At 33.7% G+C, this 144,179-nt stretch overlaps 3 pseudogenes; 2 read left to right on the top strand and 1 right to left on the bottom strand.

Annotated features, from left to right (window-relative positions):
- Positions 1 to 23,691: 23,691 nt before the first annotated feature.
- Positions 23,692 to 97,900, bottom strand: LOC149551178 (10-deacetyl baccatin III-10-O-acetyl transferase-like; annotated as a pseudogene).
- An 18,610-nt stretch (positions 97,901 to 116,510) lies between these two features.
- Positions 116,511 to 117,983, top strand: LOC149551177 (3'-N-debenzoyl-2'-deoxytaxol N-benzoyltransferase pseudogene; annotated as a pseudogene).
- A 22,866-nt stretch (positions 117,984 to 140,849) lies between these two features.
- LOC149551176 (3'-N-debenzoyl-2'-deoxytaxol N-benzoyltransferase pseudogene) lies at positions 140,850 to 142,418 on the top strand (annotated as a pseudogene).
- The last annotated feature ends 1,761 nt before the right edge of the window (positions 142,419 to 144,179 follow it).

The following is a 144,179-nucleotide window of genomic DNA, read 5'->3' as shown; positions in this document are numbered from 1 at the left end:
AATAATGTTTAAATAAGATTTAAACATTTTTGGGAGGGATTCCTTAATTAAATATTTTTAATTAAGATAAAGGGATTTAATGGCATAAAAATTAATTAATTAATTAATTAATTATGATGTCATCAGGAATTTTTCAGAAAATAAAAATAAAAATACTTTATTTTCTAAAGGTTTTTAGGTGTCTACATTTTTCCCCTCTTTGATGTGATGCCGCAAGTGGCATGGCATCAAAGATAAGAAAATAAGATGCCCAAGGCTAGAGCAGAAGAGGAGAGAATGGAATGTGAGATGCCCCCTCAAGAAGGTGGCAGGGAGAGAAAGCGAGGCTCGACGACTTCTTGAAAAGTACAAGAATCCGAGATGAGCAAGAAGACTCAGATTGGCAAAGAGAAGGGGCTGAATTAGCTCAAACTCTCACTATGGGAGAATGATAAAGGGGAATCAGATGCACAAGAGGAAGCAAGCTTAAGACTTTAGGAAAGGTGGAGGATGAAGGAGAAGAGCACTATAAAAAGGAATCCAAGATAGGGAGATGGATGAGGGGATTATAAAGCTGATGCAACGAGATTTCAAAGAGTCAAATTGGTGGAAGATGGGTTTTGGAGATCCCTAGGACTAGGATTGTGGATCTCGGAAGATGAGGCTTGGTGGATTGATTTGGATTGGTGGATTCCTAAGACTAGGATTGTGGATCCCTAAAGCTAAAGGTGAGGAGTGATTCAAAGAGATACTGATGCATAAGCTCTGGTAGGAGAGACGAATGCTGGATATGGATGGGGGATAATGGAGATGAAGGAAAACCATTGAAGCTTTTTGAGTGGGGGGATACTTCAAAGAGAAGTACCACCATGTAGTTGAGCACTAGATTTTCTATATGACTATTGGTTAATTGCCAAGGTTACCAAGAACATCAAGGCCATGTCACCAACCATCCAGAGGACTGACAGACTGACTCAAAACAAACACGCAAGGAGTGCCCCAACATCACACATGAATCTTGAAAGAATCATAGTGGAATCGACACTGGGTAACCCACAAGCAGAAAATAAAAACAAACAAAAGACTTGATCAAGACCTTATGCCCAAATTGCCCCATTCATAGTATACCATGATATGGAAGATCGTGGCAACTTTGAGGAGGGAACAAAAAGATTGTTTGGAAAAGATACTTCAAGACCCAAAAGGGAAGATTCCAAATCAAAAGAAAATGAAAATCCAAAAGAGAAACATTTGCCAACGAGATGGGTAGGACGAGGTACTAACAAACCAAGATCAGACATGAGGAAAGCTATATCCTACGAGGATTTATCGAAGAGCACCTAACCTGGTGGATTTCGATGACTGATGCGTCTGGCAAGCAGAACTAAGAAAGATAACACTTTGGTGACAGGAAATCTAGCTAAAGGATGCATTGGAATAGCTAACCAAGATGTGCGATGGGTGCAAGATGCTAATCAAGGATGAACTGACACGAACATTGGATAGATACAATGGTACTAAGCTAAAGAGGATGTACAAGCTGATGGACCAAGATATTTACAAGCTGAAGCTGACCAAGATAGTTACAAGTAGGCAAAAGCTCAAGATGATAGGATAGCGGGATGGCTCAATTTGGTGCAAGAGGCAGAAGCTAAGGAAGGTGATAATGAAAAATATGGATTTGATAAGATGCATCCAATGATGATGATGGGGACAATGCTAAGGTTGGTGGTAGCTAAACGGATAGATGGCACTAGAGTGAATGGCTAATGAGAGGATGACATTGGATTTGCATGAGGATAGCCTAGAGTGGGATACTAATGACAAGGGAGGATGGACAAGAAAAGATCCCCAAGGAATACAGTGCCCCCAATCAGAAGATAACATGCGGAAGGAGGTCTTATGATGGATGTGATAGGATTGAAGCTAGGATGGAAAGAGCTGAAGGGGCTAGGGAGATGGATGATAGCTGGGATGGTTGGCTGAAGTTGCAGGAGATAAGTGGATGGTGTGAGATGAAAGATGGAGGGTGGAGGATAGGTGGATAGATTGGAAGATGGATTTGGATGGCAAGATGTGACCAAAAGCATGAGGATGATAGGCTAAGCTGGGGATGGCTGGATTACGCATGACGCTTGTTTTCCAAGTTTTCATCATGGTACTTGTCCAAGGCGCTTGAATTGCCAAGTTTTCACCAGTGGACGCTTTATTTTTCTTTTCTTTTTTTGACTTTTTTACTTTGGACTTAGCTGGAATGATTTCGGCTTTCTTCAGCTATTTTTGGCTCATAGATGTTGGTAGGATGGATGAAAAAGGATTGGATTGAACAAGTGGAATGGTGGGTGGGAGTTTGACAGATAATGGATGCAAAGACATAAGGCTTGTGGGTAAATGGATGAGGAAAATGGAAAGATCATCATTGGCACACACCTTGAGAGGTGATAAAGTAGTGGGAAAGATGGTTTTGAGCGAGGTTGAGGAGAAAATGGAGGAAGAGAAAGATAAGGACTAAAAGTAGAGTTGGAAGATGGAGGATGGGAAATTTAGGATAAGAAGCATATGGACTAAAAGTGGATTGGGGGGATAAAGGATGCTTATATGGGGATTTGGATGAAGGATGGATGGATGAGGCTTTTTGAGTAGCATGAATGGATGCCAATTGAGATTTTTCTTTGAGATGCATTTCTTTTATGAGCATCTTGGGTATCCACATGTTTTTTGACTTTTTTAGCTTGGGCTTTTGTGGCCTCTTGACTTTTTCTTTGATTGGGATTAAATGTTTCTTGTTTTGAACATGTATTTTAGAAGGGACATGTTGAGACTTGGATTTTTGATTTTTGGATTTATGCTTTTGTATTTTGGCATCCAATATGCTTCTATTAGCCATGGGATGGGAACAAGAGCATGGAGGAGATGGAGGGATAATTGATGGAGTGATAGGGTTTAAAGGTTGGAAGGGATTCAAGGGTGAGTGCCTTTGATGATCTAGCTGGTGGATTTGAGGGGATGGAAGGATAGATTGGAACATAGGATATGGATGGATATAATTGCCCAAAATGGATGGAGGGAAGGAAGGATATGGGCCCAAAATAGATGGAAACAACGAAGGTGTAGGTCCCAAAATAGATGGAGGGGATAAAGGATTCATATTAGGCATGTAAGGACCCAAAATGGATGGAAAGGGTGTGTGATTTAGATAAGGAATATATGGACCCAAAATGGAGGGTTGGAGATAAGGAGTAGGATGAGGGCCCAAAATAGATGCGGAATAAGATGGATGGGAACTTTGGGGTGGAGATGGAAGGACTTGGGACCATGTAGGAATAGCGGGGATACCAACATCTAGAAATACATTTTCATTTCTTTTTTCAATATGATGTTCATTATTTGGAACACAAGATGTGAGCCCATTACTAGCTGAAGGAGTTGGAGCTTCGGATATGATAATTAGTTCTTTTTCGATGGATCTATCATCATGGATTATGGGAGATGTATGATCATGAAGCAGAGGAGATGGGAGGATAGGATCTTGAGTTGGGTGGGCTGAGGGAAAGGGATCTTGAGATGGAGTAAGTAAGATGGTAGGATTTAGGTATGGAGGGGATGGTAAAAGTGGATCATGTAGGGGAATAAGTAGGATGGCGGGATCTGTTGTTCTATCAGAGGATATTTCAACATGCTTTTGGACAAGATCTTGACAAGAATGGATGGGAGTGGATGCATGAGGTTCATTATATGGGATTTGGATAATGCTTGGAGGAGGAGATGTTGATGGGATTTGGAGCGATTCGATGGGTGGTATGGGGATGATAGCTATGGGAGATGGAGGTGATATTATAGATGGGGAAGCTTCATTACTGACTACTTCACATGGTTGGATTAGATAACATGGCTTATTGACTGTTGGAGGTGACTTTTCTTGTATTTCCTCTAGGAGATTCCTTGGAGACTCGTGTGTCAGAGGTGGAGGTGGATTGACACGAATAGCTGGTGTGATGGGGGTGGAAGATTGGAAGCTTGGTTGATTGGGTGATGGAGGAGAAGCTAGGATATCAGATGGCATGACTAGATAGTTTGGAATAACTCTTGGATTTTGGGGGATGGTTGGTGGAAGGCCTCTAAGGCTCTCAAGATACCCATCATAGTCAACAAGATTTTCATCATCATTGGAATAGGATGTAGCGGGAGAAAGGACAATACGACCAAACACATCATGATAGGTTTGGGATTTCATGTTTTGATGATGAGTTGGAAGGGGATGGGGTCTTGCATATGGATGAACACGGAAGCTCATGGTTGGATTTGGATTAAGCGTAGATTTTGGATTGGCTGATGAAGGATTTCCTAGGGAGAGTCAAAGCTATATGATAGACCTAAGGAGGATTGGCTAGAGATTTTTGGCTTTCCTATGGATGGAAGACTTCAAGGGCATGTTGTTAAAAAGTGAGATTTTTGCTTTCCTATGCACTGGATTGGTGGAGATTGTGTCAAATTAAGGATAGACTAATGATCCTATGGGCATGACACGAGATTGACCACTTGTGGATCCCAACCTTTAGCTCAAGGTGATGAGGGATAACAAGTGACAAAGCTAGATTACCCTAGACAAAGCTCTGTCAAAGGGATAACCTTGGTGAGGCTGGTGGATTGATCAGATTGATTGGATAGCAAATTCTAGCAAAATGACAACAACTCTCTAAAGGCTTGGGTGTGATTTTGGATTGGGTCGCTAGCTGGCTGGGGGGGATGATTTGGAGAGACTTTGGATTTGGGATTGTTCTAAAGAAAGGAACTAGATAGATTCGGTTGCAGCGGGGGAGCTTGGATGATTTTTTGATGAGGTAGTGACTACGCTAAGTATGCCTTGAGCTGGGAGATTTCTGCTTTTTTGGGATTTTGACCAAAGTTGGCAAACATTCATTCAAAAGCTATGAACAAAAAAGCAGACAAAATTTTGGAGCAAGCACGTCAAACACACCAACATCCTAGGAAGCTTTCTACAAGGATGAAAGTTTGTTATAGCTAGGGAGTCCTCGATATACACAAGGTACATGAGGCCCAAATTCGTAGATGAAACCAAAAAGATGTCACATAGCTGAGAGGAGTGGTAACCCACTTCTCCTCTTTCACTTCTCAAGGGTATAAAGTTCCTTGAGGCTTAGCCCGAGTGACAAAATCTTGATCCCAAGAGAGGTGTCTTTCGATTCACCTCCCAATTCTTATACTCTGTCGGAATGCTAGAGTTGAGGTCGTCCCAAGGGGTGATGAAATCCCCAAGAAGGCCTCCTAAAAAGTGTGAAACAAGACCACATACATGATCTTGGGCTTTAAAAAACACGCGTTTATTCCAATTGATGATTTAGATTTTGTAAGCTATGATTGAAGACACTTGTGATTATGGCATATAATGTTCATTCCAATTTGACAACATCGTCAACATAATGAAAGTCGAGAGATCGTCAACATAAGAAATGCGAGCGTTATTGAAAATGCGTCCAAACCATGCAATGTTCATTGATTGTTAGGTATTCAAGATTGAGTGTGAGTTTGTTTTAAGCCCAAAACAAAGATGTGTGAAACTCGATTGCCAAGCGCGCGCCCGGAGGCCCTCCACGTGAAGAGTTGTTCAATTTTAATGTCCAAATGAAGTGTTAGCGAGCCTAATGTGCATTTAAGAAATTTTCTAAGTTAGAAAAACTAATAAAAACACAAGTAAGTGACATTTGATCTTTGTGGAGCACTTAACACCCTCTTAGGTGGACCCATCCCCATAGATGGTGCTGAGATTGCAACCAATGTTTAAATTGATGGGTGATTAAAGAGGGTGAGTCCAACTACAAACTCACTTAAAGCATCTTTATTTGGTTTTTATAATTTAGGAAGTTCCTAGAATGTAGATTCTTTTTGTGCCCCAAAAGATGAAGTGTGAGATATTGTAATGATTAATTGACCTTTTGCATTCAAGATTGGATTTGTTGTTTTAATCATGCATTCATAAAAAACAAACAAACTTGATTTTAATCCATGGCACTCCAGAGTGATTTTAGCAACATGCATTCAAAGACAAGTGATTAAACATTCAAGTTTTTTTTCTTTTTTTCTTTGAGCATTCAAGATTGAGATTTTTTGTGTTGTTTTAAGAACTTTGAAGTGATTTGTTTTAACCTTAGATCATTCAAGATTGTTTTTGGACTCAAAAGTGAAAATGACTCTTTGGACTTTGCTTTTCATTCAAGATTTTGTGTTCTAGTTTGCATGTTTTAAGCCCAAAAATGATATTCCTAGATTGTTTTGATGCATGAAAAACCTAAGCAACATTCAAGATTTTGCAACAAGACATTTGTTTGGAACAAATAACAAAGCTCTTAAGACAATTTTGGCAACCATTTAGGACTCTTAGTTTTCATGAGATTTTTAAAAGAACTTTAAAATATTTTCAAATGAGGTTCATTTTATCCTTGATTGATGCTTTGAGTTTGATTTAGATTTTAGTGTGCACTTAGTGTTGATTTTGAACCTTTTGAAATGGAAACTTGAAGTTCTTTTTAAATTCCCAAAAATGAAGTGTTCCTAACTTTGCATGAATGCATCTAAAACCTTGATGTTGCAAGGATGCAAATGATTGGATTGGTTTAGTTTCACTTGTTAAAAGATTTTTTCTTGTTTGCAAATTTTTAAATTTTTAATGGATTTAAGTATGATTTGGGGGTTCATTTTAAGCACTAAAAAGAAGTGTGTATGATTTTGATTCCTTAAAAAAAAATGGCCAAGATCTCCCACAAGAAGAAGAAGAAGAAGTACATGGAATAAGAAGAATATAGACAAGAAGAGGAAGAAGAATTCCAAGTGCTTTGTCCACCTATAAGCTTGAAAAATCTGCAAATACTATGAGATAGACTATGAGTTCCTTTGTCTTCTTCATGCTCATGTGGACCTACAAAACCAATTTATACAATCCTACCAATCACGAAAACAAGCAAAATTAGCCAAAATTACCAAATGACATACAAAACTTGACTAAAAAAGCTAATGAAGATGACCCATGCAGGGTCCCACCGGGCGTGCCAAAATGTATATGAGCAATGTTAGTATGCTAATAGAAACCAAATTTAAATAAAGCTTCTACAAACTAAACAAAATTCATAAACTTCAAGATAGACTAAGATGAGCTCTTAATTGAGAATATGAGCCATTAATGGACTCTCTCAATAAGAAGCTCTCTTGTTGAGTAGCTTTGTCTAAATAGGTAGGATGTATGCTCAAGCTTTATGCTTCAAAAATGGCTTCAAATGGAGTTGGAATTTGGGTGTGAGTGTATGGTTTTGATGTAAAATAGCTTCTTAAAATGACATTATAACTTTACTTCATGGATTGTGTTGTTTTGTAAAGGGGAAGGATCCAATTTATAGGCAAGAGGCTTGAGGGATTGAGGGCTAAGATGCAAGGATGGGAAAAAGGTAATGGAGGGCTCAAATTGCATGAGAGGAGAGCACATGGATTGTGCTTCCTTACAGCCAATCAGGGAGTGACACATGTCACAGGGTGAGAGGATGGAGGAAAGGGGAAGGACGAGTCAACAAAGGAGGCTCAAGGGATAAAATCTTCATAAAGACCTTCATAATGACTTGTACGAGCAATAAAAGGGCTTGGAAGAGTCATTTATGGCCTAGTGGGCTTCATAAAATTTTATGGTTGAGATATTTTGAGGGAGATGAGAGAAATTTCGACTTGGGCTTGATTAGGAGGGTTTTAAGCTTGCTTATGATTGTGCAAATGATTAGAGGATGGATTAGGATTAGCTTAGGGATAGGCAAGTGGATGGTATTTAATGAAGGTAGGTGAAGGAGGAGATATTTGTTAACTTTGGCTTGGGTTAGTAAGTGTTAACACATGTTTTAGAGAATGTGACAAGGTTAGGAAGGGATTAGGATTAGGTTTAAAGACATCTTCTAGAAGAGTCTAGACTTTGGATGAGGATAAAGACTTTCTAAAATAGTCTAGAATTTCCTAGGATGAGGATGAAGACTTTCTAGAAGAGTCTAGAACTTCTTAGGATGAGGATAAATTAGATTTTTAAGAAATAAATAAAGTTTTATTTATTTCAAGGGTTTGGGTTGAGGAGATATTTATTAAAACTTTTTTAATAAACATGAGGATTAATATTTAATCTTAATTAATATTTTGAGTTGGGATTAGGGGTAGGAAATGATGGGATTAGCCTTTAATTAAAATTAAAGAAGGATTAGAAGATTTTGGAAGAGGTTAGTGGTCTTAAGGAAATTGGCCAAGTTTTGGGCAAAAAATAATTTTTTTATTTATTTTGGGTTTTTTGGTCAATTTATTAATTAAATAATTAATAAATAAGGAAATAATGTTTAAATAAGATTTAAACATTTTTGGGAGGGATTCCTTAATTAAATATTTTTAATTAAGATAAAGGGATTTAATGGCATAAAAATTAATTAATTAATTAATTAATTAATTAATTAATAAATGATGATGTCATTAAGAATTTTTCAGAAAATAAAAATAAAAATACTTTATTTTCTAAAGGGTTTTAGGTGTCTACAAATGGCACTGGTATTATCACAATAAAGTATCACATGTTCTATTATCTCTTCCTTCATACCTTTAAGTAGATGCTTAATCCATACAATAGTTGTACAGTTTATAGCAGTTGCAACATATTTAGCTTCAGCTGTGCATTGTGAGGTACAATTTTGCATTTTACTAGTCCAAGTAACTAGTCTCTTGCCTAAAAAAAGTGCTCCTCCATTAGTGCTTTTCCTATCATCTATATTTTCTCCCCAATTAGCATCAATGTAGGCTCTTAATTCAAACTTTTCATTCTTCTTATAGTATAGGCCAAAGTCTTTTGTTCTTTTTACGTACCTCATTATTTTGTTGACTACCATTAGATAATTTTTTCTTGGGTTTGCAAAAAATCTTGCAACTATTCCAAGAGACAATGTAATATCAAGCTTGTTGTGTACAACATATTGTAACTAACCAATCATTGACCTATATAGTGTCTGATTCACTTTAGTTCACTCATCATTCTTTGATAACTTATATCCTATTATCATGGGTGTACTCACTGGTTTTGAATCTTCAAGTCCAAATGTTTTTAGTATTTCCTTGATGTACTTTGACTAGGTAACAAATATTCCATACTTTAGTTGATAAACGTGTAGGCCAACAAAGATTTTGATTTCACCAAACATTGACATCTCAAACTCATGCTTCATATGATTAGCAAAATATTTGCATAGAGCATCTTTTCCTCCAAATATTATATCATCAACATAGATTTCAGATAATAGTATGTCTTTACCTTTTTCTGTCTTGATGTATAGATTGCTATTATCATCAATTCTTTCAAATCCAATCTTCACAAGATACTTGTGAAGCCTTTCATACCATGCTCTTGGAACTTTTTTTAAGCCATAAAGTTCTTTATGTAGTTTACATACCATATCCTTGTTGTTGTCATCCACAAATCCCTTTGGCTATTCTATGTAGACTTCTTCTTCTAATATACCATTCAGAAATGCATACTTAACATCCATCTGGTAGAATTTGAATCCTTTGTAGGCAACATATGCAAGTAATGTTCTTACTCCTTCCATTCTTGCAATAAGGGAAAATTTTTCCCCATAGTCTATTCCTTCTTCTTGGGCATATCCTTTACAAACTAGTCTGGCTTATTTTCTTGTGAACTCACCATTTTCATCCAGCTTATCCCTAAACATCCACTTGGTAACAATCACATTCTTATCATTTGGTCTTGGAACTAAGCTCTAATTTTTTTTGTTCTCTATCTGCTCAATTTCTTCTTCCATAGCTTTGTACCAATCATCATCTTCTAGTACATCTCTCACTATCTTGTGTTCTTTTTGGCTCAACAAGCATGATTCATTCCTCTTTTTTTTTTGTCATTGGTTTAGCATCCTTATTTCCAATGATTTTTTTAGGAAGGTGATGTCTTCTGACATACTTTAATAGTCTTGGTTCAGTCCTTGTTTCTAGATTTGATCTTTCAGCTTCAGAATCACTATGAATGTTTCTTTTAGGTAACTCAACATCTCTATCATGTGTACTAACTTTAGAATCAAAATGCGTATTTTCTTCATTCTGCAACTCGGCATCTGAATGCAACTCGGTACTTGAAGTTCTTTTAGCATTCACTAGTTGTGACTCGGCAGTTACTGAAACTTGTTGCTAAATCTCCACTTGATTGGCCACTTCTTCTTCAATAGGTATTCCTTCGTAGAAGTATAAAAATGATTTGTATTCTTTTGGTCTTTTGATGGGTTCAACATCATGAACTTCTATGTATTCATCAAAATTTACATTTGCACTTTCAACAATTTTGTTAGTGTTAGTATTTAAACACTTGTATGCTTTGCTTCTTGTGGAGTAGCCAAGGAATATACCTTCATCACTTTTTGCATCAAACTTACCATTTCAAGTATCCTTAATGATGACAAGGCCATAACACCAAGCATAGAATGGACACAACAGGAAAGGGAAAATTTTATTAACTATGAAAATATGCTAGTACACTTAATGTAGAGAAAAAGACTCCAAAACATGCCCTATGGGCTTACAATAGCATAAATTTGGAGATAATTTCTTCTCCCAGTACCTCCTCTCAAACTCCACTTCGAACTGCCTTTTACAATGCCAACAATGTCCTTAAATAGACCCCAAAGGGTTAAGGATTAGGAATACATTCTAGAAAGTGCTAGTTGGCATCCACCGACCAAATAGAAGGCTCCAAAAGCCGTGTTAGAAGTCGGTGCAAAACTAGAAGAATCCAAAAATGGTAACCAAACTTTTGGGAGGCATAACTTTTGAACCGTAGCTCTGATTGACAAACTGTTTACATTTTCAAAAAGCTCTCAAAGTTCTCTATAGCCCCATGGAAAAGCTTTGCTCATCCCTCATTTTTTAGCCCTATTCGAGATCATTTAATGCCCCTAACCTGACTTTGAAGCATGCTTAGGAGGTCTCCAAAAACTATAATAACTTTCAAACTGTGGGGCCTTTTGACCTTATTCTTTAACAATTACATTCGTCTGGTCAATTTACACCATTTAATTCACCAAAATTATGGATCAATTACATACTCCTATTTTTTTGACATTTACATGTATCCCAATGTGCTTAAAAACTCTAAAAAACTCTAACTTAGAACAGTAAAAGTGGAACTGTGAGAGTTGAAACCTTTATTTGACCCAAATGGGTATTCCAAAATGAAAACACTTGAAACAGAAACTAAGTCTAAGTACATTTTTTTGGGTGACACAAGATTTCCTTTATACCTCTGGATGCTCTTGCATCACTTAAGAATATAGCATTTGCTACCAAATAATTTGAAATGTCTCACATTGGGTGAGTGACCATACCATAGTTCAAAAGGTGTTGCATTTGTACCTTTCTTGATTTGTACTTGGTTCAGGGTATAAACAACTGTGCTTACAATTTCTCTCTAGTACTTTAGAGCAAAATTTTTCTCCATCATAAGTGTTCTAGCATAGTCCATTATTGGTCTATTTATTCTCTCAACAATTCCATTTTGTGGAGGGGTTCTTAGTGTAGAAGTCTGTCTTTTGATTCCTTTGTCATTACAAAAATATCAAATTCTCTTGATGTGAACTCTCCTCCTCTGTCTGATCTTAAAAATTTTAGACTCTCACCTATTTCTTTTTCATCCCTTGCCAAAAACCACTTAAACATTTAAAAGGCATTAGAATTTTTCTTTAAAAACATGACTTCCATCATGCTAGAGTAATAATCTACAAACAACATTATATATTTGTCTCCTTTGTAACTTTGTACTTCTATAGGTCTACACAAGTCAGTATGAACAATTTCTAATAATTCCTTAGAAGTAAAGGTTTTTCTTTTGAAATTTGACTTAGTCATTTTTCCTAGCTGACATTGTTTGCACATTACATTGTCTGGCTTTTTCAGCTTGGGTAAACCTCTTACTTTCTTCATGCTGCTGATACTGATTAAGTTATCAAAGTTGACATGATGTATCCTTTTATGCCATAACCACACATCATCAAATTTTACAATAAGACAAGTAGCATCCTCTAAGCCTAGGTAAAATGGATTGTTTCTAGTTTGATCTCCTTTTACTATTGGATTTCCATTTGTGTCATATATCTTGGCAGTTTTATTTTCAAACTCTACTTTGCAACCTACGTTGCTTAGCTATGAAACACTCAACAAATTGTAATTCAATCCTTCAACATAATATGCATTATCACATGAGATCTTTTTGTAAGCTTAATGGAACCTTTGCCTTTTATTAGACATGGAGCATCATTACCAAATCTAACACTATTTCCATCATACTAGGTTAAGGTGACAAAATTAATTTTGTCTCCTATCATGTGATGTGAGGATCCACTGTCAATGATCCATTTGTCATTCTTGTTCACATAGGTTACAAGTGCAGTTGCCTCATCTTCATTAGACTTTTCCTTCATTGCAACATACACCACCTCATCATCATTTTCATTTGAGTCATCTTCTTCTGCAATGTAGCACTTTTTTCCTTTGTATTTGTACTCTTTGTTGTCTTCATTTCTTCTACCCTTGTATTTGTCATTTCGTTTGTAATTTCTCTTTTCTAGATGCCTAGAAGCAATATGTCCAACTTCATTGCAATTAAAACAAATGATGGGAAGCTTACCTTTAAATTTTCCTTTTCCTCTATGGAATCATCTTGCCAACAATGCTTCTAGTTGATTGACATCTTCTTCATCAGTGTCACTGTCATTGGACAGATGCTTTATCCTTCTCTTCTTCCTCTACCTCTTCTCATCCGAATCTTTTAGCAACAACTTAGCCTTGAAAGCAAATTCAAGACTTTCTAGCTTGTAGTTTTCAAAGTTGGATAACTCAAAAGTAGTGAGTCTTCTTACCAGACCTTCAAGGGTTAGATTGTTCCCTAGAATGCATCTCCTGTATATCAGATACTCTAATAGGATAAATAGGTAGTAAAGTTCTTAAGACTTTTCTTAGAATAGTGTCATCATTAGTATGATGAGTTGCACCTTTTATAGCACTCACAAGTTCTTTTATTCTAGCAACATATTGAGCAATTTTCTCATCTTCCTCCATTCTCATGTAGTCAAACTTACTTCTGAGGCTCTTTGACTTGGCTCTTTGTACATTTTTATCTCTTGCATAGATGGTTTGTAGGCCTTTCCACATCTTTTATGCAGTGTTGCATCCCTTGATGCCATCAAATTTTGCATAGCTAAGGGCAAAGGCAATCTCCAACATTGCCTAATTATGCTCCCTTTTCTTCTTTATATCTTCAATAGTAGGCACACCAACTAGATCAACATGTTCCATTATAATTAAGGATTATACATGGTCTCTTGTTCCTCCAAGATGCAGTTTCATTAGACTTTGCCATGCAGGGAAGTTGTCTCTATTGAGCTTGGGCACTTATCTCTTGGACATCTTGATCTTTATACTTCTAGTACCTTCAAACTTGTTCAATCAAAAGATGGATTTGATACCAATTGTTAGAAATTCTTTAGAATAATTGGGGGGTGAATCAATTATTCAAGTTCCAGATGTAACAATAAATTTTTTTCACTCATCTTAGTGAACCTATTAAACATTCATGCAACCAAATTAATCGCTCAAACTTGCAAGTTATTGATAAATCAACATGCAACAATATAACATGAAAGATCAACACACATAACACAATAATTTAACATGGAAACCCAATTTGGGAAAAACCACAAGTAACATGTTACTTCTTTCTCACTCTTCTGAAGTGATGCCCTTTGAAAGACCAACCCTGTTAAAGTTTACAACACACACTGTTAAGTGTGACCCAGTTAAGGGATTTCAATCATCTTGTTATAAGTGAGCTTGGTTAAAGGACTTTAGGCCATTCACTTGGAATGCCACCCTATTAAAGGATTTTCTAATGACTATTAAGTAAACCTTAGTCCAAAGGATTTTAGACTAACTAATACAATTGCTAGAGAGTAACAATAGGGCTTTTGATATGATACAACTTACAACTTATCTTGAAAATTTCAAATCTCAATTCTGTTCTCAATTTTTCTTGGCATTCAATCTCTACAGCTCTAAAAACTTGTTCACTCTTCAATATTTTGCCTCCTTAATCCTTCTTGCTTGTTGTGTCAATGCAGTCACTCCTGTGGTCACTTGATGAAGCAGAGTTTTTGTACTTTGTTCTTCCTTGGTCTTTTCTGACCTTCTCAATGTCTTCTCCTTGACACCACACACTCCAACTCTTTTGCTTCATGACCAGACATTCCTTAAGTAGGAAATTATAATACTTTTCTCGCTCTATTTTCCATCATCCAAATTAGGGTTTCGATGCATCAGGTAGGATACAATGTACTTGTCCCTTATCTTGTTTCTTCTAGAAGCTTCTCCTAGAATCCATTTGAAATCACCAAAAATGGTTAACCTCAAGTTTTGTACCACCAGCTCATCATCCTTATCTTCCACCTGGTTCACAAAATTCAAGATAACAAACTTATTGGCTCTGATTTCATGAATCATTGACTTTTCAAATAATGTAGCAACTTGACATTATTAACCTTTTAATGCTTGACACATACTGTGTTTCTCGACATCTATTGTGTTTTCACTCGGCATCAACTACAATTCATTGATGCTCAACACCTATTACATTTTTCTCAGTACTAACTATGTTACTTGACACACACTAGAATTTTCTTTTACTTGACATGAATTGATATTTTTCTTGGCATGAACTAACTTTGCTCAACACCCACTATTAATTTTGGTCAAGCTTTGTAGACATTCTGATTATCACCTATTCTTCTAATGTTTCTAAGTGTAGATAACCTTTGTATCTTCAAGTATATTATCAATACATTATTTCACCATTGTCTTAACTGATCTTTGTACTTCATTACATAATCATAACTCAACCTTTCATCTAGGTGCTATTGTTGCATCTTATTGATTAAATTCTCATCATTAATCAACTAAGTGATAGTACTTGGATCTTATAAGATTTTTTTTTTCCAGAAAATAGAAGGTTTGACATCAGTGACAAAACAATGATTGAAACACTCTGCTTCAACAATCTCCCTTTCTCAACAATGATCTTTTCAATTAGATTTCAACAAAGATGATCTACTAATATAAATAATCCTTGTTAGAGGATGGATCTTGATAGGAGTCAATAACAACATTCATTACATATCAGTCCCTAATAGGAGACTTTGAATCTCTGTTAGAAGATTCCAACCCTTTAGGAGTAATTGTAAGCTAAAAGTGCTATTGTAATTTGTCATTCTTATCCAGACAAGTCACGAGTATAGTAGTCTCCTCATCTGATTCATCCTTTATTGCAACATATGCCCCTTCATCATCATTTTCATCAGCAATGTAGCATGACTTCTTGCCTTTATCTTTGTAGTCTCTTCCATCATCTTCTCTTCTATTTTTGTGCTTGTTTCCTTCTTTGAAGTTCTTCTTCTACGTACATCTTGATGCAATATGACCAACTTAATTGCAATTAAAACAAATGATAGGTAGCTTACCTTTGAATTTACCTTTTCCTTTGTGAAATATTTTGGCTAGCAATGCTTCCAATTGTTCAATGTCTTCCTCATTTGTACTGCTATTACTGGATGCATACTTTATCTTTCTTTTCTTCTTCTTTGGCTTTACCTCCTCAGAATCCTTTAGTAACAATTTGTCTTTGAAATTTGATTCAATACTCCATGTTCTATAGTTGTCAAAATTAGATAACTCAAATGTAGTGAGTCTCCCCATTATACCTTCAAGGGTTAGATCATTTCCTAGTATACATATTAACTCTTGGATTGCAGACACTCTAATGGCATACATAGGCACCAATGTTCTCAAGACTTTACTTATCATAGTATCATCATCTATTTTACCAGTTGCACCTTTTATTGCACTAATAACTTCTTTTATTCTAGCAACATATTAAGCAATGTTTTCACCTTCTTCCATTCTCATGTCATCAAACTTACGTCATATACTTTCTGACTTGGCTCTTTGAATAATTTTATCTCCTCCATAGACAGTGGTTAGGGCATCCCACATTTGCTTTGCATTTTTAAGTTTCTTGATGTCATCAAACTTAGCATAGCTTAGGGCAGAGGCAATCTCCAACATTGCTTGATTGTGTTCTTTCTAAAGCACTGTCAACTTACAATATTCCAATTACATTGTCCTCAATGACTCTTCTCATCATAGATACTCCCTTATATAGGAAGCATTGATCCATTCAGTCCAGTCAAACAATAGTTCTCTATACCATTAGATTGATGTAATCTCTACATCATCTACTATGAAGTAGGCAGGGGCATGACCCCAAGCATACCTCTTAAGTACTCAAATGTGTCTTTAGGTAAAGGCTTCGTAAATATATCTACAATTTAATATTTAGTACTCACATATTCCAATTAATCTCTTTGTCTTTAGGTAAAGGCTTCATAAATATATCTACAATTTGATATGTAGTACTGCATTTTTAAGTTCCTTGATGTCATCAAACTCAATATAGCTTAGGGAAGAGGCAATCTCCAACAACTCCAACATCTCCAAGATATATGTTGCTAGAATAATATTAAGTTGTTAGTGCAATAAAAGGTGCAACTAGTAAAATAGATGATGATACTATGATAAGTAAAGTCTTGAGAACATTGTTGCCTGTGTATGCCATTAGAGTGTCTGCAATCCAAGAGTTAAGATGTATACTAGGAAATGATCTAACCCTTGAAGGTATAGTGGGGAGACTCACTGCATTTGAGTTATCTAATTTTTACAACTACAGACCAGATAGTATTGAATCAACTTTCAAAGCCAAATTATTACGAAAGGATTTTGAGGAGGTAAAGCCAAAGAAGAAGAAAAGAATGATAAAATATGCATCCAATGACAACAGTAAAGATGAGGAAGACATTGAACAATTGAAAACATTGTTGGCCAAAAGATTTCACAAAGGAAAAGGTAAATTCAAAGGTAAGCTACCTATCAATTGTTTTAATTGCAATGGAGTTGGTCATATTGCAGCAAGATGTATGCATAAGAAGAACTTCAAAGAAGGGAACAAGCACAAAAATAGAAGAGAAGATGATGGAAGAGACTAAAAAGATAAAGGTAAAAAGTCATGCTACATTGCTGATGAAAATAGCTCTAGTGAAAATGATGATGAAGTGTTATATGTTGCAATCAAGGATGGATAAGATGAGGAGGAGACTACTACACTCATGACTTGTGTGAACAAGAATGACAAATTACAATAGCATTGTCAACTTACAATTCCAATTACATCTCACAAACAAGGAAACCATCTTTATTAAGGAGAAAAGTCACAATTACAATAGCACTATCAGATTACAATATATATAAAACTTCACACGCATGATATTAGGTCTTGTACACTCACTGACATCACCATTAGCCTATCCTCTATCACTGGTTGATCGTGCATCACTAGATTATATCTCTTGTAGAACATATAATAGGATCATTAGAAACTATTTTCCATGCGCTCTAGCTCTGCATTGCTCTCTAAAAATCAATTATAGATTTCATATATCTTCGACTTAGACTTTGTGCATTCAACATCATAATCAAGACATAAGGTACATTATGTCCTTAAATGCACTTCATTTGTACATCAAAACTCTATCCGTATAGGTATGATCTCTATCTTCTACTCTACTAGTCTTTACAAACTTACTGCTATGTTGACATCAATGACAAACATAGTCATGAATTCAACATGTCAATACTTTCCAATGCTTAGGATACTCCCCCAAAGGAATGCCATCAACATTCTTGCTAACAATATCCCCCTTTGGCATTGATGACAACATAGATGAAAAATATCTAGGTTCCAAGAATACTAAATAATACTCTATTGCTACTGCTCTTGAACCCATCTTTTCAAATCCTCTTCATCAATCAAATCTAAAAATCCTCTGGAAAACTTCTTGATCTATGTCTTCATGTTTTATATCTCCCCCATATAGATATTCCTTCTCTTTACATGAATCTTTCTAAATCTTTGTAAAAACTATCTCTCCCCCATACTTAGGAGATGTTTTTCATGCATTCTCTACCCCATTGATATCAATGACAAAGGCTTTATTATGTCAATTTACTACTTTAAGTCTTTAACCAGCTCAAGTTTCTGAAAACACTATTCAATACTGAATACCAAGAGTCCTCAATGACTCTTCTCATCACAGATACTCCCCCATACAGGAAGCATCAACATTCAGTCTAGTTAAATATTAGTGCTTTGTACCATTAGACTAGTGTGATCTCTACATCATCTACTATGAAGTAGGTAGGGGCATGACCCCAAGCATACCCCTCAAGTAGTCAAATGTGTCTTTAGGTAAAGGCTTCGTAAATATATCTACAATTTGATATTTTGTACTCACATATTCCAATTAATCTTGTTTTCTGCTACCTTCTCTCTTAAAACATGATACTTAATAGGTATATTCTTAGTCTTAGAAAGAAATACATGATTCTTAGACATACTCACTGTACTTGTGTTATCATGATATATGATAAAAGGATCTAAAAATTCTATCCTAATGTCTTTTAGCATCTACTTCATCCACATCACTTGGTTATAATTATTTGGTGCTGCCACATACTATGCCTCAGCTATACTTCACAACATACAATCTTGTTGCTTGCTTAGCCAACAAATAAATCTTCCTCCAAGAAAGAATGCTCCACCACTAGTGCTCTTATTATCATCCATACTACCTACCCAATCCATGTTAGTATATGCACATAGAGTGAAATCAATCAATCTTTCATACCATATTCTATAATCATATGTCCCCTTCAAATACCTAAATATACTCTTTACTACTGCATAATGATAATCCTTAGGATGAGCTTGAAATCTAGCTACAATCCCAACAACATTTTCTATATCCAATCTTGTGTGAGTTAGATATTTCAAACCTCCAATCATAGATTTATACTTCTTCTTCTCAACTATAGGTGTTTCATCTTTGCTTGATAACTTGTGACCAGCTATCATTGGTATACCAATAGGCTTACAAATTTCCAAGTGGAATCTCTTCAACAAGTCTTTCAAATACTTAGCTTGTGAGATAAAAATGCCATCACTGTTTTGCACAATCTACAAACCTAGAAAAAATTTCATTTCTCCTATCATGCTCATCTCAAACTCATTCTTCATTTCTTCAGCAAACTTATCACTTGATTCATCATTACCTCCAAATATTATTTCATCAAAAAATATTAATATTAACAACAAACCATTCTCTATTTCTTTCAAATACAAGTTACTATTTGTGATACCTTTAGAAAATCCAATTTTTTCCAAATAGATGTCCAACCTTGCATACCAGGTTCTAGGTGCTTTCTTTAGACCATATAGAGCTTTCTTTAGTCTACATACCATATCTTTTTCTTTTGTTAGAGGGAAACCTTTAGGCTTCTCAATGTATACCTCATCTTCAAGTTCTCCATTCAGGAAGGCTCATTTTACATCCATTTGATACACTTTGAAATACCAAGAAAATTCTTACTACTGCTATTTTAGCTATAGGAGCATAAGTCTCCTCATAGTCTATTTTTTCTTGCTATGAATATCCTTTGCACACAAGTCTAGCCTTGTTCCTTACAAATTTTCCTTGCTCATTCATCTTGTTTCTGAATACCCATTTGGTTCCAATAAAATTCATGTCTTTAGGTCTTGGAACTAATTCCCATGTTTCCTTCTTCATAATCTAATATAATTATTCCTTCATTACTTGATTCCAATGATCATCTTCACAGTCGTCATCTATACTCTTAGGTTCAACTTGAGAAATCAAACATATCTCTTCATTAACTTTATTTCTTGTCATCGCTCCTTTGTCTTTGCTTCCAATTATCTACTCTCAAGGGTGTTTCTTTGTTAGATTCCTATTAGAGGTGGGATTTTCTAGCTCAACTCTTATCTCTTCTCTTGGTTTAGATTTTTCTCCTCTTTGCTCAACAATTTTCACATCACTCTACAGATCATTGTTAGTCTCAAAGAAAACTTTTACATTTTGTCTAACAATTCTAGTATTATCTTCTTCCTCATCAGAGTTGTAATCCATCATCTTTTCCTTGTTTCCAAACTTTTCATCAACTTTAATCTATGTGTGTTAAAATATGGTCTTAGTTCTATGGTTAAAAAGTCCATAAGCTTTACTTTTCAATGAATAACCAATAAACATACCTTCATCACTTCTTGGATCAAACCTAGCAATATCATCATCTCTCTTTGTATAACATTTGCTTCCAAAGATTCTAAAATACTTTACTAAGGGTGAATGACCAAACTATAATTAATAAGGAATCTTATCCATACCTTTTTTGATATGTACTCTATTCATATTATACATTGCTGTATTGACCACTACTTTCCAAAATGTCTTGGATACATCATTCTCAAACATCATTTTTCTTGTTGTCTTTGGTATTGAAATATTTCTTCTTTCAACAATCCCATTCTACTTAGGTGTCTTGGGTGAAGATAAGTGTCTCTTGATTCCATTCTCTTTACAAAACATGTTAAACTCTCTAGAGGTAAACTCTCCTCCTCTATTAGATCTCAAACATTTTATCTTAACAATAGATTCATTCTCAATTCTATTCTTGAATATCTTAAATTTCTCAAATGCTTCAGACTTTTCTTTAAGAAATGTTACCCACATAATTCTAGTGAAATCATCAACAAAAATCATGAAATTCCTTTCTCCATAGAATCCTCTTGTCCTTGAGGGACCACTCAAATCAATGTGAACAATCTCTAGCTTCTTTGTAGTAGTGAACTTGCTGGAAAAATTCACCTTCTTCTACTTAGCCAAGATACATTCTTTGCAAATAATATTAGTAGGCTTTATTATCTTAGGCAAATCTCTAACTACAAATTTGCTAATAACCTTGACAATGTTATCCAAATTTATATGACAACACCTCCTATTCCATAGCTAATTGTTATCCACTTTAGCAACCAAACATGTTCTTTAAGTAGGATTCAATTGCAATACTTTCCCTCTAGACCTTATTCTAGTTCCAACCAGCTTGCCATCTATGTCTTTGATAATGCAAGTCTTCTTTGTGAATTGAAACATATAACCTTTATCTACCAACTATCCAACACTCAACAAGTTAGGCTTTAATCCATCAAAAAGGTAGACATCATTAGTATTATTCTTTCCATCTAGAGGAATAGATCCTATCCCTATGATGTGACAGGCTACATTATTACCAACTCTAACAATACCTCCATCATGATTCTTAAATTTAACAAACTTATTCATTTCACCAGTCATGTGATAGTGAACATCCATCATCTATTATCCTATTAGACTTCTTTTCAACTTGGGAAACTTGAGCTTTTTATTCTCTAATTTTTATGTTAAGATCATCTTTCTTAATGGCTATGAATCCTAGCTCATCATCACTTTCACTCTAAAATTTTACATCAGATTCCTCATCTTCATTTGCATATGGAAAATTTCTAGGTCTTCTAGGCTTAAACTTTCTCTTATAATTTTTCTCTCTTTTAGGACATTTAGATGCATAATGACCAAATTCATTACAAGTCCAACATTTAAAAATATGCATACCATCTGGTTATCTTCTTACAAGAAGGGGTATACCTTCTTCAATCTTCTTATGCTCATTAGATCTAGTTCTATTATTGCTAGAAAAATCTCCATGTGTGCTCATACTTCTAGTTAGATTAGGTCGAACACTTAAATCACTAAACATTGTTTCAACTCTTGTCAATTCTCCATATTTTCTCAGACTTTCTTCTATTGATTCCAATCTTCCAAGAAAAGTTTCTTTGGAAAACTTCTTAGTAAAGGGTATCATAAGTTCAATCATCTGGGCTGCTTGCTTGAATGGCAGTGTCAAGGTTTTCAAGATCTTCCATACTACCTCATATTCTTATTTGGATCCACCATATTATTTAATTCCTGCAACAATCTTAGATATTATACCAACATAGCTTCTTATAGATTCATCTTCCAATATTTTAGTATCTTGAAATGCATAAATCCAATTCTATAATCTTATTCTCTTTGTATGCATATCACCTTCAAAAGTAGATTCTAATGCTTTACAAATCTCATGAGATGTTAATAGAGATTATACCCGACTGTGTTCATTTTCTAGAAGGGCTGATCATAAGGCTTCTCTAGCTTGCATATTACACATAAACATATCTCTTTTTTCTTCACTACATTCTTCAAGATTTTCTTGTTTTACAATTGTCTTGTTGCTTTTTGTCAAAACCCAATAATCTGGACCCATACACAATAGATGAGTCTTCATCTTATCCTTCCAACTGTCATAGTTGACCCCATCAAATTTAGGACTATCCTTTCTGAAATGATTCACTATAGATCTCCCAAAGTTGTTAAGCTTTCTCTTCAAGGACCTGATGCTCTAATACCAATTGCTAGAATATATAGTCCACCAATTCAACTGGGGGGAGTGGTGAATTAGTTATCCACCTATTATCATAATTATTAACCTTAATCAAAGTTAACCATGTAAGAAATATAATAAGAAAGTAAAACAAGATACTCATGCACAATAACATTAGATATGTTAACTAGGGAAAGCCTTGATTAGAGAGAAAACCCTAGTGGGGATGATACCCAAAAGATGATGTACTAATATAAATATTCCTTGTTAGAGGATGGACCTTGTTAGAAGTCTATAACAACATTCATTACATATCAATTCCTCTTAAGAGACTTTGAATCTCTATTAGGAGATTCCAACCCTATTAGGAGTTGTGGAAGGAAGATGGACCCACTATCCAAACAGCTTCAAGGGCAAGACCAATGAGCCCACTATCCAAATTATCTATGTATTATTCCTTGCAGAATAGTAGAATTGTACTACTTTCCTCTTCCTCTGTCCTTTCAACCAGACCTCAACTCCTTCTAATCTTGTAACTAGATCACAAATCCTGCATCCAATAATCCCTTGGACCGCTTACTTGTATTGAAAAAACACTCTTCTCCTTTTCACACTTCAAATCAAACATATATTCTAATTAAATTTTACAAACAAGGAAAACATCTTTCCTTTATACCATGTCTTAAAAATAATTCCTTGAGTTGGCGTTGAGGCTTTCCCAATTAATTATAATAAGATAAATAATTAATATGTAAATATAATAGCACTATCAACTCACAATATATACAAAATTTCACATGTGTGATACTAGGGCTTGCATACTTGTTGACATCACCATCAGGCTATCCTCTGTCACTGGCTAGCTGTGCATCACCAGATTATATGTTTGCTAGAAGATATAATAGGATCATAAAAAATTGCTTTCCATGCACTCTATCTCTGCACTACTCTCTGCAAATCACTTAGAGCTTTCGTAGATCTTTGACTTAGAATTTATGCATTTAACCTTATCATCAAGACACAAGGTACACCATATCCTTAAAAAAACTTCAATTATACATCAAAACTCTACCCATATGGGTATGATTTCTATCTTCTACTCTGCCAGTCTTCACATACTTACTGCTATGTTGACATCAATGACAACCACAGTCATGAATGCAACATGCCAATACTCTCCAATACTTAGGATAGTCTCCCAAAGGAATACCATCAACATCATTTTTTTTGGTTAAGAAGCTCTCTTTCCCATTTTGGCTTAATAGAAGATATGCCATGACCCCTAGCCATCTCTCTAAGACCCTTGAGAAATTGTTCTACCCCTTGTGAAAGCTCATTGCTACAAAAAGGCCTCCACATGTTAAATGATATACCTATAGTTTTAAAAAATGAAATGTATTAATAAATGTGAGTAAAATAAATATTATGTAAATCATTTGGGAGCAATGCAGTGCCTGAAGAACCATGAGATGAATATCCTCAATATTTATATTGGAATGATTCCTAAAAAGGAGCTTCTTAAATGATGACTTGGGCTGGTCCAAATATCCAAGGCTTGAGAGGTTATTATCTTCTATAGCTTATACAAAGAGAAAACCATCCCTCATGCATTCAAATTGAAGCTTTCTAGCTTCTTTCTTTCTCAATCTTCTAGATAGAGAATAGAAATACACCAACACCTTTGCAAGATCTTGTCAGATTATTTTTGTAGGTGGCAAAGCATGTTCACAACCCTTTTATACAAGTAGGGAAGCACATGGTATTCTCATTACTGGCTACTTGTCAAGGTTTGAGAGATAGAGGGTTTCTCTGGGAAAGGGAAAACATATTGACACTAGACATCTCACCACAATCTTTACATTAAACTCAAACTTTTTCCATCTCAATTGTAATGATGGTTCCTATTATAGACAATGGTGCTCGAGACATAGTTTTTTTGTCCTTGTCATAGTTATCCATTAGTTTACATTCACCACTATTTATATGATGTGGATCTTCATGCACCATTAGGTTGCACATTTAGTTCCATGCATGATTTATGGATTTGTTTAGTCCTAGTTATTAGTTACTTGAGATTTAGTTTATGCTAGTTCTTGCCTTTTTTTTTTTGGAGTCATGATTAGAGGTTAGAACCTCTATAAAAGACTACATAACGTAATGATCATACAAGGCTTGCAATAATTTAATTGATCTAAATTTACAATGAAATTAAATTGTGTGTTTGTTTCATTTTTTTAGTGTTCTATTTATGTTTTGCTTTGTTTTGTTCTTCCCCTATTGTTTTAGTTTCTTCAATTGGTGTTAGAGCCATGGTAGAAAATATTGGAGAACTAGAATGAATGGTTGAATGGGCCATTATGTTTGTGAAGATGTATCAAAAATTCTTTCAAGGAGAAGAATTTGCAAAGAAGAAAAATGTGCAAAAGCACAAAAGGTTTTGCCAAAAAGAATAGTGGACCATTTTCCATGGAAAATTCTTCTTGAGGAGATTGCACTTGTTGTACAAGAAATAAATTTCTGCAAAGGAGACTATATTTTTTAAGTCACAAGAAGATAATTATTTTACCTACTATTCAAAAATGGAAAATTTGAATGGCCACAAAATTTTCATTAAAGGTTAAATGTACATAGGTCAGAGCCTTGGTTATTTTCTATTAGAGAGTTTGAAATGAATGATCATTGTCAAATGGCGACAAAGATTTGTGAGTTTAAGGGGAAGTCTAAAAGTAAAATCATAATTATTAAGCGTTGTTGGTTAGAGATTGTTGAAAAGTTATTTCATAAGAAAAGTGAATATAAATAGAGTCTGAAGAAGTTGATTAAAGGAGGATCAATACAACAAAGAAGAAGATATTGAAGGTCAAATGAAGTGTTCTAAGGAAGGTTAAGGTAAGTCAAATTATTTGTTCAATCATCAGTAGAAACCACTTGAAAAGGTTTGTGATCATGAATGTAGAAGTTTATGGTAAACTAAAAACCAATTGAGAATTGATTGATGAGGAGTTGTGCATGCAAAAATATTTGAGGTAGAAATTAAGGGGAGTGTTGGAAACCCATAATTTCTCCCTCATGTTCATTTCAAACAATTTTTTTTTTAAATATTCATGCAAATAGATTCCTCCATCATGTAATCAGTCAACTAAATCTAAACTAAACATCCATCAATTAGGAGTTACGTTTATTTCCATTAGTCTTTAGGTTTATCTGTCACAAAGATATTGAAAAGGTTATACAAACCTGAATGTTTGAATGTCAAAAGTGACAATAGTGGATTAAGGGTTTAGATGTTTGAGTGGAGTAGTGGGTGACTATTTGTTCTACTAGGCACATGGATGTATCATGAGTGTTCTCTATGTTAGAGAAATGAGGGGAAGACTAAGACTTGTGATATCTCATGAAAGAGAGAAATTAATGGAGAGTTTGTTGACTTCTATTAGAGGTACCATGCAAGTTGATAAGACTTTACCAATAAGAAGTTGCATTGTGAGTTGCATGAGTCAAGTTTGAGCTCCTTGAGATTAAAATGTGAGTTTTACCATCAAGAGGGAGTACGTGGAGAACTAATGCTTGAGACACAATTTTTTCATCCTTGTTATAGCTAACCATTAGTTTACGTTCACCACTATTTAGATTACATGGATCTTCATGCACTGTTAGGCTACACATTTAGTGCCATGTATGATTTATGGATTTGTTTAGTCCTAGTTATTAGTTACTTGACATTTTTGTTAATGTTGGTTTGTGCCTTATTTTTTGGAGTTATGATTGGATGTTACAACCTTTATAAAAGACTCCACAAGGGCTACAACAATGCAATTGATCTATAATTGCAATGAAATAAAATTGTATTTGTGTAATTTTTTCAATGTTCTATTTGTGTTCTGCTTTGTTCTCTTCTTCCCCTATTGTTTTAGTTTCTTCACTAACAAGGATTACTATGTAGTATGTATGTAAGGCCAGATATAAAGTTATAATGATTTGGGTTTTCATTTTTTGCAACCTTATTTCCAATGTTCAAACATCAATTCCATCATTATTTAAATGATTGATTTAATCTGATGGCTATTATAATTATCTTCAATTTGTTACATAACATTAGCTTTAGACAATTTGACCATACTATCATGTTTTATGTTATGAAAATCTTTCTCGTGTTAGCTTTCTCAAACTAGATTACATTGTTTTTACAAGTTTCTCAAAGTAGTTCACTTTCTCATTTTCAAATTGTGTAATTTGTAGTTTTAGTTGACTATTATAATCATCTCTCATTTTCTTCTTCTATAATTACCCTCTATGTTTCATAACATAAGATAATTTGATCAGTTAGCTTTCTCACATTTTGATTTATTCAATGAGAGATGTATGCAACGTTAGTTGCTACTTGTGGTAGGCTTGGTGTGAGGAAGTGATGAAGGAGAGTGTGCAGGATGTTTTGTGTGGTTCATTTAGTTGCATGCATAGAAAGCTTCTTTCTGACCTAAAGGTAGCGAACCTTGAACTGTCAAGTATTTTGTTGGCCAATTTAAGATGGAAACTTATGAAAACTCTAGTTAGGAAAATCCTAGAATCCACGAGCGTCTTGGTTGGTGTACTATAGTAAAAAAATTTTTAAAAAATTCTCAATTATTATTAGTACAAGTTAAAAATGCTAGTTGGAAATTAAACAACCTACATTGCTAGAAGGAAAGCATCTGTATTGGGTACTTGTTTATAATAAGAGTTAGTCAATGATTTAAATTTCCTATTAGATAATCAACTTTTATATCCAAGAAACCACTTTAAAATCAAATGCATGGAACCAAATCAGAAGAGAAGATATACTTTCTATTTTTGGGTGATATAAAATTGAATACTTCCCAAGAGATTGTAATAATCAACCATGTAAGTTTAGTAGGGCAGTTCAATCTATGAACAAAAGAATTTTAGTTTGTAATCAAATGCATGGAACCAAATAAAAAGTGGAGGGAAAATAGATGAAAAATTGAGAGAGTAATCATGCATATGTCACTAGTGAGACAAAGAAATGAAGTTTCAAGAGAGAAGTTAGTATTTGATGAGGATATTGTTTAATATCATTGGTTTTGAATTTTTATAGAAGCTTTCAAATATAGTATATTTACATATTACTAGGGTTACAGTGCATTAGTACTGAGTTAATTTTATTCTATATTTGAAATAGAGTGCAATTATGTACAATAGATAATCATTCTTACGTTGGAATTTTTTTTGGATCGAAGTGCGTTTATATACTATATAGCAAAACAAAAATAAGTCAGCATACGAAAGGCAAGAACACAATTCTATTGAAGTGGATTCTATTTGTAGACAACTAGTTCCTCTTTTCAAAGTATCTCCAACTATGAACATAATATAAAATAAATCAGTATATTGAAAAGTGAATATCGCAGTTGTTGTGGTATAGAGTAGTAGAGGGTTGGGGAGCTTACACTTTTTAGAGCCTTTTCAACCAAAATTATGTTACCATCCAATGCAAATAAAAATGTACAATGTATGTTGAAATGTCTCATGAGATAGAAAACTATTCACATATTTTTCTTGTAGTGGTCAAATGTTATCTTTGCTAATTCAAGAATATGTTCTTGTAGTAGCTTACCATGCATAGTGCAGTCAATACGTTCATCTATAGTGTCCATTATACACTACAAAAATGTTTTTGTGTAAATGTTTTTATTGTTGCACATTGCTAGTAGTGGGAAGAGGTGGCAATAGGAAGTTGTGAGAGTGCTAGTGGTTGGTGGCAAATAGTGTGGCATAGTTGATAGGGTTGGAGGTTAGCATTTTTTAGTTTTAGTGTGTTGGAAACTTGCAAAATCAAACATTTGAAGAGAGTTATAGATGCAAACTATAGACACCCAAAATTTGGCAAAGACTTAAATCATGCAATCTGGATGAATTAGGATTGAATTAAAGAGAAAATCAGAAGAAGCACAATAGACTTTTAAATCAAAAATTGTATCAGGTCATTAATCACCCTTTAAATCATCAATACCTAAATCAACTTTAAAAGAGGAAGAAAACAATTCAAATTCATAAATAAAATGCAAAAAGGGAGAAAGAAAAAGACAAAGTGTTGAAAATAAATCATTTAGTAAATCAATAAAATCACTTTATCCTCACAAGATGAAAATCTCCCTTTTACCATTTAAAAGAATTTGAAAAAAATGCTCATATTATCCCCGAAACCAAGTCTATTAGACTCTTCCTCTTGGCCTTTTATGAGATATTTTGAGTTTCACTTTCACCCCCAGTCAAAAGTGAAAATCTTGGTTCTTACCCCAACCCCTTCCAAAATTTTATAAATAGGAGGGAAATCTAAGAGACAAGGGACCCAAGTTTTTATGCATCTACACTATAGGCATATTTAGACTCATTATTTTAGCATTGTCATTATAACGATTTCATAGCATTGTTACTACCATTTTATGTCATTTAGCATCATTTTGTATCATTTAACTTCATTGAATGCATATTTAGCTCATGGCATGTTCATTGCAAGAGCATTTCTCGGAGTTGCATCACACACATAATCCGCATTATAGTCATAGATCTTGCATTCTTCATCATAGATCTACATTTTTAGAAATATCCCATTCTAGAACTGTCACTAAAAGGCTGGTTTGAGAGCTATTTTAGTGATTGTAGTTAGGGAGACATGAGACATTTGTAGACATTACTTGTTGTTGGTGATATCTTGGGTCTAGCATAGTTTTTCATCAGTCCATTTACTTTCTACGTTAAAGTCTCATGAATATGCGTTCTTTTATTGTGTACAAAATGGTGCCCACCATGGGGCATTAAATTTTTTTGAAACATCAAAACAATCTACCCCAGCCAAAAATTTGCAAACATCAAAACCAAGGTATCCAAACAAAACCATTGCAATCAAATCATCGAATCAACATTGCAATCCAACCATCAAATCAATGAAAATCAAAACATCATCAATGATCAAACATCAAATCATCAACGATCAGACATCAAACCTTCAAGAGATAGAGACCACGAAAATGAAAAAATGATAGAATATCATTGAATAGGCATCCAGTCATTAGAATCTAACCTAAAATCAGAAAATCAAGATAGTCTTTGAATTAATATGCTTTGCATATTAGCTCAAAGAGGGGCATTTGTAGACACCCAAAATTTAGCAAAGACTTAAATCATGTAATCCTAATCAATCATGATCAAATTGAAGAGAAAATCAGAAGAAGCACAACAGACTTTTAAATCAAAAATTGCATAAGGTCATTAATCACCTTTTAAATCAACAAGATCTAAATCAACTTTAAAAGAGGAAGAAAACAATTCAAATTCATAAATAAAATGCAATAAGGGTGGAAGAAAAAGACAAAGTGTTGAAAATAAATCATTTAGTAAATCAATAGAATCACTTTATCTTCACAAGATGAAAATCTCCCTTTTACCATTTAAAAGAATTTGAAAAAATCCTTATATTATCCTCAAAACCAAGTCTATTGGACTCTTCCTCTTGGCCTTTTATGAGTTATTTTTAGTTTCACTTTCACCCCCAGTCAAAAGTGAAAATGTTGGTTCTTACCCCAACCCCTTTTGAAATCCTATAAATAGGAGTGAAATCTAAGAGACAAGGGACCCAAGTTTTTATGCATCTACACTATAGGCATATTTAGACTCATTATTTTAGCATTGTCATTATAGCGATTTAATAGCATTTTTAGTATCATTTTATGTCATTTAGCGTCATTTTGTATCATTTAACTTCATTTATTACATATTTAGCTCATGGCATGTTCGTTACAAGAGTATTTCTAGGAGTTGCATCACACACATTATCCACATTATAGTCATAGATCTTGCATTCTTCATCATAGATCTACATTTTTAGCAATATCCCATTCTAGAATTGTCACTAAAAGGCCGGTCTGAGAGCTATTTTAGTGGTTGTAGTTAGGGAGACATGAGATGTTTGTAGAGATTACTTGTTGTTGGTGATATCTTGTAGTGCCTCTCCCATTTGACTTCTATAAGTCATCCTGATGGAACCTTGCTGATCTTTTGTTGTGATGGGATCATGATTGTGACCCTGAGTGGTCTACATCATCGAGGTGTTTGGATTTATGTTTTTGTATTAGTTACTTTGATTATGCTTTGACTGATCTATGAGATTATGTTATGATTTATGGTTCACTGAGGTTTGTGCCTGTGGTTACCAGGATCGATGTGGTATCATGAGGTTGTTCCATGATTACCTTGAGATGTGTACAGAGATTGCACTATGTACTATTACCATGCTACACTGGACTAGGTTCCTATAGCAGTGATTAGTCATGTTTATGTCTATGGTTGTTTATGTGTTTTAAATGCTTAAGTAATTAGAATGGATTGTTCATGTTGGATTCTTTGGTTATGTGTTATTGGCATTTACCTTGTTACGATCACATTTGAGATGACCCGAGGGTCAAGTGTTATACTTTGATTTCAGTATCATAGATATTAGACTACTATGCTATTTAGTTAATCATATTGCATGATAATGCCATTTGAGATGACAGTGTGTTTTATGATGATATCCGGTTATCTAGTATTTGGACATATCTCTGATCATGTTAGGTGATGGATTTAATGCTATGGTTATTTACTTCATTCCTACATTATTATGCTTTATGTGAACGTGAGTGATATAAATAGATTATTTTAATATAATTAAATAAATGGTTAAATTTGGTGATTTAATGCATTTATTGCTTCGGCTATGTTATTATATGCAATTGCACTTGATCGTGTTGTTTAGTGTGCAGGATTTATATCCCTAGCAGTGGCACATGGAGTTAGTGATTCAACCATTCATATTTTACCAATGTCATCCTTATATGGTCGACATATCCTTAATTAAATGTTTAAATTAAACCTTTCAGTGATTATTAAATCTGAACTCATTTGCATTATGTGATTAGACCAGTGAGCATGTCTATGCATTTAAAGGTTCGCATTGTCATGAAAGTCATTAAGCAGATTTATGTGTTTTTGGGTTTTCGGGCTTTTAATTGATTTATTTTAGTTTCTGGCAACTTTACCATACATGAATTCCTATTTATAGGAATAGCCTTTTTTTTTTTTGGGTTGATTCGAGATTTAACTAGGTTTGCTGGTTATTTGCCCTAATCGATTATTCACTTGAAAAGTGAATAAATATCCAAAGAGGAATTTAATTCCTCACTTCTCACTTTTGAATTAGAAATTTGGAGAGTAAAATCCAAAATCCTCTTTATGTGGATTTATTGTTTTGTTCGTTGTGAGAGCTATGGGCATGGGATCATCATGAGGTTGGGCTCGTTGGATCCAGCTCGGGGAAACCTTGGGTTGCCGCAATTTTTAGCTACTTCTGTAGGATATTTATTTTATGGTTCAGATTCCTATTTTGCCCTTTTGGCTGTGAGGTAGGGCTTTCCTATTTTATTGTTTCTACTCCATTTCTGCTTTTGTTTTTGGTAGCGGTTTGTTTGGAGGTTGAGAACTAGTGTTCCCCTCCGTCTCTGTATGTTAGTTCTACCCAATTGTGCAGGTATGAACATTTCCCTATTTTGCGAGATGAGAGTTTGGGATTTTGCACTATTATGCTAGTTTTTTTTGCATATGGTGTTCGATTCCATTTATTTTTGGATTTTTGGGGTTTTTGTGCCCAAAGGCCAAATGGGTTTTAATTTTGAAGTTTTCCAAATTTTGGAGTTTTTACCTCATTTTGTGTGCCACCCTATTTTCTTGGGTTATATTTGGCACAATGTGAGTCATGGACTTGGATGATCCATTTGGATATCAGTTAGACCACTTTTGCACTTTAATGTTGCATTTGGATGCGTGTTGCATCCATACTCTCGACGTTGTGTTCGGTTGAGTGATTTTATACCTGTGTTATTATTTCTTTTAGGCCTTTGCTTTTGTTTCATGAACGCTAGGATTCATGTAGAATCCATACTCTTGGATTGAGGCCGGTGGATTAAGTTCATGACTTTTGGTCTTGTTGCATCATTGGGATTCATTTAGAATCCATACTCTTGGATTGAGGCCGGTTGAGTGGTTTTATGATGGATGGTTTTATTGGCTTTGGGATTCATGTAGAATCTATCCTCTTGAGTTGCTTTTGGTTGGGTGTTTTGTTTTGCATTATGTTCTCATCCTATCCTTGTGTTATGATCTTCATGATGGTGGTGTGCCACACACGAGTAAATTCACGTACGTTTATTAGAGGACATGCAGGTCTCGACCTTCCATGTCTTTTCTAGAAGTTTTGATCATTGGGGTTGGGATGGGACTATGCATGCCCATGGGCACTTGTTGTAGGATGAGCATGGGTAGGGTAGGGTAGCATATGGAGTGGGCTTCTATCTCATAGCTCGGCATTTATGGCGCCGGAGGTTGACGGAGGATATGAAGTTTTAAGTAAGTGATAACTAAATTTAAATGTGTGAGTGTTAATAAAATTTAAGATAATGAAAAGATCCTCATTTGTGTGATGGTTCCAAGGGAGTCCCTTGAGAGTGTTGCCACATGTGATCTGAGCTTGGGCTTTTGGATGCCAAGTGACTCTCCATGATGTCAGCCCCTACTCAGTAGCCTTTTGAGTGTTTGACCAGGATCTGTACTCCTTTCATTGTCTTAGGTTCTTGGTTTAGCTAGCATACTATTTGGTGTGAGTGTTAGTCATGGATGTTGTATTTTTTTTGTGTATTTGTGGTTGGATCATTATCTCCATCAGCACGACGGGTGTGGACCTATGGGTTCCATGTGGTTGGGAGGTGTAGCTACCTTCACCACTGCTAGGGACCAATGTACAGAGATGATTTTGTCCTAGTGCGACCGTTGCTTGATGTTTTCACTTGGTACTTTAGGTTTCGAAGTATGATTTCTTGTGATTTATGCTTTCATTGGAATGCTTGGATATCATGTTTAGATGATGTTAGTTTATTTGATGCATTCCCATATTATGATGTTTAGCATATGATTAGGTGATGTGAATTGATGTAGTGGCATATATATTGTTTATTGATGTTTAGCATGCGATAGGTGATGTTATCTACTGTAGGATTATCTTATGCTTTTCTACTAGCATGTTAGATTTTTTTATGCTTATATTGTAGCATGTTTAGTAGTGACATCCCTATTACGACAATACCAATGATCAGATTCAGTGACTTGGGATGTTACACACGGGGGATGGCTAGGACCCATGATGGTCTTATGATGCTATTGACGGTTGGGAGGAACTGCGTACTTAGTTTGTTTTTCTTTTCATTGTGATGTTGCTTTTGTTCACTGTGATGTTTAATTTAGTATGCTCTTTGTTGCTATAGTTTAGATGGATAGATGTTCTTCATTCTGTGTTGTTCTTGCACTCGAGTGTTCATTCTTTGAGCCTTTGTGGATTTGGTACTCCTTGGTATGGAGGTTCTTTGCACTATTTTGGTCTTTTTTATTTCTTGAAGTGTTTTCGTGTTCTTTGGGCGACATTTGTTCAGCATGGTGCGACATTTAAAAAGTATCGCACGCCCATGCAAATTGTGTCGTACCACACTGTAAAGTATTGCACGCCTTCTTGAGAAATGTTGTATGACACTGGAAGAGTGTCGTATGTTTTTAAGAAATGTCATACGATACTATAGAGTATCATACGCTTTCTTGACAAATGTCGTACGACACTGGAAGAGTGTCGCCCACCTTAAGGAGAAGTGTTGCCCTCCCTTAATACGAAGTGTCGCATGATTTTTTGTAAAAACCTGTGCGGGCAGACATCAAGCACTTTTTTTCGTGATCTGAACTTTTTGAGGGTTGATTTGGCTACCCTTTTGGGTGTTCTTTGACCCCATGCTGTTGCATTTTGAATTTTGGTAGTTTCCCTTCAATCCAGTTTTTGTGTTTCTATTTTAGTCTCTTGGGGCTTAAAATATATCATTTAAGTATAAGTTGACGTATATTTAATTTCTTATGTATACATAAGAAATTAAATATATGTGAACTTATACTTAAGATATATTTTAATATATGCGACAAATCTTTTGAGATAGGTTTCAGACCTCTTGGAGATAATTTCTAGATTCTAAGAAATTTTAGGGCTTCAAAAATCCAAACATAGCCAATTTTTAGGGCTTCAAGATTTCAGGCTTAGCCAAATTTTAGGATTCTACATTTTACCCTAGGTTGGTGTTTTGTTGATGAGTGGTTTTTTCTTGAGCCCTCATCATGTGCATTTTCGTTGTTGGCTTTGGTTGGGTGTGTCTGTTTGGTAGTGGTGTCTGGAGATTCATTGGTTGCCAGGATTGTGATGAAGTCTTTTGTTATGATCTTTGTGATCCCGGTATGATGTTTTCATGTGCATTCATACTTGTAAAAAAAAATTTATTGGCTTTTATTTCATCCTTGTTTCCAAGGATCTCTGAGCGGGGCATTACATCTGGTATCAGAGCCCATGTTCAAACATTGGGCTCTCTGTGTTTATGTTGCCCATGTAGTTATTGTTGCGTTGGTTGAGTGCGAGTGTCTTGGTGAGAAGTCATGATCTTTGTTGCTTTGGTATCTACTCATGATTGGCTTGCTTGTCCAGTAGATGCAACTAGATCAGCGTGTGGAGAAGGAAGTGAGTCTTCATGGTTTTGTTAGCGGTATCGATGTGCCTTGTTTGGTTGGTTGCTGGTGTGACCCATTTTGGATGGAACCACTGATTGGTTTCCATGTGTTGGCCTTGTGTGCCTCTTCTCATTTCTCCTTATGGAGTTAGGTGAATTTTTCCTTGTTTTCTCCTTGTTGTAAGTAGATAGATGAATCTTATTTGTGATTCTTTATTTTGTTGATTATAATAATGAAATGGTTCCGTTCATTGAGAAATGAGCGTTATTGTGAATCATTGCAAAGTAGTAGTTTTGCATTATATCCTTAGGTTAATGACTTAAGTCCCCAATCTGATTGTTCTTAAGCTTATGTAAAACTATATTAATTTGATGAATATTTAAATATTGCATTGCATGGAAATTATTGTTTTTTGCATATGCATGAGATTACATATGGTAGATTGTTTGATGTGTGTGAGTGTGTTCTCTAACATTGCTAGGATGATGTATTCCTTAGCATTGTGTGGTGTTCAGTCATCACCTGTAATATGATTTGTTTGATGCCTTATTTTATTTGGCTAGAGGTATTTTCCTCATGTTGTTGGGCTAGCATTAGTTTTTAGTATTTTTTTTTCCTCTCTTGGAGTAGTCATCAAATTTTATCTATTGCTCTCTTTGTGACAGTTGTTACATTTGACTTATTTTTGAAATGAGCTCTTTTTTGATATTTACTGTTGGAATCAACAATTTCCCCCATTTGGGCTCTTTGATTATGTTTCATGATGACTATTCTGGATGTGTTTTATTACTGCCCAGTTGTGTGTTATGACTCTATCATGTTCATCTTGAACCTCTGGTAGTACTTTCAAGGGATAATATCATGGAGAACATGCTAGTGTGTCTTTGTTAGATTTAAAGTTTTTATTGTAATTGAATAGTTTAAAAGATGAGTAAATGGAATGTTATTTTTGAAAGAAATTGAAAGATATGTACTTGTTTTATGGTGACTCTTGGACCCTTGCTTGAAAATCTTTCAATCTCATTATGTATTAGTGCTTATGTTATGTTTAATTAATGAAATTATGAAAGAGGAGTAATGATGGTTTCAATGTGTGAATTACAGTTCATTCCATGTCTTATGTTGTTTGGGCATGTGTGCTCTTGTGTGGATTTGGATGTTTTGTCTGTCGCTTGTCTTGGTGGCCAAGACTGTTGTTTTTACCTTTGTGGTTTTGTTTTGAGTGGTGACTCAGATCTTGGGTCTTAGGACTCTTGAAGCTCCATCTTGTTGTAGTCCTCATCAATATCTTTTTGACACTTTTTTGGTGGAGCCAATCCGAGTACGGATGTGAAGCTATGGCTTCTGGAGTTGCCGATCGATGTTCTGAGTACCTTTTCGAGTGGAGCCCAATTCAATCATGACATATCATATTTATGGTCATTAGAGAAGTTTAACTCCTCATGTTATTAATAATGGAAGAGTTATCTTGTCTTCATAATCTTCTAGGTACTTGTTGGGGTTCGTGCTTGGGTTTTTGTGTTTCCTATTGCATTGAACCGCCCTTGTGAGGTGGAGTGTGCTTTGTGAGCATTCCATTATTAGTTGCTTTTACTTGTATGTGGTCTTTCAAAAATAGGGTAGGTGAATGTGTGTAAAACTAGCTAGCCATTGAGTAGAATGCTACAAAAAATTTATTTGCATTCATTCATGTCTCCTTATTGAAATAATGAGATCCTCAATAGAATATTTTGTAACAAACTGGAAGAATGGAAGCAAGAACAGGCTTGTTAATTGGCATCAATATTTTTACATGTTCAAAGTTTCAATTTTTTTGAGCTATGGAAAAGCTAATTCTAGAAAAACCTAGGTCTTTTATCAATTGAAATTCCTATGTTTAGAGATGTGGAAAAGATCATTCAGGAAAACCCCAGTCATGTCCTTCAACATAAAGGGCAAAGGTCAAATGCATTATTAGTTTTTTTTCCTTGTATGTGGCCTTTCACAATTAGGGTAGGTGAATGTGTGCAAAAATAGCGAGCCATTGAGTATAACGCTACTAAAATTTTATTTTCACTCATTCATGTCTCCTTATTGAAAGGTTGAGATCCTCCATTGATGATTGTGTAATAAAATGGAGGAATGAAAGCCAAAATAGGCCTGTTAATTGGCATCGGTATTTTTTCATGTTCAAAGTTTTAATTGTTTTAACTGTCGAAAAGCTAATTGTGGAAAAGCTAATTCTAGAAAACACTGAGTCATTTATATATTGAAATTCCTAAGTTTAGAGCCATGGAAAATCTCATTCAAGAAAACACTAGTTAGGTCCTGAGGCATGAATGGAAAAGGTCAAATGCATTATTAGTTTCTTTTACTTGTATGTGGCCTTTCACAATTAGGGTAGGTGAATGTGTGTGAAAATAGCTAGCCATTTAGTAGAATGCTACTGAAATTTTATTTGCATTCATTCATGTATCCTTATTTAAAGGTCAAGATCCTCCATAGAAGACTATGTAACAAAGTAGAGGAATGGAAGCCACAACAGGCCTGCCAATTGTGAGTAGCAGATATTAGGGTGAAGTTGTATGTGAGACCCAAGACCTAGATCAAGAATGTGAAATGGAAATTATCTCTTGTTCTAAACATGGTTATAGATACTTGGATATGTGTAGAAGAAATAGCATATGAATACATGTCACATCACATGGAGTAATGTAAGTGAAGATTTATTAAATAGTTTACCTTGAAAGTGATGAAGGGGAGGTCACCAAGTGCCAGTTGACTGCACTCATCATTCAACTCATCAATGAAGGTTGCAGAGGTGGATTTTAAATTGTACGAGTCCTTAGTATTGCTCCAAGTGGGGAGGATTAATGGTGTTCTTGTATTTGCAAGGAGTTTCTCTAGTCTAGAATATGCTTCTTTATGGAAATTTTAAACATACACCTACAAAGAAAAACCACATTTTAGTGATTGTACATTGGAAGAGGAATTTTTTTATAAATGAGAGTTGAAATAATATGGAGAGGAGTTAGCATACAATTTCCATATCTAAAATTTTCTCTCCATCTCAAACATGTAGGTGGTACTCATTTTTTAAATGACTGCATCTTGTTACAATAACACCTAATGAACTGGCAAGGTAGTTGCTTTGTGAATTCAATAGCTTTATTATTGTTGTACTAGAAATGAGTTCCTGCTACTTACAAACTCTATGGATAGTTTCAGTAACTATGTTAGATCAGAGCAGAAGATAGTATGTGACATCTCCTCTTTCAAACTAGGACATTTTCTTAAGGGAAAAAATTGTTAACTGTACACTCGTGACTAATTTTAGCTTAGGCATGAATTTTTGAATTAGATTATGTAATGTTCACAGTAATTGTCATCTGACCTTCACTATCAATCATGTCTATGTGTTCTATTTGTGATTATAGTGAACTTTGTTTTGTCCTTAGCCAATGTCGGTCCATAGGCAACTAGTATATCACCTTCAAATGAATTTCTAGATTGGGTTCTATGAATGTCCAACACACTTGATATTTGTTCTAGTTGAGCTCTTGATTTGTACATAGGATAGCAAGATCAATTTTTTTGCATTGATAAAATACTAGTTTCTACAACTATATCATGAGGCATAGAGACTACCTTTTTGGGTCCTACATATCATCAATGTCAGGATGAGGTGCAAGACAACTTTCATCTTGTGGGCTGCAAAAGATGAAGCATAATATGATAATATATGATGGTAAGAAATAACAATATGCATAAGTTGGTGTGATTAATACAAAATTTGCATTACCTAGTCTCAAGATGGCATCATTTTCTTGTTGCATCATCATGTTCCATCTTATCTATGATTTTGTTACTACTATGAAGAAATATATCAATATGTTGAGCATATATGCATGCTTTGTGTGACTCAATACATAGCCTACTATAATTAAAAAAAAGAAAGGATTATGCATATCCACTTAGTACTTGTCCAATTCTTTTTATCTTTCATTGTACACTTCTATTATGTGGTCACCTATCTTCTTTAAGTAGTTTTTTGTTAAAGGAATATGCATAAGTTAGCAAGAGATGAAATATTGATGAAAGAATTATGAAAGGAAGAAGTTAATGTGTTAGATGCATGCTGCTGATTCACATGGGTTGTAGGTGAAATTTTAAGGATACAACATTATGGTATATCCAATATGCATCCACTATAGTGAATATCACATGGGACATGTCAATATTGTGAACCCAAATGTGATCTAAAAACCTTACAACATCTGTTGTTGGCTTTTTAGTGGTCAGAGAGAATCTATGGGAATATATGAACTCTAGCAAAACTGCATGTGAGTTGGTGGGTTTTAGCATGTCAATGTTGAAGTCTTCGGTAACGATGACTTTTATATTATCTAGCAATGTGGAAATGGAATTTTAAATTAGGTTAAAAAGATATTCAATAGATGTTCTTGGTATCATGTAGAGATTTGTGATGTGTAGTGGATTTCCAAGATGCAAGAGATCAATGCTTGTTGATTCCAAATGTTTTGATGCAAACTTTTTTGTTTCTATTCATTTGGTTGTTTTTGCATGACATGTCAATAGCCCATGAATGTACATTCCAAAATAGCAGTTGAAATGTATGCTAAGAAATTTGAGGTGGTACTATGTCATATAACTAGTTTATTGAAGGAATAGTATAATTGTATTCATTAGATCATGGTCATAGGCTATTTCTTCAACATGAATTGTGAAGTTTCGTGTATTAAAGGAGCATATAGTAAAGTGTTATTGTGATATAAAGGATAGGCTATATTGAGGGTTCCATATGACTGAGATTTGGAGTCAGTCCATTTTTTTCTCTACTTTTGGGTGTACCTTGAAGTTTTTGTGTTCTAGCTCATGCATAAGGTATTGTGAGCCAATATTTTGGATGCGAGATAGACTTCAGTGTAGGCAAGGTCATGCTAGAAGAATTTATATGAATTAAATGCAAGAGAATTTATTTTTATTCCTTGTGCTCTATGAATACTTTGTGCACTTGCTAACTAGAAAGAGGAGTGTGTCTGTGTAACAATGTTTGTACTTATCCTTACTTTCTTAGTTATTTTTTATATTGTTGTCCAATACGATGGAATAGAATTTGTATATAGGGATTGCATCTTCTAGAATTTTAATTCTCCAATGGTGGAATTATTGAACTATATCCATGTGATATTTGGGTTATTAGGTATATGTAGTTGGAAGATGTCATTAGCTTCATTGACTAGTCCATCATGCACATCTAAATTTCCTGCTATTAGTTCAATTGAAATGCCTAGTTTGATATATGTTGTGCTAGGTAGTGACAATCTGTCTGCTTGAAAATGGTTAGGGTCAATTGGCATGTCTTTTCTATCAATTACTTCAAATATTTAAAGATGAGTGGGAAAATAGTCTAGCATTTTCTTATTGTGTTCATCAACAACTAATTTTCTTTGAAATGAATAAGGAAATCTCAAATCATTTGGAGGGACATTGTGACATGTTCTATTCATGTGGGTGAGGTCTTCATCTTTTTGTTGAGAAGTTCTAGCATGGTTTAATATGGAGATGAATCGCTCATTTTTTTGCCTGATAATAGTGTTTAGTTCAAGGTTGAGCTCATTATTGAGCCAGAATGTGTATGGTAGAGTTTTCATTTTTTATTGTTGGTTGTTCAAATATCCAAGAATAAAAAATAGGTTGTGCTTGAAACAAGTCACCGCAAAATGTAATATTCATATTTCCAAAGGACTTTGTTGGTGTCTGCTTATTTAGCAAAGCCTTCTATTAATGTTGCATGTTCTAGTATCCATATATCCATATATGGGCCCATCCTTTATCCATAACATGAAATGGACATGTTCATTTTCTCAATTTTGAAATTTGGTTACGAAGAAGTAATCCAAAACTTTGCCAAATATTTTGTTATTCTTTAGCATCATTTTATGGAATGCCTTGATTCTTTAGTTGAAATAGCAACTATAGAGGATTGAGTTTCCTGTAATTGTGAACTCTAGGTCCTTGTCTTCTAAGTTTCCATTGTCCCCAATAGTAGTGAGCATATCACAATGCATTACATAGTGGGACCCAAAAATTCTCTACACTTGTTAATGTAATGAAGAAAGTCAAGGGGCCTAGTTGTCTTATCATTGCAAACATGTTCTTTCTAGTATGTTATAAATAGTCAAGAGAAGCATGAATCCTCCTTAGAGAGTGAAACCCCAATGGTGATCTTATGATTATTTATAGGTTTGTGGAGTTACATACATATTTTACAGTTAAATTTTTCCCTTGTAGCTCACCTTTTGTATATAGACCTATGCTAGTGATGATATTTGGTGGATAATGATTTTGATTGGCTTCAAAAATATATTTGTTATATTTGTGGAAAAATTATTATCCTTATGCATGATTTCTCATTTTTCTATTTCATGGTATGAGAACATGTCTATGATTCAGTTATGGGTTCCTCCTCATATTCAACTAACCTTTCATCTGGCTCTGTGTCTTCTTCCATGCCATCTTTTGTCAGCTCTTTATTGTTGTTAAAAAGGCTTTCCCATTATTTTTAGATTGTAATATTCTCTTTCACATATAGTGATTTTTTTGATAGCTCTACTAAGTAATTTATGACACATGCAGGTCAAATGTTGCTTTGTGCATAAGCACTTTTGTATTCTAACTTGCACTTCAGTTGGATTGCTATTGTTCTAGCTTTGTCCATTTGTCTAGGAAATGCTTTTTGTACTTTATCAAAATCCACTAGCACATTGATGATTGTACTATTCAATCCATATTGTGCCATTTTGTATCCTAGTTGCTAAATTTGGAGTGATACTAGACTTTCTATTAAGGTAGTCAAACCATGAACGAAATTAATTTGTGTATTGTATTGCATGTTATATTGTGAAGCAAAGGAAGGGAATTACCAAGTGTCACAAAATCTATTCATCGCTTACAAATAGCTTGGCCTATTGAAATCATCTTCATGTTACTTGGAATAGATATCAATGAAAATTCATGTGCTAATGCCTTGTTGACCTTGTATAGGTCCTTGTGGAAGCATAAAATTTCACAGAGGATGTATGATTGGGTAGGCACATCATTAAGATTCCTTAGGTATAGCCAAATGGATTTTTCAACTACATTATTTGTGGTACTTCCATCTGTAGCTCCAACAAGGTAGTGAAGTCACCTCAGCATATGGAAGGCAATTTTCTTTTTCCCTTGTGTAGGGTAGTGTGTTTGATTTGCAATTTTTTTGGGTACAATAGCTTGGTCTTTTGGTACTTGTGTTTTCTTTGTATCCTTGTTGTAGATTGCTTTTTTTTAATAGACATAATGAGCAATGGGTTTTATAATTTATTGAACACACTTTTGGAATTCATCTCTGGTCATGCTTAGTGAAACATTGTTGTTAATACCTTGTGATGGAGAAGCATTGGTAACTACTTGGTTCAATGACTTGTAATGACAATGACAGGGCTATTGGGGAAACAAATTAAGTTAATATATCTCTTTGGTTGTTGGAAATTGTAGTATATGTGAGGTTGTTGTAGGATTTGAGAAAATGTGCAAATCAAATCCATGAAGCCCAATAATACCTACATGTACAAAACCTGTAACGAAGAAGAAAAAGACAAGAAGAGGTAAGGGTTTGATTTGAAAAACATGCAAATTGTATTCAAATGAAGAAAAGATTATTCAAAAGATTAATAATTACAAAGAGATCAATCCTTATAAAAGGAGATTGAAACCCAAAAATGGTAACCTAAAGCCTGAAAAAGCTAGGTTGCACATTATAATAAACATAAAATATTAATTATATGCACCTAAGAGATAGCTTAAGAAAACTAGAGTAATAGGCAACTTATTTGATTAAATCAAAATGATTTAATTAATAAGTGTAAAAAAATAATTACTCTAACAATTGTGACTGTTGAGATGCTGACCATACATATATGGTTAGTTGGAATATGTAAGATAACCACAGTAAATAGTATTCAGAACCTTCAAGGCCAATTGCAGAATATGGAATCCTAATCTTAGATACCAGTACTCATATTTGTTCAAGAGGACCATTCTTGTCAGAGGGTTTTTCAATGATTTGAAACATGAAAAACCAATGATATATTGCATTTTATAACATTATCCAATGATTGAGATATGAATAACCATAAAGCTATTGCATCAAACCGATTGTTAGCTAGGAAGGCTATAGCAGAAAACATGCTCTCACCACATGGAGTACTAAATGGGCTAAGCTAAGAGAGGCTAATATTGGTAAAATATTCACCAAATATTCTCCAAGTATCCTCTATAGTAAAATTTACAATGGTCACATCTACTTGTGGGTTTTGTTGGGCACTATGTGCACTTTTCCTTGAATAAACAAGCTCATAATGCCATGCTATTGGATTAATATCATGGAAAAGTATTGATAGTTGAGGATGAGATACATCTATGTTAAAATTCACATATGGTTTCCCATGCATTAATGGCCAGAGGCATATAGGGAGATTCAACCATCTTTCTATCAAAAGAACCCAGAATGTGTCACCCCAAAGTCTTGTTTCACCATCTAGATTTGATCTTGTTGTTGAAATTCATATCCTACATAAGTAGGTGGTTGGATCATGTGAAACATGCAAATTTTATCATATTGATAGGTGTAGTTTATGTGGCAAGCATCTTGAAGGAATAACACAACCAATTTATAGGGAGTCTAAGAAATAGTTTATGAGTCCATTGCAAAGCTCATCGGGTGTGTGTTAGCCATGAAGCAACACAATTGTGTCAAATAAGTAGTCATTTATAGTGTAGTTGAATGAATCAGTGTGAATGAATGGTGATTTTCTAGAGCCTGATCAATTGATAGTATGCATGCTTGGAAATCCAATTCAAATGATTAATATGTGTCTACTATGATAGGATTTTGTGGGTTTGTTTAGTTTAGCATGATCTCTTTGGTGTCATATTGTTTCTTAATACTAAGGATGTCTTAGAAAGATTAGGTTTAAGAGAATAGAAGGCTGCTATAGATTTCATAATTACGGAGGTGTTATAATGCTTATATTTCCAATTCTATTTACAAATAAATTTAACAACGACCATTATGGATGTACAAATAAGACTATAGGAGAATTGTCTAGAAGAATTCATAGATACATTATTTTGGAGAAATTGAAAGGTTATGTAAATGGATGACTTACTTAGAATGGTGTGTTGCACAAAAGTTGTGAGGATGAACAACCTACAAAAGGAAACCATGCATGGTTAAACATCTATGAAATAAATTCATGTTCATGTTATCTTAGCAACATCATAGGTATGATAGGGAAAGGAATTCATGTTCATTTTTTTGATTTTGTGAGGACTAATATGATTTAGATATTATATTGTCTACATTTTAGTTTTGGTATGTTATGCCTACCTATTACACAAGCTCTCCAAGAGTAGATGTAAGAATATTTTCCTTTGCAATACTTTGATAACCATTTAACATTATGAAACAAATGATGAACAATACATGTAAAAGGTAAAACCTATCCCAAGAGAAGAGAATACCCGTTGTAGTCAAAATCAGGAAAACACTAAAAGATCAGCTTAAATAATGACCTAAACTACAAATGAGAAAATTGGAGATAGGAATTTTTCTTAGCTGTGGAAAAACATAGTAGGTATAACACAAGCTGACATTTGTGGAAATCAAATAGGAGCTTATAAATATTTCTTTACCAAATAAAACTACAAGAAAATTAAAAAGAACTATGTTCAATAACAAAGGATGCTATGTTCTTTTACAAGGGAAAGTGAAATTGGCTTTATTGTAAAATCTATAATTGAAGACTAAGCCTAAATAAACTTAGTCGACACCAATGTAAGCTAGATATAACTTATGCATTCTTAGCATGCTTTATTAGAAACAACATACCCATTTTAGTCAATAAAAGTAATTAAAAAATATAAAGGAGTGTACAACTAGAAGTTTATGCAAACACTAGGAACAAAAACAGAAATACTCACTCATGCTTTGTTCAGGATCAAAAATTTTGTCATGTTTCCTTTGCCTATGATCACGAATTCCCATAAATTTCCCTTGTGTGCCACAATTTTCCATTAATTAATCTTATAAATCTAAGAAAAGAAAACTTAATGAAGAACAACTTGAGGATTACAAAACTAAGAACCAACTCAAATATGCTACTTGCTGAAATTATTTGATAGATGTTCCCAAAAGCACAATGAGAAAATGAGCTTGTAACTTGTGTAACCTAGAAGAAATATAAAGTGAAGACATTTTCCTTCTAATATACCCATTATATAATGATATTGCATGTGATCTAAAAGATGTTTACAAATTCAATCATGATTGGGTTCATGAAATCCTAAACCATTACAACAAACAAAGTTTGAAAAGTTTAATTTGAACTAAAAATCAAATGAAGGAGCTACTTAAATAAGTAATTATTAATTTTATCAATTTGTGTATGGAGCTTACCAACAAGAATTAATTTTAAAAATCATTCTCTTTCAGCTCTTGCATCATTTTCAATTTTTGGGAATAAATGTTTATTACTTAATAATTTGTTTATCTATAATTATTTACTATCTTATTACTTTATGTCATTTTTTTTGAGATGAGTCAACAACTACTACATGACCTAATGTTGGATTGAGGATTACTTGAATTGAATTGATATATGCATTTTAAAAGACAAAATTGTCTAGGGGAGATTAGGAATAGTTATGTGAGTTTCATGTTTTAAGTTTAAATTGAGGATATTTGTTAGTTTATTCTTCAAGAATAAGGTGCCATGTAATTGCTACTCAAATATTGTAATGTGCCAAAAATGGGATATTTATTTCAAATTATTAACTTTTAAAAACTAATCCTAAATAAAGTTTCTCTCATTCAAGACAAGCAACAAGAATGTCATAAACTAAAATATTCAAATATATATATAAGTTAATATTTAAACATGTATCTCCTAATGTGTTGTATCCTTCTTTGATGTACTATTTTTCTATCTCATATTTTTTCTATTTCCATACATTTCTATTACTAATATCTAAAATGTGTACTTATACTAGCATTTTTATTTTGAAAAGTCTCCATTTTGGAATGTGATTATATTGCCCATCGATAGCTTATATTATAATTGAAACTGTGACTGCATTAATGAAAATACAGGGAATGAGATCTTCTTCCTATAGCCTAAATTTTTCAAATAAAAAGAAAATATTTGAATGCAATCAAATGCCAATACTGAGCTTCTTCACAAGCTAGGAAGCAATGAAATCTTGAGATCTTGTTATGCACACCATCTCCATCCTTTTCAATTTCAATTTCAATTTCTTTATGTCTTAGGTTTCCTTCCAACATTCATGTGTGAACTTTATGCTTATTTATAAGGAGTACTAGATATGTCTTGCAATAGTTTAGCAAGATACACAAACTGAACTATGAATGGTGTACCAAGTAAGAATTGTCACTCCTAAAATAAATAATGTATGACTATTACAAGGACTGTCACTCTCAGTAGTTAAAGTAGGTTGATGTTGACGTTGAATTTTTTAAAGGAAGATGTAATATATATTATCATAGATATATTTATTTCCATTAATCTTCATTTAATTCTATCATAGTCGGTAAAGCATATGTTACACAACTATCCTCCCTACAAACTATATAGTTGACCAATTTTCAAAAACTTGAAAACATCATGGATTTTCTAAAAATTTCAGCATTTGATATTCATGATTGGATAGTTTGTAGTAAAAAACAACAAAAAATTGGAAAAAAACCACTTCATTTTCATGAATCTGGACAAAAAAAAAATGTTTGACTTTGTTTTGTCTTTAGTGCATTTTTCCTGGAGATTAACATGGCCTTATGTGAATCAATTTAATCATCTTCACCTAATTTTGTGTATGGTTTCTTTTTTTGAACATCATCATAGGTTTGGTACTTTCCATCATGTATAGATGACACAAAGCATGGGGGTTTCCTTTAGATGCATCTTTCCAATCTCTTCCCATTATGTTTTGATGGTTGTACATAAATTGTTCCAACACTTCGATATTGACACAAATAGGAAGGATGTTGGCACTGGGAGGATGCTTGACAAGGTTGTGGAATTTGGTTCTATTCCTTCCAATTACATATAAATGAAAGTATCTAAATCCTACGATGGTGCATATCCTAAAATCATTGCAGGTCATGAGAAAACCATCTCTTCAAAGCATTATGTCAAACACTTCACATACCTTGTCTAGGCTTCCACAATTTACTTACATGTCTACCAAAGTGCTTGTACAAAGTGTGGGCCTGGAAAAAGAGTTTTGAAACCCTCAATCAAGGAGATGGAACCGTGGCTATGGAAACATTCCAAGAACACAAAGTCACAAATAGAGGCACAACCAAAAAGATACATTTGAAGAAGGGGAGAAAAACACATATCCATCACATTTGGTCAAAGCCCACTTTGAATATGAAAATACAGAACATGATAATAGGCTATGAAGGTGTTTATACAACTAATTTTTAGAGAATCCAAAAAAATCAATGTTGAATATTTTTAAGCTATACCATGAGTGGGTTTGTCCATTAAATTATTTAAATATGGGAAATAGGGCATTTTGCAAAAGCTAGAGGACTATAAAATTGAACGCAGTTCATAAATGATAAAATGTTATGAGGAACCCTAAATGTATAATAATAATGAATGAGGATCAAGTAGCATACCTCTGAATTGGAGACATAGATGAGATATAGACCACAATGCAATGTACCCAAAATAGTGTTAAGTCAGATAAGTCAATGTGGATGGAGGTGAAGGAATTTTTTGTTGTGGTAAAGCTATAATAAAGTAACATCATAGAACCTCAACATAAAACATACTTTGAGAGAACATTTAAAAGACATGGGAAAAGGAGGCACCAAAATGTCAGGGTCACATGCATGAGACATGTGCTATACACTGCTATAGTAATAGCTAGAATGCATGCCATTTACAATGTAATTTGTGTGACAACATAATAAAATTAATATCGGGAAAATCATTGGGAATGAATAGAAATGAATGGAAAATCAAACAAAAAATGATGATAAATGAAATGTTGTATCAAGATGGATTTTAATGCCCCTTTCTTTGTTTCTCTTTATATTCTAAACAATGCTTAATACCTCTTCACTAATAATAGGTTCATTATGAAACCATTTAGATATGACTTCATCTCTTATAGAAGATGTTATTACACTTCTCAATAGGGAAAATTTACATGTGCGTCCATTTCTTCAAGTGTCTTTTCTTGCACCAATTGGTCATACAAATCAGTTGACAACTAGATACAAGTTAGAGCTTTCTAATGGGATCCACTTACAAAAAGCTACCTTTCCAAGCAAGTATACTATCCTTGTCACAATAGGACAAATTTAAAAGGGAACTATTACCCAACTTACTACATTTACTATTCCTACCATTTTTTCCTCACAATAAACCACCTATTGTATACTCTTTCTTATAATAAACCATTTTTGTTGTTCCATCCAAGTACAATATATACTTAATATACATATCTTCTCTTTTCTATAGGTAGATTGTAGTTTCCAAACTATTGGTCTCCTTCATGACACATGCAATAATCGGTGAACCCACCTTCTTCTTCAAAGAACTTGAGAAACTTGTAGAAAAGAAATGACCTTCTTCAGATACATTCACAAATGCAAAAGAACTTTTGACATCCATTCCATGAACTCCTCCAAAATTGATGCTTGGATTGCATGCATCCCTAATGAAAAAACCTCCCCCCACTACTATTTCTCCTATTTGAAGCTTGAATCCATTCCAACCATAGTGGATGATACAATTTTGTATTACTACAAAGAAAGATATCCACCATTTCAACAACAATAAAGGAAATGGGCACATGCTTAGTTTTGATATGATTGATAGTAAAAGAATTGAAGTTTGTGTCAGTTGATTCAATGAACTAGAAGACCTCCATTTCCAACATATTCAACCTAGATTTTCTTAAACATTATTTCATGGTACTATAAAGTCTACGAACAAAATTCATAATAAGCTAAATAGTGATATAGAAATCACACTAATTGATTATTCTAGGGTTAACTATTATGAAGATGCTCTCTTAGTTCCAACACTACATTTCTCATTTACACACATCCTAGATATCTTGTCTTAGAATATTAATACTTCTCTAGATGTCACTAGAATCTTTATATGTGTTGATCCTTCTTGTATAATAAAATGCAAAAGTGATGTAACTAGGGTCCTTAGGCAGAGTCTCAAACTTATAGATATGTCTTCATCCACTATAACTATAACTTTTTGGGGTAAAACTACCCAAAATGAAGGTAGTGAACTACAAGAAATTTACCATATACAAAAGGTTACTATTCTTCCTATAAAAAATGGCCACATCACTGAATACAATGGTAAGGTGATGAATACATTGGAAACATAATAACATATAATCAATCCTAATATTGATGAGGCAAAGAAACTATTATATTGGTTTGCATCAAATGCGCCAAAATTCCTCTGGTCCTAAAAAGACCTTTTAGGGCCATCCACCATCTTAAATAAAAACACCATCTCATCTATCACTAAAGAACCTTCACACACATTGCAACCAACACATTGCATTGTTATAGTGCTACCCAAGTTTTAGTTCATATCTTTTACTCTATGGTTTTGAGTCAAGTGTCAATGTTTTGAGTTTGAGTCTAGATTGCCAGAAGGATGATCTTTCTTCTCATAATTCATTTGATTCAACCTAATGTGGGAATCATATGAGAAAAGAATCAATCTAAAGATAGGTGATTAAGGTTTGGAGGGTTTTTTATGCATTATCCCGACGAGAAGAAGGTCTAGAATATTCTGCTAGTTCATATTTCCTTGTTCCTAATCATGTTGAAGACAAAGGTTCATGTTGAGAAGTAGTTATTCATGAAAGATTTTTTAAATCTCTAAGAGTTTCTAACTTTATGATCAAAGGTTTATATTTAAAATAAGGACACATTTAAAGAGATCACAGACATATATAGAAAAAATGTAATAGAGAACATCAAAGATTGAGGCTTACAAACAATATGCAGGTCATGAGAATGAGCTACAAATGAGATTAGTTGAATTCGATGTAGAGTGAGTACTAAAAAATGTAGAAATGGAAAAGAACATGATCAAAGGTGGTGAAGATCAAAGTTGAAATCAAATCGAGGAATCAAGATACATCTGATTGTCCACACCATCAAGTTGAATAGTCAAGTCACCTTGGAAATAAGTCACGACTATCAGATGAAGACTAGATGGGTGGATAGTATTTTAAGATGGAAATATAGGCTATCTAATGATTCATCTTGTTGATTGTCATATCAAAGAAGATCTATAAAGGTCATTATGTCATAATAAAAAAGATGCCTATTTGATAATCTATGTGACAAAAGAAACATGAAGACACTTGTCCTATGGGCCATCACATTTCATGAAGCAAAACTAGGTCAGATATCATATCTTCCAAGCAATGAAATAATGCCATGTCTGCCATGATGTGCCTAGTTGGAAAATGGGATCTGCGCCATGAAACAAAGAGAACTTAACATAATTTTATTACCATCATCAAATCATAGAAATATCTAAATTTTTTACTATCTCGCCATGTAAAGTTGCAAGGAAAGTAATCACAACAACATCACGATGGAGAGAGACATGTACTCGGAGGGACCTACAGAGGAAGTTACAAAGGAAGGTCATAACATTTTAATCATGATCATTAATTTAAGATCGACGACCTGAATTCTAAAATGCAGTGACTATTAGAATATGAAATACATGAGTTTGAAGTGAAATAATAGAAGATGAGGAATAAATGGATTTTCTATAGTATTTTCTGAGATTGCATGAAGATGAAAAGTTATGGAGTATTTTCAAGAATACTAAGGATTCAAAATTGTCAGTAGAAGAGATACCAAGTGCTCATATCATGATACAGATTGGATAATCCTATATTTTATTCTCATTTTATTTTCTATTATATGATTTTTTCTTTGCTAGAATTAAGATAGGATAACAAAAACTATGAATTTAACCTCATTTGATAATACAAGGGCTAGAAAAATTGATGGTGAATTGGTCTGTAATTCCATTTACCCTATTTTCTTGTCATGTTTTGTTGCCCATTCTTAGATTAGTTTTGCATTAAGATTTGAAGGATAATTATATGCTTTCTTGTGATAATCAAGTGGATTCCATTTTATTTTAATATTTGTAGTAGAGGTGATTCTATTTACTTTCTTCATATATGATTATGCTTTCTCTTTTGTTCATTTCATATCGTGTTAGATAGTTTCATTGGGAATTGAAGGATAGATGTTTATCAATCTATTATTAACTTGATAAATTCCATTTCATTTAAGTCTGGTAGTCAAAGAAATTCCATTATCCTTTATGTGCATCTCTTTTTGCATCCCTCTTTGCATTTAGATGGTTAATACTACATTTAGAATAGAAGTTATAGTCAAGAATCTCATGATAGTCTATTACAATAATTCCATTGGGTGTGATAGGTCACCCAAATCTATTTTTCTTGAAATGTTTGTGCCTATAAACAATTTGGTTATCCTTTATCACTCTTAGTATCACTCTTAGGTTAAGAGCTTATAATGTCAAGACTTATGATCTCATAAAAAAAATATTCATTGCATATTCATTAAATATCATTGCAAATCATAGGGAGTTGTACGTAATCATTTCAGAGGGTAGTAATAGAGTATATACACTGACCCATTTGTTGGTAAACATCTTTTTATCTCTCCAAGCATTGAGTATCAAAGAGTCAAGATTATAAAATCTAATAGGAGAACAAACTATTAACCAACATAGAGAAACCTTGGTTTTTATTGAAACCAAAACTACTTGCTCTCCAACTTGTCCCAATGAAATTGAGGGGGAAACAATGAAAAAAAAGAGTAGAACAAAATGTTGATGGACATTGGTCTTGTAACTATCTAGTTACTTTTCTAGAATGTAAATATAGATATGCTCTTCAAGTAAATATTGAAGACCCTATAGGTGGTCTTTGGGCAATAGCTTTTGATGTGGTTGTAACTAAACTTGATGGGATGCTTGAAAAGGAACTTTATATGCTACAATTTAACCATGAAAATGAACACTTTATTGAATTTGTTATTAAAAATCATAGTACCATTAATTCCATTCCTCCCTTTCAAACCATGTGGAAACATACAACAATGAAACATGTTTGAAATCAACTATTGTTGATGTGACAAAATTTGGTTTTACTGATGAAATCAACTTTTTATTACATGGTATTTCTTTATTTTGTCTTAAGAGTGCTGCCTAACACCTCTAGCCTAGAAACCTTTATATGTACCTCTTTACTTATTTCTTCTTTCATACTCTCTTTACTTTTTTTTGACTTCTTTTTCTTCTATCTATGTACAGGGTTTTAGGGCCCCTTCAAAACTTGTTACATACACTACATGTAGAGACAACACTTTATTTATAGTTTTATTAAAGCATTAAATGTAGCTACTACTTTTCTTGTATACAATTATGTGAGTACTTTTTTTCTAATATTTACACTTTTATGTCCACACACTTTGGCATTTTTAATATTCATATTGTTTATGTTTAACTTTAGGATTTTTCTTTTTTAGTGGCTTACAATGATATAATGTTGTATACAAACCAATTCAGTCTACATCCACAAAGATTACTACTATAACCTTTATCATACAATTCTTAGTAGAAATTTTTGTCATTTTAATCATTAATTACACAAGATCAATTGTAACACATTATACCTCACTATGAAAAAATAACTACTTTTGTTGCTACCGTACGTGCTCCTACAGTTATATATTGTATCAATGACCAGAGTTACTGATCACTTCTTTTGTCTCTTTTATGGACTACAAAAAATGGACTCAAATCTACATGATTCTAATGGATGACCAAATTTAACTAGCCCCATTGATCTTTGATCACATGAAATAAGCCAGTTGTATTACTAGCCATAGAGCTGAAATTAGTGCACGATGTAGGATCCATCACACATCTTCCTCCCACACCTCTCTTGTTCATACACTCCAATCTTGCTCCCAACCTTCTACTACTTCCCCACATAAATTAGTGATTCCAACCATTTCAATACTTCTTCCTACACAAACCCCTCCACCTCCACTTTCAAATGTACAAACTTCTACTAGCATTTCACTCTTCAATAGCCCCATTCAACTACATACATGTAAGAGAAGCCACTTGTATTATGCTCATTATAGAGAGAAAATAAGTGCTCATCGAAAACTACAGTACACACAATCGCTCCACCAAATGTCAAATTAGCCAAATAGTCTTTCTACATAAGGCTTTCCAACCAAACATGCTACCTCTTCATGTACCCCCTTTCAAAACACCTTCCAAAACATAAGGCTCCCCATCCTTTCCCACTTAACCACATGGATTTGAATGTGTCCTCTTCCTTGTACGATGCAACTAAGCCATTAGAACTAGGCTAGATGCATTGTTAAAATTACACACATATCATATATGTAATGAGCGGTACATGGGTATGCTTGTGCACTCCTCAAACAAAGGCCTAGCTTGAAGAATATGCATTGTTAAGAAAGGTCTTCAACACTTCTCACTTGAAAATAATACAAACCCACTTGAACAACCAAATGTTCTTAAAATTCTCACACATGTAGAAGAGATGCTCATTGCATGTGTTAATCCAATCTTACAAGTAACATATGCCCATGGAAGACAATACAAATATAGTGGTCATACAATAAGGTTCCCCTAAGATATAAAACTTATTGCAAAAAAAATTCTACATAGGCTTAAAGAATTGGATGCTTTAACAATACGTAGGTTGAATTCACATGGGAAGGCTTATTATTGTTATGTCAATAAAAGTCATGTTCACAATGCACTCTAAAAGAAAATCAAATATGACCCATACTACAATGACTTGATAATCTATGAGACCACATTATCACTACTTCCATCTATAGTACTACTAACCACTCTAAAATACTTCACTCCTTTCATAGAAAACATGAAGAGCCACATTCAACCAAAAATGACCTTGAAAAAGAACCAATTGATCACAAACAATTCACACAATATTCTACCTCATTTATGGTTAGTCTACCAAAAAACAATGAGTTGTAAATCATTAAGGAATCTTTGTACCTTGACCATGAACCAAACATCAAACTCAATTGGCCACACATCAGTTTGACACCTATTAATGAGTACACCATTGAGGGATTGTTTGATATGGAATTTCCAACTCTATTCCCAAATGGAACAACACAACCCATGTTGCCATGAGAAAGAGATGTATAACTTCATGAATTTGCTCTACACCTTATGCGCTTTCATAATGATAGGTTTGGTCAACGTCCAAACTTTACACCGAAACTTTACATACTTTCTCCTTAACCTTATTATGCACCATCGTAGCCAAGCTCTAGCATCGGTGTTTATTGAACACAAAATTAATGATAATTTACCTTCCACTATAGAAAACATCTGCTCCCACTTAGCAAACCTTCCTGATTATCAATTAGTTGAAGAACTAATGCATTTTGGATCCACCTTGCAAGGTACACACTCATATTGGAATAAACATCGTACAAATCTAACATTTTGATTGCCCAAGTAGGTTCTCCCACATTGTTCTTCAGTTTAAGCATCGCTAACAAAAAAAGGCCCAACCTACATGTTTTCCTATCTCCAAACATAGCATTTACCAACCTAAATAAAAAACAACACATACATAATGTCATTAGGAACCTCCATTCAACAACGTTATACCTACATCAAAATTTCACAATATTTCATGAAGATCTCATTAAGAAACAAGTGGGGACAACCAATTATTGGTACCATTATGAGTGGAAAAATCAAGGGTGTGCTCACATTCATGGATTCATTTGGATAAAAAATACACCTAATATGGATACATTAGATTGGGGTAACCTTTTTGTAATAAAAAGGCCAAAGAAATTTTTGACAAAATATGTCACCAGTTGGAATGCTTAAGCAAAATGTGATATTGAAAATGTTATTCATAGGGCCCCAACTAATGATATGTGCTTGCTCAAAACACATGCAATATATGTTACTAATACAAATGTTGATGATAAAGAATTGTTTAAAAATGTTCAACAACACACCAAATGCACTGAGTGGACTTGTCCACGAAAAAAAGGCCACCAAATAGAATACAAGTATAAAGCACCTTGGAAATAATATTATGAATCATAATTGCTATGTGACTATTCAAGTCGCAAGTCATATGGTCCCACACACAATGATGATAGGGTTAACATACATAATCCCCATATTCTCTCTATATGGAGGGAAAACATTGATTGTCAACCTATCACCTCATGACTTCTTGTTCTCAAATATATTGCCAAATGCACATCTAAAGAAGAGAATAAATTTGAGAGTTGTGTTAATATGCAATCAAGGATATGTTTAGATGCTAACAAACAAGATAATGTCATCAAAGAATATAAAAAATTGATTGCTGAAATTGTTTCTAAGCGTGATATCAGTGCACAAGAAACATGCCACATGCTACAAAAACTTCCTCTTGTCATGTGCAACTGAAATTTCATATCACTCAATATTAGAAAAAAATATTTCATCACATTAAGCCAACTGCAGATGGACATGAGATAAAATCTACCTACATACAAGCCTACATAAAGTGCCCAACACACTTAGAGAAAATTGCACTCATTGATTTTGCTAGATCTTATACATATTTAGCCAATCATAAAGGGTGAAAATGATGACCTAGAGATAACAAAGCAATTGTCCAAGTCTTCCCAAAATTTTATATGGTTCCACTTGAAGACTCTGACAATTTTGAACTATTATGTTAGATTGAGATCCTCTTGTATAAACATTTATGATCTGTCCCAATAGATATTGGTCTTTCCAAAGAAGAAATCATTTCTCTCTGGAAGGCCATGTCATTGCATAAATACAATGTCTAGCATATTGATTGCAAAGAACAAACTAAAAATGACTTGGGAGAAGATGATGAAAGTGAGGATGGGCTATCTCTACAAGACCCACCACAATTGCATGAGTGGTAACTTATTTCTCATATGTTGCATTCCAATAATTTTAACTTCAATGAACTTGACTTGTTGGAAAAATATGATTTAACAACAATCACAATTGGGAAGGTCATGATGTTCCTTCACAATTTCATGAAGATGCAAACCAATTTGTTCATAGAAATAAGATGTTTCAACATGCTATTCACCCCCGAACACATGCACTCAATCAAAACTATGAGTTGTCACCTAAACAACAATTGGACCTTCAACTAATTTTAGACCATTCTATTTCCAATAGTTATATTGAACCTTTGTACATACTCTTGCAAGGAATAGTAGGAATGAGCAAGTCATATTTAATTGATTACATATGAAAATCTCTTCAAAATAATTCCCCATATGGCTTAACTCCTATCCTTGTTCTTGCACCAATTAGAGAAATGAAACCACTACAAGGATAGATGCTAACTACTTTCTAAGAAGAAATGAAAAACATCAAATATATTTTGATTGATGAGATGAGTTTCATAGGCCCAAAATTGTTACTTAAAATTGATTCTAGGTTACATGAGGCATTTCCCCAATGAAAACACATTTCTTTTGGGGGTCTATCTATAATTTTAATTGGTGATTTTGCACAACTTCCTCTTGTTATGGAAAAACCTATCTATATAGCACACACAATAGCTCAAAATATTTGGCTCAACTTTAATATCATTGTAATTTACAAATAATTTTTAGATAGGACAATAGCAACCCAACACAAATCTAATCATGCATTAGAAAACATGCACAATGCAGAACCATCCGAGGATGAGTGGAATTTACTAATGATGCACACAAAAAAACACTTGCCACCAATTGTGGAAGTGGACTTTGTTTTCCATAATTAAACTAGTTGCTTTACATAATAAACAAAAACTCAAACAACTAAATGCAGCTATTGCACTTTGTGTAGTTGTAAATACTCAACACAATTATGCTAAAACATATACAAATGACCAACTCTCACAAGAAGTTCTCATATGTAAATTCCAACATGTCATGCTTACCAAAAACCTATGGATACAAGGTGGTCTTGTCAATGGATCCCTTAGTCAAGTAAAGGACATTGTATATGACCCACCCTCTAACCCTCCTGAGTTGTCAACATATGTTACTGTCACATTTGATACCTACAGTGGGCCACTATGGGATGTCAACAACCAAAAACTGTACCAATCCATCCAATTACCCGAGGCAATTGTACCCAACTACCACTAACCACTGCATGGGCTATCACTACACACAAATCACAAGGCCTCACCCTAGAGTGGACCACAACTAATATACATAAAATTGAAAGACAAGGCCTCACCTTTACATCCATCTCTAGGTTCAAATACCTATAATACCTTTGAATTGAACATGCCTTCTCTTTTGAATACTTTTGCAAAATGAAAAATAACCCCTACAATATTATTAGAAAGAAAGAAGAAGCTCAATTGTTCTTGCTCTCACTTTGATATGCTAAATTTTTATATTCACTCCCTCCCTTTTATACACTTCTTGCTCTCACTTTGATATGCTAAATTTTTATATTCACTCCCTCCCTTTTTTTTTCAATTAACTAAACTAAAAATGTCATTTGTTTGTTGAAAATTTTATTTATTTCTCTTTTACAAGTTCACTAGTTGCAACAAAGAGACAACAAAAGTCATTTTGACTTTTCATATAGATGATTTACTAATGAACTCCAAATATTTGAACTACTAAAATTTTATGGGATATCCTAAAATTTTTACCCATACAAAAACATTGTACCATTAAATTTGGCACATTTACTTACATACAATGCTTCTATCATATTTTATGCATGCTTCATAGCAATTTACAATTATATTGTTAGCTACTATTTAGCTTCACAAATACCTTATTTTTTAAGCACTTTTATCAAACATTATGCATGCTTCTAATGAAAATTTACAATTATATTGTAAACTACTATTCTGCTTCTAAAATACCATTGTTGTTAAGCACTTTTGGACCAGTGTAAACATTATACTTCGTTGATGAATAATGCTATATATCATAATAAAATTATGTTTAACCCTTTACTGATCTATGAAATTTCATACAATGATAATTTTCTTAAATTACTCTATCAGCTTATCCCTTGAACCTCTCATAGGCACAAGTGCTGGTAAAAGTAACATCATTGAACCTTAACCGAAAACATATTTTGAGAGAACATGGAAAAGACATGGGAAAAGGAGGTACGAAATTGTTAGGGTCACATGCATGAGACGTGCTACATGCTAGTGCAATAACAACTGGAATGCATGTCATTTACAATACAATTTGTTTGACAACATAATAAAAAGACTACTAGGAAAATCATTGGGAACCAATAAAAATGAATAGAAAATAAGACAAAACATGATGAGAATGAAAATATAGTATCAAGATGAATTTTAATGCCCCTTTCTTTAACTTTTTCTCGAAACTTGAGGCAACAACTAATTGAGAAATTAGGTGAAAACATTAGGTCCCACCTATGGGTGACAAGGACTAATAAATCTCTACACATTTTGTTTTCAATAATTCAAATACATACATGGTTACTAATAGTTGATCTCCCATGAGGATTGTTGTGATGTGGAGCCTAATCAGACTGAAAGGTTTATTTGGCACAATTTCCCTCCAGATTATTTCTGGAAGGGTTTGGGGGTAGTGCCCCTGCAAGGTCTCGAGGCAGTGCCCCAAGTGCACTCCCTGTTGTAGTACAGGGTGGGGTTGAGGGGCAATGCCCCCATGGGGGTTTTGAGGGGTAGTGCCCTAAAGCCCAAAATGACCTTATATTGTAAAAAGAATCGGTTACTATTTTTCTATTATTCTATCCCTAATTTTGTAAGAATCAAAAAGCTTGTATAAAAAGGCTTAGAGTTATGAATTTTCATAATGTGTGATGTGAAAATTAGTTCTTGCAACAATATTGAGCTATAGGGGATTAAAATTTGTAATCATGTTGTAATCACTAGATCATAATAATATTGGACTTATTGTTGGTTGATGTAGCCCAAGGATTGGGTGAACCATGTTAAATCTTGGTGTCTTGTGTTCTCTTGTGTGTGATCTACTATTTTCTAATATTGGTTATATTTGCATTTAACTATTATTTCTGTCTGAGGTTAATACTAACAAGGATAATGTTCAAACATCTATTACTTATATTACCTCACCAAAAAGCCATTAAATGTTTGGAAACATGTTTAATCATGAAGATGGTACACATTACTAACCTCACCTCATTTCATACTTTGTAAAGGCTAATTGACAGTTTAAAAGGGATTTAATGTGTTGGTTGTGGCAAATAATGTGTTTCCATTTAAGATTTGATAGATTTGTAAAGATGATAAAGACTAATGTAGTTAGAAAATTTATTCTATTAGTAAAATTAGACAATGTTATATGTAAGGAATGTCAATTAGGCAAGTTAACTAGTACTACTTTTTTTAGCAAGTCTTTATCATCTGAGAATTTACCAAAGAATTTAGCAAGTCTATAAGAACAAAGTTCTTAATAATTTACCAGAGAAAGAAACTAGCAATAACCTATAATATTTAAGATTTGACAAGGGTGGAGAAAATACATCTTGGGAGATTTTTGAATATTGTGATAGGAAAGGGATAAAGAGGTAGATGTTTGTTTTGAGGAATCCATAATAGAATGAAATTTCTTATGAGGAATATAACAACTATAGATGTTGCTAGAACCATGTTGATTCAAGGTGATGTGGCTAAGATATTTTAGAGAGAAATAATTAGTATTAAAATCTACACTATGAACTAGGTCGAAGTGAATAAGGAATCTAGTAAGACTCATTATGAATTATGGTATGATCATACTCCTAATGTAAATTATTTCAATGTTTCTGGAAGTATATATTATATCAAAAGGGATTATTTTAATAGAAAATTTGATCCTAAGAGAGATAGATAAATTTAATTACCTGATATTATAGCAAAAGAAAAAGATATAAATGTTTTAATGAGATAGATAACAAAATTATTGAGAGTGCCATTGTGAAGGTATATAAATTTCTAGATAGGTCTAATGTGCATGATGATTCTAGCAAGCATGAATCTGAATTTGGTTAGGAGACTATTTATATGGAACTAGAGGAGCAAGTAAATGTTGAGAAAAATAATGAATAAGAGAAAATGATACAAGTTCAGTGGAAGAATATGAAGATCCAAGGAATAAATCAATAATACCAAGGTATGGTAATATGAATCACTCAAAAAATAAGATAATGAGAGATATGAGTGGAGTATATAATATGAGAAATGTTAAGGATAACACTTGTTTGACATCATAGTGTAACCAAGGACTAATAATGAAGCATTGAAAATGATAATTGGAATAAAGTCATGGGAAAGGAACTTGATCAAATTCAGTTCCAAGACCTACAAACAAAAATGTAATAGGGACATTTTGTGGGTATTTAGGAACAAGCTAAATGAAGATGATGTAGTTATTAGTAACAAGACAAGATTAGTTTGCAAATGATATGAAAAGGAGGAAGAATTAGATTTCGGAGAAATCTTTACACCGGTGACTAGAATTGAAGATATAAGTTTGCTACTAGCCTATGCATCCTATATGATTTTCAAAGTATTTTAGATGGATGCAAAATTTGGTTTCTTGAATGGTGCATTAGATGAAGAAATCTACATTGAAAAAATTGATGGATTCACATTATCAAATTATTAGGATATGGTTTTCAAGTTTTAGAAAACATTATATGGGTTGAAAAAAACACCAAGGGCATGGTATGAAAGGTGATATTCAAACTTAACCAATATTGGTTTCAAGAGAACCAATGAAGATAATAATGTTTACTATAAGATAGAAGGAGACAAATGGTTGATTTCTGAATTATTTTTTGATGACATTATCTTTGGTGGTAATGATGATATGAGCTTGGATTTTGCAAAAGAAATAAATAAGTAATTTGAAATATCCATGATAGGTGAAATAAAAAAAATTATCATCTTATAAGTGATACAACTCAAAGATGGTATTTTTAAATTAATGTCCAATGCAATAATCCATGACTAAGAACATTGTAATCAAGTATCACTTTATGAGGAAAAGGGTGTAGGAGAAAGAGGTGAAGATGAATCATCTTAGGGGGAGAAACATGGTGATCCATGATTGTTAGTGTTGCAAAATTAGTATTTTGGTGTTTTCATCAATGACAAAGGGGGTCACTATTGGAATAATTGATGTAGATTCTGTTGAAGATACGTTTGAGTATATTTATGATATTCAATTGATTAGTTATTGTATTATCATTGATGACAACATGAAAGTTGGTTGTTAACTATTTACTAGGTACATTGTTCTAATATGCGTAGAGTGGAAATTAACTTGAAAGTAGTTGTATAGTAAGAATTAAGGTGCTTAGTATCTGTGGATGACTTAGAGATGTCTCATTATGTATTTTCTATTATTATACAAGATGAAACAAGTTGGTCAAAGTTATGATAGATTTAAGTGTAATAGACGATGAATGATTTGATTGGCCTATCAAATATATGATGATTGAGATTCTATAATTTAGGATTTATGGTCTATACACAATAGTGTGGCCAGTATTACAATCATGCATGATTGTGTTTACAGGAAGGCATGTTTTGGATCTATTAAAATATGTTTAGGATAAAGTGCTAGATCACTTAGAATAATTTATGTTTAATCTCCATCTAGTAACATTTTGGGCCAACTCTAGTAGATCTTTCATGATATAAAGTAGGGTGATAATGTGGTAATGATGTAGCATAAATGGGTTATTATGAATTGGTCATACATTGGTCACAATGATCAAATTTGTTGAATTTATGCATGTTCATTGTAAAATGTTCAAATGGAAAGATATTGTTTGTTGAATTGATGTGCAGCTCAAATTAGTGATCACATAGATCTGGTAAATAATGGATTATGGTTTGGTAATACATTTTATTGGGTTTGAGGTGAAATTCAAGTGACTTTTTTCTAGTTAAGGTAGTTCCCACCCTAAATATTGAAATGTTTACATACATGATGAATTTTTCAGTAATAAGTGTGTAGATCATTAATGATGTGTGCAATCAAGCCAATAGTTGAATTCTTGCAAACTAAAGAAAATGCTAAGTTGGATTACATCTTTAAAAGAAATTAATAATTTCTATGCCTAGATCACTCTTTCCTTATTGAATCCTAATTGGTTGTACAAGTCTAAATCCATTAATGAGGTTAGTCTTATTAGGGTGAGAAGGATCCTAATAGATTTGAAGATTAATTCCCTTAACTAGTTGGTTGATTATCTTGAGCTATAAATCCTTGAACAAGGTTACTCTTAATAGGGTAAACCTCCCAACTAGTCCATAAGAAAATCCATTAATAGGGTGACTCCTAATAGGGTATGCTCCTAAAGTGGATAGGCCTTTAACTAGACATATTTTATAAGAATATACTATTCTTTCCTATGGTTTTTTCCTTTGACCAAGAGTTTCCATGGGAAAAATATTATTGTCTTTGTGTTACTTGTGTGGATGTTTTTCCAAGTTGTATTACTTATAGTTTTATAGTTTATTGTGGATTCATGTAGTGAATGATTAAATAGTTAAGATATATTTTGGCTGATATTTATTTACAAGTTTGTTAAAATTTTAAATCTAATAGATTACCAATTCATGACCCCCTCCCCCAAGTAATCCCAAATCTTAAGTCTATTAAGGACACATTTTTCTTTCTTTAAGATGATAAGGGAGTAGAAATAGAAGCATGTAAGAGGTCCTTCCTTTTCTTATCATACATATGATAAACCTTAATCCCTTCAAAATCAACATCCTCATGATAATAACCAAATTCATCATAACCCTCATATTTTTCCTAAACTCAATCCTTGATTGTGAAGGACAAACTTTAAAAAAAAAAATTGGAGGGATTTAGTTTACTCCATTATAACTAAAATAAGTCCCTTATGTAAAATAAGGGAAGATGAATTCTTCTTATGAAAAATAAAAATATATTTAAGGGAAGAATCAAGATTAAATGAAATTGAAATGAATTTATCATGAAAAAATTACTCAAAATGATAAAATGATAGCTAAAAACACTTCTTACATTTATGTCAAGCATCACATGCCACATTATACCCTCTATAATTTCTAGCCATGGATTCAAAAGGGAAAGTCATTCACAACCCCTATTTGTAGTTTTATGCATTTTCTCTCTCTTGTTAGAAAGGAAGAAAATGTCGACCATTGTAGAAGTTGATTTATTCTCCTTATAAAATTTGGATGCATTGCTCAACATACTAGACACATGTGAGAATATCTCCTCACTTATCATCAGATATACCCCATAAGCCCAAATAAAAACACCCTTCTATTCCTCACTAATAAGATATTCCTCACTTATTAATAGAAAAGGACACTATTCCTCAAAAAGAAAACACCCTTCTATTCCTCACTAATCATCTCTATGATTAAGGAACTGACTCCATGTATTTTCTCATGTAGGGCATTAGAGCACCCATAGACTATGCACTCCAAATTGTGTCAAAATTTTTCTACCTATCATACACAATTGAATCTATCCTATTTTGGCCACCTCCCATGGTAGGCACAACAAATATTGACAAAAGTAAGAAATAAAGAAGAATCTAACAACAAAAGGAATTCATCCACCAAGTAAAGTGATTAATAATTATTTCTATTAAGACAAGAGCCAACTTTTTAGATTGGAAACTTATTCAAACCTTAAATCTTATTTACTACTAATAATATTAATAATAGTAATTTCACTACCATATATTTATAGTACATTTATGCCTACCAAATTTTCTAGTTTATGATTTCCAAATCCTATTAAATTCCTTATTCGTGCACATAGTGGAGGATTTGGGACATCTATTATGGATATGATGAGCCTTTAGATCATTTTTTACCCTTATTATCTACTCTAAGAAACTACTTGGGGGCATTGAGAGTCACTTTAAATATCTCTAATGGATAATTAATAGGTTTTCATAATGGATAGATTATGTATAATAGTGATTAAGACACTGAATCTCTATTGTATCTTGAGGTATTAACAATATTTGGAATCTCCTATATTTAGTGTGAAGGAAGATTATCTTCCCCGACTAGCCTATGTCATTGGTGGTATGACTTCATGCATGAATATTACATTTGTTATCCATTCCCTACCTTAAAGATACGATGTTGTATTTTTTTATTTATTTTTGTTGATATTCTTGCATTTTAGAAGTTTGTGTTAGGTTGTGTTGTGTTTGCACATGGTCTAGTTTTGTAGATTGACTCTTTAAAAAATGGGGAATATTTCTCTAAAGAAAAGGACTAACTTCTGCTTCTAATAGAGTTTGACCTCGTCTTGAATATATTCAAGCAATAATGACCTATTTCATAAGGAAAGAAAAATTATATTGACAATTGTTCATATTAGAATTTAATTAGATAGCTTCTCATTCTTTTAGATTTAAAATGTATTCTTACTAAAGCTAGTTTAAAATTTCCTCCCTTTAATTGTTCTTGATTTATGATGTGACTCCTATTATGAGTTAATTGGATATTTTATATGACATTTTATTATGATGTATCAAGTAACTAGTATATTTTCTGACTACTTATGCTTATATGCTTGCATATAGGAATTCTTTATACACAAGTGTAAAATTTGTCAAAGAGTCATACTTTGGACTATGAATGTATTCCCATTCATTTTAAGAAATAAAATTCTATTAAAAGTATGGGATCAAATTTCCCACATCTTGAGGTATCAAAATATTCCTCTTGTTGCAAGATTGTTCGTCAAGAACACCTTATAATAAGCATGGTCAAGATTGAAATTTCTTTACAAAAAGTTTTTCTTCTTCTCTCAGTTAGTTAGGAGGTGGCCTGTTTTTGTATTACCTATTTCTCATCCTCCTCCAAATCCTAAACACTTTTATAGGTGTTTTTGAAATACCTATAATTTTTCTAGTTACTTATTTATTATCAACTTACCAAATTAGGATATCAAAGAAAATATATTTGCTATTGTTTTCGAGTTTAATTGATATAGATAGTTGATGTGAAAAACTAGTCTTTCTCTTTCCCTAGCTTCCTCTAGGGTCTCCTTAGGCCTTTTTCTTTACCTAATGGGATGGCTAGTCAGCCTACCTCCCTTAAGATCCTAACACTAAGGTCCTATTCCATTCAACTAGTGCACATGAACAACGCAAAACAAAGATACCATTACCTAAAATTCATGATCAACACCCAAAATGGAAGTATGAATATCTTAGATGACATCAAGACATTTCCCAAACCTTATTACTACATTTGGGAATGAAACCCTAAACAAGTTCCAATAATAAGATATTTTGGTTAATTACAATAGTTGTCTACTCTTATTTAAAGCCATTATCAATTTTTTTAACTTGGTTGCCTTAGAAGTGAAAATAGGAAGTTATTATTTTCTTGATGGGAGATTTCTTTGCAAATTATTGTTAAGCTATTAACAATCCCACTAGAAAAGATCAAGGAAAAGTTATCTTACTAGTCTTTTCGGCTTTTTGAGTCAAAAGTAGGTTTATAGTTTGGTTTTGTTGCTAGTATCGGTCTTTGTTTTATGGTAGGTTGTTGGATGTCTAGGAGTGTTGGTTTTCTTTTGTTGTATAGTTTAAAATTGGTTAATTATTTTTTATATTTTGTAATGACTATTGAGGTTTTAGTCCCTTATATAATAATCCCACTGAATAATATAATTGTTTGAGAAGAACTACTAAACATTTGAATAAAATATTATCATATGGGCCTAATACATCTTCAACAAAAAGATTAAATATTTTAATATTTATGGGACACTCCTCTTTCTTGGTGTGAGCATTAGTATTTTCTCCTAGTGCCTTCGAGCTTGTGAATATAAATGTAAAAAATTAGAATATTTCTAATTTCCACCCTCCATCCATGTACCAGAAAGATGCACATTTGTAAGACAAAGGAAAGGATTCCAAAAAACCTTGGGAAATTATGAGCAAAAGACAATATTAAATAGAATTAGGAAATATTATAATATTTCCCTTAATGTTAGGGTTCATTAAAGAATCTTGGGTGACGATGTATGGGAAAAGACATTTAAATAATTACTCATAATCTGAACAAGATGAATGCCATTAGAAAATATCGAAGGTAGATCCAAGTTAGAAATAAACAACCTTCCATAGAAGGAAAGTGGAGAAGAAATTAGAGTAGAAGAAAGAAATGAGATAAAATAAAAGGAAGAAAAAATGGAAAGATGAAGAGGTTGATAAACAAAAAAATTTGTTACCAAATATAATGTATAGGTTAAGGTACAAAGAATAAAATTGTTAGAGAACCTAAAACATAGGTTATTGGAACAAAAGAGGACACGAGTACTATTAGAATTGTGAATCAGTTATTTAAGGTCCAGATGTACAAATAAAACTTTTTCACTTAGCTTAGTGAACACATTAAACATTCATATCCATGCATGCATCCAAGCTTATCACTAAAACTTGTGGGTTACTATTAAATCAACTTGCAACAATAAAAACATGAAACATAAAGATTCATCAACACACTTGACACAATGATTTAACGTGGAAACCCAATTTGGGAAAAACCACCGGTAACATGCTACTCCTTTTCACTCTTTTCAAGTGATGCCCTATGAAAGGCCAACCCTGTTAAATGTGACCTAGTTAAGGGATTTCAATCACCCTATTAAAAGTGAGCCTTGTTAGAGGACTTTAGGCCATTCAATTGGAATTCCACCTTGTTAAAGGATTTTCAAATGACTATTAAGTTAACCTTAGTCCAAATGATTTTACCCTAAACTGATACAATTGTTAGAGAGTAACAATAGAGCTTTGATCTAATACAACTTACAAATTCTCTTATAGATTTCAGATCACTATTTAGTCCTCAATTCTGCTTCGCTTTCATACTTTTTAGTTTTGATAGCTTGTTCACCCTTCAAACATATATCTCCTTAAGCCTTCTTTCTTGGTACGCCAATACACTTTCCTATTTGGTCACTTGATGAAGCAGAGCCCTTAACTTCCTATCTTCCTTCTTTTATCTATTCTTTCCTTGTCTTTCTGACCGTCTCCTCTCTCTTCTCTCTTCTCTCTTTTCTCTTTTCTCTTTTCTCTTTTCTCTTTTTTCTTTATGACTAGACATTCCTATAAATAGGAGATTAAGATACTTTATCATTTTCCATTGTCCATTTTAGGGTTTTGACAGATTAGGTATGATACAATGTATCTACATCATATTCCATCTTTATTCTAGAAAATTCTTCTAGAATCCATTTGAATTCACCTAGAAATGGTTTACCTCAAATTTTGTACCACCAATTCATCAACCTTATCTTCCACCTAGTTCACAAACTTCAAGAAAATAAACTTGTCAGATCAGATTTGGCGAATCTTTGACTTTTCTAATAATGCAGTAGCTCGACGTTATCGATCTTCTGATGCTCAACATATAATGTGCTACTTCGTATCAACTATGAGTTCAGTTAGCATTAGCTAAAGTATATTGATGCTCAACACCTATTGTTTTGCTTGGGATCAACTATTTTACTCAACAGACACTAGAATTTTCTTTCAGTCAGCTCCAAATAATTTTTTTCTTGGCACCTACTATCAACTCAGTTAGGCTTTACAAACAATCTTTTTATAACTAGTTCTTCTAAAGTTTCTAAGTGTAGCCAGCCTTCATAACCTTAAGCAGATTATTGATACCTCATTTTATCATTGTCTTAATTGATTCTTGTACTTCATTACATATCCATAACTCAATGTTTCCTCTATGTGCTATTGTTACATCTTATTGATCAAATCTTCTTCATCAATCAACTAAGTGATAGTACTTGAATCTTATAAGCAATTGTCTTACCAAAAAATAGAAGGTTTGACATCAGTGAAAAAACAATGACTAAAATATATTTTCTACTTCAACAATCTCCCTCTTTCAATAATCTCTTTCAACAATGATCTTTTCAATCAGATCTCAACAATCTCCCTCTTTTGCATTGAAGGCAAACCAAACTAATCAACTAAGTCACCTAATTGGTAAAACACTTTGTTTGACCAAACTAAGTAAGTTAAAATAGTAAGATAATACCAAAAAGAAAATTTGTATCAAAATTTCTCCCTCTATCAATAACTTCCATTAGGTTAAAAAATTATTTCTTATGACTCCCTCTGAGTTTCTTCTTGTAACTCCCTCTTACTAGGTAGATTAAGAGTTCTCCAGCAATTAAATCCCTCTAAGATAGTAATGTCTTGATATCTTCCTCTAACATACTTTCTTCCTTCTAATCAATAGAATAGCTCATTCTCCCTCTGATGATGATCAATTTAATGTTCTTTCTCCCTCTTTGAAAAAAATGCCAAAGGCATCTCATCTTTTCATCTCAATATACAGATATAAAATTTTGTAGTATCTCTAGTTTCTCCCCCTGTCACCTTGCTTGTGACTCTTTTGGAGTCTCAACATTTTGATTACTTTAGGAAACACCTAAAGCAAGATCCTCTACATTAATTTGTGACATTTGGCAATCAACTTGTTTGATGCATAGTAGTCCTTATGTTACATAGATATCCTTTGATAGGGTATCACCCCTAATTTACCTCTTAGATATTCATGTGCATCCTTAGGTAATGATTTTATCAAGATATTAGAAATATGTTCCTTTGAGTTGATATACTCCATCTTCACTTTTTTTTCTTGAACTAGCTCTCTCAAGTAATGATACTTGATTGCAATGTGCTTTTTCTTAGTGTGCATCACTAGATTCTTTGATACATTGATGGCACTAGTGTTATCACAATAAAGTATCACTGGTTTACTTATTTTTTCCTTCATTACTTTAAGTAGCTATTTGATCCATACAATGTTTGTGCAGCATGTAGCAGCAGCAACATATTCAATTTCAGTTGTTGACAGTGAAGTACAACTTTGTTTCTTACTAGTCCATGTAACTAGTCTCTTGTCTAAGAAAAGTGTTTCTCCACTGGTGTTTTTTTGTCATCTATGTTACCAACCCAATCAACATTAGTGTAGGCTCTCAAGTCAAACTTTTCATTTTTCTTGTAGTATAGGCCAAACTCTTTTGTTCCTTTCAAGTATCTCATTATTCTTTTCACCACCATTAAATAATTTTCTTTGGGATTTGTAGAGAATATTGAAACTATCCCTACAAATAATGCAATATTAGGTCTGTTATGTGCAACATATTGCAACTTGCCAATCATAGATGTGTACAATGTTTGATTCACTTTAGTAGAATCATCATTCTTTAATAGTTTGTGTCCTATTCTCATAGGTGTACTTACTAGTTTTGAATCTTCCAATCCAAATGTTTTCAATATTTCCTTGATGTACTTTGACTAGGTGATAAATATACCATACTTCAATCAATATAATTGCAGTCCCACAAAGAATTTAATCTCTCCAAATATTGACATTTCAAATTCAAGTTTCATCTGATTAGAAAAATCCTTGCATAAACCATCTTGTCTTCCAAATATTATATCATCAACAAAGATTTTAGATAATAGAATACCTTTACCTTTTGTTGTCTTTATGTATAGATTTCTATTATCATTAAATCTTTCAAATCCAATCTTTACAAGATACTTATGAAGTTTCTCATATCATGATCTTTGTGCTTGTTTCAAACCATAAAGAGATTTGTGTAGTTTACATACCATATTCTTGTTGTTTTCATCAACAAATCCTTCTAGCTATTCTATGTAGACTTCTTCTTCTAGTATGTCATTCAGAAATGCAAACTTAACATCCATATGATAAAATTTGAATCCTTTGTATGTAGCATATGCAAGTAGAGTTCTTACTCCATCTAATCTTGCAACACAGGCAAATGTCTCCCCATAGTACATTCCTTCCTCTTGTGCATATCTTGTGCAAACTAGTCTTGCTTTGTTCCGTGTGATTTCACCATTTTAATCTAACTTATTTCTAAATACTCACTTGGTACCAATCACATTTTTTTTCTTCTAGTCTAGGAACTAGACTCCAAGTTTTTTTTCTCTATCTACTCAATTTCTTCTTCCATGGCTTTGCACCAATCATCATCTTCTAATGCATATTTTACTATTTTGGGTTCTTTCTTGCTCAAAAAACATGATTCACTCCTTAATCTATTTCTCATCATTGATCTAGCATCTTTGTTTCCAATGATTTGATTAGCAGGATGATTTTTCTAACATATTTGGACAATCTTGGCTCAACTCTTGTTTGCTCATTTTTTCATTCAGCTTCAAAGTCACTATGTATATTTCTATCAAGTATCTCAGCATCTCTTTCATGTACACTAACGTTAGAATCAAAATGTGTAGTTCCTTCATTCTGTGACTCAGCATCTGAATGTAGCTATGTTCCTAAATTCAATTCGGCATTCACTAGTTATGACTTGGCAATTACTAAAACCTGCTATTGGTTTCCAACTTTATTTGCAATTTCTTCTTCAACATGCATTCCTTCATAGAAGTATACAAATGATTTTTATTCTTCTAGCTTTTTGATGGGTTCAACATCATGAACTTCTATGTATTCATCAAATTTACATTTGCACTTTCCAAAATTTTGTTAGTGTTAATATTTAAACACTTATATGCTTTACTTCTTATGGAGTGGACAAGAAATATACCTCCTTCACTTTTTGCATCAAGCTTTCTATTTCTAACATCTTTAAGAATATAACATTTTCTCCCAAATACCTTAAATTATTTCACATTGGGTGAGTATCCATACCATAATTCAAAAGGTGTTGAATGAGCAACTTTATTGATTTTGTTATAATCTTTTGGAATAATTGAGGGGGGGGGGGGTGGTGGGGTGGAGGATTAGTTATTCAAGGTCCAAATGCCATTATGAAAATTTTTCTGTTTTCTCTACAAATCCTTAATGGTGCATAACTGAACTTATCATGCATGCAATTTAAATATTGAAACAACTAAGAAAAGTAAACATGCATCACACCGTAACACTAAGAATTTGATAACCCAGAAACCCTCTAGGAATAAAAAGGTAAAACTGGGGTGGGGATGATACCCACAAAATAATTGCGCAATTGATTTTAACCACTTCTGATGGTCTACCCTATGAAAAGCCTGCCCTGTTAAAGGCTACAACACATTGTTAAATGTGACCTTGTTAGAGGATTTCACTAAATTGTTAGGAATGGGCCTGGTTAAAGGACTTTGGAACATTCACTTGGAATGTCACCCTGTTAAAGGATTTACAACATGGCTATTAAACCAACCTAAGTCCATAGGTTTTATCTTAACTGTTACAATTTCTAGAAAGTAACAACAATAGCTTTGATCTGATTCAACTTACAACATAACTTGCAGATTACAGATCACACTTCAGTTCAATCCTTTGCTTGCTTTTTAATCACTTCATTTTTGTTAGCTTGTCTTCCTCTCAAGCTTTTTTCAGTAGCTCAAGTTTTCATACTTTCTCACCACCACACTACTGCTTCATGACCTTATGACTTCTTAAATAGAAATCTGAAATATCTTTCCCGCTCAATTCTCCCTCTCCAATTTTAGGGTTTCAATGGATTAGGTAGGATACAATGTATCTACCCCATATTTCTTCTTCATCTAGAAACCTTGTCTAGCATTCTATTGTATTTGCTAAAAACCTTTTTACATGGTGTTCTGTGCCACCAGCTCATCACTCTTATCTTCTACAAACTTCTTGGTAACAACCTTGCCGGCTCAGATCTAGCAAATCTTCGATTTCAAAATAATGCAGCAACTCAACATTATTGGTTTACTGATACTCGACTTATTCTATGTTACTCGACACTTGTATCCTGCTCGGCATCTATATCTTTACTCGGCACATATTTCATGCTCAGCACTTGATGTTTACTTGACACTTGTTTTTTGCTCGGTACTTGATATTTACTTGGCACTTGTTTTCTGTTCGGCACTTATTTTCTATTTGGTACTGACTTGCTTGCTCGGCTCTCTCTCTCTAATGAACTTAGTTAGACTTTACAAATGACTTAGCTAAAACCTTACATCTTTGATATGTTTCAGTGTGCCCATTCTCTGTGTCTTAAAGTATGTCATCAATACACTTTTTCATCAATGGCTTAGCTGATCCTTGTATTTCATTACAACATCATAACTTCAACCTTTCTCTAGGTACTCTAGTTACATCTTATTGATTGCCTCCTCCTTGTCAATCAACCAGTTGATAGTATTTGGATCACTAAAGCAATTGTCATTCCTGCAAGCAGCAAGTTTGACATCAATGACAAAACAATGATTGAGAACATTCTTTATCAGTTCCATTACTTTTTATGTATAATCTCTTCAGTCATTTCCAACATTCTCCCTTATGATCTTTTTTAATCATTTCCAAAAATCTCCCTTATGATCTTTTTCAATCATTTCCAACAATCTCCCTCTTTGGCATTGATGGCAAACCAAACTGATCATTTGATCAACTTAGTTACCATCAAAATTATATACATTTTTCTGCCACTTTCTGTTTCTCTCTCTTTTGCTATAGTTTTACTACTGATCATATATCTTTACTTTTCAGTTTCTCATAAGTCTCCCTCTTTCATATATATCTCCCTTATGAGTATCTTTCTCTTATTTTGTTTATTTTGATCAATTTCTTCATATCTCCCTCTTTGACATAAATGGCAAAGATGTAGCATCTTTAACATGTGTAATATAGGCTTTGCATCTCATATTTTCTCCTTCTATCACCATGCTTGTGACTAATTTGGAGTTTCTACTCCTGTTGTCATCCTCTACATCATTCTTCTGATATTTCAATGATTTATTCATGTTGATGTAGGGTAGCTTCCTTGTTATTTTTATACTGCTTGAGTTAGGGGTATTACCCCCAACTTGCCTCTAAGATATTCATAGGCATCCTTGGGCAATGGTTTGGTGAAGATATCTACAATTTGTTCCTTTGTGTGAATATACTCCATCTTCACTTGTTTGCCTTTTACCAATTCTCTGACATAGTGATACTTGATTGCAATATGCTTGGTTTTTGCATGCATTACTAGATTCTAAGATATGTTTATAGCACTTCTATTATCACAATACAATATCACAGGTTTGGTTACCTCTTCTTTCATTCCTTTCAATAAATGTGTGAGCTACACAATGTTTGTGCAATTGACTATTCCTGCCACATATTTTGATTCTGTTGTGTACTGACACGTGCATGTTTGCTTCTTGCTGGTCCAAGTAATTAATCTTTTTCCTAAAAATAGTGCTCCTCCACTTGTTCTTTTTCTGTCATCAATGTTACCTCCCCAATCTACATCTGTGTATGCATTGAGCTCAAACTTTTCATTCTTTTTATAATATAGACCAAAGTTATCAGTTCCTTTGAGATACCTCATTATTCTTTTTACTGCTATGAGATGATTTTCTTTGGGATTAGCAGAGAATCTAGACACTATTCCAACTGCTAATGCTATGTCTAGTCTGCTATGTACAACATATTGTAGTTTTCCAATCATGGATCTGTACATTTTTTGATTAACTTCAGCTGATACATCATTTTTGGATAGCTTATTTCCTGTTGCCATTGGTGTGCTGACAGGTTTGGAATTTTCTAATCCAAATGTTTTCAGTATCTCTTTGATGTAATTTGATTGTGTCATAAATATACCATGTTTTAGTTGATGTACTTGCAATCCAACAAAGAATTTGATTTCTCCAAACATAGACATTTCAAATTCATGTTTCATTTTGTCAGCAAAACTTTTGCAAAGCACTTCCTTTCCTCCAAACACTATGTCATCTACAAAGATTTTAGATACAATAATGTCCTTACCTTCTTCTGATTTGATATACATGTTGCTATTGTCATCAGTTCTTTCAAATCCAATTTGCACTATATACTTGTGAAGTCTCTCATGCCATGCTCTAGGTGCTTGTTTCAGACCATAGAGTGCTTTATGTAGTTTACAAACCATATCTTTGTTGTTTTCATCAACAAAACCATCTGGTTGTTCAATGTAGACTTCCTCTTCCAATATACCATTCAAAAAAGCAAACTTTACATCCATTTGATAGAATTTAAAACCTTTATATGCAACATATGCAAGTAAAGTTCTTACTCCTTCCATTCTTGCAATAGGGGAAAATGTTTTCCCATAGTCTAATCCTTCTTCTTGAGCATAACCTTTACATACTAGTCTGGCTTTGTTTCTGGTAATTTCTCCATTCTCACCTAGCTTGTTTCTAAATACCCATTTGGTACTAATCACATTTTTGTCAACTAGTCTGGGAACTAAATTCCAAGTTTTGTTCTTCTTAATTTGATCAATTTCTTCTTCCATAGCTTTATACCAGTCACCATCTTGTAATGCATCATACACTGTCTTAGGTTCATTTTTTCTTAGTAGACATGATTCATTTCTTATTCTATTCCTTGTCATTGGTCTTGCATCTTTGTCACCAATTATATGTTCAGCAGGGTGATGCCTCTTCACATATTTGGACAATCTTGGTTCTGTCCTTGTTTCCATATTTGATCTTTCTGATTCAGGATCACTATGCACTTCATTGTCAGGTAGCTCTACATCTTTGTCATGTGTACTGACTTCAGAGTCAGAATGAGAATTTTCTTCATTCTGCAACTCGGCTTTTGAATGCAACTCAGCTTTTGAATGCAACTTAGCATTCACTGGTTATGAGTTGGCTAACACTGAAACTTGTTGTTGAATCCCAGTTTGATTGATGGTTTCTTTGTCAATGGGAATTCCTTCATAAGAATACACAAAGGTTCTGTAGTCATCCATTTTCTTTGGTTTTTCAACTTGGACATCTGCATGCTCATCAAAGTTTACATTTGCACTTTCCACAATTTTGTCAGTGTTAGTATTTAAACACTTGTATGCTTTACTTCTAGTGGAGTAACCAAGGAATATTCCTTCATCACTTTTTGCATCAAATTTTCCATTTCTAGCATCTTTAAGGATAAAATGTTTGCAGCCAAATACTTTGAAATGCTTTACATTGGGTGAATGACCATACCATAATTCAAAAGGTGTTGCATTTGTACCTTTCTTGACTTGTACTCAATTTAGTGTATGGACATCCACACTTACAGCTTCTCTCCAATATTTTAGAGCAACAGTCTTTTACATCATTAATGTTCTGGCGCAGTCAATCATAGATCTATTTCTTCTTTCAGCAATTCCATTTTGTGGGGGAGTTCTTGGGGCTGATGTTTCTCTCTTGATTCCTTTGTCATTGCAGAATATCTCGAATTCATTTGATGTAAATTCACCACCTCTGTCTGATCTTAAGCATTTCAAACTTTTTCCTGTTTCCTTTTCAACTCTAGCCACATACCACTTAAACATTTGAAAAGCATCAGATTTTTTCTTTAAAAACATAACAGTCATCATCCTGGAATAATCATCAACAAACAACATTATATATTTGTCTCCTTTGTAGCTCTATACTTCCATTGGACCACATGAGTCAGTATGGACTAACTCAAGTACTTCTTTAGATGTATAGTTTTTACTTTTAAAACTTGACTTGGTCATCTTTCCTAGCTGACATTTTTTGCACATGATATTGTCAGGTTTCTTCAGTTTAGCTAAACCTCTGACTTTCTTCATTTTACTGATATTGACTAGATTATCAAAGTTGACATGACATAGCCTTCTATGCCATAACCACACATCATCAAATTTTACAACAAGACAAGAGGTATTTTCTAGATCAAGATAAAACAGATTACTTCTTGTTTGATCTCCTTTTCCTATCAGTCTATCATCGGTATCATAGATTTTTGCAGTTTTATTTTCAAATTCTACTTTGTAACCTACATTGCCTAACTATGAGACACTTAGAAAATTGTAGTTTAGTCCTTCAACATAGTATGCATTATCACATGAAATTTGTTCTATAATCTTAATGGTACCTTTTCCTTTGACTTGACATGGAGCATCATTACCAAATCTAACATAATTTCCATCATACGAAGTAAAGTTAACAAACTTACTTTTGTCTTGTGTCATGTGATGTGAGCATCCACTATCTATGATCCATTTATTATTATTGTTCATGCATGTTACCAGTGTTGTTGGCTCTTCTTCATCAGATTGGTCCTTCATGGCCACATAAACAACTTCATCATCATTATCATCAGAATCCTCTTCAGCAATATATCACTTCTTGCCTTTGTCTTTGTAATCTCTCTTATCATCTTCTCTTCTATTTTTGTACTTGTTGCCTTCCTTGTATTCCTTTTTCTGTGTACACTTTGCAGCAATATGTCCTACTTCATTGCAATTAAAACAAATGATAGGCATCTTACCTTTGAATCCTCCTTTGCCTTTGTGAAATCTTCTAGCTAGAAGTGCTTCCAATTGTTCCACATCTTCCTCATCAGTGCTACTGTCACTGGATACATATTTCATTTTTCTTCTTTCTTTCTTTGATTTCACCTTATCAACATCTTTTAATGATAGCTTGGCTTTGAAAGAAGATTCAACATTCTCAGGTCTGTAGTTATCAAAGTTAGATAACTCAAATGCAGTGAGTCTACCTACTATGCCTTCAAAACTTAGATTGTTTCCTGGCACACATCTAAGCTCTTGTATAGCTGATACTCTAATAGCATAGATAGGGAGAAAGGTTCTTAAAAACTTACTATTAACAGTATCATCATCTAATTGACCATTCAAGCATCTTATTACACTTACCACTTCCTTTATTTTAGCAGCATACTAAACAACATTCTCACCTTCTTCCATTTTCATATCATCAAACTTTCCTTTGATACTTTCTCTTTTTGCTCTTTGGACATTCTGATCTCCTCCATAAATGTCAGGCAGGGCTTTCCACATTTTGAATGCAATGTCACATCCTTTGATATCATCAAATTTAGCATAGTTGAGTGTAGAAGCACTTTCCAGCATTGTTTGATTGTGTTCCTATTTGTTTTTTAAATCTTTTGTAGTAGGAGCACCAATTGGATCAACATGTTTAGTATCAATTGATTTTCAGGCATAATCTCCTATGGATCCAAGATGTAGCTTCATCAAGCTTTGCCAAGCAACAAAGTTGTCTTTGTTGAGCTTGGGAGCTTCTCTCTTAGGCATTTTGATCTTTTCTACTTCTGGTCTTTTAAACTAAATCAACGGCCAAGGCTCTGATACCAATTGTTATAATCTTTTAGAATAACTGAGAGGGGGGGGGGGGTGAATTAGTTATTCAAGGTCCAAATGCCATAATGAGACTTTTTCTATTTTCTCTACAAATCCTTAATGGTGCATAATTGAACTTATCATGCATGCAATTTAAATATTGAAACAACTAAGAAAAGTAAACATGCATCACACCATAACACTAAGAATTTGATAACCCAGAAACCCTCTAGGAATAAGAAGGTAAAATTGGGGTGGGGATGATACCCACAAAATAACTGCACAATTGATTTTAACCACTTCTGATGGTCTGCCCTGTGAAAAGCCTGCCCTGTTAAAGGCTACAACACATTGTCAAATGTGACCTTGTTAGAGGATTTCACCAAACTGTTAGGAATGGGCTTGGTTAAAGGACTTTGGAACATTCACTTGGAATGTCACCCTGTTAAAGGATTTACAACATGGCTATTAAACCAACCTAAGTCCATAGGTTTTATCTTAACTATTACAATTTCTAGAAAGTAACAACAATAGCTTTGATCTGATTCAACTTACAACATAACTTGCAGATTACAGATCACACTTCAGTTCAATCCTTTGCTTGGTTTTTAATCACTTCAGTTCTGTTAGCTTGTCTTCCTCTCAATCTTTATTTCCTTGAGTCTTCTTTACTCATCAAACCAATGTAATCATATATGTGGTCATCCAGCAAAATAGAGTATTCTTTGTTCTCTTACTCCTTAGCACTTTCCTTCAGCAGCTCATGATTTCATACTTTCTCACCACCACAATACTACTTCGTGACCTTATGACTTCTTAAATAGAAATCTGAAATATCTTTCCCGCTCAATTATCCCTCTCCAATTTTAGGGTTTCAATGGATTAGGTAGGATACAATGTATCTACCCCATATTTCTTCTTCATCTAGAAACCTTGTCTAGCATCCTGTTGTATTCGCTAAAAACCTTTTTACATGGTGTTCTGTGCCACCAGCTCATCACTCTTATCTTCTAAAAACTTCTTGGTAACAACCTTGTTAGCTTAGATCTAGCGAATCTTCGATTTCAAAATAATGCAGCAACTTGGCATTATTGGTTTGTTGATACTTCGCTTATTCTGTGTTACTTGACACTTGTATCCTACTTGGCATCTATATCTTTACTCGACACTTATTTCATGCTCGGTACTTGATGTTTACTTGGCACTTGTTTTCTGCTTGGCACTTGATATTTACTTGGCACTTATTTTCTGTTCGACACTTGATATTTACTTGGCACTTGTTTTCTATTCAGCACTAACTTGCTTGCTCAACTCTCTCTCTCTAATGAACTTAGCTAGACTTTACAAATGACTTAGCTAAAACCTTACATCTTTGATATGTTTCAGTCTACCCATTCTCTGTGTCTTAGAGTATGTCATCAATACACTTTTTCATCAATGGCTTAGTTGATCCTTGTATTTCATTACAACATCATAACTTCAACCTTTCTCTAGGTACTCTAGTTACATCTTATTGATTGCCTCCTCTTTGTCAATCAACTAGTTGATAGTATTTGGATCATTAAAGAAATTGTCATTCCTGTAGATAGAAAGTTTGACATCAATGACAAAATAATGATTGAGAACATTCTTTATTAGTTCCATTACTTTTTATGTATAATCTCTTCAGTCATTTCCAACAATCTCCCTTATGATCTTTTTCAATCATTTCCAATAGATTTGCACTTAGTTCAAGGTATAAATAACTATTCTTACAACTTCTCTCTAGTATTTAAGAGCAACATTCTTCTCCATCATAAGTGTCCCGACATAGTTCATTATTGACTTGTTTCTTCTCTCAAAAATTCCATTTTGTGGAGGGGTCGTAGCTGCAGATGTCTTTCTTTTGATTCCTCTATTATTATAGAACATTTCAAACTCATATTATGTGAATTCTCCTCATTTGTCTGATCTCAAACATTTCAGACTTTTACCTATTTCTTTTTCAACTCTTGCTAAGAACCACTTAAACATTTGAAAAGCATCATATTTTTGCTTTAGAAACATGACTGTTATCATTCTAGAATAATCATCTACAAATAGCAATATGTACTTGTCTCCCTTGTAGCTTTGTACTTCTATTAGTCCACAGAAGTCAATATGAACAATCTCTACCATATCTTTAGAGTTATAATTTTTGCTCTTGAAGCTTGACTTTTTTATTTTGTCTAGCTAACATTATTTGCATATTACATTATCAGGCTTTTTCAACTTGGGAAATCCTCTAACTTTCTTCATGTTACTAATACTAATCAAGTTATCAAAGTTAACATGACATAACCTTTTATGCCATAGCCACACATCATCAAATTTCACAGCAAGATAATTAGCATCCTCTATATCAAGGTAAAATAGATTGCTTCTAGTTTGATCTCCTTTTCCTATTAATTTCCCATTTGTGTCATATATCTTAGCAGTCTTGTTTCCATACTCAACATTTTATCCCAAATTTTTTAGTTATGACACACTCAATAGATTATAATTTAGTCCTTCAACATAGTAAGTATTGTCACATGAGATCTTTTCTGTAAGTTTGATGGAACCTTTTCCTTTTATCAAACATGGAGCATCATTACCAAATCTAACACTATTTCCATCGTAATAGTTTAAGGTAACGAACTTACTTTTATCTTCTATCATGTCATGTGAGCATGCACTATCAATGATCCATTTGTCATTTTTGTTCACACAAGTCACAAGTGAAGTTGCCTCATCTTCATCAGATGCATACTTCATTTCAACATAAACTACTTCATCACCATGTTCATTAGAATCACCCTCTTCAGCAATGTAGCACTTCTTGCCTTTTTTCTTGTAATCCTTGCTATCTTTATTTCTTCTACCTTTGTATTTGTCACTTCCTTTGTAGTTTTTATTTTCTAGACATCTAGCAGCAATGTGACCAATCTCATTGCAATTGAAACAAATGATGGGTAACTTACCTTTGAACTTGCCTTTTTCTCTATGGAATCTTCTTGCCAATAGTACTTCCAGTTGTTCAACATCTTATTCATTTGTATCACTATCACTAGACACATGTTTTATCTTTCTTTTCTTCTTCTAGTTATTCTCGTCAGAATCTTTCAATAGCAACTTAGCCTTGAAAGAAAATTCAAGACGCTTTGGTTTGTAGTTGTCAAAGTTAGATAGCTCAAAAGTAGTGAGTCTACCTACCAGGCCTTCAAGAGTTGGATTATTTTCTAGAATACATTTCAATTCTTTGATTGCTAAAATTCTAATAGCATAAATAGGAAGTAGTGTTCTTAATACTTTTCTTAAAATAGTGTCATCTTCTAAATGACCAGTAGCTCCTCTTATTACACTAGCTACTTCTTTTATTCTAGCAACATATTGAGCAATGTTCTGACCTTCTTCCATTCTCATGTCATCAAATTTACCTCTGAAACTCTCAAATTTGGCTCTTTGAACATTTTTGTCTCCTCCATAGATGGTGTGCAGGGCATCCCACATTTTATTTGTAGTGTCACATCCTTTGATGTCATCAAATTTTGCATAGCTTAGGGTAGAGGCAATCTCCAACATTGCCTAATTGTGTTCTTTCATCTTCTTCATATCTTTAGTAGTAGGAACTCCAATATGATCAACATGTTCCACTGAGATTATAGATTGTGCATGATCTCCTATTCCTCCAAGATGCAGTCTAATTAGACTTTTTCATGCAAGGATGTTGTCTCTATTAAGCTTGGGTACTTCTGTTTTGGACATCTTGATCTTTTTTCTTCTAGTACCTTCAAATTAGTCCTTCTTTAATAGATGACTCGGATACCAATTGTTAGAATTATTTAGAATAATTGAGAGGAGAGGGGAGGGGGGAGGGGGAGGTGAATCAGTTATTCTAGGTTTCGATGTAAAAATAAATCTTTCACTTACCTTAGTGAACCCATTAAACATTCATATATGTGCATGCATCCAAACTTATTACTAAAACTTGCAAGTTACTGTTAAATCAACTTGCAACAATAAAAATATGAAACATAAAGATTCATCAACACACTTGACAAAATGATTTATTGTGGAAACCCAATTTGGGAAAAACCACCAGTGACATGCTACTCCTTTTCACTCTTCTAAAGTGATGCCCTGTTAAAGGTTACAACACACACTGTTAAATGTGACCCAGTTAAGGGATTTCAATCACCTTATTAAAAGCGAGCCTTGTTAGAGGACTTTAGGCCATTCACTTGGAATTCCACCCTGCTAAAGGATTTTCAAATGAATGTTAAGCCAACCTTAGTCCAAAGGAATTAACCCTAAACTAATACAATTATTAGAGAGTAATAGTAGAGCTTTGATCTGATACAACTTACAACTTCTCTTACAGATTTCAAATCACTATTCAATCCTTAATTTTGCTTGGCTTTCATACTCTTTAGTTCCGACAACTTGTCCACCCTTCAAGCATATATCTCCTTAAGCCTTCTTGCTTGGTACTTTAATGCAATCTCCTATTTGGTCACTTGACAAAGTAGAGTCCTTGACTTCCTATCTTCCTTCTTTTCTCTGTTATTTCCTTGTCTTTCTAACCTTTTCCCTCTCTTCTCTCTTATTTTTTGTCTCTTCTCTCTTCTCTCTTTTCTCTTTTTACTTCATGACCATACATTCCTATAAATAGGAAATTAAGATACTTTTTCTATTTTTCATCATCAATTTTAGGGTTTGGATATATTAGGTAGGATATAATGTATCTATGTCATATTCCATCTTTATTCTATAAACTTCTCCTAGAATCCATTTGAATTTTCCTAGAAATGATTTATCTCAAATTTTGTACCACTAGCTCATCAACCTTATCTTCCACCTGATTCACAAACATCAATAAAACAAACTTGTTGGATAAGATTTGGAAAATCTTTGACTTTTCTAATAATGCAAGAGCTTGGCATTATCAATCTTCTAATACTCAACACATACTACATTGCTCAGTATCAACTGTGAGTTCACTCAGCATCAACTAAGGTTTACTAATTCTCAGCACCTATTGTGTTACTCGACATCAACTATTTTACTCAACACACACTAGAATTTACTTTCACTCAGCTCTAACTAATTTTTTCCTCGACTTGTACTAACTTTTCTTGGCACTTACTATCAACTCGATCAGGTTTTGTAGATAGTCTTTGTATAACGTGTTCTTCTAAAGTTTCTATGTGTAGTTAGCCTTTGTAACCTTAAGTAGATTATCAATACATCATTGTTTTAACTGATCCTTGTACTTCATTGCATATCCATAACTCAACCTTTCCTCTAGGTGCTATTGTTATATCTTATTGATCAAATCCTCTTCATCAATCAACTAAGTGATAGTACTAGAATCTTATAAGCAATTGTCTCACTAGCAAATAGCAGGTTTGACATTAGTGATAAAATAATGATTGAAACACATTTTCTGCTTCAACAATCTCCCTCTTTCAATAATCTATTTCAATGATCTTTTTAATCAAATCTTAATAGGTACTAGCTCTGGTAAATTTATGAGAAATTTCATTCCTTCTCCTTTTCACACCAACTAGTTGGGTAAGTGCACCAAGTTGTGGTGCCAAAAACATAACACAAAAGATTTTTTTTTAAATTCCAAAAGAGTGTCACTGAAGATCAAGATTAGGATCACTTAGTATGTTTTCTACTCTTATTTTTGCATTTTTTTCTAAGTTTTTACGTTGTTTTGTGGGCTTTTAAATTTTACTTTAAATTTTTTTATTTATTTAGATTTTAATTGGTTTCTTGTTAGGAAATGTGAATAATGAACGGCCAAATTCCCAGCTAGATCAACAAAATCAAAATCAAAACCCTCCACAAGAAGAGCAAGAAATTTTGCAACCTCCATCGATTGGAAGACCTCCTCCTGGCACCCAAGACAACATAATCAATGAAATAAAAAGAGGGGAAATGAATTAGAAGCACTTGTTGGTAAGTTGGAAGCTTGTGGAAAAACCAATCCGATGAGAGCACAATTGGCTTCCTCCTTTGAGTTCATTATGACCCATGTAACTTTTGTTAGTGGTTAATTGGATATTTGACTTGTTAAGAGGGATGAACAAAGAAGATATTATACAAATAAATTATCTTATAAAGATGTAAAAAAAAAAAGGAAATAAAAAATGCTAGCATTTATGCATTGTTTAAAAACCCTGGAGAACAAGACATTGTTAAACATACAACTAAAAAGTTCCCCATCCATTAATGCATACATGATGATATTTAACTTTTGGGATAGATGGTGGATGGTCTTTGATGCCCCTCCCTGCAATAATCACAAGGTTCCAATGTATTTCTTAAAAAAATTGTATTGTGAATTTGTCCTTGGGCATTAGAATCTTAGGGTAGAGGTGGGGGGTCATCATTTGAGAGGTCGGGGGCACATCATGACCCTAATGTAGTTAGAGTGTTTTTTGTCAAGCCATAGGGTGAGCATGCAAATATTCCTTCAGTTGTGAAGGAACATGTAGAGACCAACACTCTAGGGACTATCAATGCTTTGACACAGACCCTCATTCATTGTGCTAGTCCATTAGTTGAGGAGGAGCCTTCTGTGTGTGACGGTATCATGTGCACATCATGTGGATCCTTATGCACATGTATTAGTCATGTTGGAGATAGTATGAATGATGAGCTAGTCACTAATGAGTTCCTGACTGACACATTTGGCATTGACACAGGTAAATTACAATTATAATAAACTAATTTAATCACATTTCGTATATATAGCGAATGACTAATTAGTTAGCATGTATTGACATTGTTTAAAATTTAGGGTAAGAGTGTTGGTGGCCCTAGTATAGATTCCCAGATCCCATTTTACATCCTGTCGATGAGTCAAGAGGTATGTATCAATTTAATCATTTAAAAAAATACATATATTTATTAAGTAATCATATTAAGGATTGACAAATTTTTTTATCCATGTGCATCAATTCTCTATTGGACCATCGACATTCACAAGGGACTCTGAGCCTAGGCCGTATACGAGCTTCATAGAGGTACATTTATTTCATGTTAATTTAATTCATTTGATTATATTTGTTTCATGTTTCATGTTATATGTAAATTTTATTATATGACATGTAGTTGTTGACGTCTGAGACTCCTCATTTTTGCTAGTCCATCGATCATGGAGTTGCTGCAATGATGGCTAGTTCAGAGTCATTGACCAAGGTATAAAAGAATTTTATTAGTTTTAGTTGTTGTTTATAATAGTTATTATTGAAATTTCAAATTTTATTTATAAGTGATTATATTGATTGAATTTTTATAGGGCCTTATTACACCCGATCGTCTGCAAGCCTTTGAGGTGGACATACAGAGTGACTATTTGATGGCAGTAAGAAAATAATAAATTTTGTGTGTACATATATTTGATTTCAATGTATAATAATTATTGATTCATATCTACTTTGTTTGTATTAACTTGAGTTAGAGAAGAGCCTAAACAAGAGGATGAACAAGTGTGTGAGGAAGACCCCAGCATCCCGATTATCTCCCTCCACACAATGACCAAAGACCTCTAGGGATTTGTTTCCTTCCCCTCATGGGAAGGAGAAGATATAGTTGATAGACACACATGTATAGACATTAGTGGACATATATGTTGGATTTTATGTTAGTGGACATATTTGATATATATTTGATGTATATATGAAATTTTATATTGATGTATGACATATATTTGATGCATGACATTATTAGACTTATGAAATTATTGGTTAATATATGATATGTTTGTTCATGTATGACATATTTATTATCATAATAAGTATGTGTTTTTTAATGTATGACATTATTGGTCATCATAATATATTATATGTTTGTTCATGTATGACATTATTGGTTATCATAATAAATATATCTTGTTTTTCTTGTTTATATTTTAAGTACATTTCATGTATTTCATTTTAATGTAATTTGCATCCAAAATGATGCAGAGTGCTCACACCAAAAGCTAGTAGATTCCCAACAAGAACACTTTTAAGGAAAACTACCTTTCCCACCTTCCTAAGTGTCTTCAAAGACACTTTCCAACTTGGTTATAAAATTGAACAAACTTCTACCCAATTTCACAAAACTACTTGATCACTTTCCCTATTCAAGACTTGGGATGCAATAAGGGAAAAATGAGCAAATTTGAGAAATGGATCATAATCAAATTCTTGATTCAAACTAACACCTTAGAAACTTCAAGGAGCACCTAATAACTATCTCACAAACTTTAGTCTATCATCTATTCCATCATTCGAAGAGATTCTTCAACATCTTATGAGTGAAAACAATCTTCCAAAATCCTATGACTATATTTTCTTTGCAACAAGATGTAATTATCTAATTTTTGGACAACTCTTCACAAAGGGAAATGATTATGTTTCAAACCCATGGAATGACTATTAAGGAAACCAAGAAGATCCTTAACATCTTCCACTAACTCCATTCAATGATAACATGCAACTAAAGTGTTGTTTTATTCTGACAAAGTATAAGTTTGTTGTTCCAAACAGAAAGTAATGATATTTGACAATAACTCAATGATTCTATATACAAGTTTAACATCAACAGTGATTCCTTGCCATGAAAAAATTAATAATCACCAAAACCTAATGCCTCATCTAAATTCATAGAGGGTATTTTCATCATTTGACATCCATTCCAACCGATTACCATTTGGTTTGATTTGTTAAAAGGTTTATTTCAATGTTTTCCAAAAAAATGCTAAAATTGCCAAAAGTTGTCAGCAATTTTTATTGCAAAATATAATTTTTGCACTAACTCTTCCTAGAACTTAACCGAGTGGTTTTGGTAACATGTAGGAGCTATATAAGTGTAATGGCTCTCAAAACACTTATTGAGTCAACTTATTAACAAAAACAAAAAACAAAAAAAATCGTTAGGACTAAGGTAACTTGGGTTTATAGGTGACCACAAGTTCCTTGACCTTATAAACAAGGATTACCTTATTATCATGAAAAAATAACATGTTAAAAATGAGGTGTATGATCACCCCTTTATCTTCTATCATGAGTCTCCATCATTGGATGAGATGACATATCTAGTTGGCATCATCAAAGATCACTGCCCTATGGCATTTAGTGATTCTTAGGGATGATTTAGTCTAGTATGCCCAAGAATGTTTGAGTGCTCAATGGGATGGGAGGAGCTTGGGGCTAGGGTTTATCTGGCCACCTAGAGCTAATAGAATAGAAAGTTCAATCCCACAACGAATGGTGAGAGAGATTTGGCAGTTGACAACTTTATGTTGGACAACACTACAAGTTTTAGCATCACTTGAGATGGGGTTGCAAAATCAAAATAGAATAAGATCTCCAAAAAGAGAGAGAGGTCATTGTAGGTCTCTACAACATGGTTCTATAGAACCTAGAATCACATCCATATCTTGCACGAGATCTAAGATATACCCCATCAAATATTGTTTCCCTATGGTATTTAGTGACTCTTAGGAATGATTTAGTTCAACATGCTAGAGAATGTTCCAATGCTCAGTAGGATAGGAGACATTTGGGGCTAGGGTTTACCTAGCCACCTAGAGCTAATGGAATAGACATTTTGATCCCACGATGAACCATGAGCAAGATTCAACATTTGGCAACTTTGTATTGGCCAGCACTACAAGTTTCAACATCACCCGAGATGGAGTTGCAAAATCAAAATAGAATAATATCTCAAAAAAGTGAGAGATTTTATTATAGGTCTTTGCAACATGGTCCTATAGTACCTAGAATCATATCCATACCTTGCACAAGCTCTAAGATATGCCCCATCAAAGATCATTGCCCTATGGCATTTAATGACTCTTAGGGACAATTCAGTTTGGCATGCTTGAGAATGTTCAAGTGCTCAATAGGGTAGAAGGAGCTTGGGGCTACAGTTTACCTAGCCACCAAGATCTAACAGAATAGATAGTTTGATCCCAAAATGAATGGTGAAGGAGATTTGATAGTTGGAAACTTTGTACTGGCCAACACTACAAGTTTCAGCATTACTTGACATGGGGTCGCAAAATTAGAATGGAATAAGATCTCCAAAAAATGAGAGAGGTTATTGTAGTTCTCTGTAATGCAGTCCTATAGCACCTTGATCTGCATCCATACCTTGCACAAGCTTTGAGATATGCCCCATCAAAGATTAATGCCCTATGGAATTTAGTGACTCTTAGGGACATATCAGTTTAACATTTTTGAGAACATTCGAGTGCTCAACAAGATGGGAGGAGCTTGGGGCTAGGGTTTACCTGGTGACCTAGAGCTAACAGAATAGACAATTTGATCCCACAACGAATGGTGAGGAAGATTTGACAGTTGGAAACTTTGTACTGGCCAACACTACAAGTTTTAGCATCACACCAGATGGGGTCACTGAATGAAAATGGAATAAGATCTCCAAAAAGAGAGAGAAGTTATTGCAGGTCTCTACAACATGGTCATATAGCACGTAAAATTACATCCACACCTTGCATGAGCTCTAAGATATGCCATGTTAATGATCATTTCCTTATGGCATTTAGTGACTCTTAAGGATGATTTAGTTTGGTATGCCCAAGAATGTTTGATCACTTAATGGGATGAGAGGAGCTTGGGTCTAGGGCTTACCTAGCCACCTATAGCTAATGAAATAGATAGTTTGATCCCACAAAAAATGCTATGGGAGATTCAATAGTTGGCAACTTTGTATTGGCCAACACTACAAGTTTTAGCATCACCTGAGATGGGGTCACAAAATCAAAATGGAATAAGATCTCCAAAAAAAGAGAGAGACTATTGTAGATCTCTGTAACATGGTCCTATAGCACCTAGAATTGCATCCATACCTCACACGAGTTTTGAGATATGCCCTATCAAAGATCACTAACCTATGGCATTTAGTGACTCTTAGTAACAATTTGGTTTAAAGTACCTGAGAATGTTTGAGTGCTCAATGGGATGGGAGGAGCTTGGGGCTAGGGTTTACCTGGCCACCCAGAGCTAATGGAATAGACAGTTTGATCCCACAACAAATGGTGAGGGAGATTTAGTAGTTGGAAACTTTGTACTAGCTAACACTACAAGTTTTAACATCACATAACATGGGGTTGCAAAATTAAAATGGACTAAGATCTCCAAAATGTGAGAGATTTTGTTGTAGGTATCTGCAACATGGTCCTATAGAAATTGGAATCACATCTGTACCTTACAAAAGCTCCAAGATATGCCTCGTCAAAGATCGCTCCCCTATGACATTTAGTGACTCTTAAGGACAATTTGGTTCAATGTGCTAGAGAGTGTTTGAATGCTCAATAACATAGGAGGAGCTTGGGGATAGAACTTACTGACCACTGGGAGCTAACAGAATAGATAGTTCAATTCCACAATGAATGGTGAGAGAGATTCGATAGTTGGCAACTTTGTACTAGCCAACACTACAAGTTTTAACATCACCTGAGTGGGGTTGTAAAATCAAAATGAAATAAGATCTCCAGAGAGAGAGAGAGAGAGAGAGAGAGAGAGAGAGAGAGGTTATTGTAGGTCTCAAAAACATAGTCCTATAGCACCTATAATTGCATCCATACCTCACACGAGCTATGAGATATGCCCCGTCAAAGATTACTACCCTATGGCATTTAGTGACTCTTAGGGACGATTTAGTTTAGCATGCCTGAGAATGTTTGAGTGCTCAATAGGATGGGAGGATCTTGGGACTAGGATTTTCCTAACCACCTAAAGCTAATGGAACAAATAGTACAATCCCACAATGAATGGTGAGGGAGATATGACAATTGGCAAATTTGTACAAGTGAACACTACAAGTTTCAGCATCACGTGAGATGGGGTAACAAAATCAAAATGGCATAAGATCTCCAAAAAGAGAGAGAGGTTATTGTAGGTCTCCACAACATGTTCCAATAGCACCTAGAATCACATCCATATCTTGCATGAGCTCTGAGATATCCCCCATCAAAGATTAATGCCCTATAGCATTAAGTGACTCTTAGGGACAATTCAGTTTGGCATGCTCGAGAACATTCAAACACTCAATAGGATAGGAGGAGATTGGATCTAGGGTTTACCCAACCACCTGGAGCTAATGGAATAGATAGTTTGATCCCATGATGAATGGTGAGAGAGATATAATAAAGATATGTATGCCTAGGCCACATTGTGCAAGGTATGAGCAAAAGTTGCTAATTAGGAAAAATTGGGTCTTTTTGAGTTTTTGGTCAAGATAGACTAGGATTCAGTGTTTTTAGTTATTTTTTAATAGTTTGGAACCTTTTCCAAGTCTTAGAAGTGAAATCTAGTGACTACCTTTTTAATACAATGACCAAAAGTTGGCCTGGCTCCCCTTGCCATTTCATTCCTATAGAGGAAAGCTTAATATATAGAGGAATATATGCAGAGGAATTGTAGCTAAATCTATTAAATATATAGAGGAAGATATAGAAAACCTACTTAATAGAGAGATTAATCTAAGATAAAGGGACATTTTAGAATAAAATGTTTATCTTGGTGCCATCCAGGGTATGCCAATTACTCAGGATGAAGAGACAAAACCTACAACTATTGGGAAAGAGTGCACATGTACACAGACACAAAATTTTTAGATAGAGAAGTAACAAGTGTTATAGAATTATCCATGGAGTAATGTGAAGTGAAGCCTCAAATTGGCTCATTAATAGGTAAAGAATCTAGTCATACACTTCTTTCCAACATTATAAATGTTTCAATTAGAAATGCCTATTCATCAATGGCCTTTCATTTATAGGACTTGGGAAGCCAGGATGAACCACAGATAGAAATAACAATTACATGCAAATATAACCAATAATAGAAAATAATAGATCACATAGAAAAGAACACAAGGCACCAAGATTTAACGTGGTTCACGTAATCCCTTGGGCTACATCCACAAAACAACAAGTTCGATATTATTATGATCCAATGATTACAACTTGATTACAATCTGCAATCCCTTACAACTCAGTAGTGCCACAAGAACTAATTTTGCATCACAAATTTTTAACAATCCCTAACCCTAAACCCTTTTATACAAGTATTTTATGTTATTTTAGGGTTACAACATGTTGGCCATATGTAGGCCATAATCTAAGTATTTATGAAGTATGTATAGTACTTTCCTGATCAATCACCATAATCTAACAATCTCCCACTTGGAGACTAATCTTGTAGCAATACCGCTACCACATGGGGCTCCCACTAGATCAAACCACCCTAGACTCTACTATTTTTATATTCATGTTCAGTCTAGAAGACCAACTGAAGCTTAAGAGGAGTTCAACTTCTCCCTTGTTACTACCTTTGTCAACATATTTACTAGATTGCCATTTGTATGTATCTTCTCCAAGTTTAATTGTCCATCCTCCAAAACTGACCGAATGAAATGGTACTGCAACTATAGGTGTTTGGTCTTAGAATGCAAAGCTGAATTCTTTGGGAGATGAATGGAACTTTGACTATCTGTAAAAAAATAATTATCCCTCTGAGGGTGTCCCAATTCTGCCAAGAAGAAATGAAGTCATATAATCTCCTTGGCTTCCTCTGTAGCAAAAATATATTTTTCCTCTATAATGGATAAGGCATAATTAATCTTCTATAACTGAGAAACCCAGCTCATGGCTGCCCCACCAACATTAAAGACATAACATGTAGTACTTCACTTGGTATCAATATCCCCTACCAAATCTAAGTCAACATATCCCTATAAATCAGTAGTAGAGCCCCCAAAGTGTAAACACTTATTGGATGTTCCTCTCAAATATCTAAGAATCCATTTGACTGCATTCCAATGCTCAATTCTTGGATGACTCATATACTTGATAACAACTCCCACTATGTGTGCAATATCTAGCCTAGTACATACCATAACATACATCAAGCTTCCTATAGCTGAAGCATAGGGTACCTTGGACATCTTATCCTCCTCTTCCTGTTTCTTAGGACACATCTCCTTAGTCAACTTCAAATGACCAGGTAAAGGTGTGTTGACAGCTTTTGCATTCTCCATAGAGAAATGTTACAACACCTTCTTCACATAATCAGCCTGAGATAGCATCAATTTTTTGTTCTTCTTATCTCTACAAATCTTCATACCAAGGATTTTTTTATTACCTCCAAATCCTTCATAACAAATGCATGTGCTAATTGACTTTTTAGCCCCTTAACGTGACTCATGTTAGACCTAGCTACAAGCATATCATCAACATATAAATATAAAATAATGTAGCTATCACATCCAACCTCTTAAAGTAGACACAATGATCTAAATGATACCTATTGTAACCATGCTAGTGTATAAAACTATCAAATTTTAGATACCATTGCCAAGGTGCTTGCTTCAAGCCATATAAACTTTTCTTCAATTTGCACACTAAGTTCTCCTTACCTTTGACATCAAAATCCTATGCCTAAGCCATATATATTTCTTCATCCAAATCACCATGAAGGAAGGTTGTTTTAACATCAAGCTACTCTAAATGCAAATCTTTAGTAGCCACAAGACTTAAAATAGTATGGATAGAAGTCACCTTAACAACAGGAGAAAATATCTCATCAAAATCGATGCCCTTTTTCTGTGAAAATATTTTTACAACTAACCTAGCTTTAAATCTTTTCTTACCTCCATCCTCTTCTTTTAACCTATAAACCCACTTATTCTATAAAGCTCTTTTACCTATAGGCAACTTGCATAAATCCCATGTTTTTTTTTAGCAAAGAATCCATTTCTTCTTTCATTGTAGACTTCCACTAAATCTTAGTATCCACCCACATAGCTTCATCATAACTTTTAGGTTCATCAGCATCAGTAAGTAAAATAGACTACAAAGAGGGAGAGAATCTTTCTAGAGGTCTAATGTGCCTTGTTGACTATCTAACATTCACCAGTGTGTGTGGTATTTGTTGTTGTGGTTGTTGCACATCATGAGGAATGGCTAGAACATTAGCTTTTGGAGTATCATCAAGAACTACATAATCATCTTCTTTCTTCTAATGTTGTTGCAAAATATCTTTATGCAACACATTCTCATTGAATATGACATCCCTACTTGTTACAATTTTTTGATTTTCAAAATTCCAAAGCCTATAACCAAATTCATTAATTCCATATCCAAAAAATACACATTTTTTTGACTTAGCTTCCAACTTGCTTCTATTTTCAGAATCTATGTGAGCAAATGCTTCACAACCGAAGGTTTTGAGAAAAGAGTAACTCACCTTCTTACAATTCTATGCTTCCTCTAGAATACCACAACCCAAAGGAGTAGAAGGACCTCTATTAATTAAATATATAGCAGTATTGACAACCTCAACCCACATGTGTAAGGGCAACCTAGAATGCAACCTCATGCTCCTTGTGCACTCTATTATAGTCTTGTTCATACGTTCAACCACTCCATTTTCCTGTGGAGTCCTTGGAATAGTTTTTTGTCTACGAATATCATTAGTGGAGAAATAATCTTCAAATTCATGACTGCAATACTCACCACCATTATCAGTTCTCAGACATTTTAATTTCTTACCAGTCTCATTTTCAACCAAGCATTTCCATTTCTTAAAAGTTTGAAATACATCAAATTTTTGTCTAAGAAAATAAACCCATACTTTTCTAGTTGGGTCATCAATAAATGTAACATAATAATGGGAGCCACCAATGAAAGATACCTGAGTTGGTCCCCATACATTAGTATGCACAAGCTCTAATTTCCCTTTTTTTTTCTTTCCTAGTCTTTACAAAACTCACTCTTTTTTGTTTTCCATACACAACTTTCATAGAAATCCATATTAACACATTGTAGACCTGGTAAAACTTTCTTTGAATGAAGTACTTTCATACCTTTCTCATTCATGTGCCCAAGTCTATTGTACCACAATGTTGTATTAGAATCTATAGCAGCTATTTGTTCTCCCTGCTCAACTGCAGCAATTATTCCAAAACATTCATTTTTCTTTGAAATAATTAAAGTAGAAGGAACAATATGACCTGTACAAAGATATAAGGTTCCTACTTTCACACCTTTTGCTATTACAAAGGAATCTTTTGAAGCCTTTCAATTTTTATCATTAAAAGTAACTACACAACCCTCATCACGAAGTTACCTTGTTGAAATTAAATTCCTACTCAGCCTTGAAATATGTTTTACCTCATGTAGTAGCCAATGATTCCCATTCTACAACTTAATCTTAATTTTTCCCTTTCCAACAATCTGATAGGGTTCATTATCCCCCAAATAAAAAAGCCCAAAATCCTCTTGGACATAATCAATGAAATAACCTCTATGAGGTGTAGCATGAAATGAAGCACCAGAATCTTAAACCCATGAATCATCAACACTTTCTAAAGACAAAAGCAAAGCATCTTCTTCGAATTTGTCACTTACCACATTTTCCTCCTTGTCTCCATTTGATTTATCTCCTTCATTTTTCTTTTGATTTGAGCAATATTTATTTTTATAACCTAGTTTCCCATGGTACCAGCAACCATTTGGTCCTCTTGATTGAGACCTCCTCCCCTTTGACTTTTCTCTTGATTTTCCACAATTTTCAGAGTTACTTCCTCTCTCAGTTGTTCTGCACCTACTTTGTGCATTCGAAGCACTTCCTGATATAGATCCACCTAAGGTTTTCATATGAGTTTCCTCACTCAAAAAAACACCAATCACATCTTCACATTTTAGGGTACTAGATCTAGGAACATAATTACTCACAGCCATTACTGAGCCATTCCATATTTCAGAAAAAGGAAAAAAAATCAAGAGAGCCCTAATTTCTTCATCAAAATTGATACCCATAGAAGATAACTGACTAGTAATAGTATTAAACTCATTTAAATGATCTGCAATAGACCCACCTTCTTCTATTTTCATATTAAATAAACACTTCATGAGAAATACCTTGTTTGAAGTAGATGGCTTTTCATATAGTGTTGCTAGGGTTTTCATCAACTCTTCTATTGTCTTTGCTTTTATAATGTTAAATGCCACTAATGGTGCTAGGCATAACTGCATGCTTCCAAGTTCCTTCCTGTCCAAAAGATCCCATTCATTATTTGACATAGATCCCCAATTCTTGGCTTTGCCTTCCAATGACTTCCACAAATCCTTCTGATAAAGATAGTCTTCCATTTGCATATTCTATAACTGGAAGTTCTGCCCATTAAACCTATCAACCCTCAGCTTACCCTCATCTTCCATCACTCCCACTCAACCATGAGACTCCCACTCAATCATGAGACTTTCCTATAGAGGATAAATAAAAAACAACTAGGCTTTGATACCACATGTTAGGATTAAACCACAAACAGAAATAACAATTACATGCAAATATAACCAATAATAGAAATTAATAGATTGTGCACAAAAGAACATAAGGCACCAAGATTTAAGATTGTTCACCCAATCCCCTAGGCTACATCCACCAAACAACAAGTCTGATATTATTTTGATCCAGTGATTACAACCTAATTACAATTCGTAATCCCTTACAACTCAGTATTGTTGCAAGAACCAATTTTGCATCACAAATTTTTAACAATCCCTAACCCTAAACCCTTTTATACAAGAATTTTATGTCATTTTAGGGTTACAACATGTCAGCCATATGTTGGCAATATGTCAGCTACAATGTCAGCCATGGGCCAAATTTTTTTTAGTAGTACAATACTTTCCTAATTAGTCACCATAATCTAACACAGGATACTCAAGTTGGACATGATCCCTCAAAGTTCTCATCAAAATATATTAATGATCTTAACAAAAACAAAAATATCATTACCACCTTTAAATGGGGACTTGAGTTTAAATGGAGATTGTTAGTTCCCATACATGTCCCAGTCAAGAAGATGACCAAGATGTTGCTTGAGTAAAGGGGATACTAGTTTATTAAGGTATCTTTATGATCCCACTTGCATTCAGTTACTATTTTTTGAGCAGTTATCCAGTTGCTTCAGTGTGGGATTTTTGTAATATATAATGTCCTCATACAAGTACACGCAATTTTTTGTATACATTTTCTATTGCAAAGGATTAGTGAGCAATATTTGCAATGTCCATTTTTGGGACTAAAGAATCTAACTATCAAAATTGCAGAGCTTCCATGGAGATTATGTGCAATATCATTTTGCTAATTTTGATTTGGTCAATAATATTGTATACATATGTAAGAATAATCTGTTCACACACACACACACACACACACACACACACACACACACACACACACACACACACACACACACACAGTTCTTAATTGTTTGACTATTATGAATGACTTATTGCCTTTGGTTTCAAAAAATCTTTGTTGTATACAATACTCAATATTGGTATTCCTTTATATTTTTTATTGGTTAATGTTCATATATTCATATAAGTCCTTCAATGATGTTCCTTTTTTTTATTGGATGCACTTGCTTTAGATTCTCAGAATGACTATTAATTACCTATTGGAGGGTTGTGTCTCTTTGGCATTTCGTCAAGAGTAGCATCTCTTCCATGCATCCCCCCCTCTCTCTCCCCCCCCACCCCTCTCCCTCCCTCCCTTCCTATTCAATCTAATGAACCAAGTGGATCTGCTCTACATTTTAATGTCTCAAGTATTGCCTCATGGTCTGACTCGTGAACTTTCCAAAGAGTCTTATTATGTGGTTTTCCACCATATTTTATCAAGTGGAAATTTGATGCGAGAAAAAGGTTAAAATAATGAAGAATCTTCCTCTCTATTTGCCAATCCTCAAATAACCACACGTTAGGGTTCTTCATAGAATATTGTCTAAGCCATGTGCCAGTTACAACCACCGCACTGATATGGTACTCTAAACCTTCACCATCTATAATCGAGTGATCCAATTTTTGTTTGTCTTGGACACAACAATACAAATAATAATTTGTCCCTTCTTTATTGTCTTCAGGTGCAATAATAGCAAAAACTACAGTGATAAATGTACAAAATGTGATCATTAATTCAAAAAAAATTGAAGTAAAAGTTATAAACAAGGTAAACTTTAAGAAAGCTGCCTCCAAAAAAAGATATAAAATATTGGCGAATCTTTCATTATTTTGAAAAAATAAACTTATTTATGTTGGCGAATCTCTCAATTTTTTATTCTAAATATGATTAATATTGGCAATTATCTTTTAATCATATTTTTTTGTATAAAATATTGACAAATCTCAATAATAATAAGAAGTTCATTAATCACCATGGAATATTGCAAATCAAAATTGAATATTTTTTTACCTCATGGAATTTTATGAGGATCATTACATATACTTTAAATTGATAGTGAAAACTAAATATTGGTGATATATCCCTAAAGTAACTAAAATTATGATAATTATTTATTAGTTCAATTAAATTTATCCAATAATATATTATATTTAGGTGACTCAAATCTAATCATGCAATAAATATTGTGGCGAATATTTGAGTTTAAAATTTTTAATAAAATAAATTGTTGAGTGATTTTAAATATTTTAAAACTAAATTTTATAAAACTATGGCAATTTAGGTTGTATCAAATCTTAAATTATTAGCCAATTTACTAGCCAAACAAATCTAAGATTAGCCAATTTGTGAATATTAGTCACTAAAAAATACCTTGGTTATCAAGTTACATATTGAAATTGCAAAGATATATATATATATCAAGTTACATATTGAAATTGCAAAGATATATATATATATGTATACATATACATATATATACATATATGTATATGTATACATATATCTACATATATGTATATGTATACATATATATACATATATGTATATGTATACATATATACACATATATACATATATGTATATATATATATGTATATATGTATATATATATATGTATATATGTATATATGTGTATATATATATATATATATGTATATATATATATATGTATATATATATATATATGTGTGTGTATACACACACACACACACACACACACACACACACACACACACACACACACATATATATATATATTACCAGGTTAGACTAGATCAGACAAGTGGTCAAAGTCAATGGATGAATCTATTTCTACCATTTCCAGTGCTTGTGGGGAACGATAGATGTCAGTTGGGTCCAAACTCCATATATCCCATTTGTCCACCCCTTCAATCAACTCACACTCATCTCAATTTTCTTGTGCACATGATGGACAATAGCATGCCATTTTTCATGTGTGGATACTCCATGAACCTACATCAAAGCTTCTAAAAGAGTGCAACTCACTTGATCATGTATGCTATTGTGCAACAATCCTCATATGGTGCAACGCTAGTATTATCTACCAACCAAAAAAATCTATGAACCGTAGACTCACCTTCCTTACCTGAACGCATTGTAGCATTACGCCACCAGATGATGGATTTTTCATCTGTCAATATTGCTCCATCTTTGTAATTTAGTTCTTCATGAGCTAAGTCTCTTTTTGATGCATGCACCTGCACCATCATGCTCTCCCTTTCCATGACCAACCTCTAGGAAATTTCAAATATATTGAATTCTAGAAAACCTATGCATCCTACTAAACCAATAGAACATTTGTGCATTCTTGAATTGAGATGCACAATTGTTTTACCTAATAATGTGCTGACAATATGGTATGCCCCTGTTAGCCAAATCTCCATAAAATAGTTGAAAAAAACCATGTACAAACTCTATAGAATGTGATCGATTATTGTTGATGTAAAAATGACACTCTCTCAAAATCTTCCTCTCATCCTCTGTACTTGTAGGTGAATGCATGAATGTTATGTGAAAAAATATGGAAACATGTTGAGAAGTATAATACTTTGCTTGCACCTCATTTTGTGGTTGTAGCGTGTAGTTCTCTGTAAAGTCCACAACCAAAACAATGGTATCCAGTGGAAATGTATCCTTGCACAACTTGAATTGCAAATCCAACCATCGAGCTCTATGTGTATGCCTTGCATACTTGTAAATAATCTTTTTGGGAAAAATCTTCATGAAATCATACACTGGAATCTTTTCAATGAATAAATCACATATTTTACCTTGTTTCCCATATTTTAGAGCATATGTCACTGTCTTATGTTTTTTGTAATCTAGTATTTCATTTCCAATTGCATGTGTACTATCTGATGAGACCAAAATTTGCCTTTATTTTATGATGTTTAAGATACTTTGTTGATACTTTTGTGGACCTATGTTTACTGAACCTATGATAAACCTATGGGGTAGAAACTATGCCATCTTTTTCTAACATTATACATAGTATGCAGTATTTCATATAGTTATCAAAATGAGTGTTCTTATATTTGAATTTAATTTAATGAAGACTGAAAGATGATTGGAGGAATTCAAATGCTAAGCATCAACAACATTTAAGGAGAAGAGAATGCCAAGGAGCAACCACGGTGGAGGAAGTTGTAACGGTTTCAGAAGACATGGCAACAAGTAAGGAGGAACTATGAAGACTTATTACCTTCTCTATATTTACTCTATGGTGATCGAATGTTCAAACTTTATTATTCCTGCCTTAAGACATTATTTGTTCTTCTCACCTTCAGTTGTTATCTTCCTATTTTCTCTCTTGTAGATTTTGAGCTAGGTTATTTACTTTTTTTTTTATGGAATAAATGTTGATTTCCTATCTATATAGGAATTGACCCAAGTGTGTTAAGTTTTAGAACTATTTAGAAGAAATAGTTTAAGAGAACAGACTGTTAACTTTTACAGTCATGTTTTTACAGTTCTATTTTATGTAATGAATTTTTGAAATGTAATGAAATAGTTTTTGACTTTTATCTTGTGTTAGTAGTTTGGAGAAGCCAACCAAGGGGGCCCACTTGGAAGTTGGATTAGATTATAATAGAATAGATTTATTTTCAAGCATTCTTAGTTTCATAATTAGAAGGTGTGAGTTCCTTCCTGTAGCATCACACTTTGTGAATGTTCTTGTAGCATATGTGAGAATAGTTTTAGTGGATGAGCCAAGTTGGAATATTTGTTATTTTTTTATTGTGTTTCTAGTATTCCGAGTTAAGTATGTTAGTTTCCTACAACAATAATGTAAGTTCTTTTCCTTGCATTTTTACTTTCCTGCAACATAAGCTTAGTGACTCACTAAGAGACCTAGTGCACATACTATGCCGACCATATCAAGTATACATCGTTGGGTTGATAAGATTAAATGCACCTCATAGTGGGAGAAATAGTCCTTAGTTTGAATATATTATTCCTATGCAAGGCCTAGTGCATGACTATGATACACCTATTGTGAGGCAGGTCACTATCCATATGTTCACAAGTTGATAAAAGTTGTAAAGAACCACAAAATAAGCATGTACCATCCAAGCATGATGTCTTGTAAAATTCATGGTCATCCCCTATTTCACATAAAATGTTGGATATGAATTCCCTTGAAGATCTAGGTGGCTCATTCATGTCACAATCCTGCAAAACAAACGTAGGATGCAAAAACACACATATATACCTTAAAACATCAAAATGGTTAGAAAATTCAATATGTATCCTAAAAAAATAAGTTGTGCATGTGTGACTTATTTGAATCTTTGACTTATTTGAATTTGAGCATACAAACAAATAAATTTTGCAAAAAATTGTGTCTAAGTTGAGTCCAAATTTTTTTTTGCATGTGGGTCATGAATTTGTCTACCAATCCTCCTTCTTACATCTCTTTGATTAGGTGAAAAATTTGTTATTTGTCCAAAAATCTTAAAATCAATGATTTCAAACTTTCACTAATTTCTTTATCCTTTAATAGTAGTCTATTGCTAAATGTCCATAACTCATTTTTTGTTGGATCTTCCAATATCTCATGCCTTAGCATGGCTCTCCTTAGAGTAACTCTACCAATTTTCAATATTTTTCTTGTCTTTCTCATGATTTGAGCTTTCTTTATTTGGGTACTTACTATTGTCAATGTAAGTACTCGTCTTTTGATATTACTATCTTTGGTGCGTGATTTAGAACCCACTTTGTCATAAGCACTCATTAGATTCTTTACAATGCTTTTTTCATTTGAATCATCCATTGTTCTTAGCCCAAGAATCTTCATGATAGGCCTAAATTTCAAATTCCTCATCATTTCAACAAGTAATTGGCATTGACCTGTAATATTTAATTCTTCAAAGAATAATCTCCACATACGATTAACTTTTCTTTGACAAGTACCCTTGCTAATCTTGTCAGGCATTGAATTCAAAATGTTAGTATCAATATCAATCAAATATTTTGGTCTTCTAAAATGAATTCTAGAAGGTGTTATAATCTCTTCCATTCCCTCAACATTTTGAACATCAACATAATGTTGAGTGTTTTGCATACCTTGAACTGAAGATGATGTGCCTTGGCAATAAGATGCAAAAGATGGAATATCACCTACTTGATATGTTGATTTTGTGCTTTCAACATGACATGATGGAGTGTGTACATCATTGGATGTACAAATTAGCCTCTTTTCAACATGAGATGATGATATGACTCCAACATTGGAAGATGGTTTAGCTTCACAATTCAATTGTCTTCTTGAGCGTAATAGTCTCATTCATTCTCTTTGTCTTTCCAATTCTTCCTCTTTGTTTATTTGTATTGGTGGTTCTTGTTCCTCTTCAAAAGACAATTCTTCAATATTTCTTTGCAATTTTCTTTGTTCACGTGGTAGTTTCATTTTATCTGTTTTAATTTCCAAATCTCTCTCCCTCTTTTCCATTGTTTAATTTTTTGGTTTCTTCCTTGGCATGATGATGATTTCTATATGTCAAATTATTCAAACATTTGAATTACTTACAATTTGTAAATTAAAAATCATTCAAATACATTACAATTATTTCGATGATACACAATATATATATTAAACAACTTGTCAAATTTCTAACCATTTCCAAATAATAATACATTCAAACATACAAAATTTCAATGAATTCACTATATTTTAAACAACTTGTCAAATTATAATAAAATATGTCGCTATATAATAACAAAGAATATATAAAAATCACTACACTAAACTTTTCTATAGAAATAATATTCAAAATGCCTTCAAATAGTGTATCTAATGATTGAATTTGGTGTTTTTTTAGCTTCGAATGGAATGAAATAATGTTCAAAAAGCCTTCAAATAGTGTATCCAATGATTGAATATAGTGTTTGCTAACTTCCAATAGCATGAAACCCATGTTTTTTGTTGGAAAAAAAGAACACACAACAGACAAAAAATATAATATGGATTAGTAGGGACCCAAACTTTCATTATGACTATTTTTTTGGTGTTTTCATATAGTGTGTATGCACTATAAAGCAAGTGCACACTATAGTGTGTATGTACTATGTGAAAAATAATCTCTCCCTATACCACCATCTCCTATCCCTTTCTCTCTCTCCCTACTCTCTCTCTCACTCTCTCTCCTATCCCATCCCCTACTCTCTCTCGCTCTCACTCACCCTCTCCCACTCCCTCTCCTACTGCCTATTCTCTCTCTCACTGTATATCTCTCCCATCCCCTACTCTCTCTCCCTACTCTCTCTCAACTCTCTCTCTCTCTCTCTCTCTCTCTCCCCTTTCCCTCTCCCACCACCTATGCTCTCTATCTCTCTCACACACAAACTCTCTCTGTCCCATCCCCTACTCTCTCTCTCTATCCATCTCTCTCTCCCTCCCTCCCTCCCACTGCCTACTTTCTCTCTCTCTCCCCCTCTCCCATCCCATACTCTCTCTCTCCCCTCTCCCATCCCCTAATCACACACACACACACACACACTCCCATCCCCCTTTCCTCTCTCTCTCACTCTCAATCTCCCAGTCCCTCTCCTATTCCCCACTCTCTCTCTCTCTCTCTCTCTCTCTCTCTCTCTCTCTCTCTCTCTCTCTCTCACACACACACACACACACACACACACACACACAACACTCACTCACATCCCCCCCTCTCCCTCTCCTACTGCCTACTCTCTCTCCCATCCCCTACTCTCTCTCTCTCCCCCTCTCCCATCCCCTACTCTCTCTCACACACACTCCCATCCCCTCTCTCTCTCCCTCTCCCTCTCCCTCTCCCTCTCCCACTGCCTACTCTCTCTTTCCCCCTATCTACTCTCTCTATCTCCCATCCCCTACTCTCTCTCATTCTCCCACCCTCTACTCTCTCTCTCCCATCCCCTATTCTCTCTCTCTCTACCATCCCCTACTCTCTCTCTCCCACACACTCCCATCCCCCCCTCTCTCTCCCACTCTCTCTATATCTCACTCTCCCTCTCCCACTGCCTACTCTCTCTCTCTCTCTCACTGCCTACTCTCTCTCTCTTCCTCTCACATCCCCTACTCTCTCTCTCTCTCTCTCTCTCTCTCATACCCTACTCTCTCTCCCATACCCTACTCTCTCTCACACACATACACACACTCTCATCCCCCCTCTCCTCTCTCTCTCTTTCTCTCACTCTCCCACTCCCTCTCCCATCCCCTACTCTCTCACACACACACTCCCATCCCCCCCACTCTCTCTCTTTCTTTGAATCCCTCTCCCACCACCTACTCTCTCTCTCACTCTCTCTCCCCCATCCCTTACTCTCATTCTCTCATTCTCCCACCCCCTACTCTCTCTCACTCACTCTCTCCCCCATCCCCCCTCTCTCTCTCTATCTCTCTCGCTCTCCCTCTCCCACTCCCTCTCTCCCTTCCCACTCTCTCTCACATCCCCTACTCTCTCTCTCTCTCTCTCTCTCTCTCTCTCTCTCTCTCTCCCTCCCTCCCCCATCCCCTACTCTCTCTCTTCCCCTCTCTACTCTCTCACTCTCTCCCTCCCTCCTCCCTCTCCCTCCCTCCCTCCCTCCCTACTCTCTCACTCCCATCCCCCTACTTTCACTCTCTCTCTCCCATCCCCTACTCTCTCTTACACACACTCTCATCCCTCTCCCTCCCTCCCTCCATCCCTCCTTCCCTCCCTCTCCCACTCCCTCTCCCACCACCTACTCTCTCTCCCATCCCCTACTCTCTCTCTATCTCTATCTCTCTCTCTCCTCTCCCATCCCATACTCTCCCTTTCACACACACACACACACACACACTCCCATCCCCCCACCTCTCTCTCTCTCCTCTCCCATCCTCTACTCTCTCTCTCTCACACACACACTCCCATCCCCCCTCTCTCTCTCTTGCTCTCCCTCTCCCGCTACCTACCATCTCTCTCACTCACTCTCTCTCATTCTTCCACCCCCTACTCTCTCTCTCACTCTATTTCTCTCTCCCATCCCCTACTCTCTCTTTCACACACACTCGCATTCCCCCCTCTCTCTCTCTCCCTTTCCCACTACCTACTCTCTCTCACTCTCTCTCTCGCTCCCATCCCCTACTCTCTCTCTCTCTCTCTCTCTCTCTCTCTCTCTCTCTCTCTCTCTCTCTCTCTCTCTCTCTTTCACACACACACACACTCCCATCCTCCCTCCCTCTCCTCTCCCATCCTCTACTCTCTCTCTCTCACACTCCCATCCCCCCCTCTCTCTCTCATTCTCCCTCTTTCAGTCCCTCTCACACTACCTACTCTCTCTCTCTCACATTCCCTACTCTCTCTCTCCCTCTCCCACTGCCTACTCTCTCTCTCTCTCACTCTCTCCTCTCTCATCCCCCTCTCCTCTCTCTCACTTTCTCTCCCAATACCTACTCTCTCTCACTCTCTCTCCCCCATCCCCTAATCTCTCTCTCTCATTCTCCCACCCCTACTCTCTCTCCCATCCCCTACTCTCTCCCACTCTCTCTCTTATCCCCTCTCTCACTCTCCCTCTCCAACTGCCTACTCTCTCTCACATGCCCTACTCTCTCTCTCCCACTCTCTCTGTCTTCCACCCCCTACTCTCTCTCCCCCCCATCCCCTACTCTCACTCTCTCTCTCTCTCTCTCTCTCTCTCTCTCTCTCTCTCTCTCTCTCTATTTCTCCCTCCCTCTTTCCCTATCTCACCTCCTACTCTCTCCCCATCTTCTAATCTCTCTCATTCTCTACTCTCTCTGCTTCTCTCCTTCCCTCTCTAGTGAAATTTAGGCTTCAAGGGTGTGTGCGCACTAAAGTGTGTACGCGCTATTAAGGCCTAAATTTAAAAAGCTTAAAAATAGCATGCATGCGCCATTTAAAACTTTGGATTCTACCAAGCCTAAGCCTTGGTTTTTCCTTGGGGATCCAACCCAAAGTTTTGAAGTCTATAAACTAGTTTCAGACATGTTTTGCTGCAAACATACAAAAAATTATTTATTTTTCTTGTGTTCTCTCCTTCAAGTTTCCTCATGGTTGAGCATCGATAAAATTAGGTTACATGACATTGTAGGTCTTTGTAGTAGCTATATAACCATATAATTCATTTTTATTTGAACTATATCAAGCCTTTCAACTATAATTTTTCTTTTGAATGTATATTTATTTTCTATCAAAAACCAACATGTACTAATTGGGCTGTAGATTTTAGCTTGTTCATCGAATTTTGCAACAACTTAGTTTTTTAGAACCTAAACTCCATTCTACACACTTTGAAAAAAAGAAGTTTTGATTTTAGATTAGTTTTCAATCATTTCTAGGAGGGGCACACAGATATTTCACATTTTTGGGATGTGTCCAATTAAAAAAATCATTAAACAAATACACATTATAAAATTACCCAAAAAAATTGGGATAAACTACACATTATTAGGTAAATTTTGACTAGAGTGATTAAAGAATTGCAAAAAAAAAAGTTAAAATTTTAGGGGGGCCACACTTTGTACTATGTTATGTTTTTTTCTAAATAAATAGTACCACTTTTTGTGGCCCCCTTTTTTAAGGACATAAAACTAAACCATTTTGAAAAAAAAATTAGTAGTTTAGAAACTAGATTCAAAGGACTACTACTTTTGTTTTTGTCATATCTTAAAATTTTGAGCGTAACTATCTTAAAATTCTTATCAAACTCCAGAAATTGCTGATTTCAAAAAAAAGATGTCCACTTATACCCCCGTTTTGGCACCACAACTTGGTGCACTTACCCAGTTACTACTTCCAATTGTATATTAATTTCAATAAGGTTGTACCCCTAGACAAAAGTTAAAGATAATTCAATCTATATTGTTTTGAGTCAAGATTATTTATTGAGAGAATCAATTTATAGGACAATAGGTCCTATTGGCTTGAAGCCACTACGTAAAATTAAGAAAGAAATTCATTTCACAAAATTATCTAAATTATCTATCTGTCAAGCATACAAGTCATATAAAATTTTAGAATATTTTTCCTAACAATGACACATCTACTTTGGAGAAGTTGTATGAGAAATTCTTTACTTCACAAAAACAAAGAGAGAATATCATTCTTTCATTAGGAAATATTTAAGATATGTATGTGTGTATTTCTTCACTTAGTCATCCTACACTTATTGTACAACATATCACTTTGGTTAATTTGGCTTCCATTGAGGTCAGTGAAGACTTACTTCAATTAATGTTTACATACATCTTTTCTCATAGATGATTGGGCAATGGAGCACCAATATGGAAAAGTGTATTACTAAGATTCATAGGCTGAAGTACATAATTGAATATAATTAGTCTGGTAATACTTGAATTCCTCAATTTACAAGTTTATTTATTTCTATTTTCAAGATGTATATACATCCTAGTTTTCAACTCCTTTCATTGATGCCAAAAGGGAGAGTAATATATGTTATGAGTAATTTAGTTAACAAAAATGTTTTGCAAAAATAGGTTTTTTGAGCTCTTAGGGGAAGTTTTGGTGTTTATAATTTATTGAAGTTTCAAATTGTTTGGAGTTTCTTTTCTATTTTAGAAGTTTTGGGGCATTCTATAAATTTTGGTTTTCCATTAATGACAAAGGGGTAGATAGGTAAGTTTTCCATTAAGAGAAAAATAATTTTTGAAATGATTTCAAACCCCTTATAATACTTTTTAAAGGGATCTCAAACCTTCAATTTTTACAAGGACCTGAAACATATATTACAATGTTTCCAATGAACAAACAAGGGAAATCAACAACCCAAACACTAGAAAACTAAGTAATGCTAGGACAAGTCTAATGAAATCACAAAAAGACAATGTTATCCAAAGACACAAGATATAGCCATAACAACATAGATTGGCACCATCAACAAGACAACAACCTCAAAGTATAGTGTTACAATGAAAGGATGGGGAAAAAATAGGAATGTGGGTTTTGATAGGCTCCTCTCAACTTCAAAACATAGGGTTTTGACAAGATTCCCCAACCTAGATTAAAAACATCTCAAATATAAAGAAACATGTAATTATTGAAGACTCCATAACAAGGAGTATAGATGCCCTTCATTAATCATGTACATGCAAAAGACTTTGGCACTAGCAATATCCTCCAACTAATTTCATCCAGATCCTTACAACCTTTCAACATAACCAAAAAAGAAATAATCTCTCCACAAAATGCATCATTTCCTATGTAACCCCTCTCCACCTCAATAGAAGAGGTATTCACCTTAGAAGAACAAGAAATACAAGAAAAATAAATTCTCCCCAAACACCTTTTTTCCCTCAGCAGGAAAAGCATCATTCTTTATATTAAAATCAAGTGAAAGACTAGAAGATGATAACAATAATCCTAACTACTAGTCACCATATTCACATAAATAGAAGACAAGAATACACGTGGTAAGGGAGGAAAGGCACATCCTTGATCAACATGTAATTTCTAATGTACACACGGGTCATCAAAATCATCTTCATTAATAAGAACTCTTCAAATATCACAAGGGAGGTCCTTAACAAATAAATAAAAAGAAATTACCGAACATGGGATTGAGAGAGATCAACCAATAAATCCATAATTCCCTACTCAATTAAAAATAGAGACAAGCCTCCAACCAAAATATAAAGGGGTTCTTCATCAAACCTTATAGGATCAAAGTTACATAAGAAGCAAGAAAAATCAAGGAATTTAAACCACAAGTCCATGGGGAAACCACATGACCTAGGGAGAAAGGACCATCTAAAGGGTTTTAAATGACCTAGGCTTCATGAAGAGCTAACCAAATTGCACAAAACACTTGAACAATGATTCATTATGGCCTTCCATAAAATATTCCAAGCCTTAGGAATTCCAAATCTCTTGGAAAAGGTGGGGTTTAGGAACAATAAATTTGTGCACAATGTAACCCCCAATAGGACCACACCCTCTCTAAACACCACCACTAGGGTTACAAGAAAAGGCTAGGAACTAAAGACTCTGATACAATGGTAGGATTCCTAGAGTCAAATGCAATGAAGACACTGCAAGAAGATCAACAACCATAAGAAAAAAGAGGAAACCCAACCATATAGGAAATTATGAAAACACACATTATCACTACCATTACTGATAACATCATTTTTGTCATTCCCATTGTCTCTACCTGCATCCTCTTGAATTACCTTTTTGCTCTTTTAAAAGAGCTTTGAACCTTTACCTTCATACCTCATGGACCTCTCCTATTCTAATCTTTATCATCTTTATGAGAGATTGTTAATTCCATGTCCCCATGCAACTACTTATGGAAAGTTTACGCTTAAATTTAAGTACCTAGAGTGTTCCCATGAAATTGTTAAGTTTGGAGGAAAGGATAAATTGGAATATTTGACTACAATAATGGAGCAACAACTACTTAATATCCTAAAATAAGGTTTAAAAAAGAAGGGACTAAAAATAAGCAGACCTTTTTTATTGGAAAAATGATAGATGTCTTCATCCCCTTTATTCTTCTTTTTATTTCCCTAAATTTTCTCTTGAATTTTATTTGCAACAAATACTATGGAAAATTTCATTGAGCAACAATGAGTAAAAAAAAAGCAAAAAAGTATGTTTCCATGGGACCATCAACTCCATAAATTAATGCTAAAAATATTAAGTAGTAGCTACTAGCTAAAATAGGATAAGCAACTCCATGGGGACCTTCCCTAAGGTACCCCATTTTTTTGTTATCATTGATGGCATCGTTATAGACAATTTGGTACAAGTTTCTAACCATTACATTTATTGGTCCAATTTAGTAGTATAACCAATAAGAGACACTAGTGACATTTACTTATGTCTACCAAGGTGTGTGCATATTTTCATCTACATTTGTAAATGATTACACTTAAGAAAGCTTTTTGTTATGATTGACTACACTTACACATTTAAGCTGGTCAAAATGTTTTATCTTTTGGGTCCCAACTAACATTGATAGCTACATCTGAGACAGAAGGAAGATATATTGATGATGGTATATAGTTATGGCAACCCTAGTATAATATACATTATGATGTCTATGATGTTGAGTGTGTGTATAATGATATGTTAATGTGAATTGTAATTGTATATATGAAGCTATTTTTTGTAAATTAGTATCGATATAGAAGGATTTCAAATCTTAAGTGAGAATTGTAATATGTGTATACTTGGATGAATTCTTAACAATTCAATTTTGTACATCATTTTGTCATGCACTTTTTATATTTAAAATAGTGACCCCAACCGATAATGTGTCACACATAAAGTGAGTCACCCTTTTTATTTCTTAACCAATTTCTTAATACTTGAGATTTAACCTCTTTGTTTTTTTTCCATCTTGGGTTTCCATGATAAAAATTTGGTGTAATATAGTGTTGTGTTGATTAATTTTTTGTTCTTTTATTTCCTCCAAGTTTGAAGTATGTAATATGGATAGTTCTACTTTATTTTTAAATTTTTTTCAAGGGTATATTGTTTTACCCCTTCCCTCTTAGCATATTGGATGTTCAACAAATAGAAGTAGGCTCATAAATATTTAGAAACTTAAAATAAAAATCTTAGGCATGAAATTGAACAAGAATCTAGTTTGCATGTGATAAAAAATGTGTCGGGTAAAACTTGAAATCATTCCACATAATTAGTGGACCTCCTGAAGTACCAATAGAGGAAGCTTGAATAATGGACTAAAGTTTCCATGCCTTCAAACATTCCTAGGAACTTTTAATAACTAACCTCAGTTCTTTGAAGCAGAATGATGTCTACTTCATGCACTTCTATCTATAACTTAAAGATTTGCCCCTTTTTATTGTCATTTAAGCCCCTAACTTTCCTAATATGGATATTAATTGTGGTTTTGGAGATAAATTATCCCTCGATTTTTTGGTTTGCTAAAGAGTAAGAGAAAAAATGGTCTCTTTAGATTTTTTAGGTTTGAGTACAAAATCTAGTGTTGATTGTATTCCATCTGTGACTTCACCTTTTTATATTTTTACTCCCTAAATTGATCTCCCCCTTGCAAATGCAACAGATGATAGTGAGGAGGATAAGTTGTTTGGGAAATAGCTGGTTTATAATTAAAAATGGGTAGCTTTTGAAAGTGAGCAATTGTAACATTTTTCCTCCAACCTAGGTGGAATTACTACTAAAACTCTAAATCAAACTGAGATACTAAGTTCAAATCAATTTTATCTTGAAGAAATCCTTCTTCTATAATTTGGTCAACCAATTCTTCAATCTCCCCTTTTGTCACCTCTAAAAGAGTATATTTAAGGAATCTTTCAAAAAATGTATAACCAAAATGATAAAAAAACAAAAATCTCAAAGAGAGAAATAGGGAGAAAATTCTTTGAGAAATTTCTTTAATTAGGTAAAAATATTATTGTGACTTGTTAAGATAAGATATAGGGAAGATACATGTTAAAAGGAATTGAAAGTTGAGTAGGAGAGAACCAACCATTAGTTACATCTTCCAACATCTCCTAAGAAATTCTTTTATGAGTCCCATAGCCACTTTTGTGTGATGGAGATATGCTCATTTCCTTAGTGGGAGACCTATGAAAATAATCCACTTGGCTCAAAGAGTTTGGAGCTTCAAAGTGAAGAGATTTAGAAGGAGCTCCAGTTGGCTTTAATAAACAAACAAATAAATTCGTAGAACTATCCTAGCATATTTGAATGCATCGTGCTATAATAATTTTTACAAACTATTTGGATTCCCTTTAAACTCAAATATTTCTTTTTCCCATTGAAGCACCTTCTTAGACCCAAATCTTGTCCTCTTTGACTTGGAGTGTCTCGAAACCCTTGTTTTGTTATAGTTGGGAACCCCGCAGATAAGAAAGAAGTAATTTATTTTTTTATTTGGTTTGAAGGGGGCTCTATTTAGTGGGATGCTATTGGGAACTTGGAAGTAGAAACACATTTTAAATATTGCAAATGAAATCTTCCTTGATAATTTCTAGAATACGGTCCACGAGAGAATGGATTTTTAAAAAAATTGCAGTGCTAAGAGCACACAAAAGGTGGGGTAATTTATCTCCAAATTTCTTGCGATTTTACAAGTTCTCTTGTAGATAACAAGGAGCTTATTTAAGTATGTGTTAGAAATATTTTACAAAACTAGCTTTCAAATATTCAAGACTAAATTATAGTAATTGTATAAAATGATGTCTTATGTTAATTCAATTTACACATGTTCAAATATATATTTTTTACTTAACATTCTTTTTATTTATTTGCATTGTCATAATTTCCTCTTGTTGTCATTGGGCATTGTTTTGTATTTGGTAATATATGTTATACTAACAACTACATATTTAAATAATAACTACATTTTAGATAATAATATATGCAAATGTTAGAAACACATAATTATAAATATTATACTAGGGTCCATTTTTCTTACACCCTTAAGCTAAGTACTTGAATTGATATAGGTAAGCACACTAGTCTTTATTGTGTTTGAAAAATAGTCAACTATTACATTAAATTGTTATTGTTATTAGAATCATTTGGTTGAATTTAGTATAAATACATACTTACTATAATTATGTCTTCTTCTTGTATAAACTAGTCATCTCCCCATTGAATAAAATATTAAGGTTTTTGAGAATTTCATACTAAAATCAAAGCAAGTGGTGGAAATAAAATGGATTAAAAAAAATATTAATGTGATTTGTTCATTTTGTCCCCAACAAAGGTAAATCATAATCTTTATATAAGAAAATATGAATTCCCAATATTTTCTTTCATAGTGTGATGTATGCTAAATTTTTGGTTAAAGTCACGCTTTCTTGATGCATCAATGCGATATCACATGATTTGTTACCTTTTAGATATAATAGGTTATTTTCATTTAATTGTTAGTATTGAATGGTCAAATTTTAAATTCTCTCTCAGAACTAATAATATTATATTAAAAAAATATTAGCATAAAATTATGCTACTACTATCTTAATTATACCATTACCTCTCCAACCATAGATCTTTGTAGTCAATTTTTTGGCTTTTGGCTATCAAATTCCTAGCCCACATAGTTTATTAGTCTTTAGATATTTCAATTGTCACTGAGCATCTATCTATTATGAATAATGTCATGCACACTAGTTCTTATCAATAACTCAATGTTAAGTTTGCATTAAGAAGGCAACATAGTCAAATTAAACTTGGAGGCCTCAAGAACTATGGTATTAGATGTATATTTCTTGTCCACTAATACATGCAATGGTAAATTCATTAAGCAATTTATTAATCACTTGAATACCATTTGTATATCATTTTAAAGTATCATTGTTTAGTGCATAAATATTTTTGAAGTGTAATATGAAAAAGTTTGAATCTCTCTTAAATTTGATACATATTATTCCTTTCATAAACAACATTCAAAATGAATATTAATGTCTCATATTATACAAGATTGTTTGATGATATTGGTTAGTTTTCTTTGTTGTAATGACTTCTCCTTTTGTATTGATGTTGTTGACCATTTTATAAGCATAATCTGAGTCATTAGTCATCTTTTCTCACAATTTCTTTGCTACAATAATTTATGTAAATTATATTATTTTAAAAAATAAAATATTCTTGGTACACATTATGATTAACTTGAAAAAATAAATTAAATATTTCATTGTTACACACAACAAGGACAACTCATGTCCTAAGCCTACTATACAACATGCACCATCAAATGATGTGGACCACAAATCATTAGAATTTTAATAGAAAGGTTCTACATCCTCTATAAACTTTCTTCATCATAATACCTAAAAAAGTGGTAGGTTTATATGTCTCCAATGACTTTCTCATAGTTTTGTGCTTAAACAAAATTGACTCTTCTCTTACACGTGTCAAAAAAAAAAAAAAAGGACTTATTTTAGGAAAAAAATCATTAATTGAAGAATTATTGAATGGATCTAAACGTTTGGTTGAAAACATGAGAAAGCTAAACATTTTCAACACTGAATCTAAACTAGTACTTGTAGCAAAAGGAGGTGCAAGGTGTACACCAATAGGTTGGTGAAAAGAAAATTAAACATTGTATGTAAAAAAAAATTTATGGAAGAAATCCATGTTCAAACTATTATTTTTTAAGAGGGAATTGAGAATATATCAACAAATACTATATTCAAGGTATGCAATATTAATTCAATAGTTTGTTTGAGATGTACAAAAAGTTTAATTAAATATTTTGTGTATCTTCGTGAAAATGTTACAATATAAATATAAGAAAGGATGGAAATGATTCTTATAGTGGAAAACAAGTATATAAAAGGAAACATGCATGCAATTTTCACTTTCAATTGTTGTAGGGAAGATTAGTATGGAATATTGTTAGAGGGCATTATAAAACACACAAAGTATTAATCTCTTCATAGCATTTTTAAAAAAAGATGAAATAATGGGCACCTTAGACTTTCATACTCGTAAAAGATAATTTATTCTTCTTTAAGAGTTCTTTTGTATTTTCATATCTCTTTTAGGGGTAAGTTCTTTACTAGTTTTATCCTTTTATTGTTTGTGAGATTTTGTATAGAATTTGTTCATGGCTACCTAAATTTCCAAGTAGTTGTGGCTCATTTCGCATCATGTGGAGACATTCTTCCGAAGAGTGGTGTTGATGTATTCATGTTTTGTACCTAGTACGTCATTCTCTTGGGACATAGACACACGTTATACTTAATTTTACTTAGGTACCACATATGACCTTTTAAGAGCATATTTGCTTTAGGTGGTATTTTCATGTTATCACATTTCACTATGTGTTGACTCCACCCTTATTTCACTTTAACCACTTAATCACTATTTTGCATTTAGTGGATGTGTTGCACATACTTCATTCCACTTTGGAGGTTGGTTCAGCTTTAGTGCACATGTGTCATTTTCAAGTATAACATAATATTACAACATTTTCCATAATCTTGTGCACTTGTATTTTTTCACCTTGATCTATTTAACTAAGGGATGTCCTATGTACTATCATCTATTATATATTTCATTGTTTGGTGAGAGTAAAAAAAAATCTTTTCTTACTCACTCTTTTTTGGTTAGAGTAAAAAATATTCTTATCTTTCTCATTCTCTCTAGTTATTGTGTTTTAAATTAGGCCTCTAGATCTTTGGTAGTTATCTTCATAGCCAAATCTTGTAGTTAGGGTTAGAGTCTCCCCAATGTTGTGATTTTCAATAATAAGAGTAACAACTCCACATCCTGCTACAACAAAATAACAAGAGACACAATGCGTCCAAGTGCATATCCAAATGTTTGAACTTGTTTTAGAGGTGGAACAAGTAATTAGTTTAAACATTATTACAATTATTGATATTTATACTTAGCAACTTGCAAAGCCAAGTAGCCTTAAGATGTGGGAAATTTTGTTAAGACATCAAAGGAGAAGACCATTGTACCCTTATTGTATAAAGGACATTATAAATAATGGTATATTTAGTAGAGTATTTGTATTGTAGTAGATTTTAGAAAAGTATTATTTTATAAATAACAGAGAATGCGAGAATCACATTCATTTGAATTGACATCAAAGAACTTTTAGGTTTGTGATAACAATATCACAATTTAACTTACTTTTAAGATTATATATTTCTTGTTTGATTAGTTTTTCAATTCCTCTTATCTATAAGATTAAAATTCTAATTATATTTGTAAAATGTCAATTAGAAAAATTTACAAATAAAAATAAATTGAGTTTTTAAAATAACAAATTAAAGAAATCTCCTACCATTAATCTAAGTTATTGGTTTTATATATATATATATATATATATATATATATATATATATATATATATATATATATATATATATAATATTAAAAAAACTATTATATTTTTAACTATATTACATTATCTTCAATATTTATACATCTATATTTATATGCTTTCTATATCTAACAATAATAAATGTAATAAAAATCTATGCTATGGTTAATTATGGAAGTGAATTTGTAATGAGTCAGTTGCAACATAAAGGGGATCCTCTTATAGTCTACCAACCGGCACCAATAATGTTTAGATGCACAACAAACAAGGCAAACTCCAAACATGAACAAAAAGATCATAAATCATATAACAATGACATATTGCAAATGATAAACTTTTTATTTGAAAAATGACAAAATTTACTATTAATCAATATTATAGCAGAGTTTCAAACTAATTACATATTGAATTAATCTTGATATAGAGCAAGCTGATAAGCAAAAAAAAAAAATCAGAAATCAAAAATCTTAATGAAGATTCTTCGTTAAGATTTTAAATACCTACTAAGTACCTAATACTTAGATAGCTGTACATGTACATGTTAGAAAATCCTTGAATACAAATATCTATAGAACATAGGTAATATAGACTTAAAAAATTAATAAATTATCCTTACATTTTGGAGAATTTTTTCCTTTATCTTAAAATGGTCTATTACTTTTAAAGATTTATACATTTCTTAAGTGTTCTCCCACAATTACTACCACTTCCTCCTTTTCTAATTACCATTTTCAACTTTGATATCCTCCCACACTTGTCTTAAAGTTGATAATTAAGAATTATTCTATCTTTTTAAAAATTATTATAGTGCAAGGGCCCTATGCATTCCATTAATCATGACTAAAATTCTTAAAATTCGCTTGGAATCAGGTTCTCCCTTCCTCTTCTTATAAGGTTTTCCTTATTTTCTAGGATTTTAGCAAATAGGCAATCTGCACAAAGATCTGGAATTAGAAAGCTTCAATACATTTCATAACTGGAAAGAAGCGTCAATGCACTGTTTAAAACCATTTGAAGAGAAGTAATGAAATGAAAGCCCAAGTCTATAGAAGTAAACAATGTATAAATAAATCATTTTATGGAAACAAGCCATGTTCACCCTATTAAATTTTAATAAGGAATTCAAAATATATCAACAAATACTATATCTAATGGAAAACGTGAGAAAGCTCATTGATATGGACGTAATAATCTAATTGCCTTATGTTAGAAATATTGAGCGACAATTAGTCGTGAAGCGTTGAGGAACTTTAAACAATATATAAACAATGATGTAAGGAAATTTGAGAAAGCTAATGTGAGAAAGACCTTTCGTGACAATTAAATCAGAGGGGAAAAAAATATGAAACAACTATAATTGAAGAATGAATAGTTTAAACAATGGTGCAACATGCGGTTTCAATCGTTCAAACAATGATGTAATAACGTGGGAAACCCAATTTAGAAGTTTGAGGACAAGTAATGAAATGAAATCCCAAGTCTACATAAGTAAAGAGAAATCCTCGTTGGAACCATCACCATTTGCTTAGGGTCTGTTTGGTTCCTGGAAGATGACAGGAATTGGCTTTTTCAAAATTCGGATTTGAAAATTTGTGCATTTGTTTCAAAATTTGCAAAATGGAATTAGCATACAAGACTTCCAATTTTGTCTCAAAACCAGGTTTTCCGACTTCCTAAAAAAAGTAGAAATTGAAAATCAAAACCTGGTTTTGTTTTTTAAGGAGTGTAAAAACAATAGATTGGACTATTTTTTGAAATTTGCCTTCAAGTCCAAGCTTATGCATAAAAATGTGTCTTCACACGCATCTTCCAAGTGAAACAAACAGTTTCAGGAAAATCTCAAAAATCAGAATGAAGATATACAAAACCTTGATTTGGCTAAACCAAGGTTTGTACAAATCCGAGTTTTTTAAATTCCAAGAACCAAACGGACCCTTAGTGAATCATTTTAGAGAAGAGAAGAGGTGAGGTTGGTTTCCATTACAATGGAGAATTGTGGAGAGTTTAATGTGAAGATTGTGGAGAGTAGTCTTGATAACCAGCCAGCAGTGAGAACGAGCATTTATGCATTGTTGGTTTATGAGGGTTGTGAAAACGGCTTAGCAAATCCTGAAAAAGGCATTGGTATATTATTATCCTCTGGCTGGAAGATTGAGAAAGAAAGAAGATGGGAAGCTTCAACTGGAGTGCACGGGAGAAGGTGTTCTCTTTGTGGAAGCCATGGTAGATAACACCTTGTCAGTCATTGGAGATTTGGACCAGATCAAGCAATCATTTAAGCAGCTGATTTTCAAGTTTCCTTCCCATACAGCTATTGAGGACATCCATCCTATCGTTCTTAAGGTACAACATTGCTTTAAAATAGAATAAAATGTTTTAACATAATATTTGATTTATTCATCTTTACTAATATTTTGTTATCCACTCATCAATTTTGTTATAGGTAAATTGTTTTATATTGCTTCAAACTAGAATAAAATGTTTTAACATAAATTTTGATTTATTCATCTTTACTAATATTTCGCTATCCATTCATCAATTTTGTTATAGGTAAATCATTTTATAGATGGAGGATTTTTTGTAGGAGTAAGTCTTAATCATATTGTATGTGATGGACGAGGAATATCAATATTTCTCAAAAGTCTTGGAGAGATGGCTAGGGGGCATGTCAAGCCTTTAATTAAACCAATATGGGAAACAGAGCTTCTTAAACCAAGGAGGTTATTGGTTCAAGACTTTTAGTTGATTGAAGGAAAAAGAGAGAGTACACCTTACTCCTTGAAACTTCCAATATATGAAGAATCAATTCAAATGCCTTTTATTTTTTACTCCAATATAATAAAATATATGAAACAAAGAATTATACATGAATGTATGGACATCTACAATACATTTGAAATTGTTGCAGCTTTGGTTTGGAAAGCAAGGACAAAAGCACTTGAAATTTCTCATACTCAAAGTGCAAAGTTGTTCTTTGCACTAGATGTGAGGGAATCATTTAATCCCCCACTACCAAATGGATACTATGGAAATGATTTGTTCCAGCATGTGCAGAAGCTACTGTCCATGATATCATAAACCAACCACTTTCATATATAATAAACATTATAAAGAAAACAAAGATGTCAGTAACTGATGAGTATGTTCGATCAACAATTGATATGGACCAATTTTCATTGGACCATTATAGTAACCAATCTAATATGTTATTGACTGACTGGAGGTGGTTGGGATCAAATGAAATTGACTTCAAGCATGGAAACCCAATAAATATATGCCCTGTGCACTGGAATGAGAATGGAATCAACATGTCAAATGCATTTTTCTTCCTCTATTCTCCTAAGGGAAATTTTAGTAGATATAAGATGATAACATATATGTCTGTACAAAAATTTCATTTATTTAAAATAGAAGCATAAGCCATTCTCAACAAATATATGGTTACTTCAATGATGTAACTTGTTGATTAAAATTTGACTTTTGTTGCTATGGGTAGCTTTCTGGAAACTTGTCCCCTCTTAATTCACAATAATAAGTGCATCAGCAATGGTATTCTACCTCTTCCTCCACTATGGATCTCAAAAGCTTTTCAAGATGGTCTTCCTCCTCCTTTTGGTGCTATTGAAGATCATCACTCATATCATTTTGAGGACACTCTTAGTTGTGTTTCTTTGGATGAGGTACTTGTTTTGGGTCATTGACTTCATTTGGTACATTGGGTACTGCCTCTTCTTCTTCATCAATACATCATGGGCATCATTAATTTCAATTCTGTTATGTGGTTTGGTATCCTTCTTTGGGTTTCCCATTTTGTATTTTCATTATTTTTTCAAATCTAGCTTGGGGGGTTCATCGAGTGGATAGTTTATGTATTTGAATTTCTCACTTTGTGGTTGGGACATATTGGTTGTTGCATTTTATTTTTCAAAAAAAAAAATATGGCATGTATCTTTAATTTTATTATTAATATAATCTATTTTAGTAGCTTCAACCATTTTTATTTAAAAAATCAAATCTATTGTGAAGGGTTTCATCTTCTTCTATAATCATCTTCTTTTATCTTTAAATGGATTTTCCTACAACTATCTAGTTGTAGCATATAAAATGGATTTATGTGGAAGGTTTGTAACTTCCAAATGGATGAATTTGAAAAAGAAATGATTCACATTTTATGAGGGTTCACATATACATAGATGTGAGAGAGAAGGGAGAAAGGTTACTTGAGCTCTTATTCTTTATCAAATGTTTGAAACAACACTCAATGTAACATCTATCTTAGGCACATTCTCTCTCTCTCTCTCTCTCTCTCTCTCTCTCTCTCTCTCTCTCTCTCTCTCACACACACACACACATGAATGAAAAAATGAATTCCCTTTAAACTCAAATAAATTTTCTTCCCTTGAAGTGCCTTTTTAGGGGAAAATATTCTCCTCTTTGATTTGGAGTGTCTCAAAACCCTTGCTTTGGTACAATTAGGAACACCAGGGAGAAGAAAGAAGTAAAAAAATTTATATTTGGTTTCAAGGGGGCTCTATTTAGGGGGATTCTATTGGGAACTTGGAAATAGAAACACATTTTAAATCTTGCAAATAAAATCTCCCTTGAGAATTTGTAAAATAGGGTCCATGAGAGAACAAAATTTCAAAAAAATTGCATTGTTACGAGCACACAAAAGGTGGGGTAATTTATCCCCAAATCTCTTGTGATATTACAAGTTCTATTATAGATAACAAGGAGATTTATTTAAGCATGTGTTAGAAATATGTTACAAAACTAGCTTTCAAATATTCAAGACTAAATTATAGTGATTGTATAAAATGATGCCTTCTATTAATCTAGTTTACATATGTTCAAATATAAACTTTTTTATTAAACATCCTCTTTATTTGTTTGCATTGTCATAATTTCATCATATTGTCATTGGGTATTGTTTTGTATTTAGTAATATATATTATACTAACAACTACATATCTTAATAATAACTACATTATAGGTGAAAATATATTCAAATGTTATAAACACATAATTATCAATGTTAGACTAAGGTCTCTTTTTCTTACACCCTTAAGGTAATACTTGAATCAATATAGGTAAGTACAATAGTCTTTATTGTATTTGAAAAATAGTTAAATATTACATTAAGCTGTGATTGTTTTTAGAAGCATTTTGTTAAATTTAGTATAAATACATACATATTATAATTACGTCTTCTTCTTATATAAACTAGTCACCCCCATTGAATAAAATATTAAGTTTTTTGAGGATTTCTTAGTGAAATCAAAGAAAGTGGTGGAAATAAGATGGAAAATTTAAAAATATTCATATGATTTGTCCATTTTGTCTCCAGCAAAGGTAAATCATAGTCTTTCTATAAGAAATTGTGAAGTTCCAATATTTTCTTTCATGGTGTGATGTATGTTAAATTTTTGCTTGAAGTCATGATTTGTTGGTGCATCAATGTGATATCACATGATTTGTTACCTTTTAGATATAATAGGTTATTTTCATTTAATTGTTAGTATTGAATGGTCAAATTTTAAATTCTCTCTCACAACCAATATTACTATATTAAGAAAATATTTAGCGTAAAATTGTGCTACTGCTATCTTAATTGTACCATTACCTCTCCAATCATAGATCTTTGTAGTCATTTTTGTTTATTTTGGCTATCGAATTCCTAGTCCACATAGTTTATGAGTCTTTAGATAATGCAATTGTCATTGAACATCTATCTACTATGAACAATGTCGTGTGCACTAGTTCTTATCAATAACTCGATGTTGAGTTTGCATTAAGAAGGCAACACAGTCAAATTAAACTTGGAGGCCTTAACAACTATAGTATTAGATGTATATTTCTTTACCATTAATCCATGCAATGTCAAATGCATTAAACAATTTATTAATATTACTTGAATACCATTTGTATACCATTTAAAGTATCATCATTTAACTTGCATAAATATTTTTTAATGTGTAATATGAAAAAGTTTGAACCTCTCTTAAATTTGATACATTTTATTCCTTTCATGAACAACATTCATATTGAATATTAATGTCTCATATTCTACAAGATTGTTTGACGATATTGGTCAGTATTTTGTGTTGTAATGACTTCTCTTTTTGTATTGATGTTGCTAATCATTTTATAAGCATAATTTAATTGATCCATTGATCATCTTTTCTTGTGATTTCTTTGCTGTAATCATTTACATAAATTATATTATTTCAAAAAATGAAATATTCTTGGTACACATTATGATTAACTTTTTAAAAAAAATTAAATATTTCACTGATTTACACAAAAAGGACAACTCGTGTCCTAAGCCTACTTTACAACATGCACCATCATATGGTGTGGAATACAAACCATTAGAATTTTTGTTAAAGGTTAGACATCCTCATCACTTTCTTGATCACAATACCTAATCAAGTGGTAGTTTTATATGTCTCCAATGACTTTCTCATAGTTTTGTGCTTAAACAGAGTTGACTCTTCTCTCACACATGCCAAATTCTTTTTTGGGCATGAAATGGACTTATTTTAGAAAGGCTTTCATTAATTGAAGAATTATTGAATGGAACTAAATGTTTGATGGAAAACATGAGAAGCTAATTTTTTTCAACATTGAATCTAAACTAGCACTTGCACCAAAAGGAGGTGTAAGGAGTATCAGCTGATAGGTTGTTGAAAAGAAAACTAAACATTGTATGAATAAGTTATTTTATGGAAGCAAGCCATGTTCACACTATTAACTTTTAAGTCTTGGAATTTAAAATATATCAAGAAATATTATATTCAAGGTACACAATATTAATTTGAACAATAGTTTGTTGTGATATACAAAAGTAAACTAAATAATTTTGTATCTCCATGGAAAGGTTGCAATAGAAATATAAGAAAGGATGGAAATGATTCTTGTAGTGGAAAACAAGTATATAAAAGGAATCATGCACATAATTTTCACTTTCAATTGTTGCAAGGAAGATTAGTATGAAATATTATGTTGGTCTCAAATTTGTTTTGACAATTGAGTGTGATGCCAAGTATAATATAGATGTCGAGCTACAGTATGTGCTGAGCTAGAAATTCAATAGGTGCCTAGTTATTCAAGTGTTGAGAAAGTTTCAAATGTTGAATGACAATTAACATCGAGCCAGCATATGTTCTGAGTAAAGTATGGGTGTTGAGAAAGACTGAATTACTATAGGTGTCGAGCAAGACAGAATTGCTATGTGTACCAAGCATCAGCAATCAATAAGTGCCAAGTAACAAAGAATCAACATAAGAGTTTGTGCCTTCACAAACTCAGATGTAAACCATTTTTGAGCTAACTCAAGATGAATCTCGAAGGATCTAAAAGATAAGATTGAATCTATTACATTCCCTATGCAATCAGCATGCAACCAATCAGAAAAATAGAAATAATTGAATGGGAAAGATGGATGAATCTCAATTGTAGATTCATACCTAACCCTAAGTCTTGAAACCTTTTTAAGGAGGTCAAAACCCCATAATTCAAGAGTGTGAGATAGTACATGATATGGGAATGCAAGGAGAGAATGTTAGTGAAGTTTAAAGGGGTATAAAGACTTAGGAGAAGGATAAGCATTGCAAAATTAGTTGGTCAGAACAAAGTATCAGCACTACGAATAGAGTTATATTGATAGATGAAGAAGGATCAAATCAGATTGGACAGAACAAGGATCTAAAATTAGCAATTGAAGATTGTAAGTCATCAAGTCAACACATTCTACTATACTTTCCAGCCATTGTATTAGGAGAATGAAAACCCTATGATGATAGGTTGGTTTAACAACCATATTGTAAATCCTTTAATAGGTGACATTCCAAGTGACTGTTTGTAAATCCTTTAAATAGGTCACTTTTAATAGGGTGTTAAAGCCTTTAACAATGTAGGCCTTTCACAGGGTAGACCATTGATGGCGGTCAAACTTTTAATCTTAACCAGTTACATATTATTGCAATGATAAGTTATAGGTGTCATCCCCACCCCAATTTTACCTTCTCATTTTGGAGGGTTTTGGGGTGATCAAATCTTGTGTTATCTATTTTCATGCATTGCTTTACTTTCATGTTTATAAGAGATGTTAGATGCATTAATTGATTTTAGTTAAAAATGTTGTTATAGCTCAAAATTATTAGTACTTGTGATTCACCCCCCCCCCCCCCCCACAAACTAGAAGTATCGTTCCCACTTGTGAATTCCAATAATTGGTAAGTTGAGTTATCACAAGAAGAATCCTTACAACTTGGAGAAAAGATTTGGAAATGGAAGTCTATAAACTTGGGAAGATCATAGAAAACCAGGAGATTGAGATACATCTCATTCTACATTATCTGGAAGAAGCTAGGGAAGAATTGAGGAAATCTTTAGAGAAGAAGAGAGATTGCCATAACTAAGAATGATACACAGTACAAGGAGATTAACACCTCAAAAGTGTTTGCAAATGAATATTCCAACGAGTTTGATGCAGCAATAGCAGACTTGATAGAGAAGAATAAAGCTCAAGCAGAAGAGATCAGAACTCTCAAGAATGAACTCTCAATAGGTGCCTAGTTATTCAAGTGTCGAGAAAGTTTCAAATGTTGAATGAAAATTGGCGTCGAGCCAGTATATGTGCCGAGTAAAGTATAGGTGTTGAGAAAGATTGAATTACTATAGGTGCCGAGCAAGACAGAATTGCTATGTGTACCAAGCATCAGCAATAAATAAGTGCCAAGTAACATAGAATCAACATAAGAGTTTGTGCCTTCGAAAACTCAAATGTAAAGAATTTTTGAGCTAACTCAACATGAATCTCAAAGGATCTAAAATATAAGATTGAATCTATTACATTCCCTATGCAATCAGCATGCAACCAATCAAAAAAATAGAAAGAATTGAATGGGATTGATGGATGAATCTCAATCGTAGATTCATACCTAACCCTAAGTCTTGAAAATTTTTTAAGGAGGTCAAAACCCCATAATTAAAGAGTGTGAGATAGTATGATATGGGAATGCAAGGAGAGAATGTTAGTGAAGTTTAAAGGGGTATAAAGACTTGGAAGAAGGATAAGCATTGCAGAATCAGTTGGTCAGAACAAAGTATCAGCACTACAAATAGAGTTATATTCATAGATGAAGAAGGATCAAATCAGATTGGACAAAACAAGGATCTAAAATTAGAAATTGAAGATTGTAAGTCATCAAGTCAACACATTCTACTATACTTTCCAGCCATTGTATTAGGAGAATGAAAACCCTATGATGATAGGTTGGTTTAACAACCATATTCTAAATCCTTTAATAGGTGACATTCCAAGTGACTATTTGTAAATCCTTTAAATAGGTCACTTTTAACAGGGTGTTAAAGCCTTAAAAAATGTAGACCTTTCATAGGGTAGACCATTGATGGTGGTCAAACTTTTAACCTTAACAAGTTACATATTATTGCAATGATAAGTTATAGGTGTCATCCCCACCCCAATTTTACCTTCTCATTTTGGAGGGTTTTTGGGTGATCAAATCTTGTGTTATCTATTTTCATGCATTTCTTTACTTTCATGTTTATAAGAGATGTTAGATGCATTAATTGATTTTAGTTAAAGATGTTTTTACAGCTCAAAATTATTGGTAATTGTGATTCACCAACACACCCCCCCAACTAGAAGTATCCTTCCCACTTGTGAATTCCAATAATTGGTAAGTTGAGTTATCACAAGGAGAAGCCTTACAACTTGGAGAAAAGATTTGGAAATGGAAGTCTATAAACTTGGGAAGATCATAGAAAACCAGGAGATTGAGATACATCTCATTCTACATTATCTGGAAGAAGCTAGGGAAGAATTGAGGAAATCTTTAGAGAAGATGAGAGATTGCCATAACTAAGAATGATACACAGTACAAGGAGATTAACACCTCAAAAGTGTTTGCAAATGAACATTCCAAGGAGTTTGATGCAGCAATAGTAGATTCGATAGAGAAGAATAGAGCTCAAGCAGAAGAGATTAGAACTTTCAAGATTGAACAAGAATCTCAAGCCATGATGCTTTGTCAAGTGACTAAATAGAAAAAAAGCGCTATTGAAGATAAGGCTATGATAGAAGATGACGAAAGAAATTTTGCCAACAAATTGGAGGAAAAGTCAATTGAGCTTGTAGGAATTTCCAAAATGTAGCTAGACACCCTAAGCCAGATGATGAATGCACATCATGAGTTGAATGTCAAGGGCATTGATATCTCCACACTGAAGATACAAAATGAACAACTACAAAATGACTTGAGAAAAGAAAAGGAAAATGTAGAAAGCTTCAACAAACATAATAAAGTCATCAAGTATTTTGAACACGTACTGAAATCACCAAGATCTAGTAATGACACTTCAGGACTAGGATACACCAACACTGAAAAGGGAGAGTCATCTAAGACTATAGAAGAAGGGAGTGACAAAGGTAAGAACAATAAACCCACTTGTCATTTTTGTGGTAAAAAAGGACATACCTCTAATTTTTGCAAGAGAAAGAATGCCAATTTGCATGAAAAACCTAAAAACATGGGTCACTATCACAAGTGCAACAAACAAGGTCATTAGGCACATGACTATAGGACTAGAATCATCACAACACCAAGATTTGAAGGTCACTGCTACAATTGCAAAAAGTATGGACATAGAGTCTTTGAATGCAAATCAAAACTTTTGTGGATAGCAAACCAACCAGTAACGACCAAAATTCATGGGCATCACTATAATTGGAACTACAACACTAGGGAAAGCTATCACTATTGTCAAGAGTATGGACATATCCCTGAAAACTAAATAAGAACACATTTTAGGGAAACTATAGCAGATGGTTGAGCCAAACTACATGCTTTAGTTGTTTGAAGACTGAACGCATCAGCAAAAACTACCCAACTCAGAGTTCAACAAAGGAAAAGAGAAGGTAGATGTTGAACACATCAGAGGAGAGATGAATAAAACATGGAAGAAGAAAGATGGAAGTAGCACATCCAATAAAGGGATCACTTCACCCAAAAGGTCAAGTGGTCATACTTCATCCAACTAAGTAAAAGAAGATATGTGGAACTGACATACAAAGCTTTATCATACATTAGTTCCAAAACTAGTAAGTACTAAAAAGAATAGATTAGCATGAATAAAGATGCAAAGTTAAAACTTCAAGTTTTCACGAGTGTTGCCAAGTAAGGAAAGTTGTCCCCAGATGTTGAGTAATATCCTAGTGTGTGTCGACTTGTCTACTAAAGTCAGTAGAAGTTGAGTGATTAGTTGCAGCTGAGTTAGTAATGGATGTCAAGTGAAGGTAAATTTGTATTGAAGTCGAGTAAGTGAACTTATAGTGTATGTTGAGTGTTGAAAAGACAATGCAAGCCGAGTAAAGTAGAATTTCTTAAGGAGCTAAGTGGACATTTGTAAATGCACTAAGCATTAAATGCTATGAAATAAGGGTATATGATCGTATTTTGAATCATTTTTCACCATCACAAGAAAAATGCAAGAACAAGAAAAGCACAAAAAGGATTTTGAAGAAGAAAATCAAGCATTTGAGTAGATTTCAACATAGATTCAACACAGTTTCAACGATTCAAGGTATTTTACTTGTTCTGAGCTACACAGTTTCAAAATTTCTTTGTGTTGAAACCCTAGATTATACAAATGGCCTCTAGCTCTAGAAAACCCCATGAAAAAGAGTCGTTTGAAGTCCAATTAGTATCAAATGTAGTGAAACAACCTGATTTTCAACCTATTCCTAAAATTGCTGACAAAAATGAGCCTGTCGGAACCCTATCCATTATTCCTCCTATATTGGTAGTGGTGAAAGATGTTAGGAGATGTTACAACTACAAAATAGGTACTATTGGAGACATGCAAATTAGGGAGGAATACAATAAATTGTTGAAAATGGGGTCTTGAAAAAAGAGTTCCAAATTGTTGAAAAGAAGGGCTTAACTCATGCCCTAGATTTTCCCACAGTGTTTAAGACCGAATGGATTAGAATTGTGTTAAGTAGGATACATGATGGTAGTTTGTGGTTGGAAGATGGACCAATCAAAATCTCAAAAATAATTATTCATAGGGTGACCCAGTATCCAACCCTAGAACAACCCAAAACATTGAGGAGTGATTCAAAAGAAGCAATTGAGAAGAATACTAGAGCTAAGTGGAACAAGAGAGGCATGACCATTGATACCATTAAGGATCCTCTTGTTGAATTTTTAGTTAGTCATATCCCACAAATTCTACCAATCAGGCTAACTCAACAGTGTTCCCTATATTGCAGTAGATGTTGGTTACAAACTTGTCAAAAAGGATCATACTTATGATCTAGCTGAACTGCAACTACAATAGATCATAGAAAATTTGGGAGCTATAAGAATAACAAAGGGAGATCAATGTAAATTTGGAGCAATTTTGATATGTTTATTTTTCTATGTACAGAATGAGTTCCCCTCTTTTGGAAAGATAAGCTAGAAAAAAAATAAGTCTATAGTAGTCCAAGTCAATGAATAGATAGAACAAATGGGAGCCAATTTTGAGACTATCATGACTAGTTATTTTGAAGATTTCAAGAAATCAACAAAACAGAGACTTGGGATACATGTTTCTCTTGTTAAGCAGCACATAAATGATATATGTTTCTTAGTAGATATTGCCTATACATATATCCAAGCAGTAGTACTAAGGGTCAGATGGTTGAGGCCACTTGGTTATGAGATCAATATTGATGAGGCATCTGCAATAGTCATTGCTCTGCTTGCAGAAGAAGTAGATAAGAGTGCTCAACACTTTGGAACTTATGATGTTGTAAGATCCAAAGTGGATATGGAACTAAAAATAGCTTCAACCTTGAAGAAAAAGGACAAATTGGTCAAGAAACTTAAAACAAAATATGGTGAAGGCACTTCAGAAGTAGAGGAAGAAGAAGATGATGAAGATGAAGAAGAACAGGGGCAAGAGCCACATGCATTGACCCAAGGCATGGGTGAAAATGTTGAAGAAGTAGAAGGTGCCAAGGAGGAACAAGATGAAGAAGGACCTGTCATGCCTCAACAAAAGAAAAGAAAAGCTACAACCAAACCAGCTGCCAAGCCAAAGAAAGTTGCAAAGCCTAGCCCAAAGCCTACCACTAGAGCCAGCACAAGAGCTACAACAAAGGTGGCTAAGGAAGAGGAAAAGAAGAAGGCCATAGAGCAAGGAGGACCAAAAAAGAAGAATTAGATGAGAAAATATGTAGCACCTCTTGAATCAGATGAGGAGAGAATTGAATTGGATGATAACAACCAATTTAGAGTGGTAAGTCACACCACTAAATCTGATTTGGAAAACATTTGTAATAACATAAGGGATAATGCATATTTATCAAGATTTAAAGGCATTGACTTTAATAAGTTAAGTAGAGAAGAACAAAACATAGTGGAAGAATCAATATACACTGTGATGGCCAAGTTCAAGAATACTCCACTTGAACTAGATAATACAATGCCTAAAGAGTTATATTCAATTATAGAGAATAAATGGCATTATTGCCGCAATATGGAGAAGGAGATAAGAGAGTCAACATTGGCTCATTTTATGCCTATATTTACAAAAGGACAAATAAGTAAGGGAAATAAGAAGCATGGGAGAAAATTTGCACCCAAATATAAAGCCTTCGGTATATTGCAAAATAAAATTGAGGATGTTGTGAAGAAGTCCACTCTAATGTGGAAAGTAATCTATGGCCTCACAATTGTAAAGGAAGAAGAAGAAGATCTCTTTGAGGTTAGAAATAATGATGAAGAAGAAGAGGAAAATGATAAGGAAGAAGAAGGAGAAAAAGAAAAGGAAAATTTTACAGTGGAGAAGGAAACACAAAAAGATCAAATGGAAACTGTTGAGGAGCAACAATAGGAACAGAGAGTGCAAGACAAACAAGTACCACCACCAAGTCATCCACATGCAACTCCCACACCTATAGATATAGTAATTGTAAAGGATGTTCCAGACCCTTCTAGTCAGAACATAAACCCATTGACTAGAAAGGACCTTAAAAAGATCCTTCACCAGACTACTCTACAATCATAGTTGTGTACTAACCCAGTCTTGGTGAGTGTGAAGGAACTTCAAAAAGATATAGCTAAGATTACAAAGGAGAAGGTGAATCCACAAGAACCACCTTCACATACTTAGACAATAGCTATAAGTGGACAAGCACAAGATCAAGCAGTACAAGATGCATCAGCTAGGGGTTATTCCACAGTCACAGTGACTTCAACTACCAAGGAGCCAACAAATAAGAAAATAGGATAGAAGGATATCTCTATACCTATAGCACAAGGACAAGGTGCACCACCTCAAATCACAATTATTGATCAAAGAAAAATTGAAGAGGATAAGGAGATCCCTAAGGAGAAGGAACAAGAGGCAATTCAGACATTGATCAATTTTCCTACAATAGGGACTCCCACAGGAACAACACCGTAGCCAAGCACTGATGTAATACCACTTCAGATATTAGCACCAATCTTGAGCTCTACCAGGGTTGCAAGGGTACTTCACTATGGAGACATTGCACTTGATGAAGAGATAGTCATTCCCAAGTATGACTATAAAAAAATGAACATAGATCAAATTAATGAAGTGTAAAAGGCGCTAGAGAAGAAGAAAAAAATAAGAGATACTCAAGAATGAGTATAAGAAAAGGAAAGCTTTGATTAAGATCAAAGACATCTTTCTAGATGCATTCAACTTGCAAGTACTTGATGAAACCAAGCCCATAATGGAGAAATTATCCAACATAGTGGACCAGGTATAGAGTGAAGACCTAGACACTAATGTGAAATTATTAGAATGGTCTAAAAAGAAGTTCCAAAAATGAATAAATATCAAGTGAGATAGCATTATCTCAGGTGAATTTGGCCAAAAAGATTGAAAAGCTAAAAATAGTACTTGAGAACATATTCTCATTATACTCAAAGTTGTGTGATCCATCAATTTTTACACAAGAGACTAGCCAAAAGATAATAAGCTTGGGCAGGAACCTAAAAATATCAAGCATGCAGCTACCCAAGGATCCAGCTCAAAGTGAGAAGCATTTTTCTAGTACACTTTAGACATAGAAGAAATTAGCTATGTTAACAGTAGATGAGGTGAGCATAAAGGCCAAATTGATACAACTTCAATTTTCCATCACCCCTCACATGGAAGTTTTGCAAAAGGAACTAGCCTACATTGAAAATGTGATTAAGAAAGACCCTAATATTTCTACACTAGAAGGTGTAGTTCAGCTTGCAACATAGATAGCCATCTAGCTTAAAGCACTAGAAATTGCACTAGATAATTGGGATCCTACTCTGAAGATTGTTAAGGAGGTAAATATATCCTTTTTGGAAAATTATTCAGTTAATTTTTAGCACTCTTTGACATAAGTATCAAAAAAGGGGAAGATAAATTTTGAGAAACAATAAAGCCAAGAGGATATAATAACCACAAGGACGATGTATGAAAAGGGGAGTACAAATAGGGTTGATAGAACAAGTCAGATAAAGCATAATGATAAGGCAAAGCATAATCAGCATGAGACAAATCCAACATGAGAAGATTTGGAGACAGAAAAGGCACATTGGCTCAGGGGGAGATACAAATTTTGAGGTATCTTCACAAAATTTTGAATAGTTTTGAAGTTTTGTACATATACCAAACAAGATGTATATTATACTCATAGAGATTCGATTCATAATGTTTAGTTAAGTGTTTTTCACACCCATGTCAAAGTGGGAGATTGTTGGTCTCAGATTTGTTTTAACAATTGAGTGTCAACGCACTTAAGAAACTTCTAAGTTGATGTCGAGTATAATATAGAGACCAAGCTATAGTATGTGTCAAGCCAAAAATTCAATAGGTGCCAAGTTATTCAAGTGCCAAGCAAGTTTCAAGTGCCGAGTGACAATTAATGCCAAGCTAGTACATGTACCAAGTAAAGTATAGGTGTCAAGCAAGACTAAATTAATACAGGTGACGAGCAAGATAGAATTCCTATGTGTGTCAAGCATCAGTAATTAGTAAGTATTGAGTAACATAGAATTAGCATAAGAGTTTTTGCCTTCACAAACTCATATGTAAATAATTTTTTTGCCTACTCAAGATGAATCTCGAAGGATCTAAAAGATAAGATCGAATCTCCTACATTCCCTATGCAATCAACATGCAACCAATCAAAAAAATGGAAAGAATTGAGCAAGAAAGATGGATGAATCTCAATTGTAGATTCATACCTAAACCTTAAGCCTCAAAACCTTTTTAAGGAGGTCAAAACCCCATAATTCAAGAGTGTGAGAAAGTATGATACAAGAATGCAAGGAGAGAATGTTAGCAAAGTTTAAAGGGGTATAAATAATTAGAAGAAGGATAAGCATTGCATAATTAGTTTCTTGAAATAGAGTATCAACACTATGAATAGAGTTATATTAGATCAAGCAAGATCAGATCAAATTAGACAAAACAAGCATCTAAAATCAAAAATTGAAGATTTTAAGTCATCAGGTCAACACATTCTACTATACTTTCTAGCCATTGTATTAGGAGAATGAAAACCCTATGATGATAGGTTGATTTAAAAGCCATATTGTAACTCCTTTAACAGGGTGACATTCCAAGTGAGTGTTTGTAAATCCTTTAAAAAGGTCACTTTTAACAGAGTGTTAAAGTCTTTAATAGGGCAAGCCTTTCACAAGGTAGACCATTGATGGTTGTCAAAATGTGTAACCTTAACCAATTACATATTGTTGCAGTGATAAGTTGTGGATTTCATCCCCACCCTAGTTTTACCTTCTCATTTTGGAGGGTTTCTAGATGATCGAATCTTGTGTTATCTATTTTCATGCATGCCTTTACTTTCATTTTTATTAGAGATGTTAGATGCATGAATTGATTTCAATTAAAAATGTTTTTACAGCTCAAAATTGTTGGTACTTCTAATTCACCCCCCCCCCCCCCCCCCCCCGCCAGAAGTATCCTTCCCACTTATGAATTCCAACATATTGTTGTAGGGCACTATAAAATACAAAAAATATTAATCTCTTCATAACACTTTAAAATAAAAGAATAAATAATTGGATCCTTAGAATTTTAGACTCCTAAAAAATAATTTATTCTTCTTTAAGAGATCTTTTATATTTTCATCTTTCTTTTAGGGGTAAGTTTTCTCCACTAGTTTTATCCTTTTATTGTCTATGAGATATCATATAGAATTTTTACATGGGTACCTAAATGGCCAAGTAGTTGGGGCTCATCTTGCATTGTGCGAAGACATTCTCTCTAAGAGGAGGGTTGATGTATTCAAGTTTTGTACCTAGCACATCCTTCTTCTAAGACATAGACAAATGTTATACTTAATTTTACTTAGGTACCACATACGACCTTGTAAGAGCATATCCATTTTAGGTGGTATTTTCATGTTATAACATTTCACCCTTTGTTAACCCTACCCTTATTTCACTTCGACAAATTAATCACTATTTTTCATTTAGTGGATCTATTGTACATACTTCATTCCACTTTAGTAGTCGGTTCACCTTTAGTGGGCATGTGTCATTTTCATTTTTCCATTATTGGTGGGTGATAATTTGTTTATTTTCAAGTATGGCATAATATCACAACACTTGTCACAATCTTGTGCAATTGTATTTTTTCACCTTGGTCTATTTAACCAAGGGATATCTTATTTACTATCATCTATTTTATATTACAATGTTTGGTGAGAGTGAAAATTATTCTTATCTTACTCATTCTCTCTTATTATTTTGTTTTACATTAGGTCTCTAGATCTTAGGTAGCTATCTTCATACCCAAAACTTGTAGTTAGGATTAAAGTCTCCCCAATGTTGTGATTTTCAATAATAAGAGTAACAACTCCACATCTCGCTATAACAAAATAACGAAAGACACAATGCATCCAACTTCAAATCCAAATGCTTTAACTTGTTGTAGAGGTGGAACAAGTAATTGGTTTAAGAATTATTACAATTAATGATATTTATACTTAGCAACTTATCAAAGACAAGTAAGTAGCCCAAATATGTGGAAATTTTTGTTAAGACATCAAATTAGAAGACCATTGTACCCTTATTGTATAAATGACATTAGAAATAATGATATAATTAGCAGAGAGTATTTGTATTCAAGTTCTAGTATTTCTTGTAGTAGATTTTGGAAAAGTACTATCTTATAAATAATAAAGAATGTGAGAATTGCATTCATTTGAATTGACATCAAAGAACTTTTAGATTTGTGATAACAATATCACAATTTAACTTACTCACAAGAATATCTATTTCTTGTATGATTATTTTGGCAATTCCTCTTATCTATTTATAAGATTAAAATTAGAATTATACTTGTAAAATGTCAATTAGAAAAATTTACAAATAAAAATAAATTAATTTTTAACTATATTACATTATCTTCAATATTTATACATCTATATGTATATCTAATAATAATAAATGTAATAAAAATCTATGCTATGATTGATTATGGAAGTGTGTTTCTAATAATAATTTTAGTTAGTTGCAACATAAAGGGGATCCTCTTATAGTCTACCAACAGACACCAATATCTATAATTAACATATAAAGTGATCTCACTGGGCAATGTTTTTGAAAGATCAACTTCAACCAATAGCATGGTAAACTTCATCACACCATAAATGAATAGGAAGATAATAATAATATATGCTTTTCATTTTCATATTTGCAATGTAGTTTTAATATAATAAATAATAAATGCTTAGATGCATAAGAGACAAAGCAAACTCCAAACATGAGTAGAAAGATCATAAATCATATAACAATGATATATTGCAAATGATAAACTTTTAATTTCAAAAATGACAAAATTTACTATTAATCAATATTGTATCAAAGTTTCAAACTGATTACATATTGAAATAATCTTGATAAAGAGCGAACTAATAAGCAAACAAAAATAAAAAATCTTAATGAAGATTCTTCATTAAGTACCTAATACTTAGATACGTGTAAATGTACTTGTTAGAAAATCTCATATCCAAGTATTGGTGTAGCATAAGTTAATGTAGAATCAAAAAATTAATAAATTATCCTTACACTTTCAAGAATTTTTATCTTTCATTTAAAATCAAGATATTGTTAATAATTTATCTAGATTAATACATTTCTTAAAAGTGTTTTCCCACAATTACTACCACTATTTCTAACCACCATTTTAACTTTGATATTCTCCCACACTTGTCTTAAATTTGATAATTACAAATTATTCCATCTTTTTAAAAATTATTATAGTACAAGAGCCTATCCATTCCATTAATCATTTCTAAGATTCTTAAAATTGGGTTCTTGCTTCCTCCTCTTATAAGGTATTTCTTATTTTCTAATCTTTGAGTTAGCAAGCTTCAATACATTTCATAACTTGAAAGAAGCGTCAATGCACTGGAGGTTTGTTATGCATTATGTTGGCAATGTAGTAGGTGAAACTCTGCTGCATATTCTGGAAGCCATCAATAGAAAAAACCAACTTGGGCTCTTGATGGCACACACTTTTGGTTGGAATGCAAACAGCCTACACTTACCATGTGCGTCTTCTTTTTGCTTGTGGCTTATGACACACATTTCTTTAAACTATTTATGGTTTTCTAATCAATTGTGATGTATAGCTAAACTTATATTAAATTAAAGTTTGTTCAATTTACTTTTAAAATGTTGGAATATTTATTACAGATTGATGTTTGTCCCTAGAGCCAAACACCCACCTACCATCCCTGACGAGCTGCACAACAGATAGAAAACATAAATGCAGTAGGTGAGATTTTGAAATTGAAAATGAGGTGGAAAATATTTTACCAAAGACAAAAGGAATGTTTGATTTATTTTTTTTCTAGATTTTCATAGAGCAAACAGAGAGTTCAGCATTCAAGCAAAGAGAGAAGTTGTAGAGAAAAGTGATCACTAGATCTAGTAGTTGCAGAGACAGAAGGAGTTTATTTCATGACTATAGTTGCAAGTGCTTCTTTGTGTCATCCTATAAGTTCATAGTTTTGTTGTTTGTTTCAAACTGTTGAAGCAGTGATTGCTCTAGGCATTGTAGTATGCAGCCATTAGAGCTGTAAGTTGAAGTTTTCTAGTTTGAAGTTTTAGGGTTATTTTAAGGTTTTCTAGTTGAAGTCGAATGCTCCCAGATTTTGTAATGTTTTAAATCCAAGTTGAATAGAAAGCAAGTAGGCATACTTGAATCCATTTCTCTTTCCTTATTCATTGCATTTGAAAATTTTATTTGAAAGCTTCAAATTCTGGCTCTCTAGTTTTAATGGTGAAAGTTGTTCACGTTATAAATTTCCACTCAGTCAAGTCTTGTTAAAGTCTTTATTTTTCATAGTGGTCACCGAGTTCACTCAGTGCCTTCTTCTACCAAGTTCACTCGGTGCTTCCTTCTACCGAGCTCCACCCTACAGTGGTTACCGAGCTCACTCGGTATCCTTTGGCTATCGAGTTGTTGTTCTTCTATGACTGAGTTCTCTAAGTAAGGTCTTCTATCTTTCGGTTGCTTTGGTTACCAAGCAAGCAAAATTGTCACTCGGTAATAGAGTTTACCGAGCAATATTTTAGGGTGGTAAAATTGATTTTTAGGGTTGTGCAAGCCAATTCTAGGCGTATCAAAGCTTTGAGGCCCGAAATCCAAAGTGAGTTAGGGAAAAAATTTCTTGGGATATTTGACATGGAAGCAGATACAGGAAAGATATGGCAGCAGCCACCACCATTCAATGGACAAATTTATGATACATGGGCAAAGAAAATGAAGACCATAATGGTCGCAAATGATTTGTGGGAGTTTATAGCTAATGGGTTCAATGATGTGATAGACCCAACTCAGTATGCTACCCTCACAAATGCACAAAAGACTCATTTGAAGGAGTCAAGGAGGAAGGATGCAAAAGCATTAAGTCTTATTGAAGCAGCAATGACAGAAACTATTTTCCCTAAGATTACAGCAAAAAATTATGCAAAGGAAGCATGGGATATCCTTGAGATGAACTTCAAGGGGACTGATAAAGTTCACACAGTAAAGCTATAGAACATAAGGAGGGAGTTTGAGAACCTTCAGATGAAGGAAAATGAATCAATTGCAGATTTTAGTTCAAGGACCTCCAATGTGATATATCAACTGAAGTCAAATGGAGAAGACTATCAAGAGTAGAGGATAATGGAAAAGATATTGAGGAGTTTACCTCATAAATATGACAATTTGATCATGACCATTGAAGGGGCAAAAGACCTCACTATTTTGACAATGGATGAGTTGATGTGTACTCTTCAAACCCATGAGCATAGGATCAATAGATCTATAACTTCTACTTCCTAAGAGAAAGCATTCAAGGCTCAATCAAATCCAAGAGGAAGGGGAGAGGAAGAAATGGCTCAGGTAGAAACTCCAAAGGTAGAGGTCAAGGTAATGGAGGACAAAGAAATGTTGCAGTAGAAAGCTCAAGAGGAGGTAAGAAAAATTACAACTTAAATAGGAGTAATGTAGAATGCTACTACTATCATAAATATGGGCATTATGCAAGTGAATGTTGGAAGAAGCAAAATGATTAGTCGGGAAAAGCAAATGTGGCTGATGTGAACATAGGAAGTGGAAACAATGCCACTGCCTTCATCATGTGTAATGTTGGTGAAGAAGGAAGCCCTGAGGTTTGGTACCTCGACACTGGATGTAGCAACTACATGAGTGGTAATGAAACCTTGTTTTCATTCATTGACAAGAGTTTCAAATCTAAGATTAAAATGGGTAACAATGGAACCCTACCAGTTGTGGGCAAAGGATCTATTATGGTCCGCACCAAGAAAGGTGAGAAGAAGGAAATACAAAATGTGTATTTTGCCCCTGGTATGAAGAACAATTTGATGAGCATTGGTCAACTCATTCAAAATAGATACAAAGTGCTGATGGAAAATGACATGTGTGTCATTCAAGAAAAAGATGGGAGCAAGAACTTACTTGCAGCAGTTCAAATGGCAAAGAACATAATGTTTCCCTTGAACATAGAGACACGTTTCTCATCTCAAGTTGGTCCTGCACCTCACACACAATCAGCTCTAAGAAGTGTGATTGAAGACCCCTCACGACTATGGCACCTCTGGTACGGTCATCTTGGCTATGTTGGTTTAAATTTATTGTCAAATAAAAGAATGGTAGAAGGTTTGCCACCCATAGGAAATTCATGTGACAAGTGTGAGGCTTGTATTTTGGGTAAGCAACATAGGCTTCCCTTTAATTATGGAAATTCTAGGAGGGCTAGATATCCATTAGAGTTAGTGCATACTAACCTAGTTGGTCCTATGCAAGTTACTTCCATTGGGGGAAGTACTTATTTCATGACATTCATTGATGATTTCAGTCATAAGACATGGGTGTATTTCTTAAAGAATAAATCTGAAGCATTTGAATAATTTGTAGAATTTAAAACCCAGGCTGAAAGAGAATGTGGACACTATATTAAGGTCCTAAGATCAGATAGAGGAGGGGAGTATACCTCCAATTTTTTTGTAAATTTTTGTAGGAAACATGGTATAAAGAAAGAGCTCACAGCCAGCTATACACCATAGCAGAATGGAGTGGCTGAAAGAAAGAACAGGACCATTGTTGAAATGGCAAGGAGTATGATGAAAGAGAAAAGTCTCCCAGCTCAATTTTGGGGAGAGGCTATGGCTATAGCAGTTTACCTAATTAATAGGTGTCCTACAAAGGTTGTTCATGAAAGAATTCCAATGGAAGCATGGTCACGAGGAAGATGGACAGTTGAACACCTAAGGGTGTTTGGATGTGTTGCATATGCACATGTGCCTAAAGAGCAAAGGAAAAAATTAGATGACAAAGGTGTGAAGTGCATCTTCATAGGGTACAGCTCAGAATCAAAGACATACAGATTGTATGACCCATTGAACAAAAAGACGATGCTTTCAAGAGATGTGGAATTTCTTCAAAATTAGTCTTGGTATGGTTCAATTGATGAGTCACCGAGCACATCAAGTAAAGTACCAATTATGAGTAAAGAAGATTTTGATGAACAGCAAGAAGAAGGAGTAGATAGAAGAAAAGGCAAGCAGCCTCAGTCATTACCGAGCTCTTCTAGGCATGACCGAGTGTCAGTGCCAAGCAATAGTAGTGCCCATGTGACTGAGTTAGGTTGCGAGGGTTTGTTGAGTATTTAATAAAGGGGGCTCTGCTATGCCCCTCTTATTTTTTCTTTCACTGTTTGTTCTAATACACAGTGGAAATAACAGGTGTGAAGAAAATTTTAAAATCATGAATCATATGGAGGAGGAGGATTCGGTTTTGAGCCCAGCAGCAACGACATCTCCCTAGAAACCTATTGTTGAGTTGCCCACCCCCAAAGAGTGGAAAAAAAATCTTATTCCAAAGAAATAGAAGGATGAGATCATTTACTATGCCCCAACGAGGGATGAGATCAAGTCACAAGCGCAGCTAGAGCGCTATCTGAAGACACATCTCGGGGGCCCTGCTAGTTTCAAGTTTAGCTAGACAACAGGGACCACACCAAGGAGATCTTCAAGGTTAAGTGATCAAATGCAGGAAAATTCTGAAACACCAAAGAGTGAGTCCAAAAAGGCAACATTAAAGTGCTCGCAGAAATCTAGAGTAGCTGATTCTGAGGACTCTAAAATTTCAAAGAGAAATAATCACTCTGAAATAACTCCTGAAAGAAATGAGGATTTCAAGGAGGAGGCCATGAAAGATGTGGAATTGGACGAATCAACAAAAGAAGCTACTATCACAGAAACAGTGGAAGTTGATAATGTTGGCAAAAAGGAAGAAGTATATGTGGAGCAACCACCTGGTTATGAAGTTGCAAGTGAAGAGAACAAAGTATATAGATTGAAAAGAGCTCTTTATGGGCTCAAGCAAGCTCCATGGGCATGGTACAGCAGGATTGACTCATATTTAATGAGTAATGGCTTTAGCAAAAGCAATGGTGAGCCTACTCTCTACATCAAGGCAGCAAATGGAAATGTGTTGTTTTTTGTCTTGTATGTAGATGATTTGATTTTTATTGGTAATGACAAGGCTCAAATTGGTGAGTTTAAAGAGGCCATGAAAAATGAGTTTGAAATGATAGACCTAGCTCTCTTGAAATACTTTATAGGCATAGAAGTAAAACAAATGCATGATGGCATTTTTATTTCTCAAGAAAAATATGTAGGGTAGATCTTGGAGAGATTTAAAATGTAGAATAATAAGGTAGCCCCCACACCAACAGCAATAGGTCTAAAGTTGAGCAAGGAAGACTCTAGCAAGAGAGTGGATCCAACACTATACAAGAGTATGGTTGGAAGTTTAATGTACTTGACTGCAACTCAGCCAGACCTAATGCATGCAATAAGTCTGATTTCCAAATTTATGGAAACACCAAAGGATTCCCATTGGCAAGAGAGAAAGAGGATCCTAAGGTATGTGAAAGGTACCAAGGCACTTGGAATTTTGTATACTGCAAATGATGATTTCAAGTTGGTGGGATACACAGATAGTGATTGGGCTGGAAGTATAGATGATAGGAAGAGCACTTCTGGATACATGTTTCATATGGGATTGGGTGCAATTTCATGGGCATCCAAGAAGCAACCTATTGTTGCTCAATCTACAGCAGAGGTTGAATACATAGTAGCAAATGCAGCAGCATGTCAGGCTATTTGGCTAAGGAAGATCTTGATAGATTTGAATGAAAGGCAAGAGGATGGAACCACAATTTATTGTGACAACATCTCATCAATTTCATTATCCAAGAATCCAATCTTCCATGGGAGAAGCAAACACATAGAGATCAGATATCACTTCATCAAAGAGTTGGTGGAGAATGGAGATATCAAAATAGAATTTTGCAAGTTTGAGCAGCAGCTAGCAGACATCTTCACCAAGCCATTAGGCATTGGAAGTTTTGTACACCTAAGAGATTTTCTTGGTGTAGTTAATTTGGATCAGCAGTGATCTTTGTTTGTTTGGATCAAGACAAAGGGGGAGTGTTGGAATATTTATTGCAGATTGATGTTTATCCCTGGAGCCAAAGGCCCACCTACCATACCTAACGATTTGCACAATAGATAGAAAACATAAATGCAGTAGGTGAGATTTTGAAATCAAAAATGAGGGGGAAAATATTTTTCCAAAGACAAAAAAAATGTTTGATTCATTTTTTTATAGATTTTTAGAGAGCAAACAGAGAGTTCAGCATTCAAGCAGAGAGAGAAGTTGCAGAGAAAAGTGATCAGCAGATCTAGTTATTGCAGAGATAGAAGGAGTTTATTTCGTGACTGTAGTTGCACGTGCTTCTTTGTGTCATCATGTAAGTTCATAGTTTTTTTGTTTGTTTCGACCTGTTGAAGCAGTGATTGCTCTAGGCATTGTAGTATGCAGCCATTAGAGTTGTAAGTTTGAAGTTTTCCACTTTGAAGTTTTAGGGTTATTTTAGGGTTTTCTAGTTGAAGTCGAATGCTCCCAGATTTTGTAATGTTTTAAATCCAAGTTGAATAGAAAGCAAGAAGGCATACTTGAATCCATTGCTCTTTCCTTATTCATTGCATTTGAAAAGTTTATTTGAAAGCTTCAAATTCTGGCTCTCTAGTTTTAATGGTGAAAGTTGTTCACGTTATAAATTTCCACTTGATCAAGTCTTGTTAAAGTCTTTATTTTTTGCAGTGGTCACTAAGTTCACTCAGTGCCTTCTTCAACCAAGTTCACTTGGTGCTTCCTTCTACCAAGCTCACTCGGTATCCTTTGGCTACCAAGTTGTTGTTCTTCTGTTACCAAGTTCTCTCGGTAAGGTCTTCTATCATTTAGTTGCTTTGGTTATCGAGCAAGCAAAATTTTCACACGATAATAGTGTTTACCGAGCAATATTTTAGGGTGGTAAAATTGATTTTTAGGGCTGTGCAAGCCAATTCTAGGGTTTGTGTTTTGTGGTTATATTTCTCACAAAAAATGGCCTTGCCCAATGAGTAAAACCTCTAAAAATAGATTTTCAACTTGATTATTTCAGGTAGATGATACCCCACATCAACTAATTTCTAACAGTGGCCATTCTTGCTAAAATGACTTTGTTCTCAATACCATTTATGGGCAGTTTAAAACTATTTGATGGTAGCAGTTCAAAACCATTTGAAGGAAAGTGATGAAATGAAAGCCCAAGTCTATATAAGTAAGGGGAAATCCTTGTTGGAACCATCACCATTTGCTTAGTGAATCATTTTAGAGAAGAGAAAAGGTTGGTTTGCAATACAATGGAGAATTTTGGAGAGTTTAATGTGAAGATTGTGGAGAGTAGTCTTGTGCCACCATGTTTGCCTTCGCCTAGAGAAACCCTCTATCTCTCCAACATTGATAACCAACCAGCAGTGAGAACGAGCATTTATGCATTGTATGTCTATGAGGATTGTGAAAATGGTTTAGTGAATCCTGCAAAAACAATCTAAGAAGCTCTTGCAAAGGCATTGGTATGTTATTATCCTCTAGTTGGGAGATTGAAAAAGAAAGAAGATGGGAAGCTTCAATTGGAGTGCACGAGAGAAGGTGTTCTCTTTGTGGAAGCCATGGTAGATAACACCTTGTCAGTCATTGGAGATTTGGACCAGATCAAGAAATCATTTAAGCAGCTAATTTTCAAGTTTCCTTCCCATACAGCTATTGAGGATGTCCATCCTATCATTCTTCAGGTACAACATTGCTTTAAAATAGAATAAAATGTTTTAACATAATGTTTGATTTTTTCATCTTTACTAATATTTTTTTATCCACTCATCAATTTTATTATAGGTAAATTGTTTTATATTGCTTCAAAATAGAATAAAATGTGTTAACATAAATTTTGATTTATTCATCTTTACTAATATTTTGTTATCCACTCATCAATTTTGTTATAGGTAAATATTTTTATAGATGGAGGATTTGTTGTAGGAGTAATTATTAATCATATGATATGTGATGGACGAGGAATATCAATATTTCTCAAAGATCTTGGAGAGATGGCTATGGGACATGTCAGGCTTTTAATTGAACCAATATGGGAAAGAGAGCTTCTTAAACCAAGAAGTTTATTGGTTCAAGACTTTCAGTTGATTGAAGGAAAGAGAGAGAGTACACCTTGCTCATTGAAACTGTCAATATATGAAGAATCAATTCAAATGCCTTTTATTTTTTAATCCAATACAATAAAATATATGAAACAAAGAATTATGCATGAATGTATGGAGATCTACACTACATTTGAAGTTGTTGCAGCTTTGGTTTGGAAAGCAAGGACAAAAGCACTTGAAATTCCTCATACTCAAAGTGCAAAGTTGTTCTTTGCAGTAGATGGGAGGGAATCATTCAATCCCCCACTGCCAAATGGATACTATGGAAATGGTTTTGTTTTCGCATGTACAGAAGCTATTGTCCATGATATCATAAACCAGTAACTTTCATATATAATAAACATTATAAAGAAAACAAAGATGTCAATAAATGATGAGTATCTTCGATCAACAATTGATATGGACCAATTTCCATTAAATATTTATAGTAACCAATCTAATATGTTATTGACTAATTGGAGGTGATCGGGATCAAATGAAGTTGATTTTGGGCATGGAAACCCAGTCAATATATGCCCTGTGCACTAGAATGAGAATGGAATCAACATATCAAATGCTTTTTTCTTCCTCCATTCTCATAAGAGAAATGTTGGTAGATATAAGATGATAACATATATGTATGTACAAAAATTTCAATTATTTAAAATGGAAGTAGAAGTCATTCTCAACAAATATATGGTTACTTCAATGACACAATTGAAGAACTCGGAAGGATGATGTAACTCATTGATTAAAAGCTGACTTTTTTAGCTCTACATAGCTTTTTGGCAATTTTTACTCTCTTAATTCACAATAATAAGTGCATTGGTGATGGGATTCTACCTCTTCCTCCACTGTGGATCTCAAAAGCTTTTCAAGATGGTCTTCATCCTCCTTTTAGTGCTATTGAGGATCATCACTCATATAATTTTGAGGAAACTCTTAGTCGTGTTTCTTCAGATGAGCCATATACTTGTTATGGTTCATTGACTTCATTTGGTACATTGGGGTACTGCCTCTTCTTCTTCCTTGATACATTATGGGCATCATTAACTTCAATTGTGTTATGCAGTTTGGTATCCTTCTTTGGGTTTCCCATTTTGTATTTTCATTGTTGTTTCAAATCTAGCTTTGGGGGTTAGTTGGGTGGCTAGTCTATGTATTTGGATTTCTCGCTTTGTGGTTGGGACTTATTGGTTGTCACATTTTATTTTTCATGACAAAAAATATGACATGTATCTTTTATTTTATTATTAATATAATTTATTTTAGTAGCTTCAACCAATTTTAATTAAAAAATCAAATCTATTATGGAGGGTTTGAAAAAATTAATATAACATTGGTTAATTTTTTAATTTTTTAAATTTCTAAAAACAAAAACTAGTTAAATTTAAAATCAAATTTAGAAGAAGTCTCTTTTCTCTTAAACGTAGTTGTAATTAATATTTTTCTAGATCCTAAACACTCAAAATGATTATTTATAATCATCTTCTTTTATCTTTAAATGGATTTTCCTACAACTTTTTGGTTGTAGCATATAAAATTTATTCATGTGGACCTCCAAATGGATGAATTTGAAAAAGAAATTATTCAAATTTTACAAGGGAATATATACATAGATGTGAGAGAGAATGGAGAAAGATTACTTGAGCTCTTGATCTTTATCAAATGTTTGAAACAATGCTCAGTGTAACATCTCTCTCTCTCTCTCTCTCTCTCTCTCTCTCTCTCTCTCTCTCTCTCTCTCTCTCTCTCTCTCTCTCTCTCTCTCTCTCTCTCTCTCTCTCTCTCTCTCTCTCTCTCTCTAATGAATGAATCTAGATCTGATTTATTACATCATAAATAAGACCAAACATTTCTTCTATCTTATCTTACCCATCTCTTATGCTTTAACCTCTCTTTATCTATATTCCCATTTCTTCTAGTTATCTTTGATGCAATCTATATATCTATTTATCTATCTACTTATCTATCTATCTATCTATATTGTATTTTATTTTATGTTTGCTTGTTGACATCTTTATAAGTCAAGTGGTTATGATTCATGTGAGATTTAGTCATGTCATCCCCCAGCACACCCCCCCACCCTGCCCTCTCTCTCTAGTTAATATAATAGAGCATCAGATCAGACAATTATTGATTCCTCTACAAGGATAGAACTTTTATAGATATTTTGACAAGAAATATGCCTATTTCCTTATTGTATGGTGTACCTTTATTTTTTATTTATGTATTTTGCATAAAAAATTCAATAATAACAATTAAAAAATGAAATTATTAATAATCTTTAGAAGGTTAAATTAATATGATTAATTCATGATATAAATATTATATCTATTTTTTAAATTGTATTTAATGTCTCACAATAGATTACTAAATTGTATTTAATTGTATTTACTATTTGTTATCAAATATTAATTATCTTAACTTAATATTTAGTTGACTTAAATTCCACATAAATACTTCATTGAGATTTATCCCTCTTAAATTTTTCATTTT

Source organism: Cupressus sempervirens, chromosome 6 (genome assembly GCF_028749045.1).
Source record: "Cupressus sempervirens isolate cs-2001-9-10 chromosome 6, ASM2874904v1, whole genome shotgun sequence".
Classification (NCBI taxonomy): Eukaryota; Viridiplantae; Streptophyta; class Pinopsida; order Cupressales; family Cupressaceae; genus Cupressus; species Cupressus sempervirens.
This window is presented reverse-complemented; position numbering and strand designations above follow the sequence as displayed.